General features: G+C 39.7%; 1 protein-coding gene and 1 non-coding gene across 3 annotated transcripts; both read left to right on the top strand.

The window, feature by feature from the left end:
• Positions 1 to 24549: 24549 nt before the first annotated feature.
• Positions 24550 to 114550, top strand: PIK3C3 (phosphatidylinositol 3-kinase catalytic subunit type 3). 2 transcript variants are annotated; one of them, XM_004579690.3, is made up of 25 exons: positions 24550 to 24706; positions 27307 to 27495; positions 31443 to 31586; positions 35255 to 35384; positions 48223 to 48309; positions 50904 to 50999; positions 54442 to 54513; positions 55830 to 55934; positions 56916 to 57008; positions 62231 to 62416; positions 67632 to 67786; positions 69053 to 69143; positions 70536 to 70603; positions 74257 to 74362; positions 75603 to 75719; positions 80345 to 80476; positions 82195 to 82323; positions 83331 to 83400; positions 86099 to 86163; positions 87577 to 87661; positions 89762 to 89836; positions 98401 to 98569; positions 101313 to 101403; positions 107087 to 107212; positions 114411 to 114550. In XM_004579690.3, exons 1-25 carry the CDS (start codon positions 24639 to 24641, stop codon positions 114423 to 114425), a joined length of 2664 nt encoding a protein of 887 aa, XP_004579747.2. In that variant the 5' UTR covers positions 24550 to 24638; the 3' UTR covers positions 114426 to 114550. The 2 variants fall into 2 exon arrangements, with proteins under 2 accessions (XP_004579747.2, XP_058532772.1); XM_058676789.1 differs by having other exon boundaries at positions 70539 to 70603; positions 114411 to 114544.
• LOC118758122 (U6 spliceosomal RNA) lies at positions 41258 to 41368 on the top strand. Its single transcript, XR_009247111.1, has one exon. It is a non-coding gene; the product is annotated as a U6 spliceosomal RNA (small nuclear RNA).
• Positions 114551 to 144179: the final 29629 nt, after the last annotated feature.

Raw genomic sequence — 144179 nt, 5'->3', positions numbered from 1 at the left:
TCCCTCTCTAAATTACTTTTTTTTCTATAACCAAAAAGGTAGGGGAAGAGGTGACAAGAGAGGGAATCCAAGCTTCTAATAAATGTAAGCTTAAAGGGAGACGGTTATATTCACACCAGCAACAAATGGACAGTTATTTGCAGTATATTTTGTGAAGATTCATCATTTTCTATTCATGTTGGGGAGAGAAAAACGGGGACATTCTACAGGTAAGACGGCAAATGTCACATTCACACAAAATAATAAAACTACAAAGTTGAGTGAAAAAAAAATAATTGGGAAAAGAAGAAGAAAGCGGGTGAGAGGGAAGATTGTCAGGGTAAGACTGAAGGAACTGAGAAACCGAATTGAATTTTTACTTTTAAGAGTCCAAATTATATTCTCTGCCTGAAGAATAAATCAAGGAACTTTGATAGGGTGACTAATACACCAGTAAGCTCCTGAAAGAGCTGAGCTCTCTGGTGAAGCCAGTTCAAGGACAGCAGGGCAAGCTCCCTCTCTCTGAAACGCTGCCAAGGGCTCTTTAATGAATTCACGGAGCAGAGACCCCGAATCCGGAATTCTTAGAGATGTTCATCAGCATCCAGAAAGTCCCCTGTGTGCTTATTGAAAGGCCTTATTATTGACTAATGAGCTTGTCTGAATCACCTATTTGCTTTATTATTTGCAAGCAAACATACAATTATGCCTGAGCTAATTTGAGATTCCAACTTTTCATTTCTAATGCTGCTTAGTTAACGCAAAATAAAACCTTTCACAGTGTTCGTGACAAAAAGGTTACTCTTTATTTTGTGCCAGTGGTTTTTGTTTTTTTTTTTTCAAAGCGAGCCTCTCTGGATGTCATTTACTCTAGGAACTTTTTTCCTCCTTCCATTAGTGGAACAGTCTAATTACTGCACAATCAAAGGGAAAAGCACACGGCTGCCTGGGTTCACCACATCCACACAATGGTGCAGAATGTGTCTTAACAGTCCAGTGAACTGTCAGCAGCAAAAGTAATTGGAAATTGGGGGCTATTTCTTCCTGTTCTGGTAGTGGGAGTTGTTTCTGTGTTTTGTTAATAGGCAAATCACTCTCAGAAATCTGGGCGTCTAGAATTTGTAAAGACTCTGTAATGTTTAAAAAAAAAAAAAAGAAAAGTTAAGATGCTGCTTTACTCTTGCCTAAAAAAATTTTTTTTCAATTACACATTAAATGACTTGGCATTTGAGGTAATGTTATCTAGTGTTAATTCACCTGTTAGGAAATTGCCTCTCTCTAGAACCTGGGGTTAATAGAGTGCAAAAGACCGTTCTTATCAAGGGGTGGGAGAAAGGCTATTAATTTGTACTATAAATTAAAACATAGCAAATGGAAAGAAAACAGGCTCTAAGTTCTGGCCTCACTCCTGAAAAGCTATTATGGTTTTTTGGTGGGTTTTTTTCTGTTTTTAATTTGTTATTTTTATCCACGTTAGCAGGCCTCTAATCATTCCAGGCAGAACACACAGCATGGATGAAACTATACATGAAAGAATATGCTTCAGGAGGCAAAATTAATTGACATTGCAAAGAACAGATTCACAGAGTCCATGGAGTTACAGCTGTGTGGCTTCTATTCACACCACAGTAGAATCATTTGTCTGGTTAATACGTGCAAAACCACATTTGAAAAGGAAAACTATGAAGTACTAAGTAGCCTTCTTGACGAGCATTAATTCTCTTTGTCATTTTTTACCTTTAATAAAAATATTGATGTTAACAATGGTGGAATCTATTTGTGCCACACTCAAAATTCATGGCAAAGCAGTGTAGGCCAGAGGACAGCTCTGACAATGAGCTTGGAAACCATAGTTTAGGAATCATTATGAAATTCTTTGTGAAGAACAGTTCTTACAGATACAATCCTTGGAGAACTGATAGTAAGAACAAAGCAACTAAAAATGTAAAAATATACATATGTGATTTGTCATTATTTCTGGCCCCAGACTTTTATTCTGTACTTCTCCCACTTGTAGCAACTAAAAGCAACAGTACATCTTGCCATAAGCAAAACTTAAATGAGTTTGCCTTTTACTTTCCCCAATTTTAATTCCCACCATTCTGTTGCTGGACTAGGAAGCTCTCCTTGAGCCCAGATCCAGATGCTCAAGTTGGTCCTATCCAATTGCTTTCTCTTCCTTCAAGACCGTAACATAAGTAATCAAACCTAAGAATTTGACCAAACTAGCAACTAATTACTACAGACATCAGTTAAGTAATAAGTGTAGTTGACCAAATGTCCACCATTTTTAAGTATTATTGCTTGGGCATCTGCTTTAATTCCTTAACCTCCAGTTTCCTCATGTGTTAAAAGAGTCAATCATTCCATAAGAGATTATATCTAGGGCTCCATGCAATAGCCTAGTGTCTAAAATCCTCACCTTGCATGTCTGGGAATCCAATACGAGTGCCAGTTCATATCCCAGCTGCATCACAGTGGCTCAAAGCCTTGGGACACTGCACCCATGTGGGAGACCTGGAATAAGTGCCTGGCTCCTGGTTTCAGATCAGCTCAGCTCAGTCCAGCCACTGCAGGCTCTTGGGGAGTGAACCAGCAAATGGAAGATCTTTTTCTCTGTCTCATCTTCTCTCTGTGAAACTGCATGTACAATAAAAATAAATAAATCTTTTTAAAAACAATTTAAATACAAAGCACCTATTACACAGCCAAGCACCATGCCTGTTGTACAATTGCAATTAAACACCTTTGTTGAATGAAATCAAAAAATAAACACTGATATGGCCAGAATCAATGACAGCCAGAAATATCAGAAGTCATCACTCAAAAGGCAATAATTTTATGCATAAAACATCATGTAAGTTTTGCAGCAGGCACAATGGCATAACTTGCTTAACCTCCAGCTCTTGCGCAGCATCCCATATTGGCTCCCATTCATGTCCCTGGGCCTCCACTTCCAATCCAGATCCCTGCTGAAGACCTGGGAAAGCAACAGATGGTCAAAGGCCAGAAGAAACTTCTGGTTCCTGACCTCGCATCATGTTCAACTTTGTCTGTCACAGACATTTAGAGAGTGAAGCAATGGATGGTAAACCTCTTTATCTCTCCTTTTCTCTCTGTAAAATTTGCCTTTCAAATAAAAATAAATAAATATTTTAAAAAATATATCATACAAATGTCAACATGGTTCACAAAACAGCACATAATTTTAGGCTGGTTTAATATTATTTCTGTAACAAACCATAAATTACACCAAAAAGGAATATTACATGTTTTATGCAAGAATTAGAGGTTGTCACAAGTTTTAATACTCAGGAAACACTAAATTGTTTTCATCACTGATGTTTGGAATTGGAATTAGCCAAATTGTGATTAGCTAACAAGGACTCAGCCTTCACTTCACAATTTCAAATGATGACCCAAATGATCACAGTTTGTGGTCGTTCAACTGCTTTTTGAATAACTGAAGAATATTGTTAAGAAATTTTGTTGTGTTACAAAGTACAAAAAGACAATAAAATAATCTGAAATATCCCTGAAAATTGGAAAAATTGCTTTCAAATAACAAAATTGATGAGAACACCACAGTTCATCCAGAGAAACAAATAAGGAAAAGAACTGGATGGAAAAATAAACTTTGCCATTAAGTAAGGATCTTACAATGAATATATATTCACTCTTGGTAGGAATATAAATTAGTGCAGCAACTATGTGAAGTAATATGGATATTTCTTTGAAAATTAGAAATACAGTTGCTATATGATCCAGCAAGCTCACCACTAGATATATACCCAAAAAGTTGAACTCATTGTTTCAAGAAGATACCTGCATCACCATGTGCTCACAGTAGGTAAAATTTGAAATCAACCTAGGTGTTTATCATCAGATGAGTGGGAGCCCAATACAGTAACCTAGTGGCTAAAGTCCTCGTTTCACTGTGCCCATATAGATCCTATATGGGCACTGGTTCTAATCCTGGTAGCCCTGCTTCCCATCCAGCTCCCTGCTTGTAGCCTGGGAAAGCAGTCAAGGAAGGCCCAAAGACTTGGGACCCTGCACAAGTGTGGGAGACCTGGAAGAGGCTCTGGACTCCTGGCTTCAAAATGACTCCAGCCGTTGTGGCCACTTGGGGAGTGAACTATTGGATGGATGATCTTCCTCTCTGTCTCTCCTCCTCTCTGTGTATCTGACTTTGCAACAAAAATAATAAAATCTTAAAAAAAATCAGATGAGTTGATCAATAAAATATACTATGTCCAACAGCATAGCATTCAACTATTTATGTATCTATCATAATCTTAATGATTTTATAATTGCTTTTAAATCAATTTAATAGGATTGAAGTTGAACATATTTTCATTTGACTTCTTACTGGACTACAGTCTTTTTACATTTCGTTGGTTAACCTCTTTAGCCAGTAGAATCAGTAAACCTTTGACTGTAAAGTAACCTAAATGTGTATTGTGAAAAATAACAGATAAAACATTCAACAGAAAAAATGAATTTTTACTTTAATAAAACTTTATTACTTTGTACCTGTATAACTTGCAAGTATACCATTGAGTCTCTCAATCTCAGATTTCTTTTCTTTAAAATGGAAATTATGATACAATTTGAGCATTCTTTAACTGAAAATCTGGAATATAAACTCTGAAATTTGGGAGGGGGGAAGGAGAGTTCCGTCTCAGGGCTTGGCCAAGTGAAACTCCCAGCAGTGTGGCAGCTGCTAGGAGGACCTGAGTCAAGTAGGACTCAATGCTTGAAGCCATAACCCAGCCATTGCTGCCAAATGCTGAGTGGATCCTGCGTTTGCAGCAACCAGAATGCCAACCAACACTGGACTTCGCCCACTGGCCACCCAATGACAAGCTCTGGGGTGTTGAGGGTATGGAATTACTACCTACGGACATCCATGATTAAGGCCACTGTGGTGTATGTGAGGAATGAATTCTGAGGGACTCCCAGTGACAGGGCCACTGTACTTGCAGGTAAGTGAGGAGACAGAGACCTGGAGGTTAGGAGGGGAGAGACTGGAAGATCTGCTTGGGTCAGACTGTAACACCAGCCCATATTTGAGTCCTGTGTAGAGATTGTTAGCATGGAACATTGCTGACCACCACATGCCAGTCCACATGAAAGCTAGGGCTGGGGACCTGTCTTGCACAGCTAGATCCTAGTACCTGACTAAATGTCAGTACAGGAGATGGGTCACATTAGGAAGGGCTAGGACACTAACCATCACACAAGAGAACCGGGTCTAGGGGTAGATTCTGTGGAGGATACGTGGGACAAACCCTATGGAAATACGATCCCTCTGGTTAGCTCAAGAGTTGGGGTGGTGATGGGCTGAGCGAGGTGTGATCATGGAATCAACCGTCACTCACAGGTACAGGGACTGAGAATAGTCTGGGCAGGTTCAAGCTGCAGCATTTGCATGGGCACCCTCAAACAAGGTGTGGGGTGGGCCAGGCCACAACATCCATCAGCCCATACAAAGACCGAAACAGAGGGAGCAGGCTACTCCAGGCAAGGGCCTACCACCCAGTGGCATGCATGAGATCTGGGTCTGGGAGTGGGACTAACAGGGGAACTTGGGAAACTCCCCTTGTGGTTCATAGCTCCTGCTAGTGAGCACATGTTACAGGCCTGGGGGTCAGGCAAGCTGGGCAAGATAGCTCCAACTGTTGGCTAATGTGTGGATTGGTTTTGAAGGGGGCAGACCAGGTAGGCACAAGCAAATTTTAGCTCACTGCCAAGTGCAGAAACCAGGCTGGAGCGCAGGTCATGCCAGGCTAGGCTATCTCACATATCACTCTGCATGAGCCAAGCATGGGAGCAGATTATGCAGGTCCAGGTTCTTGCATCCACCAGCAAGAGTTGGGATTGGGGGCAGAATAGGTCAGGCCAGGCTCCAGCATCTAAAGGCAAAGGCCAAGACAAGTGAGGGGCTATGCTAAACTGGATCAGTTCAACCACTGGCACGCACAAGATCTATGACTGGGAATAGGCCTGGTTGGAGAGCTAAGAGGGTGCCCTAGCTGGGCCCTGATTCCCACTGGTAAGTGTGAGGGCTGGAGTAGAGGCTGCAATCTGGTCTGGATATGACTGCAGTATCTCTCGGCGTGGGTGTCAACTGATTCTGGGAAGATCCAGAGTGGGCTAGACTCCTGCACTCACCAGTATTTGTGAGAACCAGGGTGGATGTAGGACAGGATAGGCAAGGTCTCACCTGCTGCAGAGCCACCACATGAGCTGTGCCTGTGTAGACCAGGCTTGGCTGGGCTGTGGTACCCAAGAACAAGAACTGGAATGGGAAAGGACCAGTCAGGAAAGGCCACCATTCCTGATAGGATAGGAGGTGGACTAAGTAGGGCTAGCCATAGAACCACGGGTGTGTGAAATCTTGCATTGGGAGAGATTCTGATGGAGGAGTTCAGGGAACACCTCTGTTGGGTCACAGTCCATGCAGGTGAGCACAAGAACCACGATAGGAAGCAGTCCAGACCAGGCCAGGTAATGGTACCCACCGGCATGCATTTGGCTCAGGTTTGGAATGAGCCAGGTTGGGCCAGATCATATCAGCCACTGGCAAATTGGAAAGCCAGAATGGAGTGTGGGTCAGGTCGGGTTGGGCTGCAATACCAGACAGTCCACATTAGGGCCAGGACTAGCGGCTGGATGGGCTAGGTCTTATCCCCCACCAGCGAGAGCTGGAATAAGGGGCAGGCTGGGCACAGCCAGGCTACAGCACCCAATGGAAAATGCCAAGGTGAGGCAGGCCAGGCCAGACTACAACGCACTGCCCAACCGGCACATGTGAGACCTGTGGAAGGGGTAGGGGTAAAACCAGTAGGGGGACTGCAGGAACCCCCTGCTGAGCCACTACTTCCACTAGTGAGAGTGAGAGCTGGGATTGGGGGCAGACCAGGATGGGCTGGACTATACACCTGGTAGCCTACCTGTGAGCTGGATCAGGAAGAAGCCAGACTGGGCTGACTGTTCCTTTGGTGTATGCAAAAGACAGAGTGGGTGTGGATGGTCTGGGCTTTGCTGCAGTACCAGCTGGCAGAGGTTGGCACGGGGAACAACTTCTGTCAGGTTAAACTGCAGAACCACCTGGAGAATGCAGGACCTGGGAGAGGGAGTGGGCCCAGTAGAAAAACACTGGGCCCCTCCCTCTTGGGTTGCCACTCCTGCTGGTGAGCAAAAGAACCAGGACTACGGGCAAGTGTGGCTAGATGGTGACATCCGCCGGCACCAGTATGGACCGGATAGTGGACTGATTGGGCTGAACTAGGTTCCAATGCCCACTGACATGAGAGCTGAGTGGGATGTAGGACAGATTGAACCAGACCAGAGTGCTGTATAAACTGGCAAGCACAGGAACCAGGGCAGGGGGCGGGCATGGTGGGGGTTACTGAGGGTTGCTCCGACTAGCCTGCAGCTCCCACTGGTTTGTGTGTAGGCTGAATGTGTGATGGGCAGGATTGGGCTGGACTCCAACACTCATTGGTTTGTGTAGAAGACCGGGCTAGAGACCAAATTGATCCAGCAATTGCAAATGTTAGTGTGTGTATAGGCCAATTTGGGTGACTGACTGTGCCAGACCCTGTAATCAGGTCTGGGATGCTCTCAGATGAGGTTTCTTTGAAGATCCCTCAGCTGATTTGCTTTGCAGGATTTAAAACCCCAACCATGGAGAGAACTGCAGGTTCCATGGACTGACTGTGGAATGCATGTGTCAGAGCTGGCTTAGATGGAGTATTGGAAGGCAAGTCTATGTGTACACGGAGGATATGGCAGTATATTGGAGTCTACAGAGGACACCTGGTACCACAACAGAGTACAGAGGACAGAACAAATTGATCAACCACCCCAGTCAAGTGTTTGCTGTGAATATCTGGGAAAATGGAGCCTCAAATGTGGACTATGTCAACCAATAGATTTTGGAGAGATTCCGTTATGCTTGGAAGGGTGATACTGGCAGTAATTCACAACTGTTGAACTACTGAAACCTCTTGAGCAGGACCCTCAGAACATGCCCCACATCTGGGACCCTGAAATGGTTGGGAGGCTAGGTGCTTTTTCCCCTTTGTCTCCATCCTTTCTCCAGATACAGGAAGGAGAAAAGAAAAGATAATACGGAAATGGTGATCTCACCCACCTTCCTCTAGCCCTTGACCCTTATCTCCCTAATCAACTATGTAAAAAGCATTAAAAATAAAAACGATTTTTAAAAATCTGAAACCTTTTATCTACTAATATGATAAATAAGTTTGAATTCCACATATAATCCCACATTACAGATCACAGTCAAAATGCATGTGCACTAAAATATTTTGTGAAATTACTTTCAGCTTATAAGGCATATATGAAGCATAAATCAATGTTGCGCTACGCCTGAGTTAAATCCCAAAATACCATATCATTATGGATGCACAACTATTGAAAACCTAGAAACTTCAAAATCTGAAACAATTATGGTCCCAAACATATTGGAGAAGGGATATTCAACTTATATTTATTTGCAAGTTTCTTTTTGAGAATTAGAATAATAAATTTTCCAGGCACGGAGTAGCCACTCAGTAAATAGCATAGTAGAGGTGTTAGCAGCAGCAATAGCTACAGCAGTGGAAGTATTCTAGTCACTGGAGAGTCATATTTAACTACAGGCTAAGGCAGCAATTCCATGCTGTAGAGGAAACAGAAAAACCACAGCATTTGGCAATGTACTCTTTAAAACTCCGTGCAGTGGAAGAGAAAAAAAAAAAAGGAAGAGGAAAAGAACAAACATGCAAGAGATATACAAGAAAATTCAGTTTTGTCAGTGATCAGGGAAATACAGGTTAGATAAGGAGATACCACTATACACCCATCAGATTGGCAAAAATTAAAAACTGTGACAATATCCAAATGAGGATGTAGAAAGCAAGGACTCCAATAAGCAATGTATAATATTCAGTAAAAAGAACAACAGGTGTACTGTTGCTCTCCCTTGAAGTTACAGTCACACCTGCACATGAGGACACACTTAATACTGTTGTTTATGATGTGAAAAACCTAAATATCCCTCACAGGAGGACTGATATATAAAAGTGGCATAGTCACATATTTACTAAATTCAATATGATAGAATTTTTTTAAATACAGAGTTTTGCATGCCTGTGCTTTTCTCACAGGGAGCATCTATCACATTTTTTAAAAAATTTGTTTTATTTTTATTGGAAAGGCAGATTCACAAAGAGAAAGAGAGACGAAGAGAAAGATCTTTCATCCACTGGCTCAGTCCCTAAGTGACTAGAGCCAAGACACAAACCAGCACCCACATGGAGTCCTGGCAGAGGCAAGGCAAGGATTTAGACACTAGGCTTTTGCCTAGGCCCTCAACATGATATAATCTTTGAACTCACAAATCCTAGATGTATGAATCAATGGTGAATAAGTGTTAAAATTAATGATGTTAAATGGGAAAGTTTGTTTCTGAATGAGTATATACATGTATATGCGTGTGTGCGTGTGTGTGTATATATATATATATATATATATATATATATATATATATATACTATTTTTTCTTGGGTTCTTGAGAAATACAAAACAAAACACATGCTAAGGGCAGTGGTTTTTCAAGGGGCAGGAATAAAAGATTTCTGGATTTCTTTCACAGAAGTCTAAAGCAAGTATGAAAAATGAATCATTCTTCAACATGGTACCTATAATCATATCACATGGATAAGTCTCTGCGGCTTTGAGTCACCGTCTGTAAAATAAAATGATTGGACCTGCTAATCACCAAGTTTCCTTCCAACTGAGGGATTCCATAACTGTGATAATAGAAATGTGTAATAATGGAACATCAAATTGCTCTTTCTGTCATAGAAAAGGGAAAGCAACATAAATTTAGGAAGAAATAGCATAAAGCTCCAGTAGTAAAGACTTGTGGTAGTGGCACAAAGCTAGACACAGAGTTCAATATAATAGAATTGGCAGACAGACCAGAAATAAACACTTTCAACATGGGGAATTGTTATAGAGAAAGGACAAGACCCTTCAGGGTGGAGAAAAGAATAACCTTTTCAACAAGAAATACTGAGACAACTGGATACCCACATATAAAAATAAGAAGTCAGACCAGTACTTCACTTAAGCAAAAAATAATTCAAAATACACCATAGATTAAATATCAGAGATAAAGATATAAAATCCTTAGGAAAGTTTTTAAAAATTTAAGGATATATTTATTTATATTTGAAAGGCAGGTTTTACAGAGAAGGAAAGATAGAGGTCCATCTCACTGATTTACTGACGAATATCCCAACACCAGAGCTGAGCTGATCCAAAGGCAGAAACCAAGAGCTCCTTCCAGATCTTATCCAATCAGTACCTACTGTATGCATGTATTGAAATGTTTCACTGTACTGTATGTATATGATACAGTATGTGTGTATATAAACACACATATACATATATACAATCATTGTTCTTTTAAGTTGCAGAGTGCTTTAAAAGTGAGAATTTTAAAATGGGAAGAATTTATAAGGCAATATAGAAATTATACTTATTACTCACCAATAAAAAGACATTTTTAGAAATGAATAAAAGTTTTGAACAGACACTTCTCCATATGCAAATGTGTAAATGCCAAATGAAAGTCATTTCAGGTTGTGGCTGCTCCATTTCCAGAAAAGCTCCCCGCTTATGGACTGGGAGAGCAACAGAGGCTCATGACTGCTGCCTTCAGATATTCTCAGCTCCAGCCGTGGAGGCCGTGTGGGGAGTGAGTCAGCAGATGGAAGATCTTTCTGTCTCTTCTCTCCATAAATTTGCCTTTCAAATAAAAATAAAATATGATGAATATTTAAATGGCATACACATGATTGAGCACACAAAAATTGTTTATTTAGCATTATTAGACATTAGGGAAATTCAAAATGAAATATTAAGAGACAACTTGTAGGTCTATCATTGAAAAACAAACAACAGCATGGTCAAGGAGCAATTGGAAACCTCAGATGTTGATGGTAGAAATTAAAATTGGTAGAATACTTCAAAAAACTTAACCGCCTCAGTGTTAATACAACCCAACAATTCCATTCCTGAGTATACTGAAAATAATTGAAATTGTATATTAATGAAACACTTATATGGCATTGTTTTATCAACATTATTCCTAATAACTAAATAGTGGAGATAATCTATATATCTTTCATCTGCAAAATGGATAAACAAATGCAATAATAATCCATACAGTGGAGTATTTTCAACCATAAAAGGGATTGGTGCTACACCATGTATTATCTTGAAAACATCATGTCGAGTAAAACAAACAATATACAAAAGGTCACTTAGCATGGACTGAATGTTTATATGTTCACAAAATTTGAGTGTTGAGATCCTAGACTTAAGGTCATGGATACATAGTGATAATGAACATATGACTCAATATTCTAAAACCTACTGAACTATTCTCTGTAAAAGAATAGGCATGCTAGTTATAGCTCAAAAAGTGACTACTTTACAACTTAAGGGGTAAATATTAGAAAGGAATATATAACTTCATTATCACTTTTTTTGAAGATTTTTTTCTATTGGTAAGACAGATTCACAGAGAGGAGAAACAAAGATAAAGCTCTTCATCCACTAGTTCACTCTCCAATTGGTCACAACAGAGTTGAGCCTATCTGAAACTAAGAGCAAAGAATCTCTTCCAGGTCTCCTACATGAGTACAGGGTCCCAAGGCCTTGGGCTGTCCTCTGCTGCCTCCCGAGGCCACAATCAGGGAGCTGGATGGGAAGTGGAGGATAAGCACCCATATGGGATCCCAGCACATGCAAGGCAAGGACTTTAGCCACTAGGCTGCCATTCAGGGCCTCTGGGTATCACATTTATTAGAGTTATTATAATTTCCTTAGGAAATTTAAAGAAAATAGATGGCATTATTATTATGGAAGGGTTCTAGAAGAGAAATGCTACAATCTAACTTGATATCATTTTTTGACCTGAAGGCATGAAGCTGTTCATACAATTTTATGAGATTTATTCCAGTTACATTCACTAATGAACCCAAGAATTCAGCTACCAAATATTAATTTTTTTCTGCTCCCCTTATAGGATTTATTTCTAAGTAGAAAATGTATTCTCTTTCTCATCACATTTGAGGAAAACCCTTTTTGTGAATGAAAATTCAGGGGCACCGTATTCTGCTGTTGTTATTAAAGAGGCGGCAGTTCCATACACGGCAGATATCACAAAGTAACAACAACAACAAAAAAAACTGTGTCTGAAGCCAAGGCAGACATTGTTTCCCGTAATCATCCTTGATAGAAATATCAGATTTCTTTATTTCCCTGACTTTTGAAACAGAGAATAGTGAACCTGTCCTCTAATTCTTTTTGAGATGAACACCCAGTTCCTTTCTGTGCCTTGTCTCCCTCCACATTGCTTTTGGGTTTCCTTACCACCACCACCCTCGCCCCAGGCTATCAACAGTTACTTTTACTTTCATTGCACAATCACTCTCATCCAGAGTTTTCATAGCTTTGTGTAACAATTGTTTAACTTCCATAGCCTTCCCTAGCTGTTTCACATAACAAGGTCAGTCGCTATTTAAAGACATTTTTAGAGAGGAAAATTAAAATAAAGGAAAATTATCATACATCAGTATAATTACACTTTCTCCTAGCTTACTTTATATGTGGGGGGTGCTGGAGTGTAGTCCCTCTTCCTCTTCAGATGGAGTCAGAGTTAGAGTCTGCATCGTTTCAGTCCTAGGGAGAGTCAGGGAGTTGGGTTGGTTGTTGGGACTTTCTCTTCGTACACTAGCTATAACATCACCCCAAGCAGCCCCGCTCCGTTAACTAGGAGCTTTCTCCCATTTCTGCCGATGCTCACCAACATTAATTCACTGAAGATGATACCAAGGAAGAGAAAGGCATGGGCACTTTTGCAGTGAAGATCCTGATGTTCCACATTGTGGCGCCTGGCTCCAACTCCAAATCCCAGCTTCCTGTGAATGCAGACCCACAGAGGCATGGTTTTGATCAATTATTGGGTTTCTGATGTTCATTGTAGGAGATCCGTAATGGTCTTGGTTCCCGGTATTGACCCAATACAGCTGCAGCCCAACAAAACCAAAGCCATTCTGGACATATATTCATATATATATTATATATATATGTATTATATATACATAGTATGTGGGATTAATTATCATAGTACTAACTTTTAATTTTACTTAAAAGTAAGGTTAAACAAATACATTCCTCTAGCTGCATAATGTTGACTTTATATTTTTATTACTTTTATTCATGTAGTCTTCTGTTTTTATCTTTGACTACTGATTATTGAGTTTTTTCCTAAAGGAAAGAGGAAATTTCTGCACAGAAAATTTTCTGAAGTCTACCTGCTACCTCTTTTCTTTCCTTTGTGCTTCTAAAATTTCAGCGTTAGATTATTACAAACAAAATGTAGTTATTTGTATCTTTTTATAACATTTACTTATTTGTTTATTTATTTATTTTTACTGGAAAGTCGGATTTATGGAGAGACGGAGAGGCAGAGAAAAATATCTCCAATCCACTGGTTCACTCTCCAAGTGGCCACCACAGCCAAAGCTGAGTCGATCTGAAGCCAGGAGCCTGGAACTTCTTCTGGGTCTCTGACGTGGGTTCAGGGTATCAAGGCTTTGCGCCAACCTCCACTGCTTTCCCAGACCACACATAGGGAGTTGGATGGAAAGTGGATCAGCTGGGATACGAACCGGCACCTATGTGGGATCTTGGCATCTGCAAGGCGTGGACTTAGCCACTAGGATATTGCATCCTTAACAGCAAGAAATTACCAGAACATTCTTTACTAGAACAAAATGAAAGATGTTTTGGAATCTCAATGTTCCTGTTAAATTATTTGCTGCTTCATAAATAAGCCATAGGTTTGATTCCATCTGATAGCCTTTTTCTAAATGCTAGGAATATTGTATTCCACAAATTATTTGGAAGAATCTAATCCAATCTCAGTACTTAATATCACTTATTCCAGATGCTACAGATTTTTTTGTTCAGCCAATGTTTTATATACTGATCCTTGAACAGCTGTGTGGAAGAAAGATCCCTGATGAAATGTAGTATGAATAAAAAGTTTTCTGATTGATCAATATTTCAAAGTAATTTCTTATCACAGCATAAGCTGCCAGTCCTGATCAGTACAGGTTCTTAGTCTATAAAGATGGAATAATTTGCATGAAAAGAATGTTTAATTTGAGCTATATCAAGAATAATTATTTGGAAGATTGGAGAGCAAGAGATACTTGGAGCCAGGAAATGCAACTTAAATGAAAGGAAAGATGAGAGGTCCATATAAGTAAAACAGGACATTTACAGATGTGACAGTTGTATTCAGGATGATTGGGTAAAGCATGGGACAGCAGTTAAGATGCTTTGGGATGCCTATATTCCATGTTGAAGAACCTTACTTCTAGTCTTAGCTGTGCTCTCCATTCCAGTTTTTGGCTGCTACACACCCTAGGAAGTGGCACATGATGGCTTAACCACCAGGGTTTCTGCCATTGGTATGGGAGGCCAGAAATGAATTTAGCCTCCAGGTCCAGCCCCACTTATTTTGAGCATTTGGGGGTTGAACCAGTGAATGTGAGTTCCCTAGTCAAGTGAAGGTGCAGTAAATTAACTAAATTTTAAATGTATTTTGTTATATATAGGATTACAGAACCATGGAAATCCAATGTGTCACACAAACAAATTAAATAAAAATAATATATGTTGGTTGAACTAACTGAAGCCAAGTAAAAAGTATTCAAATGATATAGAACAGTCTAAAGCAATTCAAATGTTGGAACACTTCCAACAGTCAGAAGTCTGAGAATCACACCTAAGTAAGCTAATAGAATTACTCTATAGATTCTCTCTCTCTCTCTCTCTCTCTCTCTCTCTCTCTCTCTCTCTCTGCTTTTACCTCTCTCTTTGTCTCTCTTCATATCTCCACATCTCACTGTCCCCATGCTGGTTTTCTTAGCCTCCTTGTACATTTCCTAATTCAAGACATATATTAGTAAACCCTATAGATGTTACCCACCAATCCAATCAACTGTAGGTCAGGAAACCAAATTATATGATACACACAGGGCTGCTGGAAGCTCGCCCTGCAAATCAAGGGTCTGCCGAAAGGGAGACAGCTCTGTGCACTGAGCTTGTCTGCAGCAGTTATTCGCCACACACAGTGAGTGAGTTAACATATGAGATCTTAAGCAACAAGGGCAAGGGAAATAATAGGACACCAGCTATTGTAAAAAAATTAACCTGGCAATAATGAACAGAATAAGTTAAGATCATAGCAAATCAAGACAGAGTAGATCAAAAAGAAGATATAGCTGAACATATATTCTAATTAAATCTGCTGTTATTTTTTCAGGTTTTAATTTCATTTATTTAATCAGGAACTTGGAACATTTTAACAGAGATTTACCCGCATCCCACTTGCAGATTTTAAAGTGTACATTCTTTTGCATTTGTTATTGAATATTCATTAGTATTTTTTGTAGCTAACAGCCACTCAAGAATCTTGAGTATGATAAACTTTTTATTGATTTCTTATATGACTTTGGAATGTCTAAATATGTACCACGCTCTTTGATAACCAGAATAAGAGATGTGATATTGTCACAATCCCAAGAACTGAATTTGCTATTATTTGGAAACAAAAATAAATATGAAGAGAGATTTAGCTGTATCTTATCAACACTAATGATACTTTTCTTTCAAATTAGATATTGCAGGTCTTAAATATATGTGGCCTGTCATTAAAAGTACATAAAACATGAAAATATACTTAAATGGAGCTTATCAAGTCAGTTCCTCAAATTTTAAAATTAAATATATTGATCTCATAACATTAATAAATGAAACATTGATCAATAATGGGCATTTCCCCTAGCCTTATACAGTTATGTTGGAAGAGCAAGCTGCTTAACTTTTGAAGATATGAATAATATATTTCCTCATATATAGTTTTTTTCATTCAGAATTTATATCCTCCTTGGATTCAGTTCTGCCAGGTATGATAGTTTAATGAGGCAGAGAGAGACTTAGTCTGAGATAAAAGAGTGCTTCAGAAATCATCATTCCAACTTTTTCGGTTTTCAGTCCTTCAGCAAAGGATTTAGGCATTCTGAATTTTTGCTGCTTCATACAGATATTGATTTTAAAAAAGAAACACTTAGCAAAAAGTTATTTGAACAGTATCAAAGGCATCACTTGGTTCAGGCAGGAGCCCAGTGTTGAGGGTTGTTGACATGTGCCTCCCTATCACCCTGTGGAAAGATGAACGTGGCTGTGGTGCTGCTTGCATCTGGAGGCAGGGCTCCAAGAAAAAGGTTCTGCTTGCTGCCGCTCTGCTCCTCCTGTGATATCCCACATGGCAGGCAGTGGCACTAGGTCTAATCATGGGCGTCCAAGGCTCTGAATTTGGGCCCAACCATTCTGGGTTGTTGAATACCAGTGGTCCTGCACAAAGCTGTTTTACAGTAAGTTATCTACTCATCAAGGTAATCATTAATTTTCTATGAGTCCTTATTACTTTCCTAGTTTAGATTAATGTCTGTCAATATGTAGCAATATAAAAGAGGAAGAACAAATTGTTTGAATTCTAATGACTTGATGAAAAAAAAAAACAGGTTGTACATAAGGTTCTTCATTTCCTAAAATGCTCAGTAATAGAAAAACATTCACATAATTGGTTTAAATAGTTTAAACATTAAATTGCTCTAAACTACCTGTTCTTCCTTTAGAAAATAGAAGCGGGCTCGGCGCAATAGCGTAATGGTTAAGGTCCTCGCCTTGAAGGCAGCAGGATTCCATATGGGCGCCAGTTCTAATCTGGGCAGCTCCACTTCCCATCCAGCTCCCTGCCTGTGGCCTGGGAAAGCAGTCAAGGACGACACAAAGCTTTGGGACCCTGCACCCACGTTCCTGGATGCTGGCTTCTGATCTGCTCAGCACCAGCTGTTGCGGTCACTTGGGGAGAGAATCATTGGATGGAAGATCTTTCTCTCTGTCCTCCTCTCTGTACATCTGCCTTTCCAATAAAATAAATAAATCTTAAAAAAAAAAAGAAGGAAGATAGAAGCAGTCTGGGTGTTTATGAAATCAGATCTCTTCTGTATTCGAAATGATAAGTAAATGGAGCGGGGCAGAATCTGAGGTGGTGTGGAGTTTGAGCTTAGAGTACAACAAATAGACTTTCCAAGTTTCCCTTCTTAACTTGTGGCTCCGGGACTGAAATAATGATCTCTTTTTTCTCTCCTTTAAAATAAATCTTTCCCTGCTTCTAAACACCAGGGGAATATTACGAACACATTCAGAACTAACATTACAGAACTAACACAGCTAAAAACTGTACATCAGCATTGTGAACAGGCCTGTAATCCCTCAGGGAGAAAAACTCCAAACATTATCAGCAGTGCAAGGCTCTTTACTGTTGATTCTGAGAAACAGTATGTTAGGGGTTCTTGCTGCTTATTTAGCAAAAATAAATTTCCAAAAATACAGAAAGAAAAACTGAAACTGCACAGAATACACACTCTTGGGTCAGTTTCACATCCGGATCTCCTGATCAAGGAACATGCCACCCTCTTGAGGCCTCTTGAGGCAGACAGAATGAGGCATAGATCAGGCTGTTCAAATCTCAGATTACTGCCTCACCCAGCCAAGAGGCTGCATGATAGACAACAGTTTTATTCCACTTGCCTTCTCTCTTAATGTGGAGAGAGACTCAAATGACTGAGGTTAAAAAGACTATTGCCCCTAAAGCAGTTATGACTGTCACTACCCACTATATGCACACAAACATATGTGTACAGACACATACACACAGAAAAAAATAAACAAAATGTTACCATCTCAGAGCTGGAGCGGGTAAAGCTGTCATTTGCAACACCAGCTTTCCATTTAAGGGCCAGTTTGATTCCCAACTGTTCCACTTCCAATCTAGCTGCCTGTTAACACACCTACGAAAGCCACAGAAGATGGTTCAAATCCTTCGGTCTCTGTACCCTCTTGGGAGACCAAGAAAAAGCTCCTGGCTTCTTGGCCTCAGTCTAATCCCACCCAGGCCATTGCAGTCATTTGGGGAAGTGAATCAGCAATTAGGAAATCTCTTTAGATAGATAGATAGGTAGGTAGATAGATACATAGATAGATAGATAAATAGATAGATAGATAGATAGATAGATAGATAGATAGATAGATAGATAGTCTGCCTTTCAAGCAAATAAAGCAAACTGAAAAAAAGCCACCATATTATCAAAAACATTTGGTTTCTTTTATTATTTAGTGCTTTCACTATAGTTTCAAATATACTGTGCAGAATTATTATGGCTTGTAGATTTCTCATGGATAAAAGTGGTATTATGTTCTTCCTTGTTTCATCATTTTCTTATGAACTGTTTGCAGGTGTCTTTCAATGTGTAAAACTTATCAGAGTACCTGGTTTATAACAATCATTTGATAGTAATTTTAGAAATCAATTATTCACATATTTATTTACTTATTTGAAACATACAGGATGAAGAAAGAATCTTTCATGCACTGACTCACTCCCCAGTGACCAGATCGAGGCCAAGAGCCAAGAACTCCATTTGGATCCCCTCCAAGTGTGGCAGGGCCCAAGTGCTTGAAGCATCTCAAGCTGCCTTCTCAGGCACACTGTTAGGGAACTAGATCAGAAGCAGAGCAGCCAGGACCGGAACCAGTGCTCTAGTATGGGATGCTGGCATCGCAAGCAGCAGCTTAATACATTGTGCTACATGGCTAGCACCAATTTAATAGTAATTATAATCACTGATGCTGAGAAACCATGAATGGTGGTAAATACATATGTTAAATATGTAGGTGAATAATAAACAGAAGTTTACAAGAATTAAATGTCCTACACTGACTCTAGTCCCTGCTGCTCTTCCTCCTATCCAACTCCCTGCTCATTGTATGTGGCCTGGGAAAGCAGCAGAGAATGGCACATGTCTTAGACCACTGCACCTGTGTGCAAAACTCAGAAAAAACTCATGCCTTCCAATAGGGTTAATTGAGCTCCAGTCATGGCAGCCATTTAATGATTGAACAGAGGATGGAGGGTCTTTATCTCTCTCTCTCTGTGTCTCTTCTTCTCTCTGTAAATTTGCCTTTCAAATAAAAATAAATATTCTTTAATAATAATATCCTGAATCAACAGCTAGCAGGGGCAATTCTAGCTCCAGGCGTCCAGTTCATGATGAGCAATAATACCTTGCGCATTTGTTGAATGAATATGAGAAGCTCCTCCTATTTCTCTATTATAATAACTGTGTCCACTAATAGCCAATGATGTTAATACAGGAAGTCAAGAAAAACAGAAAACTATCTTATCACTATCTTGAAAACACTATGACTTACATACACTGTCCTTATGTTAAAACTTCTTCCTTGTTTCTAAGAAGCTCCAATGCATTGTGCCTTCAAATAAGATGCTCAAACACACAAAAGGCTTGTACTCCAGAGAATGGAAGCAGCATCCCAGTGTATTAATGGCTGTAAAATGATTACTCAAGGAGCCTTCCTTTCCAAATTACACTTAGAACTATGGCAGAAACAATGAATACACACTCATTCAAATACATATACACATATATAAATGAATGATATAGAAAGACAAAAGAGAGACACTTTTAAATTCATTTTTTATTTTCATTTATTTGAAAGGGAGGCAGAAAGTGGGGTGTTTCTAACCCATTGCTGCACTCCCGCAGTGGCTGAAATGCCCACCACAGCCAGAGCCAGGCCAGGCCAAATCCAGGAGCCAGGAACTCCAGGAGAGCTCCCATTTGGATGGAGGGGACCCACCCACTTGAACCAGTATCTGCTGTCTGTCAGGGTGCACATTCGTAGGATGCTGGAGCAGAAGCAAAGTCAGGACTCACAGCCAGGCACTTCTTTAGGACATGTGCTCATCCCAAGCAGTGCCCATTCTCCTGACAGAGGTGTAGATTTTTTTTTTCTATTTTTAGAATTACTATAGTTTATTTTATAAACAATATTACTAATTTAGATCAGAAAATTTGGCCAGATGTCATGTGACAGTTCCTTTTACCTTTTTATTTTACCCATCTCTCTCATTCTTCCTCTACAAGGATCTTAGTCCCACCTGGTTTCAGTATTTGACTGTCTCCTGCTCCTGACTCCAGCTGTTTCCTGATGCTGACCTAAGTGGTCAGGGGTGTATCAGGTCAAATCCAGAACCACAGAGCTTCCTCAAGGTCTCCTGGATGCTTGGGTCATTTTCTACTTCTTCCCGGGGCATTAGCAGGAAGCCAGATCATAAGTGAAGCAGCCAGGACTCAAAAGAGTACCCATCTGGGATGACGGTGTCACAGGCCAAGGCTTAGCATGCCATGCCACAATTCTTGTTGTTTCTATTCTCTGTCTGTGGGAAGAGAGTGCAAGTATGGTTTAAAAAAAGAAATCGGATGCCGGCACATGCAAGGCTAGGACTTTAGCCACTTGGTTACTATGCCAGGCCCATCTAGTCAACTTTATAACATGATTGTCTTAAATGAAGTAAGATAAAGTGAAGTCATTTTTTTTTTTTTTTTTGGAAAGAGATGATTTGTGAGGCTGAAAAACCAACAAACTATAGAAGTTTCTAAATCATGGGAGGACTGTTCATAGCAGGATTAGGAAATCTTACATTACAAAATGGGGAGTTCTATAGCAAGGAGATTCTGTAATTTTTGCTTTTTTGCATTGATAAATGCTTTTGGAATATTATGTCAGCTTGGAACATGAATATTAAATTGAATTTAAATATATTCATGTGTTCATGTGAACAGACGTTACAATTGGATGGGCTAATAAAAAAAAAAAGGAAGCAGTTAAATAGAGACATACCAGTTTAAGAATTAGAAATTTCTTGGTCCCGGTGCAATATAGCCTACTAGCTAAAGTCTTCGCCTTGAACATGCTGGAATCCCATATGGGTGCCAGTTTGTGTCCTGGCGGCCCTGCTTCCCATCCAGCTTCCTGCTTGTGGCCTGGAAAAGCAGTCAAGGATGGCCCAAGACTTGGGATCCTGCACTCAAGTGGGAGATCGGAAAGAGGCTCCTGGTTCCTGATGTAGGCTTGGCTCAGCTCTGGCTGTTGCAGCTGCTAGGGAAGTGAACCAGCAGATGAAAGATCTTTCTCTTTGTCTCTCCTTCTCTCTCTAAATCTACCTTTCCTGGGCCTGGCATGATGGCCTAGCAGCTAAAAGTCCTCACCTTACATGCACCGTGATTTGCATATGGGCACTGGTTCTAATCTTGGCAGTCCTGCTTCCCATCCAGCTCCCTGCTTGTGGCCTGGGAAAGCAGTTGAGGAATGCCCAAAGCCTTGGGACCCTGAACCCACGTGGAAGACCTGGAAGAGGCTCTGGGCTCCCAGCTGGTTCACTCTAATTCAGCTTCCTGCTAATGTGTCTGGGAAAGTATCAGAAAATGTCCTGAGTGCTTAGTCTGTGCTATCCATGTGGGAGACCCAAACAAAGCTCCTGTCTCCAATCTCCTGGTCCAGCCCCAGCTTTTGTGGCTATTTGGAGAATGAACCAGAACTTGAAGATCTCTTTCTGTATGTATATGTATGCATGTGTATACGTATGTGTGTTTTCCTGTCTCTGTAACTCTGCCTTTAAAATATTTTTTGGTTGTTATTTAAAAAAAGGAAGAAGAAGAAAAGATCGCTCCTCTATTTGACCTCAGTTGGGAACAAATTTTTTGCTGCTTTGTACATTATCTATGAATGATTGTGAAAGCTCAATGAATATTAATTATGGGATTGTAATAAGTTTTAGCAAGTAGGTAAATTTGTAACTGTGTAAATAATGAGGACTACTTCATGTGTTTAGCCTTTGCATTTCCTATAAAATTCAATTGGGAAAGACAAGACTATCCCTCTATTTTTTTCTTCAGCATTTGGTTGGCCTTTGGTAAATGCTGAATAAGTATTTGTTGGAAGATTCACTGGCAGGTGCCATAGTAAATGTGCAAGGATGATTTAGTTTTGGCTCCAGGCTACCAAAATGAAGTAAAAAAATGCACATACAGAGCCATGTCAGTAAGTTAGAGCTTTCAAAGGTTTCTACATGTTTGGGAAAATTGTCTCTAAAGATAGAGGGGACTGAAGCAAGAAACCAAAAGATTAAAAGGTCTTGTTATACATGGCCAGCCACAGAAGAGTTTTGAACCAGGCGAGGACTTTAACCGCTAGGCTGCCACACCAGGTTCCCTACTTTCCTTATTTTAACATGTGGTCTAGATGTAAACAACAGTGACCAGTGATGTCTTCGTCGTTTGGGGTTGCCGTAGCAGGTTACTGTAGAACAGCTGATTTAAATACCAAAATTTTTCTGGAAATCTGGTATCAGAGTGGCACCATGGTTGGGTTAGGTGAAGATCTTGTTTTTGGTTGCAGACCTCTTCCTTCTCTCTGTATCCACACATGACAAGACTTCATGAGAGTTATCGTGCCCCTTTTTTAAAGGCCATGGTTACCACTCATCCAAGCTCTCTTGCATTCGAGGTCTCTGGAAATACAGAAATATAGCGTATGTGTATAAAATATCTGAAGGAGAACTTATGGGATGGGATGAGGCTCATGTGATAGTGGCAGCTGAGAAATTTATTTTATTTTCTTTTTAAAAGACAATTATTTTTATTTCTGAGGATTTTTTACACAGTTGATTAGGATGCAAGAGGTCAAGGCTACAGGAAGGTGTGTGAGACCACATTCTCTCAGGAAGGAAAAAAAAGAGAATGTAGAAAGATCTTCCCTCCACTGATTCAATCCCCAACTAGCCACAATGGCCGGAAGCTGTGCCAATTTGAAGCCAGGAGCCAGCAGCCTCTTCTGGGTTTCCCATGCAGGTGCAGGGTCCCAAAGCCTTGGGCATTCCTCAACTGCTTTCCCCGGCCACAAGCAGGGAGCTAAATGGGAAGTGTGGCTGCCAGGACACCAATTTGCAGCTACAAAAGACTACAAAAATGGTAGATTATACAGATATACAGAGAGGAGAGACAGAGAGGAAAAACTTCATTCCATGATTCGCTGCACAAGTGGTTGCAACAGCAGAGGCTGAGCCTATGCAAAGGCAGGAGCCTGAAGCCTCTTCTGGATATCCCACATGTGGGTGCAGGGTCCTAAGGCTATGGGCCTTCTTGGCTGCATCCCCAGGCCACAAGCAGAGATCTGGATGGGAAGTGGAGTAGCTGGCACACAAATTGCTGCTCATATGGGATCCCAGGCATGTAAACTAAGGACTTTAGCCACTAAGCTATTGTGCTGGGCCCCAAATCGTAGATTTTTGAGGTAGATATTTTAAGTAGTGTTGGGAGAGAAAGGTGGTATTCAGGGGAATGATTCATACAGGCCTGAAATGCAAAGATACTTCCTTTAGCAGGAATGAAGAGGAAGATAAAATTCTCCCAAGTTCTGTTCTGCCAACTTCAAGATTTTGGCTTTTATCACTAAATTCATGACTTCAAAGATCTAGTCAGTTGTAGTCTCCAGGTTCCATATTATCATGACAGCACTTGCAGCAGGAAGGGAGGGCACATTCTGTTAACATTGGATTAAATGGAACAAAAGAGGGAGGGACAGAGAAACTAAACTGTTGGTCACACCATGTTGAAAACTTGAGTCTTCATTTCTTGAGAGATTGAATATTCAATTAGCAATGCCAGAGTAAATATGAAAAACAGAACCCTGACCCACACCCTACAGCAATCATAAGAGCCCAAAATCAACCCCTAGAACAATCTGCCCAAATTTTTGTAACTACAGCTTCCTCATGCTAACAACCTCCAATCTGAGCACACCCTTTTCCTACTAGAAAGCTTTATACTTTGCTTGCATTTGAGTTTATGCCTAGCGCTGTTTTGCTAAAGCAAATTTAAGTGGATTGCTTTGCTTCTATTATTTATGTGTTTTAGTTTACGTCCACACCCTAAAATATATTAAAGAATTTAAGAGTTTAACTAAAGGAATGGCGTCAGATAGTAGGAAACAATAGGTATGAAGAGATTAGTGTATTCTCCAGAAGGGCTAAATGCTCTAATAACCTAATCGTAAACCACACTCATTTAATCTCATTTGACGTAAATGAAAGATGTTTGTTTATATAACAATTCAGTCAGGTGTTTGCAGGGCGTCTCCCGAGATTAGAATCTGAATTTAGTAAACTGCTAATTTTGTTTTTATTCTCCGTTTATACTCCACCCAATGAAAGTCTTTAAAATTCTTTCTCAAGTTTTCTTCTGGATTTATTTTAGGTAACAGTTTAAGCTCAAATAACGGCTCTTTAAACAAATAGTTTGCGTAGCCGAGACAGGAAGACTGGCATGTAACCAGAAAGGAAGTGTTTCCGTGATATATTTGCTTTTGAGCACGGTGGAGCCCTTGCACATGCGTAGAAGCGGTGCTTGGGCGGGGAGTTCCGTCGCGTCGGGTCGCGCTCTAGGCGGGGATTGGCGGTGCGAGGGCCGAGGGGCGGAACCGGAACTGCCCGCGGAGTGTTGTGGTGTAGCTCGACTGGTGGTTTTCGGCGTTTCCCCCGTGTTTAGGGACGAGTTGCTGTTTCCGAGGAAGTCATGGGGGAGGCAGAGAAGTTTCACTATATCTACAGTTGCGATCTGGACATCAACGTGCAGCTTAAGATGTGAGAGAATCTGGGAACAGGCTGGGGATTGCCGGGGCGATGGGACGCGAGGGCAGCGCCTCTGGGAGGGATGGTGACTGCCCCGACAGCCCGGGCGGCGGGCGTCCCGAGACCGCGGCTTGGGAGGCGACGAGTCGGGTGTGTGGAGGGCTCTCTGGGAGGGTGCAGGGCCTGATAGCTGAGCAGGGCTCCGGCAGCACCCTCCTCACATCCACTGGCATGTTTCCATGGGGAACCCTTGGAGGAGTCACGGTGCCAGTCGCAGTGTAGTGAGAGCCCCTCCATAAGGGAGAGGGACATCTGGAGGGTGGGATGAGGGCTGCCGAGATCCTGGACTGGCTAGAGGCAGACTGCAGAAAAGATGGGCGCACAGTTGCAGGGAAACGTTTAAAGAGAATGGCATTCCAAAATGGGAATGATGGGGTTAAAACTGAATCAGAAATCCCATCCAGCCTAAGTGGTCATGCAGAACTGTCAAAGCTGGCACAAATCACTGACAGTGAGAGGCCACATGGGTGCAGTGTACTGTGAATACGTTTTCCTGGACACTTCAGATGTCCCAGTGAGTTACAAAGGTAACTTTCCCCAAGTGGAACATACGGTTAACTTACCCCTCTGCCTGGGACTGGCTGTGTTTTCTGTCACTCTATTTGGTTGATTGTTCACAGCATCTGTCAAATTTTTAAGTCAGATAGCTGTGACACTTCTCCACTACTGTGTCCCATCGCTTGCCCCGTTGTCCTAGACCCACCTGCCACAGCCCAGTGCTCCTGCCAGGCTACTGCCCTGGTGGCATATCTTCCTGCAGCAGTACCTTTCAGTCATCTGGCCCAGCATGTTCTTGCGCTGCTGCTACAAGAATCTTGAACACAAAACTGATGTGTCATTTTCTTTTTTTCCCCTGTCATTCCACTAGCAGATGCTTGAAATGTTCACTTTGCAGCAGGCACTGTACTGCCTTTGGCCACAAGTTTGCGTTCACATCTTTAACTTCCTTACATAACCTTTCTGCCTTAATTGATTTGAACAACTTGGGGTTCTCAGACGTACCTTTTTTTTTTTTTTTTTTTGCCTTTTTGACTTTATACATGCTGTGCTTTCCCTTTTGGGACCATACCCTATCTTATCTTGCTCCCTCCTGGTTATTTTGTTCAGGCTCCTCTCAGGTCTCTGTGGCATACCAAGCTCCTGTCCCGAAAGCAGGGGTGGAATTTCTGAAACTCTTTGGTTTATCCTGTGGAAGTGAGAAGAATATTGATTTTGGCCCCCCTGCTGTTAGTAGCTTGTACTTAGTTTGCGACTTTGGGAAATGAATTTGAGCTCAGAGTTTCTGCTTCCTCATTTATAAAATGAAACTATGCTAAAAATAAAAGTAAGACTATATAATGCCTAGCTCAATAAGTGTGGTATAATCTTGTTCAAGAGATGCTCTTGTCTCTTTAATAATATACTGTGTACATTGTTATGACTATTTTTAATTCAAAGAAATCACCTAACATGTACATTTAAAAAATTATTTAGTTTTTTTAAATTGGAAAGTCAGATTTACAGAGAGAAGGAGTGACAGAAAGATCTTCCATCCACTGATTTACTCTCCAAGTGGCTGCAAAGGCCAGAGCTACACCAATCCAAAGTCAGAAGCCAGGAGCCTCTTCCGGGTCTCCCACATGGGTCCAGTGTCCCAAGGCTTTGACCCATTCTCTCATGCTTTCCCAGGCCGCAAGCAGGGAGCTGGATTTTATGTGGAGCAGCCAGGATATGAACCGATGCGCATATGGGATCCTGGTGCATGCAAGACAAGGACTTTAACCACTAGGCTATCATGATGGGCCCCCATATTTTTTAAAATTAAAAGGATACACAAAGTATGAAACTAAGTTTTTTCCTTGGAAGCCATTAAGTAGCATTTTCTTCTAATGCTCTCTATATTTTTTTAATCTTTCATTTCTGGTTGCTTATGTTCACTAAGATGAGTGTTTGCGATAGAATAGATTAATATGTGGTCAGCTTGCAATGGATCAAATAAAGCTAAGGCCTGAGTAGCTGATAATAAGAGAGTATAGATAAAAGTTGACAGCATTTGTATTTTTTTTTACAAACTTGTTTGAGCAGCTGAGATCGACAGACACAGAGGACAGAGGGAGCGAGCCCTCCTTTGTCTGTTGGGTCTCCTGCCAGGTGCCTGCAATGACTGGCCCAGGTGAAAGCCCAGAGCTTGGAACCCAATCTAGTTTTCTTTGGTGGGTGACAGGCCCCACTGTGTTAACTATTACCTGCTGCCTCCAAGGGTGTGTATTAGCAGGAAGAGGGAATCTGGAGCCGATTTCAGGTGCCTGAACTGATGCTTTAACTTGTAGGCCATTTCGAGATTTAAAATTAAGATGCTTAATCTAGAAAAAATATTGATGAAGATAAGAATAATCTTGGATATATTAGGACTTTAAGAGACTTTTTTATGTGTAAAAGTCACTGATTTTCTATACAGAAAAATGCTGTTTAGTGTTGAGAGGACCTCGATGTGAACTCTTGTTAGTGTTTGTGGAGCATGTATGGATTTGTTTAATAGCCTGATGTCTAACACGTTGCTCTCGTACTTTCAGAGGAAGCTTGGAAGGGAAGAGAGAACAGAAGAGCTATAAAGCTGTCTTGGAAGATCCAATGTTAAAGTTTTCAGGGCTGTACCAAGATACGTGCTCTGACCTTTATGTTACTTGTCAAGTTTTTGCAGAAGGAAAGCCTCTGGCCTTGCCAGTGAGAACATCTTACAAGGCCTTTAGTACGAGATGGAAGTAAGTTATTTTCTTGTATGTGATGTATTGCAGACTATTCTTCCTGTTCTTTATAAAAGTTGTGATTGTAAGGATTTCAGAGAAATTTTCTGTTTGTGCTTATTGATCAAATAGTTGAAACACAATACATGTAGTATTATATGTAGCAGTGTTATAACTGCCGTGGAAAGTTCCATGACTAAAATCAAAACTCTGTAGAGTGTGTAAATTCTGTACCCATTCTGTGTCCCTGAGTGTGTGAATGCTTCAGGATAGTCTGAAACGATGTCCAGTTTGCTAAAAGGGGTACAAATCTTTAGAGAGAGTCTTGTCAACTGTTCAGGTATTAATTACCTATGAAAGTTTATGTTTGGGTTTGTGGTTTATTCAGCATGATACATTAACAAAATGTTGGGATGCAGGGTAAATGCAAATAAGGTGAAAGCTTTGTTTTCCTGCCAAATTATTGTGGATCCTTAATCATACTTCTTGTGACATTTGTATAATAAAGTATATGGTTGTTCAGTCAGTGAATATTATTCAACATCCAGTAGAATGACAAGATTGTATATTCTTAAGGGAAAGGGTTCTGCAGAAGATGTGGCCGCATGGACAGCCAGTAGGTGCTGTGTGTAAGGAGGTAACTCCATACCAACTGCAGAAGCCTGAATTTTTGTGATTTGACTGCATCAGAAATATCTTCTATGATGTAATTTTTAATAGTGTCAGTGGATATATAAACATGTACACAGAAATGTGTGTACTTTTTTGTTCTTCACAGTTTGTGACCTATAAAAGTAAAGCATGTAATGCAGCAAAGTTCTAAATCCACATCTGAGTACTAACTAGTTACTAGCTTCTGATAATTTTGTATTCCTACCAGTTCTTTGAAGCAAATTCTAAAGATTATATAATCCTAAATGTTTATGTAAATAATTTTCATATCTTTTTAAAAATATTTCATCTGGTTTTAAATGAGTTACAAAGAGAAGAGAAATAACAGGACATTGCATCTGCTGGTACAGTGAACAGATGGGCTTAGTTCCTGGCCAGATTGAAGCCAGGACCTTTTTTTAAGGGCTTGGGCTATCTTCTGGTGTTTTCCCAGGCACAGTAGCAGGAGGCTAGATGGAAAGTGGAGCTTCTGGGACTTGAACTGGTGCCAGTATGGGATGCTGATGTTGAAATGCTGGCCTATATAAGTCTATAAAAACTGCAATACCGCATCACACGTAAATCAAAAGACCATATTTTCTCAGTTGTATTAGAGGTTGTTAAGCTGAAAGGAGGAACTCTTCAAAAACCCTGAAATTGTGTGTGAAATGTTACATCTTTTAAAAAAAATTGTATTTGTGATGGTTTTTATATAGTTGATTAGGGTGTGAAGAGTCAAGGGCTAGAGGCAAGTGGGTGAGATCATTGTTTACACATTCTCTTTTTTCTTCCTATATCTGGGGAAAGGTGGGAGATAAGGGGAGAAGCCACACCCAGCCTCCCAACCATCCCAGGTTCCCCACTGTGGAGCATGTTCCCAGGGTCCTGCTCAAGTGGTTTTGATAGTTCAACTGCTCTGACAACTGTTTATCCTGCAACTCCAATCACGATGCAATCTTTCCAGAATTGACTGGCTGACATAGTTCACCTTTGAGGCTCCATTTGCTCATATATTCACTGCCAGCACTTGACTGGGGTGATTGATCAATTTGTTCCGTCCTCTGTACTCTGGTATGGTACCAGGTGTTCTTTGCCGACTAATATACTGCCATATCATCTGTGTGTATCTGGATATACTGTCCACTGCTCTGTGTAGGCCAGTGAAGAGGCTCAGCTCTGACATATGCACTCCACAGTCAAACCATGGAGCCTGCAATTCTTTGCATGGTTGGAATTCTGAGTCCACTGGTTCAGTTGGGGTGTGGATAGTGGAGAATTGCCAAAGAAACATCATCTGAGAGCATCCCAGACCTGATTACAGGGTCTGGCACAGTCAGTCACCCAAATTGGCTTATACACACACTAGCATTTGCAGTTGCTGGATCAATTTGGTCTCTAGCCTGGTCTTCTACACAAACCAATGGGTGTTGGAGTCCAGCCCAATCCTGCCCATCACACACACATTCAGCCTACACACAAACCAGTGGGAGCTGCAGGCTAGTTGGAGCAACCCTCAGTAACCCCCACCATGCCCGCCCCCTGCCCTGGTTCCTGTGCTTGCCAGTTTATACAACACTCTGGTCTGGTTCAATCTGTCCTACATCCCACTCAGCTCTCATGTCAGTGGGCATTGGAACCTAGTTCAGCCCAATCAGTCCACTATCCGGTCCATACTGGTGCCGGCGGATGTCACCATCTAGCCACACTTGCCCGTAGTCCTGGTTCTTTTGCTCACCAGCAGGAGTGGCAACCCAAGAGGGAGGTGCCCAGTGTTTTTCTACTGGGCCCACTCCCTCTCCCAGATCCTGTATTCTCCAGGTGGTTCTGCAGTTTAACCTGACAGAAGTTGTTCCCCGTGCCAACCTCTGCCAGCTGGTACTGTCATAAAGGATTTGAATGGTTCTAGAGAGACATATAGGAAGTGTATGGTATCTGCTAGAGTGTCAATGCTGCAAATTTAGGATAGCATGTGCTCAAATTTATGGCAGATAATGACACTGTTAAGTATGCAGCTTAATTTTTAAAAGAATTTGATGGAAGACAAGTATTTAAATGACTTTTTGATTCGTTGTGAATTTGAATGTCCTGTATATCCTTAAAGTTGGTGCACATAAACGAATTGTCATGGAAGTTTTTGAAAATTCTATTAAACTTCCTACTGATTTGTGTTTAACCTAGACATTGATATCTCCTTTTGAGAATAATTTTTAGTATATAAAATAATTTTGAGTACAGAAAAATGAAATCTTGTTGTTTGCTGGATATTGGCTTGTATATTGTTGGTACAGCATTCTTTTGGGATCTGCCGTTTTAAAGGAGTTTAGATTATCAGATGAATACAGTCTGAAATTAAATGCAGAAGAATATTTATACAGATCAATAGATGGTCTAAAAAGAAAAGAGCTCTGTTTTCTTTACTACACTATTAAGGACAAGCATCTCTTGGTGAGATAAGATATTGTGCACAGACATGGCTTGGAAACACAAAGCGCTCATAGCTAAGCATTACCAGCATTAATGAAATAATGAGGAGCAGAAAAATCTCACTTAAAAAAGTACATTTTTCTAGGACACTCTGGTAACTTTATGAATGTTATAAACCTAGTAGATCTTCAATTTCTCTGTTAGTGTTTTTCTGCTTTAGTATCCCCAGAGGTGCTGTGAATGTAATGTGAATAATTTCTGTATTTTATCTTTGTAATATAAAATCTTGTGCTGGAAAATATCTAAGGAAAATCACTTTGGTTCAAAATGGGTTGAAATGTGTTTCTCAGAGAACGTTCAAAATGGGCTGAAATTTCTGTTTCTTTGTTAGAGAAGGTTGTAAATGGGTTCAAATGTCTGTTTCTCTGTTAAAGGACTAAAGTGCCATTTTTTTCCATGAACTTTATTAAAAAAAAAATTTGTGTCTGCAGTGTTTAAAACTGAGGTGGCTATTGCATATTTAAAGTGGTAACTTATTCTTTTTGACACTTTCCTGTGACCATGCCTTCATTTTTGGTTTGTTAAATCCTTTTTATAAAGAGTTGCTTATTTATTTCCAAGCCAGAGTGATACAAGGGAAAACAGAAATCTTTCCTCTGTAAGCCAGGAGCCAGGAACTCATCCGGGTTTCAAATGTAGGTGGCAGGGACTGAATTCCTCGAGCCATGGCCTGCTGCTTTCCAGGAGTGTTGTGGGGAGCTAGATCAGCAGTGGAGTGGCTGGAACCCAGATGGGGTGCTTTGTGGTGGCTTAAACACTGAGCCACAGCACCTGGTGGTTTGTTAATTTAAAGGACAATTTATATATTTGTGTTGACTTTATTTCCATAGCTGGAATGAATGGCTGAGACTACCTGTGAAATACCCTGACCTACCCAGGAATGCCCAAGTGGCCCTGACTGTATGGGATGTGTATGGACCAGGAAAAGCGGTGCCTGTAGGAGGAACAACAGTTTCACTTTTTGGAAAGTATGGGTAAGTATCGTATTCATTGAGTCCTGGAGTGGGGAGTGTCTGCCACAAAATCATTTTGTCTGATTCTGCCAAGGCAACTGCAGATGGGACTCAGCATTCGATCTTCTGTAGTAGATAGTTTTATGGCGGGTGAATAATGTGATAAGTAATGCAGTGTCCCTTGGCAGAAAAAAGGTTATACATCCCTAAATCTATAGTTAGGATTTTTTAACCATTTTCCTTTCTGGAAATCTATTCAGGTTATACTCAGTCTGGTTTTCCATGTGAAGCCTAGTTAAGTATATATGATTTGGTCATCTCTCTCTCTCTCGCTCTTTTTTTCTTTTTCTTAATTTTTGTCTGAAAGGTCAAGTTGCATAGAGATGGAGAGAGCATTTTCTACCCACTGGTTCACTTCATATGGCTGGTGCTGGGCCAGGCTTGCTCCATCCTGGTCTCCCACATTATCAGGCCCCAGATATCTGGGCTGTCTTGTGGTTTTTTTTTCCCATCCATTAGCAGCTTGTAAAAGGAAATAGATTATTTGGCATATACTGTATGTACATTTTTGGGCTTTGGTAGGAGTTTTCTTTGTCATATGGGTGACAATTAAGGATGATAAGCAGAATATAAAAGCAATATTCTGCAAATGACAGAAAGTCAGATGTTTAAAAATCAAATTCTCTTTAAGCGTTTATTTCAAAGTCAGTTACAGAAAGAGGGAGAGACAGAGCTTCCATCTGCTGGTTCGCTCCCCGGATGGTCGCCATGGCCGGTGTAGGGCCAAACTGAAGCTAGGATCTGGGAGCCTCATCCTGTCTCCAACATAGGTGGTAGGAGCCAGAGCACTTGGGCCATTCTGTGCTGATTTTTCCAGGCCATTAGCAGCCAGAGAATGAACTGGTGCCCATAGGGAATTCTGGCATTGTAGGCAATGGCATTACCTGCTCTGCTGCAATATCGGCCCCAAAAGTCTTTTTTTTTTTTAATTCGCAAATAACGTTTGGTGGTATCTGGTAATTAGTTTTGTTCTGAGAAAGACTTACTAGGAATTCTAGCCTCTATCTCCCAGAGCCTAGCTGCAGAGTGACCTTCCCAGAGAGAGGAGAACCAAGGAGAGCCAAATCTTGGGGCTGTGAGCTGTGGGGCATGAAATTTTCATTTGGAAATGGAAGCTGAAGTCTTTTTTTTTTTTTTTTTTTACATTTTTTTAATTATATTTTTTGATAATCTTTACATCGTTAATTAGGGTAAAAAGGTTCAAGGGCTATAGGAAAGTGGGTAAGACTATTATTTCCATATTGTTCCCTTCATGTATCTGAGGTAAAGGGGGATATTAAGGGAGAAGCCCCACCCAGTCTCCCACCCACCCCAGGTCCCTGATGTGGGGCATGCTCCGAGGCGCTTGTCCAGGTGGTTTTGATAGTTCAACAGTTATGAATCGCTGCCAATCTCACTACACCAAGCATGATGAGGTCCTCGAAGAATCCACTGACTGATATAGTCCATCTTAGAGTCTCCATTTGTTCAGTTTTTCACTGCCAACATATAGTTGAGGTGGTTGATTGACTTGTTCTGTCCTCTGTCTTTTCATGGTTGGGGTTCTGAGTCCGGCAGTTCAACTGGGGAGATCCCAAAAGAAACTTTGTCTGAGGTGTTCCCAGATGTAGTAGCAAGTACAGGGCCCGGCACAGTCCATTGCCCCGATCAGCTGGTTGTCGCAGTTGCTGGATTGCTTCTGTTTCCAGCCCCAACTTCCACTGGAATTAATGGGTGTTGCAGTGTTGCAGTCTGGCCTTATTCTGCCCAGCACACACTCGGCCCTCACATAAACCAGTGGGAGCGACCTACAATAACCCCCAGCCTAGTCGGAGCGACCCACAATAACCCCCACAGCCTGCCTCCTACCCTGGTTTGCCAGTATGTGCAGCAAAGTAGTCCATTCTGTCCCACATCCTTGGGCCCCTGCAACCACATGGGAAACCCAGAAGAAGTTCCTGGCTCCCAGCTTCAGACCAGATCAGTTCAGGCCATTGTGGCCATTTGAGAAGTGAACTAGCAGATAGAAAACCTCTTTCTCTGTCCCTATAAATCTGCTTCTCAAATAAAAGTAAATTAATCTTAAAAAAAAAAAAAAGAGCTAACAACAGGGCTGTAATAGCCCTCAATAGCATCTTTGCTTTATGACACACGGACTAGTCTAGGCTCATTGGATAATTTTCAACTCCAGACCTGGAATCTGTGAAGAAATTGTGATTTGTGATATGGTATAGACCTTAATTTTTCTATGTATTACAAAATATGTTTATTTTTGCCTATGTCAAAATTGAGATATTTCTTTATTAACCTGTCCGTCTTAAATGTGATACAGAAGGATCATATTTTACCTTGATTTTTTTGTCCGGATGGCTCACTAATCTTTTTTCATATATCTAAATTTTTAAAAGGCTTTACCGCAGTTATTTCTGAGCATATTGATGGGGAATATTAACATTATATTCTATGAATAGATACCTGTTTCTGCCCTTACTTTATCCCTCCTAAAAGACAATGGCAAATCATGTTTGTGCATAGTAGAGTTCAGTAAGATTGAAAATTTCCAAGGTGCTATTCCAGTTTTGTAAAAACTCTGCATGTAGTATTTGTACATGTTTATGAGGTAACTGTGACATTTTACTATGTATTAAAAGATGTGTACAGTTTGTAATGATCACTAATTGGCATATCTGTCACCCAAGACATTTCTCATTTGTTTGTGTTAGGCATATCCAAAGTCTTTTCTATGACTTGCAGCATTCACTTTCTCCATTTTGTTGTTGTGATATCATTCACACACTACAAAATGCATTGCTTTTTTTGTTATCATTTTCTTCTTGCTGTATTAGGAATCTTGTCTTCATGAATGAATGGATACATGTTTCATTGACTTTTTAAAGATTTATCTATTTATTTGAAAGGCAGAGTTTAGAGAGAGAGGGAGGAAGTGAGAAAGTGACAGAAGCAGAGATCTTCCATATGCTGGTTTATTCCCCAAATGGCCTGTATGACTGGAGCTGGGCCAGTCTGAAGCCAGGGGCCAGGAGCTGCTTGGTCTTCCACAAGGTTGGTAGGGGCCTGAGAGCTCGGGCCATCTTCTGCTGCTTTGCGAGGCCAGTGGCAAGGAGCTAGATTGGAATTTGAGCAGCCCAGACATGAACCAGCATCCATATGGGATGCTGGCATCACAGTTGGCAACTTAACCTTCTACACCATAGTGTTCTGGCTATCCCACATCTGATCCGACTCCTGCTTACAACCTGGAAAAGCAATGGAGCATGGCTCAAGTCTTTGGGCCCCTGACCCAGAAGAAACTCCTGGCTCCTGACCTCAAGATGCATTCAGCTCTGGCCATTGTGGCCAGTTGGAGAATGAACCAGTAGATAGAAGGTGTCTCTCTGTCTCTGCTTCTGTCTGTACTTCTGTCTTTCAAATAAGATTAAATAAATGTTTTTCTTTAAATTGTTAAAATTTTTGAGAGAGAAATGTCATGCAAAAAGTGTTACATGTATTTAAAGTTGCTAACTTAATACCTGTATAATCTGCCAGATATTTACAGCTCGAAATAGAGACATCATTTCCTTTTGTAGTATCCTATTTATTTGTAGAAATCTAAAATTTTCTGCCTATCCTGAGCATTCTTTTTTCCTTAGCATGTTTCGCCAAGGGATGCATGACTTGAAAGTCTGGCCCAATGTAGAAGCAGATGGATCAGAACCTACAAAAACTCCTGGCAGAACAAGCAGTACTCTTTCAGAGGACCAAATGAGCCGCCTTGCCAAGGTAAAGATGAGACTTTTTGAAACTGGAACATTCTGAACATTATCTACTGTAGTATATCACGACACTATGAGATCTTTCGTATCCTTTTAATTTTAATTGTTTAATACCATTTTTTGACATATAGTTTATATAACATAAAATTTACTATTGGAAAATATGCTATTTAATTTTTTAATAGATTCAGAGAGGTTTTTCTTTTTTTTTTTTTTTTTTAATCATCGTGACTTATTTTCATCAGCCATGTGGGGAGTTGGGGCAAGGAGGGAACATGATCTATTAGCAGTCCCTCTGTGTTTCCTCGCTTCAGCTCCTGGCAGCTGTATAGCTGGTTTCCATCTGAGTGGATTTACCTATAGTAGATTTTTTTTTTTTAAATAAATGGAGTCATACAGAGTGTTGCTTCATTTTTGTGCAATCCCATCAGTTTTGAAAAAGTGAATCTCTTAGTGAAATTTCAGATCATTGCCTACTTTTTCTAATAACACAGACTTAAAGATATAGGGTTGTATATACTAGATGCTTATGGTTTTGGAAATAAATATTTGATGTATAGCTGACTGAGTTACCTTCACCCCTCTCTGTTGACTTCATTTTGAATTATAAAACTCAGTGTAATTCTGAGCTTAAGTTTTCACAATGTAACTTTGTGAATATGCTTTCACAAAGTTCTGTTACGTGATGTAAGATCCCTTTTGTGTGTTGCTGTGGTGCAGTGGTCTAAGCTGCTACATGCAGTGCCGACATCCTATATGAATGCTGTTGGAATTTGAGCTGCTCCATTTATGCACCTGGGAGAGCAGCTGAAGCTGGCTCAAGTCCTTGGACCCTGCCAACCAGGTAGGATCCCCAGATGAAGCTCTTGGCTTTTTCCTTCAGCAGCTTGGCTGATCCCTGACCCAGGCCTGTCCACTGTGACCATTCAGGAAATAAATCAGTGGATGGAAGTTCCTCTGTCTCCTTCTCTGTGTCAGTAACTAACTTTCAAATAAATTAATCCTTTTTTGATAAATCCTGTTGCAATTGTTTAGAGACTTTTCATTTAAAATTTTTAATAAGATTTATTTATTTTTATTGCAAAGTCAGATTTACAGAGAGAAGGAGAGACAGATTTTCTGTCCACTAGTTCACTCCCCAGCCGGCCTCAAGGGCAAGAGCTGAGCCAATCCAAAGCCAGGAGCCAGGAGCCTGGAGCCTTTTCAGGGTCTTCCACATGGGTGGAGGGTCCTCAGACTTAGGGGCTGTCTTTGACTTTCACAGGCCACAAACAGGAAGCTCTATAGGAAGCGGGGCTGTTGGGATTAAAACCAGCACCCACACAGGATTCTAGTGCATGCAAGGCAAGGACTTTAGCCAGTAGGCTACTGCGTGGGAGCCCCATCTGTAGGTTTTGTTATGCGTAGGGACTGGATAGGGATGCTGGAATAGATTCCCCGTGGTTACTAAGGAATGACTTGTGTATTTCTCATTTTTATCTTTTTAGCTTGTATTAGAAAAAAGATGTGATTTGATAATGATCTGCTTTTTTTGCAATTGAAGCAGTAACCCAGCAGGAGTTGAATGATTCCATATTCATTCCTTTAGTTGTGTGCGTTAGCAACTAAATGATTACTAAGCATATTCAGAGCTAAATGAGATTTTAGGAAGAAACCTTCACCATATTTATATCAGGTGATAATTATCATTATCAATAACATTTTTATTTTAGAATATAGGCAGTTTTTGTCTTATTTTTCTCAAGGCATATTAAAATAATCTGCTATCTATATTGCTCAAATGGTTTTCAGTTAAGTCTACTGGCTTATAAAAATCAGTGAGTAAAAGCATATTGAAGTCTTTGTTATGGTAATTTGAACTTGGGATTGTCTGTATTTACCTCTAATAGAAATGTACTTTTAGCTTCTGAAGGAAATGGTAACTTCAGATATTTTTCTTCTTCTTCTTCTTTTTTTGTTTTTTACTTTTATTATTATTATTTTATGATACATTTCCATAGGCCCTGGCATTTTCCTTACCCCCCCTGCCCATGTTTCCCTCCGCCAGTGAGTTCTCCTATATTATTATTATAATGTAGTTCTTCATAAAGTCATGTGTCCATTATTGCGGGCATCGACAATGGCAAACAGTCCCATATCCTATTGTCAAGATATAGTAAACAGTTTCATTGGGAGACCATCTTTGATCTGGAAGTAGAATTGCATACTGTATTGTATCTTCACATCTGGATATGATAGTCTCCATTATACAGTTTTACTATACATCCCCTTAAAAGAAAAGCCTGAAGACAAAATCAACAACAAAAGAAAAAGAAAAGAAATTAAAAACGGCATGAAGTTAACTAACGTGCTGCTGAATGGTTAATGTGTCATTGAAGAAATGCAAAAAGAAATCAAGAACCTTCATGAAGAAATTGATACTGTATGATCTATGAGTCAGTGAACAATTTAATGAGAAAGAAAGTGCTTTGAAGAGATGAAACTAAATTAAAAAGGAAACAATCAAAATTCTTGAGATATAGTTTCTGCTTATCTTTGCTGGTGAGATGTCTTCTGTAGGCAACCTATAGAGGGTTTTTTTTTTTTATTGCAGTCTATTAATGTGACATTTGATTGATGAGTTTAAGTCATTTGCGTTCAGCTTTAATATGAATGGGTGGTAATTTGGTCCTGTCATTTTAGCAATAGGTTATTCATTGATTCAGTCTTCGGTTATTTTGCTGGGATGTTCTTCACATTTGCCTTTGGTTTTGGTGGGTGCTATTCCTCTTCTCTGTCAAGAGAACAACTTTAAGTATCTTTTGTAGGGCAGGTTTTAAAGAGGCATATTCTTTTAACTTTTTTTTACTGTGGAAGAATTTTATTACATTTTCAAAGACAAAGGAAAGTTTTGTTGGGTACGTTATCCAGGGCCTACAATTTTTTGCTTTTAGAATCTGGAATTATGTTCTCAGAGACCAAATAATAACCATCGAAACCTGTAATGTCTTTTCTTAAGGAGAACAATACAGATTGTTTGGAGCATTGTTAGGGAACTGTTCCCTCTTTGAATGAAGGTGTTTTGCTTTCTTGGCACTTTGTATTGATCTGTCCTTAGTGCTGCTATTTGAAGTTTTGAACCAGTTGTCCCTGCTATTCATGAAGAAAAGTTGTTTTGAAAATGAGAGCATGGATTAAGTTGGAAGCATGGACACTTGGTTTGGAGTACTTTACCATGGGAAGAACATTGCAATGAGACAGACTTTTGGTCAAGTAGTAAACTTAAAATATATTTTAAACTGTCCCTCCTCATATTTTATGATAATAAAAGCACTGACGTAGCAAATAACCAGGGTTATTTGTGGATCTAGAGTGTGGATTTAATGTTGGTTTGGAATAAAGTTGTGCTTGTCAATTTGAAGTTGTTGGTGTGTTGTGTTTGTGGCGTTCCTTTCTGTTCCTGGAGTGTGTATATGTAAAGCTTTATAATGCAGGGCTTGTGTACTCTGAATGATTGACTGCATATGTAAATTTTCTTCTTCTTGCTGTTTAGTGCCTGCTTCTTGATTTAAATGTTTGAGAAGCTTTGTGAAAAACAACTCTGTTTACTGGAAGCATGAGCCATTTGCTTGCCTTTTCTAATTCCAGGGAAAATGTAATGTATTTGTTATGATTTTAACTCTCCAGAGTGGATACCTTTTGGTATTTATTGCTCTTAACTTACAACTGTACTTAGGCATTTAGGATTTTATGAAAATTGTGTTATAGTGACATTCTCTTTTTTCATTTTTGTAGTTACACACAAAAAGAACGGTTGTGTAAGGTTGCACTCTGTTCATTGGAACTCTTGATATTATCTTTGATACAGACTTAAAAACTGGGAAGGAATTTGGATGCTCCGTATTTGTGTTTTCCTTCAGAAGGAATGGATTATAGATCTAATGCTTATATTTCTTCTACTACCGGTTTTAGAAGAAAATTGAATATTTAAATAGATAAGATTTAAGTGGTTGCATCTGAATGGTTTATTTCTTGTTACATTTTGATTTTCCAGTCATTGATTTTTTACTGTGACTATATATAATTGTTGAGAAGGCAGTGGCTTGATAATAAAAAGGTTTACATAAATTCTAATAAAAGTAAAGCATTGTTAGTGTACATTGTACCCATGAGTCTAAATAAGTAGCATAGTGACAATTTTCAAAGTGCAATGTAAGAAAGTTCACTCAGTTATTGAACCGACTCTGTCTTGGTAGCCTAGGGATAATGAGATGAGAGAACTATGAAATGAAGATTAACTATTGAAATGGGCTGTGAAAAGATAGTGTTACACAATTATTGAGCACAGATTTCAACTCCAAGCTGAATTTAATACTCTTATTATGATTTATTGCTCAACTATGAAAGTTGAATTAGCTGCACTGAATAACTGAAGTTGAAAAGCACTTCTTCAAGTTTGACATTTTTTAAAACCAAATTCTTGTGGAATGAATGTCATGGAATTAACCTCTGTGGTGATTTTGTGTCATTATGAACATTCCTTTGAGAAAAAAATGAATATGCGAAACGGAAACAAAACGGAGTTGTTCTCAGTTTATGTCTTATTTTTTTATAGCATCGATTTCTTAGCATTGTAAGGAGCAGGAAGAAATGAGCGTCTTAAAATAGGCAACCCCCATCTTCTTAATTTTCACTTTTAAATTTCCCTAATTTTTACAAGAACAATGTCTTTCTGTTTGATTTATGAAAATAATAAAAAGACCATATGTCTGGCCATGTTATTAAGCTTTCCTTGTCTGTGACTTAGCCTTTTAAAAATGATTGTGAGGCTTATTTGAGCAAAGTTGCTCATTGTTCCTGTATGACTCCATTTTTCAGCTTGTCATATTGTTGGAGTTTTATGACTAGGATGCATATCCACCTGGGGTTTTGGATGTGACTACCCAGCTTTAGTGTTTGATTTATATTTGAATCCATGTCTTTAGACATGAAAGGTTAGTGCAGAAGCATGCTTTTCTCCCTTCTCCTTTTCATTTTAGTAGCTCAGCTTGATGCCTTTGGAATGTGCTTCAGTTCCTGTCATTTTGATTAAGAGTAGGCAGAGGAAGTAAGAAGTAGATGAAAAATGCTCGCGTTCAGTGAGACACAGCTGAGCTGGGGGATGCTGAGTGTAGCAGGGCAGCATTGCTGTACTGAGACTGTCCTACTGCTGACATCCCGGTGAGTGCCGGCTAGGCGTCACTGTGAGGCCGGGCTCTGGAAATCTGGTTTGATGGCCAAAATGGATTATTTTTTTCTTGTTTTCATTTGACCCAGGCATAGTTTCTGAAGGAGTAGTTCATACCAGTTAGTTTAAAAAGTTACTAATCTATGGCCTACTACAGTAGCCATGTATTACAAAGGGAGAGGTAACAGGGTCGTTTTTTGTGTAGTCACGCAAGGCGATGTAGTGAGAAAGTTAGTAGTGACAGTAATAATGATAAAATCTCATCCATCCGGCTCAGGCTTTTCACAGGTGGTTCACTTAATCAAAGTGCTTTTTTTAGAAGGTTGAATAAAAAAGATATTGCTAATTTAGGTTAATGAAATAATTATACGTAAATACAAATTGTTAAATATGTAAAGTAATAAATACATACTAATTATAATTACTGTCAGAGAATAAACTGGTTGGTAAAAGGAGAATAATAGGAACTTTCAAAAACAAGATATTGCCTTATACATAGGGGTTGCAATTATTGTCAAGGTGTGGACTGAAGCCTAGTTTAGAAATAAACATGAACTGAGTAAGTTTGGAGATAGTTAACACATTACATTGGTTTGAGAAACTAAAAGGTGACACAACTCAAAAGAAACTGGCTTTCAAAGAGTAATTTGACCTAAGCTTAAGAAGGACTTATGTTGCTCACTTCGGCAGCACGTATACTAAAATTGGAACGATACAGAGAAGGTTAGCATGGCCCCTGTGCAAGCAAGGATGACATGCAAATTCGTGCAGCGTTCCATATTAAAAAAATAAGAAGGCTCTATGACAGGAACACTGTAGGTAGTATTGTCTGAAAATTATAAGAACAAAGGCCGTAAGGGTTATACAATATTGCCCATTTCCCCTTTCTAATGCACGAAAGAGGGCCTGCGAAAAGTAGATCTACAGGAGAAGTTGATCTTACTGTTATTATTTTTTAAAGATTTATTTAATTGAAAGAGCTGGAAGTAAGAGCTCGTCTATCCATTGGTTCGCTTCCCAGTAGTTAGGAGAGCCAGGCGGAAAGCAGGAGCTTCTTCCACATCGCCCAAACACTTGGGCAATTTTTTGCTACTTTCCCACATACATTAGGATCAGAAGTGGAGCAGCACCAGGATCTAAACTGGTGACCATAGGGGAATTGACTGTAAAGATTGATGAGTAGAGGTAATGAGGCAATCAGTGATTACTCCATGTTTCTAGTTGAATGTTTGGGTTTTAAAAATGAGTCTTCCTGTATCTGTAATTTTTATTTTAGCTATAGAATAATTTAAAATAAAAAAGTTTACAAGCATGCTAGACATCAGTAAATTCACTATCAGAGTCAAACATGTTAACAATTTACTTTTTTTACTTCCATTTTAAAAAGATGAAAATGTTACGAAGATTTCCCTCCTTCTTTCATTTTCCAATTTTTAACTTGATGGTATTTTTGATGTTTACCCTTGTTAACTGCGTTGTATAAGTGCTTTCATTTAAACTGCTGTTTAGTCTAGTGCAGGAGTTACTTTGTTTATTCACTCCCTCTCAGCCGTGCGCTGTTGACTGCATGGTCTATTGTAGAAGCAATAGATTCTAGATCAGTGTTTAACAGGAACAGTAGTGTAGTAGTCCTGCCTTTTCTATAATGGATATATTTCAAGACCACAGTGAGTGTCCTCTACTGTAAATAGTATTGAGCACTCTATACCATGTTTTGCTTTTGTAATTATACACACATATATCTTACGGTAATGTTTAATTATACAGTCGTTGTAGTTAGAGATCAACATTTACTAATGAAGCACATTGATTATGACAGTACGCTATAGTAGAAGTCATGTTGATCTGATCTCTGTTTATTTCTGGAATTTTTCATAATTTTGGGATGCTGACAAATTCAAATTATGGAAAGTGAAAATGAGTGTAAGGGAAGATCATTGTAGAGGTATTCTTGCTTTGGGCTTTACTTTAATGAAAATGCTTTATACATTTAACAGTTTGGTAAGATCCTGGCTATTCTTGGGTATTTGACTACTTGGTTTTTTAGGCAGCCCTGATTAATTTAGATTTTCCCTTGCCATGGACTGCACTGTACAGTGTAACTTACGATAAGCTCCTACTTTCTCTTTAGGAGTCTTGATTTTGGTAGTTTGAGGCAGAGAATGCCTGTATGACTACCATCCAACAAAAACCCCACCCCTTGAGTCCAAAAGGGTTTTCCTGGACTTCATTTTCCCTACTGCAGATACAAGCAGATCGGGTAGTGTCTTCCCTGACCTGGAGGGGAGTGCATAGGAAGTTTGTGCCTGGATTTCTGCAGACTCCTCCTATGTGTTTTTCCTTTACTGTCACTGTCATAAATCTTACCTGTGATTATAATTGCTTCTGATTCCTGTGAGTTCAAGTGGATCACTGACCCTGTGAGTAATTTAGTAGACCCCTCAAAAACTCATTAGTGCAGTTGGTTGGTTGAATTAAATATATTTCTTATTACTATTATTTTAGTTTGATGATCTTTACATAGTTGATTGGGGCACAAACGATCAAGGACTACAGGAAAGTGGGCAAGACCATTGATTCCACATTCTTTTTCCCTTTCTGTATCTGGGGGAAGGGTGGAGACAAAGGGAGAAGCCATACACACCCTCCCAACCATTTCAGGGTCCCCGACGTGGGGCATGCTCCAAGGGCACTGCTCAGGTGGTTTCAATAGTTCCAAAGTTCTGGATTGCTGCCAATCTCGCCATCATTAAATATATTTCTGTTCTATTCTCTCAGTAAGTCTCTAATATGATTTGTATTTTTTCCTAATTATTTGTTCAGTTAACTAATTTTCCTCCTGAAAATGTGTATCTTGCCAAGCATTTTAAAATGAGAGTTGGTTTTTATTTTTCTGAAACTTTTGTTTGTGACATAGGGAGGAGCAGAGAAAAAGAGTACATGACAGCGAGAGCTTCTGTCCTTTTGTTCACCTCCCAGATACCTGCTGGTACTGGGGCAGAGCATGCCCTGCAATGCAGTCCAGAGCTCTCCTGGGAGTGGCATGTGGAAGTCCCTGGAGTCACTCCTGCCTCCCAGGCCTACACTGGCAGATATCTGGAGTTGGGAGCCAGGGAGAGAACCTGGCCATGCCGATGTGGACTGCACATACTGTAACTACATGACTGTTGTATTCATGTGTGTGTTTAATTGAATCCTGCATTTGTAATTAGTAGTGTCTTAAGAGTAGTTTGTAAATATTTAATATACACCCTGGGCATTGTAAAGACTTGAGGATTTTTCACATTGTGTGGATATATCATAATTCATTTTAGCGTTTGTTTGTGGTAGATAGCACTTCATTGTTTTATGATGTTTTTGTCTGTTTTGCATTTTTTGCATGTATTGGTTTTATATAACTTGTTCAACTTGCTTTTATCAGAGAATCATAAGGTTTCCGTTGTTGGGTGCTTGTAAGATCAAAGTTTAGAGAAAATTCTACAACTTTGTGTTCCATTAGTTATATTCTGTCACATGCACTTCTTATTTTCTTAACTAGATATTAAACTCCTTAGTTGATCATACTACCTCTTAGTAAATTAACATAACTCCTTTCCCTGCTATCTGTGAACCTGGTACTTAGGCCTGATTCTTTTTAATTAATGCATATTGATTGATGACTGTTAATGATAAATTAAGTATATGAAAAAACTGATCAAGGAAAATTTATAAAACAAATCTTTTCTGCTTCTTTTGAAGTTAGAGTATGTTATTCTATTACTTTCCCTCTATCTTCACAGTAAACATTGTTCTAGTTCTCACTTTTTTTCTAATTTGCTTAAAGTAGAAAAATTAGGAGGGCTTCCATGAAAGTTTCCAAGAAGACTGATTTATTTCCAGCATAGAATCTCTTGTTTATATAGGTTTCTTCACTGTCCAGTGTGCACGGAAGCTGGTTTAGTTAGTATGTAGCACGGGCTACAATCCTGCTAAATCCAATATCTGCGCAATAAAATTTACTAATGTGCTGGCAAATAAGTTTCTTGAAAAGTGTGTTCCTGTTTATCTTTCACCATGAAGTTCAGCCAGGGCAGAAACATACTTTCTTTTATTATTTTTAAGATTTATTATTTCTATTGGAAAGTAGATTGTTATAGAGAGAAGGAGAGACAAAGAGAGAAAGATCATCCATCTACTTGTTTACTCCCCAAATGCTGCAGTGGCCAGAGCTGAGCGGATCTAAAGCCATCAGCCTATTTTGGGTCTCCTGTGGGTACAAGGTTCCAAGGCTTTGGGCCATCCTCCACTGCTTTCCCAGGCAGCTGGATTGAAAGCAGCCAGAACGTTGAACCAACATCCGTATGGGATGCCAGCACTTGAAGATGAAGGATTAGCCAGATGAGCCATTATGAGGCACCAGCCTTTGTTTGCAATATTGCGTATTTCCAGGGCAGAAGATATGAGGTATAATTATTACAAAAGCAGTCAATTAATTTTCTGTCTAGAGAGTATAAATACTAGGAAGGGGGTCATGTTATTTTCTAGGTGCCTTTAGCTAATATCAAAGCTGTTGAGCAGAATGCAGTGTTTGCAAGTACTTGTTTTCTGTCATGTTCATCACCTTTTCCCACAGATGCCTTCCAGTCAACGAATGAATGAATGCCAGGCTTTACCCACCTCTCGTAGCTTTGGTTTCATAGTGTGGTTTAATAGTTGGTCAGAGTGGGGATCAGTGGCCCGTGAAGTAGTCATATGTGTCGCTCTGCTTACAACCCTCACTGTGTGCTTGCACATGACTTTGCACAGCTGTTCTTTGGATACAGGTCAGCAAGTTGGCCTACTTTCAGTTTTGTCCTTGGTACTTACGCTTAAATTCCTCCTGTTCAGAATTATCTTCCTTAGCCACGTATTTTTGTCCCTTCCTTAAAACTAATAATACATGATTTGAAATCCCAGCAGCTTCCTGGGCTTATTGTTATGTGATTCTTAGGGATTCTTTTATTTAAATAGCTTTATAATCCCTTGCTGTTTAATTCTGGTAAATGTTAAAGTTCAATAATTACGGCATTATTTTTGTGACAGTGGCCTTCTCTTCAGAATTCTGTATAATTCTTTGAAGTTCTGTAGAAAACTGTTTCTTAGAATGAGACTTTTACTGATCTCTTGACCTATCTCTTTCTGAGAATAGGCATCCTAGTGCGAATTATTTCTTCACGAGCAATTTGAAACAGATTTCCCCTGCTGTTTAATAGGATGCAGATTTTCTCCTTGGCAAGACCCAGCTCACTAATATTACAGACTAAACAATCAACTGTTATTCCAATAATGAAATAACAGGTCGGCACACTGACCTGTGTTTCAAGTTCATTTTTAGCTTTTTGTATTTGTGCAAATTTACAGATTGGGATTAATCAGAAGCTGCTTTGTATTGGTAAAAAAAAAAAAACACTCAAATCCTATCTGTATTGTTAACAGTACCTAGAAGAATAAAGTAACAGAAATGACGGGCTGGTTATAATAATTGCTTAGAAGTTGCACAGTGCCTTATAGCTTATAATTTTTACAGCACTTTACATAAAATTTCTGTTCAATTCATGATTATTAATTATTTCACCTACCTTAAACCACTAAAGCAGAAAGTCTTATAATTTGAAGAACCAAAGGCCACTCCAGCAGCTCAAGTGTAGTGAATTATTTTTAGGGTTAAAGGAAATCATTTCTTTAAAAAAATTTTTTAAAGATTTACTTATTTTACTTGAAACTCACAGTTACAGAGAGAAAGGGGGAGGCACAGAGGAGAGAGCTTTCATCCGCTGGTTCACTCCACATATGGCTGCAGTGCCAGAACTGGGCTGGTCCAAAGCCAGCATCCAGGATCTTCCTTCAGGTCTCTGATGTGGATTCAGAGGCGAAAGGACTTGGGCCATCCTCTACTGCCTTGCCAGGCCATAAGCATGGAGCTGGATTGTAAGTGGGGTAACTGGGACACAAACCAGTACCCGTATGGGATGCCGAGTACCACTGGCAGATAATCAGCATGCTATGCCACCACACCTGTGCCGAAAGATTGCTTCAAAGAAGGGAGGAACCACTCATTTACCCATTGCAGAATGTCTGTTGCTTACACTTCAACTAGGGGCTGACTTTGCCATCTTTAACTTTACTCCTGCTTGTTTGTAGTGCAACACTCAGTTGTATTAAGTGCTTGGGTGGATCTCAGTGAAACGCATCTCCTTCTAGTTACATCATTCAATAATCTTTAGGTCTACTAGTCTGCCGTGTGGCACAAAGCAGCAGAAGTAGTGCTATGTTAGTTAAAGGCGTGAGAACATAATGGCACCATTGAGGAAAATTGGGGAATAACCATGTTGAAAAAGACACTTGGAGTGGGAGCATCACTGAGAATAATACATGGAGAGAGAGGTGCTCTACTGCCCTTCATATTCTAGGTCACCCCACCTTTTACCACCAAGGTATTAGATGTGAGGCAAGTCCCACCTCTGTCTACAAAATGATTAGTCTTTGGTGGTATTGAAAATGAGACTAATAAAAATTGTGAGAAACAGTAAAACGATTTTTACTATAGACACTGAATTTTAGAGTGATTTTTGTTGTTGTTATTGGTAGATAGAAAAGATGGATAAAAGATATTTATAGTGATACCACTTCAGTTCTATATAAACTGTAAAACTAAGTAAAGCAGAGGAATAGCAAAAATGGATGCTCTTAATCTCTTCCAAAGCATGTTGCAGGAGACACACCATGTAGGTGGTGGGCATATGTGGATGGTACCAACTAGTGAATAATTCCCTTTGCTCTCGATAGTCTCCCTAGCACTGAGTATATATTTGCTTTGCTCCTTTTGGTTAGTACAAATTTTAATGTGTATGTATTTATGTGTATGTGCATATGTGTACACCTTGAAAGTTAGCTCTAGTGATGGACATTTGCCTTTTGTTTAATTTTTCTTTAGTGCAAATTACAGTGCACAAATTTGTATGTCTGGGATATTTTAAACTTTATTACATTATGACTTTACTAATTTTAGGTAGCCATTTGGTAAATTTTTAAAATCAAAAAGGGTCATAATCAATATTGAACTAGGAAAATGCTAGGCATCTACCATTTAAGAAGCAGTCAACAAGATATGCTAAAACAAACATAAATTCTGGGGTTGCTGAAAATGGCTTTAGAACATGCCTGATTTGTATGTTTTATATGTATTAGTAAAGGAGAAAAATCCCCCAAACAATACTGTTGACTGTTTTTTTCCTCATACAAAAGTAGTGGAAAATCAATTACTATGCCATGAATATGAAATTAATGTGAAGTAAATGACAGAAATGAGTTGAACTCAAATATCTTAGGGCTATGTCTTCAACTGAGAGAGCATAGTAAGTGCTGGTGGGAACAGCTGCTGACAGGGGTATAAGTCATAGCTGCACATACCATCTGGAAAGTTAAGTTAGATTTTTTAAGTGCCTATTCTTCGTTACCTGTTGTATTAGGTGGAGAGTGGAATTTTACACTTTGATGTCATGCTGATACTGGGGACATCTCAGATTTTGAAACATTTTGGATTTTTGGACTAAAGGTTTTCAATTTGTATCTTTTTCAAATTCGCTTCTATTACAATTTCTCCATCATGTTTGTTCTGCAGCTCACCAAAGCTCATCGACAGGGACATATGGTGAAAGTAGATTGGCTGGACAGATTGACGTTCAGAGAAATAGAAATGATAAATGAGGTAAGTTTTATTCCCCTTTTCATTTTGGAATACTTTCTCAACATTTCTAAGTAAGTATTTTTCTTTTTTGAGAATGACTGTGTATTGACAGGTACCTCACAAATGTAGAACTACTGTGAATTTTGGGATAGTAAGTGGAAAACTAAGGAATTTTTGCCTTTCTTGTATTTTAGTGTATTGCTGAGTCTGAAGTAGGTAGTGGATGTACAAGTACTAAGTATCATAGGTGGAGTCTGTAGGCTTGTTGCCACACTTGCTTGTCCTGTCTCCCAGCAGCTCATGCTCAAGTCAGTACTGAATAAATCTTGCATCGGAACAGTACAACCTCTTCATTTTAATTGCTGTAGATCATCTTTAGCAAATTCTCTCTGGTTGATGTCACCTTTGTTCTGTAGTGAATCTAGGACTCTGTACCCTTAATAAAATTGCATGATTTAATGAGTGATTTACTTTTTCTTCACGTTTTGGTCCAGTGTGTGTGTTGGTTATATGACCTATCCCATATTGGGGTGGCTCACTCAAGTTGGCCTCCATTGCTGATATAGCTTGCTGTTAATGTGACTGGGAGACAACAGATGATGGTTCTGGTTATCCTGTGTCCCATGTGGAAGGCACAGATTGAGGTTCTGGTTCCTGGCTTAGACCTAAGCCAACCTCAGCTCTTGGAGGCATTTGAGGAATGAACCACTGGAAGAAAATTCTCTCTCTTTTACATTCTTCACTTCACATGAATAAATGAAACTTAAAAATAATCCATTTAGTCCTTTCGGAAGTTAAGATAGAAGTCTTATTTTTGTATGTTTATTCTAAAATGCAAGATGTTTGAAGAACAGAAATGAGAATTATATTTGTAAAATTAGGAGAGAAGAATATCCATGTCTAGTTTGTTATGACTGCTATCGGGCATAAGTGACCTAATTTATAATCTGTAATACTTGTTAGCAAGTAGGAGAAGCAAGCCGTTAAATTTTACATTGTTTATAGTTGGTGTTTAACAACATTAATATTTAGCTTAGATACTGAATTTCTTTACTAAACTTATTCATAGTGCATTCTCACATGCTCAGATTGAAAGAAATGTTTCCTTTTAAAATTTTTATAGTAGCCATTTGCAAAAATAGTTTAATTAGAATCCTTATTTTTCTGTTCTTCATCTTTGGTACCTTTGGGTGTAGAAAAGTTAGTGGTAATTATTATTCTGTCTCATCGTCTTGCTCATCTTCCACTCCCCTACCCTTTACAGAGTAGGAGACCATTACTGTTACCACACCAGACTGTAATATGCTTCATAAAGTTTAATGATTTAAATAACCTCTGCAGACCTTTATGATTTTGTAGATTAAAGGCCATTTATAAACCTGGCTTGGAATAAGAGCAATCAGTTATTTAGTTTTTGTTGTGTTTTTATAACAGCACAACTGTAATATTTGCTTTCTTTGAAAAATATCTTTACAGAAGGGACCAACATAGTTTTATCTTGAGGGAACAAATAACTGTTATACTAAAAGCTTACAATTGACAAAATATCTTAATTGACATCACTTACTTATGGGGCCCAGTGTGGTAGCTTAGTGGCATAAGGGCTCACCTTAGATGCACCGTGATCCCATTTGCTGCCATTTCCTGTCCCATCCAGCTCCCTGTTTGTGGCCTGGGAAAACAGGCAAGGATGGTCCAAAGTCTTGGAACCCTAGGGCCATGTGGGAGATCCAGAAGAGGCTCCTGGCTCCTAGCTTTGGATCAGCACATCTCTGTTGTTGCCGCTTAGGGAATGAATCAGTGAACAGAAGATCTTCTCTGTCTCTTCCCTTCTCTGTGTATCTGACTTTCCAATATAAACAAACAAATAAACACATAAATACATAGATCTTTTTATAAAATCACTTACTTATAAAGTATAATAAACTCACAAAGATTATACTTGTTGAACTCAAATGACCTCGGTTCTTTGTTACTTATTCACTTTTACCTTTGGAATTTCTTACAAGTTCAAAGTGTGTGTGTGTGTGTTTATGTGTGTGTGTGTGTGTGTGTGTGTGTTACTCAGAGTTACTGAGAAGGAGGGAGGGACTGAGTGAGTTCTTCCAGGCCATTGAAGCCAGGAACCTGGAACTCCAGGCATGTGGCCCATTCAGGTAACAGAAACCATCACCTGCTACCTCCGCAGGCACACGAGTAGGGAGTTAGATCTGAAGTAGAACAGTCAGGACTCAAATGGATTCCCTTGTTAGTTGTCTGCATCTCAGGTGGAGGCTTAATCCATTGTGCGCAATGTCTTGCTTAAATTATTGCAAAATATTGAGTATATTTTTAAAAATAATTTTCCTGCAGATATATACAAAATACTGAGCTTTTACATAATAAAATCCAAGTCACTGATACTATGAACAAAAAATTATTAAGGTTGATAAGGGAGTTAGAAGTGAATCAATAAAGCTGTAAATAATAACATAGTACTATATAAGACTATATATAATGAAATAGATTTTTATATAAGTTGTATTTAATAGACACATGTCTCACTAAATCATGAAAGTGGTATGTACAGAATGTTTAAAATGATTATTTTTATAAACATCTTTTTTTTTTTCCAGAGTGAAAAGCGAAGCTCTAATTTCATGTACTTGATGGTTGAGTTTCGATGTGTCAAGTGTGATGATAAGGAGTATGGTATTGTTTATTATGAAAAGGTATTTGCTTTAGAACTGTTCATACTGTGTACATTAGAGGGGAGGGGAATATTAAAAAATGAGTGTTGTTGCTGAAAGGAACTAGTTTGTTTTGGGATGGCAGGAGACAGCTGTCAGCAGCAGCTGTATGTACACACAAATCAAATCATAAAACTGCAACAAGATTACAAACGCAAATCATTCATGTAATACAGTTCAGGGTTACAAAATCCAGTATGCAAGTGATTATAAACTTTTTGATTAATTGTTCTACAGATTGGTGAGTAGGGTACTAAACTAGTAGCTTTATTTAAAATTACCATTCATTTGAAAAATTAAAAGAGGGAATCACATGTTAAGAGATAGTTTTTGAAAGTTTTAGATGTATTGTATTGGAATTCTGTATGTGGTCCTGTTGTAAATATGTGTAATGTTTAATAAGTAATTTTAAAAATATATGAAAATTTGATAACGTTAGGCAGAGTACTAGTAGCTGTTAGACTGAGTAGAAATACACAGTTAGGGCTTTTCTCTCTGCTTACACAGCACGTAAGACAGAATTTGGATACAAGGCATAGTAGAGTAATAGTTCCAACCCATAACCAAGCTTTTATTGCAAGATAGTTGGGTATTAGAAAAAATTTTGAATTGCATTTACATTTACAACTTGAAGTTATTAAGACATTAATAACAATTTATATAGTTAATTTATAATGGTATGGGGTATCTTTCAAGAAACTGTACTTTTTTTCAATCTTGCTTATCTTTTAGTTCAATAAAAAATTATAGATTGACCTATTTCAAGCTTTTGTTTTGTAAATGATACTCTGGGAAAAGAAAGAAAGGGAAGGTAGGTGGGCTATTTTAACGGTCTGTATTTATTATGTGAAAAAAGGAAAGAAAAAATAAGTGAAAAATTGCTTTGTCATCAGTACATTTAGAAAAGATCATATTTTTGCTTTGTGCTGTGTGTAATTTTATTAAAAGCAACATTTGCTGCCCAAATGTAGCTCATTTTGCAAAACTACATTAATGCCAGTGGCACTTCACTTAATAGACATGTGCAGAGTCTTTTGATAGACAGCTTTTAAAATAGATGAAATAATAACAAAATAGAAATTAGAAGAATTTCAAATATATTTGTAAAAGGTTCTTGACCCCTTTCCACTGCATCTTGGAAATTGCTCGTAAATTAATGCCTGTCTACCCACCCTGTCATATTTCCACTTAGTATAAAGATTGCTGGGCCAGTGTTTTGAATCTAATGGAAATAGACTTTCTTGTCACCAGTCTTTTGTGACAGATAGCTTTAGTGAAGATTACTTGTCACAGTTCAGCTGATAGATGTGTTTTCTGGTGTTGTGACTAAGAACAAGCCTGTTAAACAACAGCTGTGGGAATTTGTGGCTTTCTCTAAGACTCAATTACTGAGCTAAAGCACTCACTGTGCTTCTCCTTCAGTCGCTCCCAATTTTGTTGCAGAGAGCTAAAGTTGAAAATCCACTAGACAGGAAAAGTTAATGCTGGATATCCAGTTGTTTAGGAATGAATTTTGACCTTAATAAGTTTAGCCTTTTTTATTAAACAGTGACGCTTATGCCAAATTACCTTTCTTGCAATATCTAGATAAAATAAATGCCAACATTCGTCAAACTGATACTACCAATAAAATAAGAAAGCTTTGTTTCTTAAGAAGTAATTAATTTATTTTTATTCTGCATATTGGGCTTGTTAACAGATTCAGTGTAATTTGTAGATAACAATTCTAAAAGACATAATAATAATCCTTTCTTGCCTCCCTCCTACCTGCTTTCCTTCTCTCTTTTTTTTTTTAAGTTTTTGAGATGGTGTTTTAGATTTACATTACAGTAAAAAGGTTTATTTATTCATTAGATAAAAAGAATCAAAAGACCCCAGTTTAGTGGGAATATAGACAACAGCAAAAAATAATTGAATGAAAAATAATCAATGAAAATAATTGAATGGAAAAATGACCATTTCATCCATATGCAATGGATTTTAAAGTAATCAGAACTACTAAACCTATAGTGGTGTAACACTTTTTGGCATTTGATTTGACAAAGTTTTAAAACAACATTTTACAAAACTGCGCTGGATTGAGTTGGTGTCGCAATGAAAAGGAATAAGATGTTAGTATTCACTTGTTTCTTCCAAATGATTCAAGATATGTGTTACCACCTGTTTTGTTATATTTGTTATATTTAGTGCTGTGAGTTTGTTAATTAAAATTTTTTCCTACGAGTCTCTGTCACTGTGAGTTCAGTCCAAATTTAAAACCAGGTAATAAAAAGCACTAGGAAGAATCTGAACTTATGGACCTCATATCTGTAAAACTGTAGTGCAAGTTTTTTGTTAGATTTTATTGTTCTCAGAATGTTTCAGTAGTTGGGTAGATTGTTTGCTTTACTGTTGAGCATCCACTGATACGTCAGCATCCCGTACCAGGGTGGGTGGGAGTCAAATCTCTTGCATGCTTAAGATTCAAGATTCTTGATTGGGATGCAGCAGCTGATGGCTCAGGTAGTTATATTTCTTTCTGCCGCTTACTTGGCAGAACTGTATTGCACTTCTAGCCTGTAGATTTCGACAGACCTAGTTCAATCTATTATGGGCATTTGGATAATAAGCTAATAGATGATAATTTGTCTAAAAATATTAGCCAAAAAAAAGTTTAATTTGCGATCTGTTGTGTGTATGCAGTGTAGCTGAAATCAGTGATTACATAGTTGATGCACACCTATGTTGACCCCAGTAAGGGTGGGGAAGGTTGAGGTGTAGTGGAAAGTGGGCAACACAAATATTTCAGTTTTTTTAACCCTGTATCCACAGAAGGGGAAGGGAGCACTCCCTATGTTAGCATCAGGAGCTGGTCACCCGCAGATGTCCTAGAGACCCTGGTGTGGGGAAGCATTTTCCAAAAGTAGTACTTACATGGTTATGATACTTCCCAGGTGTTGCCAGTGTCACTGCACCAGGGCTAAAGTAATTCTTCCAAGGTCTACTGACAGACCAGGTCTAATGCAATGCAAATTATTTTTTTAAAAATATGTATTTGTTTTTATTTGAAGGCAGAGAAGGAAAGACAGAAACAGAGATCTTTCATCCAGTGGTTTAATCACCAGGAGCCTGGAGCTTCTTCTGGTCCCCCACATGGGTACAAGGGCCCAAGGACTTGAGCCATCCTCTGCTGTTTTCCCATAAGCAGAAGCAAGCAGGGGCTGGATTGGAAGTGGATTGGAGCAACCAGGACATGAACCAGCACCCATATGGAATGCTGGAGCTATGGGAGGAGGATCACTTTGCTATACAACCACACTAGCCACCCAAAAGGACTATTTCAAAGAAAAAAACGATGTCTGTTAAGTAGAATTAAAGTATGCTGTTAGGTATAATATTGTTTTGTTTTGCAGAATTTTTAAAAAGCTGATTTCACCTTTTTCAGGATGGTGATGAATCATCTCCAATTTTAACAAGCTTTGAGTTAGTGAAAGTTCCTGATCCTCAGATGTCTATGGTAAGTTATTAATTATTATGCAGTTTTTTTCACTGATAATGATTTAGATTACACCATACATTTTGTTTTAAAAAGAATGACATGTAACTACCTTAGTTATCTAGAAATATCCCTTCTATCCACTTTAAGCATCTTGAATATAGTTTTTTACAAAAACCATTGATACCCAAAAAGTAAGGACAGTTTAGCATAGAATTGAGCAATCCTTTGCTTGGATTATGGAATGAATTGGGAGTGTTAAAAAGGCAGAGTTATAGTGTGAGTAAACACACACACGCTTGCTCCGAATGGCTCAACAGCCAGTGCTGGGCCAGGTTGAAGCCAGGAACCAGGAGCTTTTCTTGGGTTACCACATAGATACAGGAACCCAAGTACTTTGGAGATTTTCTGCTGCTTTCCCCAACACGTTAACAGGGAGCTGAACTGGAAGTTTGTCAGGGAACCAACACTCATTTGACATATCAGTTAAACCAATATGCAACAAAGCCAGCCTTATAATCGATCTAAAGTTGAGTACAAGTAACATTAAAGGAAGAGATAAGGACAACATAGAGAGATATAAAGAAAGATACTTGGGGATCTGATACGAAAAAAATGTCAATAACTTCATGTATGTATAACATATGTAATGTAGTTCAACTTGGGTTAATAGATCTAAAATTGGCAGTTAAGGTTAGGGTAATATATATATCACATAAGGCTAATAGAAATTTGAAAGACTGAGGTCTGAAAATAATCAATAATAAAAATTTCAAAATTTTATATTAAGCATTATCTTAAACAGAACAATATGGTTAAAACTAATGGTTTTGGCCATAGTTAGAACATTTTACATCTGATGTATATATATATATATATTCAAGTAACATGAGCACTGCTCCTGCCCTGGATGATTTGTAGTAAAGGCAATTGATAATACGGTAGTACTTGTGATGTCAAAAGTCAAAAGATCTCTGGTGGCTGATGGGAAGGAAGGAATGCTGTCTTCTACATTGTCAGGTAAGTGAAGTGAAGTGGATATTTGATATGGAATGTGACCATCTTGAAATTGTTGGAAGAAAAAGGTTCATATTTTAAGAAATTGTAGTGATGTGTGCATAATGTGTGCACAGGTGACACAAAAGCCACACTTGGTTTTGTTATCTTGAAACAGATCAGTGTTTTTAAATGACTAATAGGTAAGTAAAATTATTATATAGTGAAATGTTAAGAGTTATAGAATGATCTTCTGTAACTCTTCAACTTATGATTGACTATTGAGGTGATTTTTTTGGCATACTGTACATTCTCAGTTAATACTTGTAAATAATTTATAGGAGAATTTAGTTGAGAGCAAACACCACAAGCTTGCCCGGAGCCTAAGAAGTGGGCCTTCTGACCATGATCTGAAACCCAACGCTGCTACCAGAGATCAGCTAAATGTAAGAGAGTTTATAAAATGGTAATGTAAAAATCATGACAGCAGTGTTTTGGCTGCTACTGATATGCAATTTCTCATATAAATGATCTAGATGTATGTTTTTTCTAGATTGCTGAATCCTGTATAATTTTATTTATTATTGTATTTATTTTTTAAAAGGTGTATTTATTTTTATTTGAAAGACAGATTTTTTTACAAAGCAAGGCGGAGAGATATAGAGAGAAGTCTTCCATATACTGGTTCCCTCCCCAAATGGCTGAAGCAGGTGGAAATGAGCCTTTCAGAAGCAAGGAGCCAGGAGCCTCCCCTGGGTCTTCTGCGTGGGTGCAGGGTCCCAAGGAGTAGAGTTGATCTCTGCTGCTTTCCCTTGGCATAACAAGGAGCTGAATCGGAAGTTGAGCAGTTGGGCTGTGAAGTAGCACTAACACGGGGGTGCCAGCACCGCAGCAGAGGATTAGCTTGCCAAGCCACAGTGCCAGCCCTTATAATGTTATCAGGTTATGTCAGCTTTATTATCATTTGGGAGCTTTCAGTAAATTTGTTCGCTCTCTGAAGGCTGAGTTGTAGTGCTTACTTTCATGGTGTAGCATGAAAAACATTTAGTCCTAAGACATTTTCCTGAGTTCTAGAACTTAGGTTTTCACGTACGTTGTTATGTGTTGGCTTGATGGGAGAAAGTCATTTTCTGTTTGTTTTCTTTATTTTACATCGATAGGGCATGGCTACTTTGTTTCTTTTGATTGAATTAACTGAACTGATTATGAACGTTTGTATGAGCTGTGACTCATTTTTTTCTCCTCTTTGTACATTCATATGCTTTTTGGGTTGATAAATACTGCGAATTTAAGCCTTATTTCCCGGGTCAATATTGTCCTTATTTATATCTCTTACAGAAACGTTCATATGAAAAATTCAAAGTGAAATAGAAATATGTTGGAAGTAAATATGTGACAGAACTAGTTATTTTTCCTCTTTGTTGTAGATTATTGTGAGTTATCCACCAACGAAGCAGCTTACGTATGAAGAACAGGATCTCGTTTGGAAATTTAGATATTATCTGACTAATCAAGAAAAAGTGAGTTTCTTGAATACATGTATAAACTATGACTAATGAGCAAAGTGAAATAAAATCGCCATGGGAATTTAAAGTTAATAATTTACAAGTTATCAGTGTATATGAAAAAGGCAGCTACAGGAGTATATCAGCAGGGATATATGTTGCTATTTGTTGATCCATGGACAATGTCTGAAGTTGAGTCAGCGATGGCAACAGTTTCGGGCACCAACACTTGTATGCATTAGACAGACTGAGGTAAGTCGCTTTGGAGGCCCTCTCGTTCACAGGTGAGCTAATACAGACAAAGCCTGCCAGAATACCCTGGACATCGCAAAGGCAGAGGCAGCGCTGATTTCTTACTGTCCTATTATTCTGTTTGAAAACATTTATACTACAAAAGAATTCTGGAAAAGATGTGCCATCTTAGAGTATCATAATTCTAATTTGTAGTGTGGAAATTGAGCTGCTAATGTGCCAAACAGCTCTGTTGGATACAGGGTACAGCAGATTCATACAGTTGATTTCCATATTCAAACCACACGATGGGTGAAACTTCTACAGGGAGAATTGTAAAGAAATAGGCAGCATTACACTTAATCTAGAGACCATTTTTGAGTTTTCTTAGGGTACGAGGATATGACCACAGGGAAGCAATTTCACCTAAGGTTTTGTTTGAACTTTCTTTTCTGGTTCTTAAAAGAATCTGTTAATTAAGCTACTGTGTGATAGGGCTATTTTAAATCCCACAGCCACTTCACAGTGTAAGTTTTATTTTCAATGTTCTACACATCAGGAAATTTGAGTTCAGAGATAAAAGGAAACTGCATAATCACAAAACTTAAAAATGCTGCTTTTTGATATGTTCACATTTTTTTTAGTTAGAAGGGATTCAGTGAAAGACATAAAAATATGCATTTTAGAGAAAACATGTGTAGCATCATGTCTGACTTCCCAGGATTTCTGACCTGTATTAGAGGCAGAGCAGGGATGCCTTAAACAGTGAAAATCTATCCAGATATTATTTAATTGTAGGAAGATGAACTAATGTTTTCAGTGCCATTCATGACCACCTAGGGAAATTCTTTGTAGATGACTCATATTTATTTTCTTTATCTCCATAATAACGGAAGGGAATTTTAAATTTACGGTAGCTTTCAATGCTACTTTCTTAATCCATGAACAAAAGGAAATATCAATAGACTGTCTGCAACTGTGCAGTTTCGTGTTTTATGAAAACATTCAGCTGGAATCATATTTTGGTGACAGAAATTGCATCTTCAGTGCAGCATGGTGTGGTCTAAACTACACGAGATGCTGAAGTAAACCTATTAGTGTATAGGGTCAAGAAGTGTAGAGCAAATTTCCAGTGCAGAGCTTGGGTAGAAAGGCTTGCAAAAACACTGTTTAAACAGGTAGTCACTTTCCACTCAAGTGATATAAAGTATGTAACAAGTTTCATTTAACTGATTGATTTCAAATTCTCGAAAGGTGGATGATAGAGCTTTACTCTTAGGTGCTGAGAATCACTGAGTAGAGTGAGGGTACTTTGTGGGATTCGGGAAGCATGATTGAGTAAGCAAATGTACATGAGCCTTTATGTGACCAGAGCAATTATTCAAAAGCCACGTTCTTATCTTTGTAATTGTAGAATACAACTACTTCTGTATATTTCCCTTAATCTGTTTACACAGAGAAATTCTCTTAATGTCTGGTTTTCATTAAATGTAAAATCGAAATATTGTTATTTTGACCCTGAGGGTGAAAAGCTATTCAAAAGAAAGGCCTGTACTGAGAAAACAACTTGGAAGAAATTGTTTCCTACAGTTATACTTTTTACTTTTGATTGAATTGCAGCCTTTCTGCTTACTTATGTCTATAAGGCCTGTCTTATATGCAGTTTGGATGAAAATCTGGTTTGGACTTGATGCTGCAGTTAAAATCAAGTTTATGTTAATAAATTAATTCAATAAAATCATTTAAATTTACATAGTAGTTTTAAACTTTCCTATAGTAGGTAGCAGCTGATATTTGTGGCACAAAATATCTATTGTAATTCTTCAAAGGTAAAGCTTGTTTTTATAGTGGACCTTCTTGTGAAAGTGTTTAATCAAAGTGATTTCTCTGAATCCCATTCTTCTTGTTTATGCTTAAGATAAAAATGCACAGTATGAAGAGTCACATGTTACAGAAAATAGAATGCAGTAAATATGCCTGTGAGGCTACTTCCAAGAAAACAGCATCAATAGAATAATGTTATTGCTGCTTTCTTACAACAGCTGTTGGAACATAGGGGAAATGAATGTAACTTCAGCAAAAATTTATTATTAACTCTTTTTCTATCATTAAGCATTAAATAATGCTTTGAGAGATCGTGTCTTATATTCATATATATTACATGTTTTTAAGCAAGAATTTACAAACTAAATAGGGAAGTATGGGATAGCAAAAAAAAATTAAGGGCTACTGTGTTAGTAAACAATTAGGTAATTTAATATAAAACATGGTAAAAAGCGCATGAAGATTATTAACTTCTGACACTGGACTCACTATCAGAGTCACGATAGAAAATGTTAATAACAGTATTTATTTATTTATTTATTTATTTATTTATTTATTTATTTATTTTTAGATTTATTTATTTTATTACGAAGTCAGATATACAGAGAGGAAGAGAGACAGAGAGGAAGATCTTCCGTCACATGATTCACTCTGAAAGTGACCGCAACGGCCGGTGCTTTGCCGATCCGAAGCCGGGAACCAGGAACCTCTTCCAGGTCGGCCATGCGGGTGCAGGGTCCCAAGGCTTTGGGCCATCATCCTTGACTGCTTTCCCAGGCCACAAGCAGGGAGCTGGATGGGAAGTGGAGCTGCCGGGATTAGAACCGGCGCCCATATGGGATCCTTGCATGTTCAAGGTGAGGACTTTAGCCACTAGGCCACGCCACTGGGCCCAATAACAGTATTTATTTAATACAAAATATTGTTAGCAAGAGTATGCATTCACTAACTTGTTTAATCTTCTCCAAGGGCCAATGAAACAGGACACTTAAAAAATAATGTAGTTCAAGTTTATGTACTAATTAATATTGCCAGAAAATAGGATTTGAACTCAAACATCCTGACCCTCAAGTTCGTACTTTGCAATTACCTAGGAAAGTTCTGGAGATAAATTTGCATGAACTGCCCCAACCTTCATTACCTATATCATAAAATTTGTTTTGAAGCCTTAAGGTTATATTCATTTTTTAACTGCAGTTTTAAAATTTGTACTATCTCTCATTCTTTTCCTTTTTCTCTTCAGAATATTGTCTCCTCATTTTTGTCTGGAACATTTAGCTTTATGAAATTGTGAAATTCTTTGTACAGTGCCTTGAATTTCTTGGTAGCAGTATGCTCAATAGATCTTACTAATGAGTCTATAAATCTCCGACTCTAGGAGTTAGATTATCTTAGTAACTGTGTTGAGTACATTGGCATACTGTGAGATTGGCTTATAATAAGTACGTATCCTCACATTTCTATTAAGACTGCTGATGTTCTGTGAAATAGAAAAGCTTTCACTGTGGTTATTTAAGAAGCATTGATTTGTTTCCATATTCAGCATAGAAGTACATTTTCAAAGTGAAAAACAAATATGCAGAGTAAGTAGAGCCACCGGTGGGTGTTCTGTATGGGGAGACAAGGATCATTATACTAAATTGTTTGCAAGAGAAAGCAGTTATCCTGGAGGGATGAAGTAACAGTGATAAGAGTTTCCACACAGCATTTGGCAGTTAGAAGAGCATCATTTTAATAAGAAGTAAAAGTGAACCAACTTTAAAGGAAATACCAAAACATTGTGGAAAAGTTAAGTTTTCAGAGAGGCTTATCTTTATAACATGGTTTTCTTGAGCACAAGGAAAGCTTATAGACAGAATCCAGACCCGTAGGTTACTTGATTGAACCATACAAAGGTAATGACAGTTTAGTGAAATTAGAGTTCAGATTGTGGTGAAAGGTATCATTATTTGACAAAGAAGGCAGCATTTTGTTGTTTTTCTGAAACCACACTAAATTTTTTTTGGCAGTCATCTTCCGATGCTGAAAAGACTTCATGAACTCTAAGGGGTTAAATTTATTCCAGTATTCTCCATGGAGAATATGAGAACACTCGATCAACAGGAAAAACTTATATGAAGACTTTATATTACTTGCTTCATAATAGTTGAATAAAAGTGATGTTTTAGCTGTTTGTAAACGTAATAGCTACTTTTGAATTGAGTTGCTGAAAATTACTTAATAAAATCTTAGTCTCTTGGCAAGGATGTTGTAAGGTAAATTTCTGCCTACAATGGGAGATTTAGGCTAATAATCACTTTGAACTTGAGCTTCTAGGAGTATGTGGGAAATAATTAGAAAGAAACTGAAGCTGGAATTGAGGCCTTTTATTAGAAGACTGTGAAATAATGAGAATGAAGCTGAGTGGCACTATCACTGGAAAACAGTTTGACAGGGTTTGGAAATGGATTTGTGTTATCAGTATTGATGGAGTAATGGCTTGAGGAGGAATGGACCTAGTAGGAAAGCAGCATCTAGTGGCAGAAGCAACAGGCTGGGTTGGACAGAAGTGATCCCTAAGCCACTGAACCTTGTTGAGGCTCTCTGTGACTTACATAGGACAGAGTATCCTCTCTAGTGCCTTTTTTCTTCAGATAATAAAACCAAGAATGGATTAAGTGGTGGGAGTGAAGGTTCATTTATTAATCTTACTAACCAAAATCCAATTTGAATTCTCATGTGTTAGAGTCTAGGAAAGTTAGTGATCCTAGCCTTGGGAAGTAACAAGATGAAGCTAGTTTTAGGGATGTCTGCTATTACTTGACCTCTCAGTCTCTCAGTGATTATTGTAATTTATGACGCACTGTTGATGTGGTAAAATGAAGTTTGTGTTCAGCGCACCTTACAAGTTCATGAGATACCCCTCAATCTTGTCTTAAGGCCTTTAGTATTTGAAAATAGCCCAAGGAAAATGGCAAAATATCAAAATAAAATTAAAAATCTGTAAAATGCTTTACAGTTAATTTGACTTAAAGATGTAGTACTTTTCTAGAATGTATATAACCTCATTTAGTATTTACATAGGAATTTGTCCTTGACTCCCAGGATCAAGTAGAACTCTCTGCCTCTTCACTTTTGACCTTTTCTTCCCCAAGTACTAGGTTATTGCTAACTTAAATTTTTGTTGTTGTTGTTGGACTTAGGCATTGACAAAATTCTTGAAATGCGTCAATTGGGATCTACCTCAGGAGGCCAAACAGGCCTTGGAACTTCTGGGGAAATGGAAGCCAATGGATGTAGAGGATTCCTTGGAGCTGTTATCCTCTCATTACACCAATCCAACAGTGAGGCGGTATGCTGTGGCCCGGTTACGGCAGGCTGATGATGAGGTAAAGTATTACTTCTTACTCCTGTTCGACTATGTTTATGTTAAACTAAGGCCTAATTAATGAAAGGGAGAGGGGGAAAGGAGGCTGTTTAGAAGGTAACAGCATATACTATGTGTGTTTCCCGAAGTAAAATTAAAATTATCCCCCGAGGACTTCTCTGTGAAATGAAAATTTACTTCTTGATCTGTTACATGATAGGACAATCACTCCCAAGACATTTACTTGGCAGCAGAGCTTATATTGCTCTGTCTGGAAAAAGGAATTCTAATGAAAAATGGTTTAATGCAGCACCAGTTGGGGAATAATTCAGATCCTCTCTATCAGTCAGTATACAACAAACCACATTTAACTGTAGCCTTGGAAAGCCCGTGGGGCTCAAGCAGAGAGATGCATGGTGACCTTACTCTCCGTCAAACTCCTTTCAACTTGAGGCTGCTGACAGTTATGTGTACATGTAGATTCTGTTGTTGGTTTTGAAACTTCATGCTGGATAATTATATCCTTGTGAGACTGTCAGGGAACGAGGGAAGCTCAGTGCAATCAAAGCTGATGGATTTTGAGTCTTAGTAGTTCCTAACGAGGCAGTCTAACCAAGCAATTTTTGCACTTAATTTTTGTTAGAGTGAATGTATTCTCAATATATTAGCTAGTATGGCTTATGAAATGTGCAATATCTCTTCTTAAGATAGATGCTGAGCCAAAAAACATTATCAGAAACTATTTTAAAAATAAAAGTTCCAAAACAGTACCATCATTTTAAGTGATCTCAATAAATAATTTGTTTCTTTACAGAAAAATTTATTCAACAAAATAGTATTATGAACCCTCAATATATACATTACCTGTGTTAAGCATTGTCAAGTCAGTCAGTCTTGTTTGATACATAATATGCTACACTTTATGCTACTCATCCACTGTCCTCCACCAGATCTGGAAATATCCCTTGACTTTTGATATACTGCCTGTAAATCAGGGGTTCTCATGGACACAGTCTTTTAGATTGGATAGTTCATCAAAATGATTCATAGTACTCTAGTACTATCAGCTATTTATTACAAAGACTATTTTAAAACAATGCAAATGTCCCTGGTGAGGTAGTCTGGTGGCTAAGGCCCTTGCCTTTCATGTGCTGGAATCCCATATGGGTACCAGTTCATATCCACTTCCCTTCCAGCTCCCTGCTTTTGGCTTGGGAAAGCAGTCGAGAACAGCCCAAATCCTTGGGACTGTGCACCCATGTGGGAGACCTGCAAGAAGCTCTTAAATCCTGGCTTTGGATCATCTCATCTCCAGCCATTGTGCCACTTGGGGAGTAAACTCAAGGATGGAGATCTTTGTCCCTCATTCTCTCTGTAAATCTGCCTTTCCACTAAACATAATCTTTTTTTTTTTTTTAAGATTTATTTTATTTTTAATTACAAAGTCAGATATACTGAGAGGAGGAGAGATAGAGAGGAAGTGGAGCCACCGGGATTAGAACCAGCGGCCATATGGGATCAAGGAGAGGACCTTGGCCACTAGGCCACGCTGCCAAGCCCTAAACATAATCTTTAAAAACAAAAAGAACTGGTACTGCAAAAAGACAGATGAGTAAGAGAAAAGCATTGAAATTAATGTAAGCTTTACCTGACATGGCTTCTTCATAAGAAAATGAAGACCAGAAGAAATTGTTGGGTCTTGAGTCTTTTTGCTTTTCTTGACTGGATTTTTAAAAAGTGATTTATTTATTTCTTTCAAGGGCAGAGTTACAGAGAGATCTTGCATCTGCTGCTTCGCTCACCAAATGACGGCGACAGTCAGGACTTAAACAGGCTGAAGCCTGGAGCCAGGGACTTTTAGGTCTCTCACATGAGTATTAGGATACCAAGCACTGCACTTGGGCCAACTTCCCCTGTTTTCCCAGACACACTAGTTAAGGAGCTGAATTGTAACTTGTGCCTGTATGGAATGCTGGCATTGCAGGTGGAAGCTTATAGTCCTATGCCTCAACACCAGTCCCTGTTAAATTCCTTTTGTGTAGCTTTAAGTCTTTGAGTGTAATATAAATTGAAAGTATGTTTTCTCCAATGTCAAACAAATTTTTTAAAAATGTTTGAATATGAGCATTTTAATGCTAGATTTGCCTAAGAGTAGGAAACAGTGGAAAATTTTATGTGGGACAAAACCTTATGAGCTGAGTAACAAACTGGAAGGAACAGATTTTTTTAGGTTTGTCCTGGTGCCGCCTTTTATTATTACTATCGTTATTTTAATATGATTAGGGTATCTCTCAACTGAGGGATTAATGACCTCTTTCAGAGGAAGATTAGAGAGTTTTTCCTGAACTTGCTGTTTCCCAAACTCCTTCAACTCCAAATATGTGAATTTTTAGATGCTAGATTTTGGGGTAGCATGTGGAAACATATTGCTTGATGTTATTTTTGTTTTCTAAGTTTCTCTGTTGTGTGTTTACGTCGCGAATGACCTGGGTCCTGCATTGTAGCAAATCGGGTTAAGCTATTGCCTGAGACCCGGTGTTCAATTTGAGTGCTGGTTCAGGTCCTGACTGTTCCTGGCTCAGCCTCACCCAAATACACATATCGTGGCTGTCTGTGGAGTAAAAGAGCGGGTGGAAGATCTCTTTCCCTGGCTCCCTCTCTCTTCCTCTGCGACTGCCCCTCTCTCCATAATTTTGCCTTTCAAATAAAGATATCTTTCAAAAGGGTAGGTTGTGTTTATTATTTACTGCACACTTTTGGCCCATGTTCTTATGTGGCCTCTCAAGTGTAATTCACTTGAGTGGATTGTAAGTGTGCAGGTAGATTTCTTCATGATGTGCCAAATATACATTTATAGATTCATCTTACTCTTAATGCTGGTTTTAACTTGATGATTTGCCAATATTTATCAATTTTTAAAGGTATATTTCTGTATGTTATATTGCTCAGATATTCCACATTAGATTTTAATAAGGAAGTGGGATTCAACTTAAATTCGTAGAAATGTGTACTTCTCATGGTAGGAGTTGATGTTGCAAGCTGAGACAGCAACTTGAACAAAAGCTAGCCGATTGCAAAGTGCGGAAAGAATACAAAGCATTTCACAGTAACAGGGTTGTAGGCTGTATTATGGAAGCAAAATCAAAATCCATTTCTTTAACTGAAAACAAGTACAAGAACAGTTGCTCTTAATTCAAGAAGAAGTATAAAGCGACTGATTTTTGATATGGCTCTTTGCACTTGCTTTCTGAAGCATTAGAATTAACTGGTTCTTCAGAAAAATGAAGACCACTGTCATGATACAATTCCATAGTTCTGGGGACATTTTTCCTGAATTGCCTGAGATTGAAACATGATTCTTTTTCTTTTTTGTATTTTCCTTATTCAGATGCTTGTGTCTTTCATGCTTGGAGTCATTTTATGTTTTTCAAGATGTGAATATATAATGAGAATACTGGCTTTCTACTTACTGATGAGTTAATTCATTTTCATGCAAATAAAGGAAAGTAAAGTTTAAATATAAAATGCCGAATGACCTACAAATCAGATAGCGATAAGTGACGGGAATTTTTTCCCCTGAATTTTGCCTTCCTGTGGAACTTTTTAAATAGCATTATTGTATTTTTTATTTTATGTGATTAAATATTTTCCATAATTTGGAAAACACAGTGATGTGTTTAGCAGCATCGCTAAGAAATGTCAGTTGAAAATGTTGAATTATGGTACCTCCAAGGGAGAATACTTGTCATTAGATATTAACAATATTTTCCTATTTAATTGGTAGACAAAACTCATCGTGGTATCTATACTGCGCCATCAATGCTAAATATAATATAAAGTCAGTTGCTTATTACTTCTGCCAAAGTTTCTTTAAAAAGAAAAAAAAAGACACAGACCCCTGTGTAGACCTGTTTTGCTATAAAGTCGCCTCATTTCCTGCTCGCTTCTGTTGACACATTTTAGTAAGAATGAATGAGATAGCCTTTTATTTGATTAATGATGAAATGTGTATTTGTTTGTTAGCATTGCGTAATTATTTACATTTTTGCTACTTTGTTATAAGGTGTAAATTTCAAAAAAAAAAAATCTTACCTAGAGGGGTCTTTCAAAAACATAGAAAATGTGCGGTATGAAAAAGTTATAACTTTAAAAATTTTTTTTCACCACAACAAACTTCCCTGTAATTTCATTTTCTCTGAACCTTTTTGAGAGAGTCTTATATTTAGTAAGGGATAATGAGTAATCGATACAAGAGTTGTGTTGCTACATTTCATAAAATAGTGGAAATGTTAAAAAGTGAATAGGCAAGTTAATACAGGTGCTAGCAGCACTAAAAAGAACGGGCTGTTAAATGTTTGCAGAAGATTCAACGTGGTTTGTGGGCTCAGAGGGGACATGTTGAATTGGTAGGCTCAGAATTATCTTAATTGCATTGCTTTCCCAGGCGTCTTAGCAGGGATTTGGATTGGAAGCCAAGCAGCTGGGACTTGAACTCATCCATGTGGGATGATGGAATGGCAGGCAGTGGCTTAAGCTGCTATACCATGATACTAGCCTCAACACGATTTCTTTAAAACTTGAACTTTAATGAAAAAAGAACATAAGGTGTTTCAGAATCCTAACTATATAAGTTTATAAAGCAAAAATTCTTTGTAAACTAATGTTTATGACTCTAGTATTTATATTGTGATATCCATTTAACCGCTGAGGAAGCCATGAGACACAATAAAGTTAAGTCGTTTAGTAATATGCCAAAGCTAACAAAGCTGAAAGGTAGTAAATTAAGTTAAAATATTAGCTTTATATTTAGGAGCAAATTATTCCTATGGTGATACGTCCTTTGCTTTTTTTTTTTTTTTTTTTTTACAAAGATTTATTCATTTTATTACAGCCAGATATACAGAGAGGAGGAGAGACAGAGAGGAAGATCTTCCGTCAGATGATTCACTCCCCAAGTGAGCCGCAACGGGCCAATGCCCGCCCCGATCCGAAGCCGGAAACCAGGAACCTCTTCCGGGTCTCCCACGCGGGTGCAGTGTCCCAGTGCATTGGGCTGTCCTCGACTGCCTTCCCAGGCCACAAGCAGGGAGCTGGTTGGGAAGTGGAGCTGCCAGGATTAGAACCGGCGCCCATATGGGATCCCAGGGCTTTCAAGGCGAGGACTTTAGCCGCTAGGCCACGCTGCCGGGCCCATCCTTTGCTTTTTTAATGTTGTCTGATTTTTGTTTGTTTTTCAGGATTTGTTGATGTACCTGTTACAGTTGGTTCAGGCTCTCAAATATGAAAATTTTGATGACATAAAGAATGGATTGGAACCTACAAAGAAGGATAGCCAAGGCTCAATATCAGAGAGTGTGTCAAATTCTGTAATAAATTCCACAGAAGTAGATAGGTATGGATATATTTTCAAGAAGAAATATAAATTCCTGCATGGAGAACATACTTTTAATTTGATGCATTATCCATTCTGTCTTCCTCAAATATACCAAAATGTAAAACTACTAGTTTTGAAATTTTACCAGTGCATGTGGGAAGGGCAATTACAGAGAATGAACTGCTGTACTGGAGTGTGTGGTTTTGCATGCCAGTGAGTCAAAATCCTTGAGTTGAGATTATCTCTGCCACAAAACTTGTACAAATTTGTCTCTGTTTCCTATTTTCTGTGTGGCCCAAGTTTCTCATCATGTAAGTCATTTAGTGTGTGAGCTCAAGATTGGATTTCTGAGTTTTTCTTTATAATTATGCAAATGCAGTTCTTCTCTGCATTTTCTTGGGAGAGAATTGAAAAATAAGAAAATCAGTTTTTCTCTTTGGATACTTTATAGTTCTCAGTTTTTAAGAGTAGTTTTCTCATCAAGGCTTTTATTTCAATTCATGTGTAATTACCTTCTTTTTACACATGTCATGTAGAATGTTTTATTAGTAAAAAAAAGTACTGAAGTTTTATGTCATGGTAAAAGCTGTAAGCCAGTGATTAAGTTTCCCAAGTCATGATTTGATAATCACTTGTTCTTGATGATTTTTAAAAGTTTCTATTTGAGAAGTAGTCAGAGAAAGAGTTCCCATGTACTGGTTCATTCCCCAGATAACTGTAAGGAGCAGCAAGGCTTTGTCTAGGCTGGTCTTTGGGTGAAGCCAGTAGCCAGGACTTTAATCCAGGTCTCCCACATGGGAGACCAGCCATCTCCAAAGGTGTGTGTTGGGAAGTTGGTGTGTGAAGCCATGGCTGGACTTGAACTCAGGCACTTGGTTTGGGCTATGGTTTTCTTATGCACCAGGCTAGATTCCACTTCCTGGATGATTTTTAAAAAGGTTAGAAGGAGGTGACATTATCTTGTGACCATATGTTTTGAAAATGCTGGTTTGGTGTTAAAAGTGTGTGTGTGTGTGTGTGTGTGTGTGTGTGTGTGTGTGTGTGATGTTGCTTACTAAAATCTACAGTAATACTTAGACTCACGCATAAATCTCCTAGAAGCTGTTACCCATAATCTTTTACAATGTATGAGTTTTTCCCAGAGCATTACGTGACCTAACACCGTGAGAAGTTGTTGCATTGACCAGACACAATTGAAACTAACTAACTTAAAAAAAAAAAAAAAAGATGTCTTCTCTTGTGGACAGAAGAGTCTGTTAATGGTATCTCCTTTTGTATTTCCAGCTCCCAAATTATAAGCAGCCCTCTTCCTTCTGTGTCTTCCCCTCCTGCCGCATCTAAAGCAAAAGAAGTTTCAGATGGTGAAAATCTGGAGGTAAGTGCAGTGCTTCTCAGGTCCTACAGGAGAGGTGCTAACATAGTTATTGCAAGTATATTAGGTAACTTCCTAATGATGTGCATATGAACAATACTGTGATTGTCCATGTTTGTTGAGTGTGTTATAATAGAAATGTATGACTCTGATACTAGAGATAATGCAGGATAATGCAGCTGTTTTTACCTTACACAGATAAGTTGTCTCGTTTTGGAGGACAAATAGGCCTTGTAGGCTGGTATAGCTCTGAAAAGTACATTAAGAAGTGTATTGCAGAAACTGATCTATTTAGAAAATGTAATTGAATTTGTCCCTAGGCCTTCTAAATTCAGAAGGATCTCTTAAACCCCTGATGTTGAAAACAGTTTGATGTTTGAAAGTTCAGTTGATTTTAAATATTTATTTATATATTGCTTTCGTTAAAATTTTAGGAATTAACGATTAATCATTTTTTTAAGACTAAAGATCACATACTTCGAAATACAGTAGAAAAGATCTGAGGGCCCAGCGCAATGGCGCAAATGGCTGAATCCTCACCTTGCAAGTGCTGGGATCCTATATTTTCAACAGTTTGTTTCCTCGTGGCTCCACTTCCCATCCCACTCCCTGCGTGTGCCCTGGGGAAAGCAGTAGAGGACAGCACAAAGCCTCTATACTCATGTCGGAGATCTGGAGGGGGCTCCTGGCTCCTGGCTGCAGATCAGCTCAGCTCTGCCTGTTAGGGCAATTTGGGGAGTTAGCCAATGTTAGCTGTACTTGAAGAATGTTTTGTAAGTTTGTCTTCTCTCCATCTCTACTTTTCACTGTTCAGTTTTAGATTCCTATAATAGCAGCAGTTACTGATGTCAGTTCTATACTTTTCAGATCACCTAGACCTGTTTTCATAAAATGTAATCAGCTCTTATTATCCTTTTTAACATCTTTTGTTGGGTGTTTTCTTCGTACTCCCTTATAAAAATGTATTCATTTTTATTGCAAAGACAAATTTATAGAATAAAGAAGAGACAGAGATCTTCCCTGTACTGGTTCACTCCCCAAATGGCCCCGAGGGTTGGAGCTGAGGCAATCTGAACCTAGAAGCCACAAGCTTCTTCTGGGTCTCCCACATGGGTTCAGGGTCCCAAGGCTTTGGGCTGTCCTCGACTGCTCTTCCAAGCCACGAGCAGGAAGCTGGATGGGAAGTTGCTCTAACCTTTTAGATAATATTTGTCTTAAAATAAATTTTAGGTGACTGGAAGGAGGAGTGGGTAGATGTTTTAAAATTTAAAATTGTTGTATAAGATATGCAGATGAAAAGTGATAACAAATGTATATTCTCTTACTTCCCCCTGTTAATAGCAGGCAGCAAAATGTACAAATTTATATAAATATGCATTTCTTTCATTATTTCAGCAGGATCTGTGCACCTTCTTGATTTCAAGGGCTTGCAAGAACTCAACACTAGCTAATTACTTATACTGGTATGTAAAAATAGTTTTCTGCCCTTTTTTTTTTTTTTGTAGCTGCTCTGAAGGACTTTCATCGAAGTGAAGATCAATTTAAAATACAATGTAAACAATTACCAAAAGCCTTTGTACAGTATATGTATGCATTCTTTAACAGCTCTATTCTTGGAATGCTTGCTAGCACCACTGTTTCTCTTCCCTTTGCTAACTTTCCAGGAGGTCATGTACAATTGGGCAAGGTAATGAGGTTTTTCCATTTTGTGTCTGTTTGCTTTAATGCTATTTAAGTAGTATATGGTGCTGCAGAGTGCTATGGGAAAATGTATTTTCGTATTATATACCAAAAATGGAAACATGCAAAGATGAAGTTGGAGTTCAGGTCTTATCCCATTTAAAGATGAGGCAGTCACACTGTAAGTGAGCTCCGTAGAGGCTTGTCAGAATTAAATCATTTACCACCAGTTTGCCTTTGTAGAGTACTTGCAGTGGCCTTTTCTTGTTTATCCCTGTGAAATTAAATGGGCGAGTATAAGTGCTTCACATGGGAACAGTGTTCAGAGTTGAAAGAGAAGCCAAAGCACTGGGAAGCTGACTTCTTGAGAAGCAGTTAACGTGAAGCATGAATCCCTTTATCTGTCACACAATTAGCATGAGGCCCAGTGAGAGAGATTTTGATTCGGTAAAGGAGAGCACCTGGGCGAGATGACGTCAGACCGGGCATAGGCAGCTGGGTAGGCCATCCCTGACCTGAAACCGTCTTCGCCTTTGGAACAATACTTGAAACTAAATATTCTAGCACACATTTCTTGATTTTTCAACTGTAGAAATGATCTTTGAGCTATATGTGTAGTTACATATTAAGAGAACCAAATTGAATATTCAGTATTTTTGGCTAGTAATATGACATTTTCATGAAGAAATTAAGCAAAGTCTATTGATTTGAGAAACTGTTCTGTGGGTCAAGCAAGTCTTAAATTCATCTCCCCGCTTTCTTAATACTATGTTAATTTGGTTACTACTGGACAAGAAGTGGGTAACTGAATCAGGAAACTCTTACAACAAGTTGCTCATTACTTACGTAAATTGTATTTGGTTACTTTAGGATGTTATGATCCTATTTTGCACTAAGAGCAGTGGTGACCAAGTCAACCATTTAAATCCTGCATTGGAAACTATCCGTCACCTCCTCCCTCCCTGCCCTGACCTTGTTAGTGCTGGTGTCGGAAAGAACAAAAACTTCCTGCCTGAGTGTCAGCAATTTAATATTCCTAAAGATGAATTTATTTCACAGTAAATTTCAATGTGTTCTTAAAAGTACACCCACATAATATTTTGGTTAATCACTGATAATTGGTAATTTTACTTAGGATTTTTATGTTACAAAATTTTTGCTATTTCCTTTTCAAAGTTTCTTCTTGCTTCCTAACAATGACTATATTCTAACATGAATTTTTAAATGTGTATCTATACACTGATATTGGGGAAAAAAATTTCTGATGAATGTCCAAGTGAGTAAAAGAAAACAGAAAGAAGTGTGTGAGACATGTTCTGAAGCTTTTGAGTAACTGTAATTTATTGAAAATTAATTTATACTTACTTTATTTCCTTGCAATATTCATGAAACATTTTCCCTGGCCCTGAATGTAGGGTCTTGACTAGTCAACAGAGGAAGAACAGTATGTGTATACACGGGTGTTGTCATGTTTTGAATTTATGCCTTCTCTCAATTTGATATAGACCAGATTTCATTGTAAAGTTGGTAAATTGTTTTGATAGAATCTTGGCTCTCTTATTTCAAGTGGGAAGAATTTTCAAGTAATTCTGACAACAGCTGAACAGGAGAAAACCTATTTGATGAACAGTTTCCAGAAAGGTGACTGTTTCTGTTCAGAAAGTATGCTTGTTTTCCCTAATCATAGCAAACAAAATGCAGCCCCAGATCCCAGGATTGCAAGCATTTCATGAAGTTTAGGTTTGATATGTGTTTTCCCTCTGTGTCTCTGATTCATTGAAGTAATCACATGTGCTATGTCTATTCATCCTCTAAGGAGTAATTGTTTTCCCCACATTTATAGGCTGTGTTTTAATGTATTCAGAAACACTCGTGGGGAAAGAGGCTGTTGATATGGCCTCCTACTTTGGGAGACATTGCTTTTTTTAATATATAATAACATCATAGGAAATAGTTTTAAATGGCTTGAGAAATGATCATTTTCAACATGAATAGAATATACAAAAATTAAGAATATCAGTGCTTCTCGGTCTGAGATTACTATAATAAATGTGTTAAAGTATCTTTAATTGATTGTGCTATTTCAGTTTGAACATTTTGAATTTCCTTTTTCATTTCTTCCATTTCCAGTGATTTAAACAGGATTTTTGCTGCAGCTAAATCCTTAGGGGCCTATAGTTGTGCAGCCAATCCTTTTAAAATGAATAGTGTCAACCTTTTAGGCCACAGAAGGGAGTTATAGTCTCCAATCTGTGAAATGTTGGGCATCAGAATCTATAAATCGTTCCAGTTTTTTATTTTTATAGCCATTCCAGAGTGTTGAAATTGAAAGTAAACTTTGGATGCTTTGACATGTGTTCTATAACTTTTAAGACCTTTCAAGGTAATAAAGGTTATTTACTCCACAAAATGAAATTGCTGGGAAACAGAAACCCACTGATGTCATTTTACGATGAGTGCCTAGACAATTTTGTCTGCATTTCTACTCTAAGGTGACAGCCTTTAATGTAATACCTTAGAGAGCTTTGTAGAATCTAGTTTATTGGTGTGAACAGAGAACTCAGTAGTGATTGAAATCTAGATCTTCTAGTCTTGATCTGCGCTTGCGTTTCATTTTAGGCAATAGCCCTGCCATTTTTATTTTAGAGTGGACTTTTCCCTAGCAGTAGAACTTCGACTTGAGTGATTTTGAGAGAGGTTGATACTTGACCCTTACGGGCATGAACATACAGCTTCAATCACAGGAAATAATAGTGGACATCGTGTGTGTTAGTGATCCTGGAGACCGGATGGGCTGCGGTGTCTGGGTCTGTCCCAGGCGGAAGCCCAAAGCCTTGTACTGTGTCTGGGCCTTCCTAGTGAGCGATGCATCCCAGTAGTTGGGGGTCTTCTGCTGCTTTTGAAGGCGCATTAACAAGAAGGATTTCAGGCAGAGCAGCCAGCACTCGTGCTGGCCCTCTGATACAGGATGCTGATGACACAGGTTGTAGTTTAACTCGGTATGCTGCAGTGTCAGCCCCCTGTATGTCTGTTTGTAAATGAGTTTGCTGCATAAGTGTGCAAGAAAATAAACAATATATGGTGAGATAGCAGACAATCAGGAATTTTAATGAAGGGTAGATTGGGCTTAAGTAAGCTTTGAGCCACTATTTTGATAACATGCCTTTAAAAGAAACACTCTAACTAGAGTACCGTGATTAGGAAGTAAGAGTTTAGTTCTAAGCAAGAGTCTTGAGATATGCTAGTGAGTCGATCTATTGGAATTTTCACTTTTGAAACGGTTCTGATACAGTCTATTATTCCCACTTAGTTATCTTCCCCGCTTTTTTTTTTTTTTTGCAAATGGTGAATTAACCTGTTTTAAGGGAAAAGTTTTAAATAATGTAAAAATAAATGTTTTATTTTACATTGTAAGTGATTTGAACATATGTTTAAGGTATGTTATAGTGGAATGCGAAGATCAGGATACTCAGCAGAGAGATCCGAAGACCCATGAGATGTATTTGAATGTGATGAGGAGATTCAGCCAGGCGCTGCTGAAGGTAACCATCTGATGTGGGGAGTGACACGCTGCTGTGCTTGAGCAGGTCTGGGTGCTCCTGTTATGCTGCATCCTTTGAACTAAGAATAGATTTTACCTTTTTAAATAGCTAACAGCAAACCACAGGAATAGGTTTTTTGAAAAGTATTCTGAACATAAAGTGTCAGTATTCATACATTTCACATTGTCTGTGAATGCTTTAAGTTTATAAAAGAGAATCACATGGCTAGCAGTGCCTAAGGAGCTTGCTCTGATTCTTCATAGAGAGCTTCTCTCTGATTTAATGAAAGAAGGCTGAAAAAGAAAATATGGAGATTTGATCTTTATTTCCCTTTTTATTTTCTTGTCAACACTTAGACAACACTTTCACTAAACTGGCAGTGATTCCTTCTAAAGTTTTAAGAGATCCATGCACCCTGGCGGGGCTTCCTGTATTGCCACATCTTAGCTACTCTTACTCTGTGACTTCACTACAGAAATAACTTACTTCATAGCATCTTGTATCTGCTGCTTAATTTTCACTGGCTAACATTTTAGATTGAAACTTGTTAAGCACTTTAACACTAAGCTTTTATATACAGAGAGCTCAGAGTTACTGAGTGTCTCAAATTAATGGTCAAAAAAGCCCTTGGTTCTCTCTTCCAATTTGGAATCTCTAACTTCTGGCCTGTGGTGTCCTGTGTAGACATTCAGTCCCTCTGTGCTTGCTTTGCCTCATCTTTGAGATGAGAGTGATAAAATTGCCCAGTTGCCTTCACTAGGGAAACAGGATATGTTAGACACTGTGATACATTTAATGGAGTGGCAACCAATACGTAAGACTTTAGAGTCTTTTTAGCTTGCATTTGATTTCTAGGCAAAGTCCCGATTATTAGTTGGATTTGAAATTGAGTAGCAAGGATTTGAACTTGTGTTTCTTCAGGCAGTAGCCTAACCTATTCCCACACAGTGCTGGCCGGCATTTCTGCCCTTTTCATGTCTAGCCAATTTCTGAAGACATCATAGATCTTCAGATGCTTTTCAAACTAGTGAGTGCAAGCATTTTAGAGAAAGGACTCCTTCTAGTCATGCGGTTACATGTGGGGCAGGGATGCTATTATAGATACCCTGATGGTTGCTGAAACAGATTCAAGTGGTGTAGAAGATTGCAGGTTTCTCATTAGCTTGGAATCAAGATAATGGGTCTTTTTTAAACCTCACTTTGTATTAGAACTGTTTTTCTTTGCTTTGACTCTCCTCAGGGTGACAAGTCAGTCAGAGTCATGCGTTCTTTGCTTGCTGCACAGCAGACATTTGTAGATCGGTTGGTTCATTTAATGAAAGCAGTGCAACGTGAAAGTGGAAATCGCAAGAAGAAGGTAAGACTATAAGTTTACTTTCTGTTTAGGACCAATAGTGGCTTATCATAATAAAATAGTGAGTTTTGACTATTGCCACTTTGGGTTGATATATGAACTTCTCTTAGTGTACTTACAGTGTTAGGAGTAATCCTTAAAATTACTGATTATGCAGAATTCTGTTCTGTGAACTTACATGTAGTACTATATTTAATAATCGTAACAGCCTTGCATGATTTAGGTACTGTATTAGTCCAGTTACGAGGAAAAGAAGGCATAGAGAAGTGAAATGATGTAGGCAGTAGGAATTTGTAGCTGTTTAAAAGGCCAAAAGGAAGAGACAGCAAGAGCTTTTCTGCTGGTTAATTCCCTGATTTCGCCAAACAGCTGAGGTTCAGCCAGGCTAATGCTGGGTGCTGCTAGAACCCAGTCCAGATCTCCTACTCTTGCGTGGGTCACAGGGTTCCAGGTGAAAAGTGGGCAGCCGACCAGCACTCCTCCCACTGGTTTAGGTGAGGGACAAGAGTGTGATGGGCAGAGCCGGGGAGAGATGCGATACTCATTGGTTCCAATAGAGGTCGGGGCTCAGAAGAGAACCAACCCAGGGGTTAAAACCATCAGCTGATCGGAGTGATGGACGGTGGCGGGCACTGTGCTTACTAGTAGTACATGTAGGAGCCTGGACTGGGAATGCCTCAAAGTTTTTTTTAGGGGGATTCCCCTGAACAAAATGGAGGAATCAAAGCATTAATCAAAAAAAGATGGAAAAGGGAGTAGATCAATCAACCACCTCAGCTTTATGCTTGCAGCGGAAAACTGGACAAGGGGAAACCCTAAGACGGACTATGTCAATCAGTGGACTCTGCAACAGCCTCATCATACCTGGACTGTTGCTGATGATATGTTGGTGCTTCTAATTGATCGAGGTGACGCTCTGCTGGCTCTGCCTACAAACCTGAGAGGGCCTCCCTAAGAGGCGGTTGAACTTGAACTGGACAAGTGGGATGCTGGACTCTGTATGGTGTAAACTTTTAATTAGGGAATCTCAACGGAACTTGAGCTGTGGTTATGCATCAAGGTGAAGGAATTCATGATGGGGGAAGGGTTTGGGGTGAAGGGGGGGAATCCCAGTACCTATGAAATTGTGTCATGTAATGCAATGTAATTAATGAATAAATGAATATTTAAAAAAAAAAAAAAAAAAAAAAAAAAAAGAAAAGTGGGCAGCCAGGATTCAAATGGGTATCCAGCGATGCTCACACTGCGGATGGAGGCTTAGGCTTCTATGCCACAGTGCTGGCCTCCCAAGTGATTTCTTAACTACTCTGTTTAAAACACTCAGCCAGGTGCTTGGGAGTGCTCTAAGTCTATATTTTATCTGCAGGACTTTTCTGATTCTCATTTTAGAGTCCTAGCTTATCAAAGTATAGTATATTTGGTGTGGAGCAGACCTCTAAAGGTCATTTAGAAGACACTGAGAGGAAGGAGGTTCAGCGTGACTTGCGAGCGGTTGCCTTGCAGGTTGTTGCATTGCTTATGTCTGTTCCCATGGCTGCTGAGCTCATCCTCCTGCATCTGTGAGATAGAACAGACGCACACTGCTCTTCATGTAGCATGTTCCCTGACTCATAGACTAAGGAAGAATATCTTTCTTGGTAACTTTTGCTGTTATTCTCCAGGCTTTTCAGAGGAAACTTGAAAGGGGTGGGGAGGGGGAGAACTTAACAGGTTCAGAGATCAAGCAAGTGATGAATTCAAAAATCTGCCAACAAAGATAGGAACAAGGACTAATGTTCACCTGGTTAGAGGGTGGAAGAGTTTTAGAGGAAGCATCTTGTAAATTGTTAACCTTTTTGTTGGTTGTGGTGGACAGTAATCCAGTGAAATAAATCTGTTGATACCCTTTTCCACCAGCAGAGGGAGTTTCTGTTCTTTTGCAATGTGGAGTGGGTTTTAATAATAAGCTTCTGGCTACAGTTCAGTTTCAGCATTCTGGATGCTGACAGATAGCTCCCAGAGAAAATCTTACCAGTTAGCCTAAGTCAGACAATCCCAGATACCACTGTATTTCACAGAGTGAAAGTGGAATCAAAAGCTAAGTATTTTGAGGCAAAAAAATTTTTTTGAAATTCATGTATATTATTAAAAAGACATTAATAAGGCTCAAGAATTGTGCAACCATTTGGGAGTGAATCAGCAGATGAATAATCTCTCTTTATAACTGTGCCTTTCAGAAGTAAAATACTAAATAAATAATAAATACTTTTTAAAAACTCCCTTAAGGGTATGTGGCTAAAGTATATATGAAACATAAATAAATTTTGTGTATAAACTTTGATCCTACTCCTAAGAGGCTTAGCACACATATGCAAATATTTCAAAATTTAAAAAAACGTGAGCTCTGAAATATTTCTTGTTGCAGGCAGTTTCCATAGAGGTTCTCGGGTTGTACTGATTCAGAATTACACACAGCGCTTCCCAAGCCCGTATGACTGAGAGAGATACACACGGAGCGTGGAGGTGCAGCAGTTTGGGATACCTTACCAAGCCCTGAGTTCATGAGGCAGATAAATGTTGGCCTCTAGGAAAATTCTTTTGGAAGTTTTCAGTATAGACATTGGAGTTCTAATAAAAAAAGCACTTCCATAAGTATTTTTTTAAATAATTAAGCTTTTCATTTTTAATGATGTAAGGCATCTGTTTTTTGGTGTGGGATATTACGAAGGCAATATGACTCATTTGCTTGTTCTACGCACAAAAAAAAAAATATTGCGTGCCCACTCAGTGCTTAATGCTTCTGTAAGCCCTGGAGCACTATAACCATCCCTTCTCAGTGAAGGTTACATTCTTGTTGGAGAAGAGAAAGCACATAATTTAAGTAAAATACAGAGGATGCTAGGTAGCATTGTGAGCTGTGGAGGAGAAGCAGGGGGTGAAGAGGGTGCGGAGGGCAAGTAGTATGGCAGTTTAGTTCTCAGGTACGCGACTGGTGAAGGCCGCACTGAGGACAGAGATCAGAGGGAATTGCAAAATTTCTGAAAAATTGGTGAGTATCATTAAAAATCTATAGATTTCAAAATACCTTGAACAAAAATATTCTCAGAATTCACCATGAATTTTTTGAAATACCTGCCTAAGTGGAATGTGTCCTTGTGGACCATTTTATAGACTTGGATTGGAGACATTGTGGAGGCTGTTGGGTGGTCTGGGCAGGGAGCAGTGTGACCAGGCTGTCATCTAGCAGCAGCACTCTGGGCACTTGTGATGAGGTTACCGGGAGCAGAGGTTGAAGGTTAGAGTGATCAGGCAGGCACTGGTAGTAAGCAAGTTAGGTTGTAGGCACTAGAACCCTAGGGCTTGTAGTGATCTAAGGTATGATAGTGGCTGGATTTCTCACCCTCTTATTAATTACTTGTGAGCCTTTTCTTTTATAGTAGATCAACTAGCAGTTTGTTAAGAGAATAATCTGAAACTCAAATTAGTTGATATTATTTCACATCAATATATCTTCTTCATGGTAGCGTTACAATTGAAGTGCTTTATGTCACTGAAATTGACAAGTTCTGTTTTTCCCTGCTAACAAAAAGAATGCAAGACGCAGGCCCGGTGCCGTGGCCTAGCAGCTAAAAGTCCTCACCTTGAACGCACCGGGCTCCCATATGGGCGCCGGTTCTAATCCCAGCAGCCCTGCTTCCCAACTAGCTCCCTGCTTGTGGCCTGGGAAAGCAGTCAAGGACGGCCCAAAGCGTTGGGACCCTGCACCTGCATGGGAGACCCTGAAGAACTCCTGGTTCCTGGCTTCAGATCTGTGCAGCTCCAACCATTGCAGCCACTTGGGGAGTCAATCATCGGATAGAAGATCTTCCTCTCTGTCTCTCCTCCTCTCTGTATATCTGACTTTGTAATAAAAAAAAAAAATAAATCTTTAAAAAAAAGGAATGCAAGACTCTGCAACATTATAAAGAAACATTGTGGCATTGAAATTGAGTGAAGACCTTCCTCTAAATATTATAGATTTTGAAAAATGACAAAGATGTTTCGCAGGATCTGAGATTCCCGATTACTGTTGACTTGATTCCACACAGTATGTGTAGCCCGTGAGGGAAATGAATGATGATGATAGCTTAGGAAAAGTTTGATCACACGGACTTCGTGTAAGAGAAGGTAGGGTTCACCTACCAAGTGAGTTTAGCTTTCTTCTTCAACTCAAAATTATACCAGAGCAATAAAAAATTCTTGCTTAGTACTTGGTATGTAAGATTATGCTTCAATGAAGTTATAATTTTTTTCCATTTCTTCACAGACCCTAGGGAGGCAGAAATTGATAAATTCAACTTGAATATCTTCCTTATTCTTACTTTGTTGCGGTACATCAAATGTGTTGTGTGTCCTTCCTGTGAAAGTCTGGGTTTCATAGTTAAGGATTTTTTTGAAGCATGTTGCTGCTATTGTTAACTGAGTTATTTATGTATGCTTATATGCCTGTCTTATTTTCACATTCTCTCTTGGGTTAGTGTTCATATGCTTTGAGGATGCTTCGAAAGTATTATAAAGTTAATATCAGTTCTTATATGCTTACTACAGTTTTTAAAAGCTTTTTTCCCTTGCATTCTAATGTAATGATCCGTTCTGTTTTGTTTTGCCAGAATGAGCGACTCCAGGCATTGCTCGGAGATAATGAGAAGATGAATCTGTCAGATGTGGAACCTATCCCTTTGCCTTTAGAACCGCAAGTCAAAATTAGAGGAATTATTCCAGAGACAGCTACATTATTTAAGGTAATTTTGGTGGAACTTTAATATGTAAAATTGTATCCTAGTTTTTTTAAGACCAGAATGCAGACACCATCTTAGAGAATGATTACTTTTTCATAATTCTCTCTTTTTTTAATTTGTTTGTTTATTTGAAAAGGGGTAAAGGGCAGAAACAGTGAGCTTACCCACACGGCTGTAATGCCATAGGACCTGGCTGAACCAGGAGCCAGGAGCTTCAGCTGATAGGAGCCCGGCTACTTGGAACACCTCATAATCTTGGTCTTCTTTTGTTTCCACTTCATTTATTTACTGAAATAGTTTTATACATCTGAGTTTAGAAATATTTAATTCTTTCAGTAAATTGTTAATGAGAGGCTCTGTGAAAACCAATTTTTAAAAGCTAAAGTGTAAAACTGACAGGTAAGTTTCATAATGAAGATGGGTAGATGAGAATATTTATAAGCTTTGTTTTCCCCCCAAAATACCTGGATGTGGTATCTTTCCTTTGGTTGCATTTGATACAATTTCTTTTCAAAGATCAAAAGCAATAGAGTCTCTTTCTTCTTCTGCCATCCCACACAGAGAATCGCATACTGATCTCAGTATGACAATTGATGTGTGATTCCGTGTGAGTCTGCCCTTATTTTCTTTTTATTGAGGGGGTAGGGATTTGGGTGGGGTGCAAAATGGGGCCACTAAGATTCATTCATTTATTTATTTGAGAGAAGTAGAAACAGGCAAAGAGATCTTTTCATCTGCTGATCCAAATGGTTGCAACAACCAGAGCTGAGCTAATATGGAAGCATGAGCTTCTTCCAGGTCTCCCATGTAGGTGCAGGGGCTCAAAGACTTGGTCCATTTTCCACAGCTGTTTCAGGCACATTAGCTGGGAGCTAGACTGCAAATGAAACAGCTGGGTTAGAACCTGTGTCCATATGGGATGCCACATTTTAGGCAATGGCTTTCCATGCTGTTCCAAAATCTTGGCTCATGGCTTTGGCCAGGCCGTGTCCCAGCTGTGGCAGTGAATGAACAGATGAAAGAGTTCTTTCTCTCTGCTCTTTCTTTTCTCTGTGACTCTCCATTTCATATAAATAAATGTTAAAAAAAAATCTGATGTAGAGGTTTCATGTAATTAAGGGAAGAGTGTAGGTAACAGCGAGTTATTCCAGAATTTAAAGATTAAAATATTTACGTCTTCCTTTATCCTATAAATATTTCGATTCTTGGACCCACAAGCTTCCTGAAATAATTGTATTAGAGGCAGGTTTCTGCATGTTTTACCTGGTATATTTTTGTGTTTCATAGCTTCACCTTATTAACTCCAGTGTATTTCTCATTTAACAATGGTGCTAAGTTGAAAATGTCTGCTGTGCACCAGGCGTGATATAAGACCTTTGATACATCTAGATTGAGATTGCTTTGACAGCTCTGCAAAGGACATTCTATCATTACTTTACAGATGAGGAAACAAGTTAGAAGAATATGAACAGCGCCAGCCTACTAGTTTTTGGCTTAGCTTGGATTCATATAAGTGACTGTTTCCAGAACTTATGCTTTTACCACCATATAACAGTGAAAGGAATTGCTAGTTCATTGTTCTCTACAAAATATCCTTATACACTGACACCGTAGTGCTTTAATATTTTAATTTATAATCTGCAGCATTTCCTTCTGTGGATAGTAAATTTTCAATGCATTAATTTGCATACAAATTTTAAAATAATATTTTTGTTTTCCAGAGTGCCCTGATGCCTGCACAGTTGTTCTTTAAGACAGAGGACGGAGGCAAATACCCAGTTATATTTAAGCATGGAGATGACTTACGCCAGGATCAACTTATTCTTCAGATCATCTCACTTATGGACAAGGTAAAGATAACGTTATCTTGGATGCATCACACGTAAGCTTTTCATGACAAGTGCCGTTTGCGGAGACAGTAGTACTTACCACAATCTTCACTGAATTTTGAACAAACAGTCAGTTTTGCAATACTTTACTTTGACTCTTGTGATGGATATGGCATTGTGCATTGTGGACCTACTTTTGGTTGACCTGCTTCTGGGAATTTATCCAAATCAAATGAAAAGGCATATTTGAGGCAGTTTAGTTTACATATGACTGGGTAGAGAATACTACTCAGACATAAAAAAGAATTAAAAAAATATATCTTGCCTTTTGTAGCTAAATGGATTCAGTCAGTGAAATAAGCCAGTCTCCAAAGGAAAATATCTTTTTCCTAATCTGTTAACTGACACAGAGAGTGTAGAGCCATGTGTTGTGTAGGTCTGAGAGTGGCACTCTGCACAGCCTTTGCTGATAGTCCCGAGAGCTGGGGGGCCCTTTGACGTCTTACTTTGCAGCGATTTTCCCCTTGTTCTTTCTACCTGCTTTTTATTGATATTATTACCTATTAAACATGAAGAATAATAATTATGAAATTTAAAAATAATTATGAAATTTAAAAATCTGTTGTTTAGACAATCAAATTCTCTGTCAAATGTAACAACTTCTAATAATTTGTTAGATCTTTATTGTTCTATCCCCATACCTGCTATTGGCTTTAAATGAAACTTTTTTGCTCTCATTTGTTTTTTTTGTTATTTCTAATATGGTCTGTATACACAAAGGCCTGCATAAATCAAAGGAAAAAAAACCCTCATTTTTATTAGAAATTTCTGTAAGATATTTAGAACAGATTAAAAAAAAACTTGTTATGCCATAATGTAAACACTTAGTCAATTTATTTTTAACAGAGCCAAGTAATTTAATTGAATTTAATCTAGGTTTGCTTCCTAATCACTGCTGTATTTGGCCATATAAGTTTTTCTTGATGATCTTTCTATATGCCTAATGCATTGTACCTTTTCATCAAAAGCTATTACGGAAAGAAAATTTGGATTTGAAATTGACACCATATAAGGTACTAGCCACTAGCACAAAGCATGGTAAGTTGTGTTTTGTTTTGTTTTTAATCTTTTTTCCCACATTAATCTGTTTGGTTTTGTTTTAATCAAGATTTTTTTTTTCATTCCATTGAGTGTACTTTTCCTGCTTAACTGAGACTTTTTAAACCTTTCTGTGGCGTGCCAACGGCCAGTTAGGTGAACTGACTTCTCCCTGCCTCATTTCTGTGCTTCATCTGCCTTGCTTCTTCCTTCTCTTTCTTCTCTTGGCCCATTCCTTCCTCCCTCCCGCCTCTTTCTGATGTCGTAAAACAATGTAGTTGGAGTAAAAATGAACACTTTGACGATGTATGTTTAGATACTGGAAGTAATTGCAGTTCATGCACTGTGGCGCCTGAAGGTTTTCTGCTGGGCTCTGCTGATCATTCACCAAATGATGATGTCAGCTGGTTGTTTTTTTTTTTAGGTTTTAGAGATTTTTCAAAAGCTTCCTGGAAAGTATATATGATGACAGAACTATACATAACACTACGCTAGAGGAAGCATAATTACTTAAAGGTTCTTTCTCTTGTAAACGTTTTGAAGTACTTGTCTGTGTATGTCTATGTACATATGATACATGTCAAGCCTCTAAATCTGGTTCTGCTTGACTAACTTCCGTAAGTTGAAGATTCCCTAGGAATGTCTGCATGAAGCTTAGTAAAAAACTTCACAGTCCTGTTCCTCTTAAATCTTCATATTTGTAGTTGCTTTGGTGAAACAAACAACCATTTCATGCTTTGATTACTCTTTTAATTTTGCTCTCAAAACAAACAAACACACACACACACACACACACACACTCTCTCTCTCTCTCTCTCTCTCTCTAAAAGCAAAGCTATTTAACTCCCTAAATGCCCAGCATCCTTGTAGCTGGACCAGGTTGAACCCAGGTGTGGGAACTAGTCACTTGAGCCATCACCATTGCCTCCTGGAGTCTGTGTTCACAGAGCAGAGCTACCATTGAACCCAGGCAAGTTTTATCAAGAAATTGCTAGACTGGGTGTCTGCCTCTGTGTATAATTTTGTTTAAGGGTGAGCATGTTTTCATGCTGTGAAGTTGTTTGCTAACTTCTTTTGCTCTTGAGACAGACTATGCGATGTGACAATGTTTCATAGATCTTTTTCTTTCACATTTTCAGCTACTAATTTGATTATCCTTGGAAATATCTCAAATACCAGATCTTTTCTAAGTTAGTGTAACATACAAAGGTCTCTCTCTCTCCCTCTTCAGACCTCCTTGCATTTGCAGTATTTGTCCCAATAAACTGTGGGCTTTAATGCCTGGAAATAGAGTCAGGCATCTATTTTTATCTACTTATCAGAATTCTTACTGCATAGGAAGAAAACAAATACCTCTTAAGTTAATTAAGGTAGTCTCTTCTGTATTTGTGATTTCAGAATGAGAATTTTTTTACTCTGAAGGAATATGAAATTTCCTAATTTGAATGTGCCTTGTTATAATGCAGGCCAGGATGATTATATGTGATCCTGAAATGTTGTTTGCTTCATATATATATATATATGATTTGTGTTATTTTTATCTGAAAGGTGGAGTAATAGAGAGAGGGTGGCTGAGGGGAGGGAGATCCTCTCTCTCCCTAAATGCCTGCAGTGGTTAGAGCTGAGCCAATCTGAAGCCAGGAGCAAGAGCCTCCGCATGGTATCCTGCATAGGCAACAGGTACCGAAGGACTGGAGCCACCCTGCTCTGCTCTCCCAGGCCATCAGAAAGAGCTAGATCAGAAGGGGAGCAGCTGGGCCCGGCGGCGTGGCCTAGCGGCTAAAGTCCTCGCCTTGAATGCCCCGGGATCCCATATGGGCGCTGGTTCTAATCCCAGCAGCTCCACTTCCCATCCAGCTCCCTGCTTGTGGCCTGGGAAAGCAGTGGAAGACGGCCCAATACATTGGGACACTGCACCCGCGTGGGAGACCCGGAAGAGGTTCCTGGTTCCCTGCTTCGGATCGGCGCGCATCGGCCCGTTGTGGCTCACTTGGGGAGTGAATCATCGGACGGAAGATCTTCCTCTCTGTCTCTCCTCCTCTGTGTATATCTGACTTTGTAATAAATAAATAAATCTTTAAAAAAAAAAAAAAAGAAGGGGAGCAGCTGAGACTCGAACACGTGTCCACGTGGCATATCGGACACCGTGGCGCTGGCTCCCTTTATATGTTTTATATTTTGTGTTCATGCTTTCAGATTTGCCAGACGTCCTTTTTCCCATTAATGTTCTTGTGGTTACTGTGACCTGCTTTGGAAATGTGTTGGTTTCATATCATTTCCAGGGCATACTAGGAGAGCGGGTAGAAAATGAAGGCCAGTGGACATAAATATACTTTTAGGTTTAGGTGAATCTATTTCCAATTTCAAATTTTGTAGTGTGGTTTTCGGCTGGGAATACTTTTAATTGGCATATGTAATGAAATCATAGAAGGGAAAAATATATGATGCAATAATTAAGAAGCCTACTGTGTACTTCTAGTGTATCGATTGCTAAAAATTAGTAAAAAGTACAGTAAGTTAGCTTAATTGAAAAAAAAATCACTTCCTTATGATTGCCATGGCATAGATGCCAGAGTAAACATAGGTTCCATAGACATTTTAAAAGTTGCTCTTATATGAAGTGTGTCCATTTAACATAAAGGTTTTCGCTGTCTGGCCAGTCACTATGCTTACTGCTGTGCGTACGTTTCTGTGTTAGGCTTCATGCAGTTTATCCAGTCAGTTCCTGTTGCTGAAGTTCTTGATACAGAAGGCAGTATTCAGGTATGGCTTTAATTTTAATGACTTTTGCAACTCAAGAATATTTCCATTAAGAGAACTGAGCCTTTGTAAGGCATATACTGAGATACAAACCAAAGCCTCCTATGTCCTCATTCTTATGTTTCCTTGTGTCGGTAGTAGATACTGTGGACAGGTGTGCATGTTAGAGCGTGTCTGAGTCCCTTCCCAGTGTGTGCTGCAGAGGCGAGGAGCTGCTCTGTGCCTGAGCACAGTGCTGCAGGGAGGTCTTCCTGTGCTTCTGCGGCCCTGTGTTCCTGCCCCCCCTGCCCCCGCTGCGGGAGGGCGCATGCGCAACGAGCTTCCTCAGGAGATGTAAGCTGCCAGGCCAATATGGTGATCAATTCCGATTTTCCATGCCCATTCTTTTGCATATCATTTCAGTGTAACTGGCCTTAGTTTTGATGCAATTAAATGTAGCGTCTGTGAGTCCTTCCAACAGATAAAACTTTTGGGTGGCCTTCGTTTCTCTTTTCAAGCTAGTTTTTATAGCTGTGAAATTTAGACGTCGTTCTGAAGAAGGCCTGTAATGCGTATAAAGCCCTTACCTAGGTTCTGGTTGAAGTCATTGCTTCATAATATCATTTCTGTTGTTTTTAAAAGAAGACAATGATAATAAGCGTTCTTTGCCCCATGTCTGACCTGAGACTCAGCTGTGTCACGGGGTGTTGTTATCTTCAGTGTTACTGGATTATTAAAGTTGCTTTTCTCTCATGTTTCTTGTTGCTGTACTTCATTACCTAAGCGTGGTATTGTTAAACTTCTAACTCTTGCTATCTCATTGTGATTCCATTTAACTATTACTCTATAAGGTCAAACACGTAAGAATATATGGATAGGCTGTTTGTTTCTTCTGAAGTGATTGTATCTTTGCCCATGTTCGCATTGGTTGCTTGTAGTTTCCTTATTGATTTTTTTATTTAACATATTTTATTATTATACCTCAAATACCAAAAATGATAGAAGCAACATACAAAGTAAAATTATAAAGCAGCTTAACACATAAATAAAGATAGAAAGATTCTTGACAAAATGTTGTTATTGTTATGTCCTTATTGATTTGCAGGAGCTCTTTATTTACATTCTAAATTATTCTATTTCAAACATACAAGTTGCTCAAAAATTTAAAAGTTTAGTAGTGTATGACTTTACACTTTGAAATAACATACTGTGTTTTTCTCTAACTTTCAAATGTGAAGGAATAGATCCAGTCGGAAATCTGAAAATTGAAAAACACTGCATATTATATATATTATTTTCCTCAATGTTTTCATGCTTTGTCCAGTGTGCTATATTTGTTTTACTCTTAGAAGCTTTAAACTAGACACTTCCAAAGCATATAATTTGTTTGAGTTGTGTATTAAATTGTATTCTATTAATCATATAATATATTTTCAGAACTTTTTCAGGAAACATGCCCCAAGTGAGAACGGGCCGAACGGCATCAGTGCTGAGGTCATGGACACTTACGTTAAGAGCTGCGGTGAGTTCTCCAGGTTACTTCCGGTGATTGATTGGAATGAGAAGGCAGGCTCTCCTGTACTGCTACATTTATCTACGTTTGTAAGGTGTTAAGGTTTAAGTCCTCCATTAGCAAAAAGAGTAAAATATATTGTTGATAAAGTCATTAATTCTTTGAGGTTAGGGGGTACCATGGCATTCATCTTCACTTTCTAATCACTTAATTATTTTGTGATTGCAAGTTACCTAGATTAAAGATTTAAAAATACATGTCTGCGTGATCTATACTATTTTGTACCCATCTTATAAATGCTTTATTTATGTTACATCGTGTTCATGCATGTGATTACACAAGCAAACCATGGTGCAGGGAGCAAAATAGGACTTTGTAGAAATTTGACACTTATATTTAAATATCTAAACTTGCACGTTGTTTTATGGTTTCGGAGGTGCTTTCTCATAAGGAGTTCTTTCCTATGCACAATAGTTTTTGTTCTTCAACAGTGCTGTGATAAAACAGTCATGGATATCAGAGACTTCAAGACTACACTGGGCTACTCCTGTTTCTCGCTTGGTTTCTCTTTCTTATACGTTGTCTTGTCTGCTTCCCTGCCTCTCTTCCTCCACTTCAGTTATACAGAGAGAGGAGAGACAGAGAAGAAAGATCTTCCTTCGGCTGATTGACTTCCCAAGTGAGCACAATGGCTGGAGCTGAGCCAATCCAAAGCCAGGAGCCAGGAGCTCTTCTGGATCTCCCACACGGGTGCAGGGTTCCAAAGCTTTGGGCCATCCTCAATTGCTCTCCCAGGCCACAAGCAGGCAGCTGGATAGGAAGCACGGCCGCTGGGATTAGAACTGGTGCCCACATGGGATCCTGGTGCGAGCAAGACAAGGACTTTAACCGCTATGCTATCGCGCTGGACCCATGCAAAATATTTGCTAATGACCTGAGCTTGGAAGCTGCCCCTTTATTCTGTCACCTTCTGTTAGTCACAGAAGTCATAGAACATAAATGGATTTGAGGGCACAGGATGTAGTGAAACTGCTACATGAAAAAAATGTGTGACTTCTTTAATTCAGCACACCTAGTTCTCAAGAATTACAAGTAATTCTGAGTTACTTTGCATGCCCTAAAATAATTTTTACATAACTTTCTGTGCACACCTTGTACATATTCACTGCTCATTTGGAGAAATTGTCAAAATTGTGCATAATAGATCCATACTTAATATCACAGCATGGTCTGTTTTATATAATGGCCTATTTTTCCACAAAAGCTAATGAAAATGTGACTGGCATTTTTCATGTGGATGAAATAGCAGCTTAAATTATGACACCAGTTGGACAGTTAAATTGAAATTAGATCTCGCACCTCTCTTTCCTACATTACACGCATGCTCAGCCACCGAGAACTGTGAAGGTGGCTGGATTTCTCTGTGTGTTGAACACCTCTTGTTCGATGTGAGCGGTCTGTTGTGTTCTGGTGAGCTTGGAATGGTCCCAGTGAAACTAGAGGAAGATAGCTACTATTTGAAGTTTATATTAGATTCAGCTGAATATAATAAAAGTTTTTTTGAACAAGAATTTGAGTGTTGTAGATTATCGTGAAAATCTGTGTGTTACTTTATCCACTAGGTTTTCACGCCGGGCCCTGAACAAACTTTTAAGTCCTGCGTTTTCTCTTCTCATCTGTTGAAATAACATGGGTTATGGGATAAGGGATGAGTAGCAGTTGACTTTGTTGTGTATATTTCCGTACGTAATTTTTTCAGTGTTGTCTTCAATGTATATCAAGTTTGAAATGAGAAATGAAGTGTTTATATTAAAGTTCCCGACAGACTTCATTTCTGATATAAGCGACTTTTAACACTGAACACAATCTTTTTGCTTCTGTTGCAAGTATTGATTCCTGTTAGTTTCAAATTACAGTTTTCCCAGAATTGTCCGGGAAGATTACACACATAAAAAGTTGGATGAGAAATCAAGAATAACAGCTAGCCTCTTCAGTAGCACAGAGCTGTTTCTGCATCTTGTGCCGTGTGTCATGTGGTTCGCACATGGTTTTCATGTGTGACATGGTTCGCGTGTGGTTTTCATGCTTATGTTTCTTTTCTCATTGCAGCTGGCTATTGTGTGATTACGTATATCCTTGGCGTTGGAGACAGGCACTTGGATAACCTGCTGCTGACGAAGACAGGTACCAATGCACTTGACCATCTAATGAGTTTTAACTGTTGTCTAACACTTAATAGCAAGAAAAAATATAAACAGTCCCTCTCACTGGTACTACACAGAGGAACATGTAGGAATATTCACTTCAGTGGTAATCCTACAGATAATCATTAATCGTTTTATAGTTCAAACTCTGCTTTTTCGGTGAAAAGCTCATAACCTATGCAAGAAAGCCAGTCCTGAAACTCTACACCTCTGCTTAGAGTGCTGGAACATTCTTTGTCTTATTAAACTCTGCTTATCTCATGTATCTTTAATTATTTTTCTTTTACTCCTTGTAAGTGTAAAGAATGATTATTCTCCTTTCTGATGAGTAGTTAGTCTCATATCTTCTAATGTCATCATTTTTATCACTTTCTACTTCTATCCATTTCATTAAATTTAAATTGAAAGGCCACCATGCCTGCTGGAAAGCCTGCGGAGGCATGGCCACTTGTGAGCTTTGTCTGCATTCTCCGTCCCCTGCCCAGTGCCCCCTCCAGTATTGTTCTCCATGTCCATAAACATCACCTGCCTGGTTGTCTTTGAACCTCAGGACAGGAACTGATTCACGGTGCTGCAGTGAATCTAGTAGTGAATCTTCCAGAATGGCTCATTTAGCTGACCACAGATCATTCTTCCTCTTGCACTCCTGCCCCCCACGCCCAGTCTTCTGGTGTCACTGTACTTCTGCCTCAAGCAAGCACCTGTTCTTTCCTCTTCTGTTTTATTCTGTGTCTGGAAAGCTGATTTTAGACCTAATTTCTTATGGCTTCTCTTAGGAAAAGTCCTTCCCACATATCTATTTTGTAACCACATGTGGTTTGTTCTTTATCCCTGTATGCATGACCCTTTGTTTTCTTTTAAGCACTTTATTACTGGCTGAGGTCATAGAGTCCTTATTAAGCACCTGCCAGCTCTTGGGATCACCAAAGTGAGTAGGACAGAAGATCTATCCCTGTAAAACTGGGTAACTTTGTCCTCCTCCTCCCATTCAGGATCCAGATTCCAGGGGAACTGGGCCTTGGCAATCCCGGTGGCCAGCGTGCCTCCCAAGTTTGAACAGAGCCTAGCCATCAGCACTGGGTACTCAGCATGGAGCTGATCAATGAGAAAGCATCTCTGCTCTTCTGTGTAGAGTTTATTCTCTGGTCTATACTTCTGCCAAAAATAGGTTTTCCTGTTGCTCTTTATACTGGGCCCTTGGATAAAAAATATCCTTTTATTTCTATTTATCCCGATTGTGATAGCCAGGATTTATCAGAGTACCGGGAATGTGGAGTAGTTGCTTGTAACGTGCATCTGCTTTGGTGCAGTGATGTTCCGTCCAGCCTGTGAAGCTCGTCTGTAGAGGGCGAGGTGGGGGATGCAGTGTCTCTCCGTGTCCAGTCATGAGCACCAGCAGGTGGCAAGGCCTGCTCTCGGGAGGGTCTTGGCCAGTTAGCTAAGGACATTGATAAAACATTATGACGTGGTTGGAGAGAATTGTTTTTGGAAGAAGTTTTGGGCTTTTTTTTTTTTTTTGATTGACTCTGGTTGAATTATTTATAAGAATCCAGCTACCAAAGTGATTCCATTTGTTTCTGGATTATCTTTTTATAACCTCAGTGGAATTCTAAAATATAGATTAGCATTACCCTTGTATTACATTATGCTCTTAGATTCTAGCATCTCCTTTTAAATTGCTAAACGGTTTATCATACAATAGAGTGCTTTCTGCAGCACTTTGAGAGGTGCTGCTTGTCCATGTATGTTAAAGGAGAAGTGCATTTTAGAAGTAAAATTTAGAAAGTGTAGTGTAATTAATGCACATTACTGGCCCACGCCTGCTACTTGTTTAATGCAACCTTATTTTTAAAAAAAAAAAACAAAAAACAAAAAAAAAACCTCCTAACTGAAGCAAAAAGCATCTTTTTGTTAGGTTTCCACTAGAGGGTGCTCCAGACTCACCTTTAAGAACCAAAGCCCTTTCAAATAAATAAGTTAAATCTGTTAAAAAAAAAAAAAAAAGAAGAAGAAGAAGAAATCACCTGACACTCCAGGCCCTGTTTCATGAGGCACTGTATTCTTCCAGCCAGTCGATCTCCCAGCCAGTCGACTCGACTTCCTCTCTAGCCTTCCTCCCGTTTTTCTCTGCTTCATTCCCCAGTCTCCTCGTCGCCTCCCAGTCTTCTTCTGTCCGTCCACCCCAGTCGTGCCCTGTCCTCCGTCTTCGTCCGTCCGTCCGTCCGTCCGTCCGTCTGTCCTGGTCCAGCCTTTTCCGGCTGCTTAAATATTGCTCTTTCCCAATCCCCTTTTTCCCGTGTGTCCACTGGGTGCTACCTGATTGGCTAGGCCCTGGAGAGGAGGCAAATTCGCCTCACCTGTGACCTTCTACCTTCCTGCTGCCTCCTGGCCTTGAGCCAGCCGCCATCTGGGATAGGCGGGATAACACTGTGGCATAGCAAGCTAAGCTTCCCTCTGCAACACCAGCTTCAGAGTAGGTCCTGGTGCCCCTCCTGGCTGCTCCACTTCCAGCCCAGCTCATCCGGCTCTCAGCTAATACACCTGTTAGAGCAGCAGACCCGAGTGCTTGAGCCCTGGCACCACATGGAAGACAGGAACTGCTTTCTAACTATTTCATCTAGTTACCTATGTCAGCATTTTGTGTCTTCCTTACTAACATCTTATATCTTCCTTACTATCAAATATTTTCATTTTAAAACAAGACAAACCAAAGATCATTTCAATTTCAACTTCTGAGATTGCATGCTAATTGAAATGATTTCCTCGGTTTTGTTGTCTCGTACTGCCAGTCCATATGTCAGAGCAGTTTCAGTTGGTATTAGCTCCGTAGCCTTCTCTGTATTTTCTGTACTCTGTATTTTCTACTTGTTGAGTTCTTTATTTGGTGGAGGATTAAGTGTGTTTCTGTGAAGCACCCTAAAAGCATGTGTTATTTCAAAAATTAAAGACGAAGATGTGCTTAAAGTTATATATATATATATGTGGAAACTGTTTATATGAATGAATAAGTCATTAAGATTATAGATGTTGTAGATATATATATTTTAAAATTTTGCTTACAGGAAAGGCAGTTATGGAGAGAGTGAGAGACAGTTATTTTCCAGCTGCTGGGTTACTCCCCAAATGGCCGCAACAGCCTGGGCTGAATGAGGCTGCAGCCAGGACTCGGGAGCTTCCTCAGAGTCTCCTCCGTGGGTCCCTGGGCCCAAGCACCGGAGTCATCCTCCTCTGCCTTTCCGGCTGCTTTGGGAAGGCTTTGGGTCAGAAATGCCAAGGTTCCATAGCGCGTTGACTTGGGATGCCAGCATCACAGGCGGTGGCTTTACTCAGTGTGCCACAGCACCAGCCAACTGTAAATAGATTTCATGTGTAGTTTACTGAACAGAATTGTATCTTTATGCTTTTAGTTAGTGCCTGGAATAGTGCTTGCTTCAGCAGCACATGCGCTAAAAGCATGCTGGGATATTAGTTAGTCATTGTTCATCATATATTTCAGGTGCTTTATATTGCTTTACTACTGGTTTTATACTTATTAATAACTTTGAACTTGAGGTTCACTTCTTGTTGCAATGCTTGAGAGCGCATAGGATGATTTTTCATGTATGAAGTAACATTTAGTATATGAAGTAGGAACATTTCTCCCATTTTTCAAAGTAAACAGTTCTGTTTTCTGCTCTTACTTGCCAGCCTAGTCAGGTTTAGACTGTGATTCTGCTTCGAATGGAAGTCGTTTTCAGGAGTTACCAGAGTTCTCCTGTGTCATCTATGTCCAGTGCCCTGTTAGGAGGAGAGACCGGAAGAGCCAACACACATTCTGTTTTACTGATGAATTTGGGGGTTTGCCTCTCAGAACTGTTCCACTCCGTAAATCTGTGTGAGGTAGAAAAGAACCCAGATAAGAACTCTAGACATGTATGTAAGAGAATAATTCTCTGCGTATAGAGAGTTTCAGAAATTTATTCAGGGATAATGCTAAAGTGAAAAAATGTGAATCTCATGCCTGTATTCCCCCCTCCCAGCCTGGTTTTATTTCCCGTTGCCGTACTTGGTAGCTTTGTTTGACATTTCCAAGGCTTGTGCAGCAGATGGCGCTGTGAGCCCACTCTGAAAGTGGACCTAGCTAAGCCTGTCAGTGTATCGCCTTGTGTTGCCAATTACAGCTTTGTTTCTTGAAGCAAATTTGAGGTGATTTGTCTTTCACTTTTTATTGTTCTATCATTGCATTTTCTGGCCAAGAAATCAACAAAATTTAAATTATGATGAAGAATTGAAAAAAGGATTGATTTCAGAATTGGTGTCCTTGGGGTATAGGCATTTAACTGAAACATAGTTTGAATTTATCCTAAATTTTTGTTTTTGAAAGCTTTGAAAAATGTTATATGGGAAAAAAGAGCCTGGGGAACAGAAACATTTGGTTTCTTGTGGTTTGCAGACTTTATAATAGAATTAATATTAAATTTTACATGTAAATAACTGAAGAATATTCACAAGTGAAAACCACAGGCTAGGTACCTTTAGTAAATGGAAAATTTAGGACAGAAGTGGTGGCTTTTTTTTGTCTGTCTTGACAAATTGAAGATAGCATGTTTTGAACCATTTTTCAAAGAAATTAATTCTTACAGTTATCCTAATTGCATCTTTTGGATGCTTCCCCCCCCCCCCAGGAATATATTAATGTTTAGTTTTATGAGCTAGTCATTCATGTTAAGTCCTGAGAAACACTCTTGCTGAGCAACTGACTGAGACATCTCTGGGGGCAGCATTAGGGGGCTTTGGAAGGTTCCAGCACACGTGTAGATGATTCGCCGTCTTTTCCTGGATGTGGGCATGCTGTCTCCTGAGGAAGAGCAGTGGTGTAATAAGGTAGAGTTTACTTGGTGCTGTCAACACACAGTAGGGCTAGAAGCGGTTATTTGTTGGTTCGATTACCATGACATGAGAATGTTTTTCATCTTCGGTTTGTTAAGTTGTTTTGACTCATAATTTTACCGATAATAAAAACAAATGGTATCGTTCCTTTTCTCAGCATAAAATCTGAATTCCTTTAAATTATTACTGTTTTAAATTCTCTATTGAGTGACCCTGTTTTTAATGCTATGTGAGGGATTATAAAAGAGAAAGCCAATCTAGTTGCGGGTTTAATACTCTCCTTCTGAATGTATTTGGGTAAACCTCGGCATTCAAAATAATACTATGTTTGGGCCCGGCGGTGTGGCCTAGCAGCTAAAGTCCTCGCCTTGAAAGCCCCGGGATCCCATATGGGCACCAGTTCTAATCCCAGCAGCTCCACTTCCCATCCAGCTCCCTGCTTGTGGCCTGGGAAAGCAGTTGAGGACGGCCCAATGCATTGGGACCCTGCACCCACTTGGGAGACCTGGGGTAGGTTCCAGGTTCCTGGCATTGGATCAGCGCGCAACGGCCCGTTGTGGCTCACTCGGGGAGTGAATCATCGGATGGAAGATCTTCCTCTCTGTCTCTCCTCCTCTGTGTATATCTGGCTGTAATAAAATGAATAAATCTTTAAAAAAAAATACTATGTTTGATGTGTCAAAAATAAAATGTAAATATTAATAGTAAAAATACCATTGGCGTGACCCAAAAAGAGCGGCCTGATAGGCTGTGGCATTTTTCTTACCAGCTGGCCATGATTGACTGGAAACATTTTTAGAAACAGCAAAAAGGCTGCTACTCAATTTTAAGAAGGGGTTTCTGGAAATCCTCAAGGAATGTGTGTGTTGAAAAAGAACTTGTGGCATCATTTAAATCTGTATTTTGCCCTGGAGACTGGGGTGAGTTCAGCCGTTCTATGGGGGTGCTCTGCAGGCAAGTCTCGGGCAGTGTTCCTCTTGAAGGCTTTGCTGGTTTCTTAGGGTCTCTTCTCAGTTGTCATGGTTTGGTTTTGTTTTGTCTTGTTTTGTTTTAACAGAAATATATATATATGTATATATATACACATGTATATATATATAATATACACACACAATGCCCTATATATGCATAATGTTCTCTGTATAATGCTCAGAAGTAATAACTAGAACTTGCTTACTGTCCAAAAGATGGTGCTCTGTTGCTGTTTATATTTAAGTTATTTAGCTTTAATTCAGCCATTATTCTCTTTAAATTCAAGAAATGTAAATATCTTGGGCTACAGTTTTATAAATAAGATCACATCACTCATGCAAATAACAGGAGAATTTAATCATGTCATTCCCATGTTTTGTAGGTTAGGGACAAAAGAAAGTAAAGTCAGTAATTGTTTTTTTTCCTGTATATTTCATCTCTTGACTGCTTAAGGTAGAGATCTGAGTAAACCTCACACCCTGAACGTCTTAATTAAACATTTTTTTAATTCCATGAAATGAATATTTTAAACCATTTATGATACTGTATCATTTGCAGTTATTAACTTTCAAAAGCATTCCCTTGTTATGTGGAAGGATGAATTTTCTTAAAACATTAATAGCCTCTTTTCAAACGACATGGCTGTTTGAACCTGCGAAGCATAATAATGGTCTCATTGTTCAATACTGAATCTTTAATGGCTTATAATTAAGCAGTATCGTGTTCTTTGAGAATTTCCTTACAAGAAGGATAGAAATATATCCATTTACAAGCAGTGATGCATAGCGGACATTGGAATTCCAGTAAGACCTTCAATGAGAGGGAGAAAATGAGAACTGAGTTTTCTTTTAAATGCATGGGGCACATTAAATAAACCATGTGTGAGGGCAGCTTTGTTTCAAAAACTGATCATTCATCTGCTTAAGTGCTGGGCACAATTAAGTACTGTACTGATTTTAAAAAATAGTACTTAGGTTAGTTCAAAAGAGGCAATATACTTAGTTGAAGGCCATGACATCCTTACTAGAATTTGATTATGGCTTTTTGTCAACTCAGTCAATTAAAATGATTGCATACCCTTTGCCTTTAACAATTTCAAGGTGTTTTCCAATAAGTACTGGAGTTATCTAATTCCTGATTCCAGAACTGCTTCTTTCTTTTCTCCCTCCTGGCCTCCCTTTCTTTTCTTCTTCCTTCCATTTATCCCTCTTTCTCTTTAAGAGAAAAAGGAGGGAGACAGAGATGTATCTTCCGTTTGCTCATCTGCTGGGTTACATAGAAATGCTCCCACTTAGTCTGGTCCAGGCTAAGCCAGGAACTGGAACTACATGGTCTCCCACAGGAGTAACAGGTGCTCAAGTACCTAGATCTTCTACAGCTTTCCCAGCCACAGCAGCATTGAGCCAGGAACTGAAATGGGCCACCAGGGTCCCAAGCTGTATCTTAACCTGCCTGCATTCCAATACTGGTCCCTTCCCGAGAGCCTAGTGAAAGGGTATCAGAAAAAAATTATTCTAAGAATAATGAAATGCATTTTCTGCAGCACATTTTGGGATCCTGAAATGAAACCCTAATTAATGATGTGTATTGTGCTCTTAAATATATAAAGCATAAAACTCCATTCTAATCTCTCTGTGACTACAATTCTAAATATATATATATATGTATATTTTTATTTGAAAAGCAGATTTTCAGTGAGAAGAAAGCCAGAGAGAGGGGAAGGGAGAAAGATTTTAGGAATACTATGGAGAATTCTTCCATAAAGTCTACCATCATATTCTTGCATCTTTGTGCCATTGATTCGGATCACCGCTCTCCTGTTTGTGTTGATGGGAACCTGCAGCTGTATGTGTTCATTCCCTGGCACGCATGAGTGCTGCCTTTGGCTGCTTGGTCTGTAGTGATTACGTGACATAGATCAGCTGAAGATGCTTTAAATGAAGCTATTGTTAGTTGGAAATGTGTGGGAGCTTGTGTGAGTATTGGTATGCGGCAGTCAATAAAACGAAAGCTTCATCTGAGAGAGATTTACAAGAAATGGTTTGCTGTGTGAATTGGATTTGGCTTGAACCTTGGCATTTAGAATTTTGCCACAGAATTCTAATTTTGACCGATATCTTAAAACATTACCTGGACTTTGATTGCCTTTGAGTCTGGCCACATAAAAACAGAAATAAATGTTTAATGTTACTATAGGATGACTTTTAGAGGGATCAGGGGAGAGGCTTATTTAAGGGCAGAGCGGTAAGGGGAGGGAGAGACAGAGCTCTTCGCTCTGCTGGTTCACTCCCCACATCCTGCAGTGGTCAGAGCTGGACTTGGCATGAACCAGGAGCTTCCTCTGTATCTCCCGTGTGGATGCAGGGGCTCAAGGATTTGGGACATTTTTTGCTGTTTTCCCAAGCACATTAACACTGAGCCAGTTCAAAATGAAGCAGCCAGTACCAAGTGGCACTTGCATAGAATGCCAGTGCTGCGGGCAGTGGCTTTACTGCCTGTGCCACCACATCAACCATGTGGAGCTTGGTTTCATCTGACTGAATGTGAGTAAAACGAACTGAAATGTGCTCTAAAGTTGTTCCCTATCCTGGAATTAGAAAACCAAATCATATAATAGGCTTCATCATGAGCTGATTACTTTGCAAAGATACTGCTGCTTGGTCTTTAACTCTTGAAACAGGTGAGTTTCTTGTCAATATCCAGGTAAACTCTTCCACATAGACTTTGGGTATATTTTGGGCCGAGATCCGAAGCCTCTTCCTCCTCCGATGAAGCTGAATAAAGAAATGGTGGAAGGAATGGGGGGCACGCAGAGCGAGCAGTACCAGGAGTTCCGGAAACAGTGTTACACGGCTTTTCTCCACCTCAGGAGGTAAGTGGATTTGCTTGGCATTTCTTTCCTAGAACAAGAAGTGGAGTTTTCAGATATGTCTACTTGTTTTCAGAAAAGCACAGGCTGTATTATTTCCTAATAATCATCTATACCTATTTTGATCAGCAGTGTGATATTAAAGGAAAACAGCATACAGTATCTTGCTTTGCTGTTCAACATCTCATTGCTGCATCTTATTAACTGTGAAGTTGGTGTTGTACAAGACAGGCAAATAGGAAGGCTAGCCATCATTTAAGTAAAGGATGCTGTGTGTACTTCGACAGTGTTAGGATGGAGACAGGGTGAGGAGGCCTCATCGTTCAGATCCTCCTGAAGGCTGTCTTGAAGGATTATAACCTTCTTCCCCTTACCTGGGTTATACTACCTTGTGGCAGAATGAAGGGTTTCACCAATTCAGAATGGATTTTTGGAATGTTTCAAGATGGTTTTATTTTTTTTGGAACCCAAGGAGAGAGACAGCTAGAGGAAGGGAGACAGAGAGGGAGAAGGAGGGAGAGATCTTTCCCTATGTCGGCTCCCTCCACAGATGGCCAGAGCAGCCAGGCCACAGCCAGGAGCCAGGAGCTTCATCCATGTTTTCCAAACAATTGTTGCTTCTTCCACGCTATGAGCAGGAAGCTGGGTCTGAAGGAGAACACCCAGGGCTCAGGCAGCAGTGTTACTCACTATGCCACAGGGCCAACCCCCATGCTGGTTAAATCTAAAATGTGTCAGATGATTAGCCAAAAGTGACAGGATCATTTAACTCTAATAATGTTCTCAACCTAACTATGCAAATTGAATGTTGTTAGTCAAGCAGATAATCCCGGCTCTGGAGACTTCTAAACCTGCATGCATGCTCTCCTAGGAGAAAACCTAGCCAGTCGACAGGGAGCTTCTTAGGCATCCATGCTCTGTCATCCTGTTTGTTGTTACTTAGGATATGGTGGCTTTTACTTGTTGTTGTTGCCTCACTTGTACATACGTTATTTAAAACAGTATATTTTTGTTGAATGAAAACTGTATATGTGTGAAAATCCTCAGGATTTCTGCTTTGGTTCTGCAATGGGCTGTGTTCCTGGGTAATGTTGATGTTGCTGGTCCCAGGAAACTGGCTCAAATCAGAGGCTCTCAACTTGGAACTATCCTGCACCCCCTCCTTCCTGTGAGTCACACTGACTAGCAGTGTCTGCAGACATTGGCTGTCATAGCAGGATGATTGCTGCAGGCCACAGCAGGCGAGGCCGGGGTCTTCTTCCCTGTTTCTCTACTCTTCACTACAATCAGTGCTTCCCCATTTGCTTTGTTGGCCTCCTTTTCTTCCCGCAGTTTTCTCCTGTAAGGTTTTCCATTCCTGTTCTGCGCTAAAACAAAATCTGTCAAGGTGAACAGTTACAGGTTTGGGGCAGTTTCTAACACCGTTTTAGCTGTTGTGCACTGTGAGGAAGTGAAGGAACATAAGATGCCTGTCTGCCTTTCTCTATCGCTCTGGCTTTCTAAATAAATCAATGAATGGATACATTTTAAAAACAAAGACTGTGCAATGGAATGCGCCATGCCACTCTGTAAGTGCAGCTGGTCAGTTGGTTTAAAATAAAATCATGCCTCTTGCCAGGATTTCTTCTCTCTCCGACCCCTCAATCTCTGATCCTCCAGAACGGAGATTTCCTGAATGCAACAGGAGCCTTGCTGGATCAACACACCCCTGTGTCTCTAGTGTCCTGGAATCCTAATTAGCAAGTACAGTATTCAGTAGATGTTTGTTGGTGGAATGAATAAAATTATTGAGTGAACAAAAATGGAATAACATCTCTTATGTTTTTATCTGTTTTCACAGGTTTATATACTAACTAACAGAATCTAGTTAAAGCTATTTAAAGTTAAAACTTTTAAAAAATATAAGTGAGTTAGTGTCAATTTTATTCCAAGGTAGAAGCTTTTACTATGACCTCTCGATTTTCTTGAGCAATGGAAACAGAAGTGATAAAGATAGGTGATTTGAAACTCTCGAAGAGACCTTTTTGTGTATGAGTTCTATCATTACAGTTTAGTTTTAGGTAGTTAAGTAACAGGTTGTACGGTTTAATCGCAAATTGGTACATGACAGGTGTAAGGATTCTGTGTGACTTCATTGCCAATCGCCCGGCCTTTAAGAAATGCAGGACACTTGTTGATATTTTTTCTAAGACTAGCTGTGAGTCTTCATTTCTAAAAACCAGAGCTTTCTGAATGTACATCCACACCCAAAGGTAAAAATCACAGCAGGACTAAATATGCTCTACCCGGAGCAAGATTGCCCAAGGCAAAAATGTTCTGGAGGTACGAAGTGCCCAGTATAGATGTATTTACTGCTCTTTATTGACTTTCTATGTAATGTTTCATAGGAAGAGCAAGACTGAAAATAGACTTTATTTCCTGATAGAGGCCAGTGCTCTTCAAGCATAGCATTAATTAGGTGCCTTACCCACTTTAATGTACTGACTGTACTAGACTCACTGTGAGCTGATGATTATTCTTGAAGTGTGTAACACAGTTTAGGACGTAAAATTATGTTAAATGAAGACACACCAGTATGACAGTTTTTCAAGGTTTGCTTTTCATTGGGCCACTGAAGTATAGTCACACATTATTTTCCATTAAATATTTGTGATTATTACAAAAATCCAAGTACCATTACTATCAGAATTATTTTGATTTGAAATAGAAATGTTCTAACTTGTTGCTTTTTCTTTCTTGCTTTTAGGTACTCAAATTTGATTTTGAATTTATTCTCTTTGATGGTTGATGCGAACATTCCGGATATCGCTCTTGAACCAGACAAAACTGTCAAAAAGGTAATTTTTATAAATCTTTGTATATCACAGCCTAATGAGTTAACCACTCTCTTTTCCTTAGTATAAATTAGGAATTAACCTCTTTATATGATTATTTATTTGATTTTGCCAGTTCCTGAATACAATACCTCACTATAGTTTTGTCCCCTTCCCTTCGTGACTATGTCATTTTGAAAAGGATAGATCATTGTGTCTGGAGAGACAAGTTTATTTACCTCAGCCCCTACCCTTTGTCCAGAAAAATCTAGGTCTGGTAATATTCTTCATTGCGTACCTGGTTCTTGACACTCTGAAGAAAGGTATGCTATGGATGCCTTTCAGAGAGGTTTTCCTTTGAGTTCTAGCTGGATAGGAAGGGCAATCGACAGAAATGAAGACTTGTGTGTGGATGAATTCCTGTTTCTCCTAATTATTTGGGGCAGGGCACAGATGAAGAAATATCTAACATTAGCGAAAAGCACAAAAGATTATCTTAAAACTAAGTATAATTATCAATATTGAATCTGAAGGAAAGATTATATAGCTTTTTAGCTTATAAGTTGTTTTTTAAAAACAGGAAATCAATGTTCATTACCCGTTTTCTTATTTTAATTAAACTATTTGAAAATCAGAGAGACAGAGGGGTGCCCAGAGACCACTCCTGTCACTAGTTCACCCCCTGGAAAGCCACAGTGGCCCCAGACCAGACCAAGAGTAAAAGCCAGGAACTAAGAAAGCTGCCCAGTTTCCCATGTGGGTGGCAGGAGCTTGGGTACTCCTCTGTTAACGTGAGCTATACCTTTACCAATCAGTATGCTTTCTCTTGTTAAGCTAATTTTGCTCTTGGAATCTCAGCCACGAACCTCGTGACAGGCAAGAAATCATTTTTCTCTACAGGCTCAAGTGTTTAAAGATATAATCATTAGTCACATTATGGTTTGGGGGTGACTTTTGCTTTCATCTTGACTAATAAGGTGTGTTTTAGTGTCATAGTGTTAGGTTAGTGTTCTGCTAATTTCTTGGCGCTGTAAAGCTTGTTCAAAAGTTTAAATGTTTTAATTTTTTTAAACTAATTTAAGGAACAGATCTTGTAACCTAAAAAAGAAGTTAGTAAGTAGAAAGAGTTTCAATGTTAGTACAGTCAGCCCTCTGGATCTGTGGGCTGTGCATGCACTGACGTTTCAACTGTAAGAGAATGCTGATATTCATTTGACTGCATCACCCGGGTGCTCTTTAATCGATGAAAATACTGTGCGTGTTAACACTTGAATTATACTCAGCCACAGTGATGACGATCATGTATATGGTCCATAAAATTTTTTATTCACCATTTATTTTGCTGAACAGTAATTTTTGAACTATTTGCTGTGTGTCAAGCACTGTGACAGTGTATTATAAACACAAAATTCCTGCCGTCCTGCAGTTTCCCTTGTAGTAATGGAGTAGACTTTAGAAACAAGGTCAGGCAGTGTTTTGAGTCCTGGCTGCTCCACCTTCATTCCAACTCCCTGCTTGGGGCCTGAGAGAACAGAAAAGGATGGCTCAAGTCCTTAGGTTGCTTCACGCATGTGGGAGACCTGGGAGAAGCTGCTGGCTCTTGGATTTAGAATTGCTCAGCTCTGATGCTTTTTTGTGTGTTAAATGAAACTGCTGTGTTCTTTGTCTAAATAGATATTTTGGCTAAAGTTTAAAAACAGAAAACGTGTGTGTGTGTCTGTGTGTCTGTTTTACAAGGAGCTGCATATTCTACTCAAATGAACTCTAAAATTAAATGACCTTGAATCCCTAAAGATTAATAATTATTCTAGCTATTGACACACATTCACATATACAGAATTTTGAATGCAAATTTTTTAAAAAATAATAGTGAAATCCTTAATACATAGTTATTATCAGAATTGCTTCTCGTTTAGTGATGGCTGAATAGTGACTCAGTTTTCTTCATTTTCCTTGTTAATCGCTCTATTTTAAGTTCTAGTTTCTATTCACTCAGAGGACTTATTCTAATGAAGTGTGAGTAATCAAAAGAACTCATCAAGAAAATAATATTTAGATTAATACATTTTATTTCACCCTGATGAATAAGATTTATTCCTTTGCTGTAATTACTAGTTTACTAACTTATATTAAGAAATGAATACAAGGAAAAATGTTTTTTCCTACTTCTAATATTTTGAATTAGAGGATTGTAATAGGGGAACATCTGCTTTTCTTATGTGAATGAAATTTACCATGACAGAGATGCTTTAAATGAAAGTCTTTTTTATGAATTATTTTTGAGTCTTCCAAGACAAGGAGTTACGGTAAGGTGTAAATGAAATTACTTTGTCTTTATGAAAGAGCACAGTTTAATGAAGAAATTTGTTGTGGTGTTTTCTTTCAGAATAATTCTACATGCGTAGGAATGTGAGTTAAAGAAATGTACCTTGAAATGTTATTATTGACAGTATGTTGTGGAAACTGGAGTTTAAGGGCATGTAAATATGTACACACACGTAACTTAACAATGAAAACCATTGTTTAATTCTATTATGGCTCGGAAATTTAAGGCTGTATCTATGTAATAAATTGCTTCTTAGGAATAAAAGAAAGCCTTGGATGCTGCAGGGTAGCGTTGCGGTTGTGCAAAGTAAATAAAAGCAGAAGTCCCTTGCAGGGAGCTCTAGGTCCTCCACCTCTCCCAGAGTTTGATCTGACATGGAGTGTACTAACAGCATACAGCACTCTTCTCGTAGTCATGTAATTCCTAATAATGCCATCTGAAAGAATTAGGTGGCATACTAAATTATTTCTAAGATCAGAAATCTTAAAGTGTCACTAAAGATTATCAGAGAATTTACTTAATAGCCAGAGCTCTTTTTAAGTATTTCCTTTTAATTAATATTGTATTTTACGACACCCTGTTAACTTTTTTTTTTAACATATCTTTTTTTTTTTTTTTTAAATTTTATTATTATTGGAAAGCCGGATATACAGAGAGGAGGAGAGACAGAGGGGAAGATCTTCCATCCGATGTTTCATTCCCCAAGTGAGCCTCAACGGGCCGGTGCTGCGCCGATCCAATGCCAGGAACCTGGAACCTCTTCCGGGTCTCCCACGCGGGTGCAGGGTCCCAAAGCCTTGGGCCGTCCTCAACTGCTTTCCCAGGCCACAAGCAGGGAGCTGGATGGGAAGCGGAGCTGCCGGCGTTAGAACCGGTGCCCATATGGGATCCCGGGGCTTTCAAGGTGAGGACTTTAGCTGCTAGGCCATGCCGCTGGGCCCAACACCCTGTTAACTCTTAAAGGACAGATTAGAAGAATACGTGAGGAGGTCTTCCAGAACACTGCCTGAAAATGCTCATTATGGAAAAGCGCATGGGTTAAGTGTTTACATGTTTTAGGAGAAAAATGAGATAGCAACTTCAGTTTTTAAAATGAGCCCCAAATAATGTTAATGAAGTTTGTTATAAGAAAAAATTAAGAAGGCATCTCCATTTTGGCAAAACAGAAATTATGGGTTGATTCTATTCATTGAGACATATATGAACTTTCAGAAACTGGGAATCAACTTTGTGAAGAAAGAGCTCAGTAAAATGTAGGCCTCTCTGCTCTCATGATCTAAACTATCACCAGAAATGAACCTTGGTTGCAAAGATGCCTCTTGTGCGAAATGCCTTTGGTTTCTTTTCAAGTTGTGCTTCCAAAAACTTGTTTTCAGTATTTGGACTTCTTCATCCTGAGGTGAAGTGTCAGGTCATAATGAAAAAATGTTCTCTATGGTGAAACCATTTTAGTATAAATGTGTATCTGGAAGTGGAATGTGGACATTCGGTGACTTGCTGTTACTTGCTATAAGGCTACTTGAGTAGTGTTTATTGTTATACAGCTGCTTCAGAATTAGTTTATTTGAACAATATTCTTTTTGAGGATGTAGATTTGGCCAGCTGCATCAGAAATATTTTCCCTTTTTGCTTTAAAGCTTTTTCTAGTATATCTCATGAATCATTACATCATGGCTTGATTTTGCGTGGAAAACTGCATTGAGAGCTAGTTGACAGTCTAATGTTCTGAATGAATAAATAATTGCCTCCACTCCACAATTTAAGGGGTTTTGCTGTCCATTAGTGTTGAACCAGAAAACTTAGACTGTGTTTTAAGTAAATTAAAACATTGATTATTATGCCATAGATAAAATATAAATTTCTTCCACATTGTGTCTCTTCCTTAACTGCCGGGATTAGAACCGGTGCCCATATGGGATCCCGGGGCGTTCAGGGGGAGGACTTTAGCCGCTAGGCCATGCCGCCGGGTCCTGTACCGTTTCTTTATCACTGCGGAATATGTAAGTACAGACACGTGAAGTCAGGACATCTAAATGCTAAAAGAAATTTCGGAAGAATGTCTAGGGAAACTGCCTGCCACTGGGATATTTAATGAGTTGCAGTTGTCATAGATGAAGGACAGTTTAGACACCAGAGATGCGTTTAATCACAGTAAGAAAAGGTACAAAAGAACTAGCATATTAAAACTGTAAACTTAGGTGAGTAACTGTATAGAACAAAGCTAAAATGAAGGAATGCACATTGTGGCTTGCTGGGTCTTTAGATCAAATGAGCAACTAGCTGGTTACAGTAGCAGTTAATTGGACTTAACCTATAACTAATTTTTCATTGCTAACATTTTTATTGTTGTCTAAGTAACTAAAGCATTTTCTGTGGTTGAAAGTGATCCAATATTGTTACAGGTGGAGCATTATAACTAAGAATGGAAAATACATTTACAAGACAGGAAAACAGCACTGTGAATATTGTGCTGAGCCCTTCAGTCTTCCGATAAATATATCCCCATTACACTAAACAGCAGACTACTACCACTTCAAAGGCAGACACTGATTCAGATAACAATTTTAAAATATGGTAAAAATAAAAAATTACTGGGTAGCACTGAGGAGTACAAAATCAGGCAAAAACACAAAGAATTTGAAACATTGACAGTGGGAGATAGCACTTCTGTGTTTGTAACCTTTTGCTTTAAGTTGTTTACTTGATTATTTCCGTGTAAGCACCCTGATGAGATTGATATGTGCCCTGTCTGTAGGAACAGCTGACTTTCAGAAGTAGTCCTCTACAGGGTTCTAAGGACTTGCTACAAGAAAAAAGATATTTTAGAAAATCTAGTTGATTTTTCCTATGGTGGACTGAGCTGCTTTTCTTACATAGACATTGACATTGGAGGACAATGGTAAAGTCTCACCTTGCTGTATCCGTGTAACAGTGAATAGCAGGAATAAGGTTAAAGGCACTTTTAAGATACAATTATGTTACAATTCACTTAGATCTAAATTCAACTGTGGTTTTTTTGTTTAGATCCAGAAGAAATAAACTTTTCACTTGAAAGAACAGATTTTCTGCTTTTAAGCATTGATGACCTAATAGAATGAACATTTTTAGTTTTTAATTGCTTTGCTTTTTTTTCTGTTAAAAAAAATGTGATATTCAGCAAGAACAGAGTGAAATAAAGAGCATGCAATGAAACCAGAAAACTTACTCAGAATAGTGGGATTCAGAACTTTTCAAAGTTGTAACTAGTTTTGTTTAATTTTAATATGTTGTAACTAATTTTATTTGGCATAAAAATAATCATTATAAATACTGGATTCTGTCTCTTCACAATATGAGTCAGTGTTTATCCCTCAAGAGGTTAACGGACTGTGGCCTTTGTAGGTTCAGGATAAGTTCCGCTTAGATCTGTCGGATGAAGAGGCGGTGCATTACATGCAGAGTCTGATCGACGAGAGTGTCCACGCGCTGTTTGCTGCGGTCGTGGAACAGATTCACAAGTTTGCCCAGGTAGGCATTTCCAGAGCCTTGTCCACGGATCGTCCCTTTTCCAGAGCCTTGTCCACGGATCGTCCCACAGTGATTGAAAAGATGCTCTTTTCTCCTGCCCACTAATGTATTTTCTGTGTTCCTATCAAATCATTTTGACATCTCGCTATACGGCTGAAGTGATTGCATTGCTGAACCCTAAAATATTGCTTTATTTTAAGAAGGAACTAAATCGTGGGGTACCAATATAAACACTTTTGCCTTTTTGTCAGCAGTAGTAGTTTTCAATTATCTTTTTTAGAATGATCTGCACCCTAATAGAGGCCTTAGCAAGTGTGACTTGCACACTGCTCAGGTTTGGAAAAGTAGGAAAGTTCTGGGAGAGGAATTTAGGAAATCAGTTAATAGCATACAGTAAAACCATCTATTCATTGAAGTACGGTGAGCAATCTCTTTTAATGTGCAAGGCTAGCACACAGGAGAGTTAAACTGCTCTCTTCTGCTTTGACCTTCCCTTCCAGTGAGCTCCTTCCTGACTCTTCACATGTACTCGAGGTCTTCTTAGTCACCCAGGCAAGCGACCTGCCTGCTTTATAACTGTTTACTGTGCTGAAGTCTGTTCTGAATACCCCTGTCTTTAGTCTCCCAAATAGTACATTTTCACAGAACAGTATTTCACTTAACGTTTTCAGATTTAAGTATGCACAGTGTTTCTCCATCACCGGACAGCAAAGTCCAATTCCAGAAGGTTGTGTTATAAGTTATTTCTAACATTCTTTTCTGATTCTTTCTTCCTCTGAATAGTATGTTCTCTTTCATCGGATTCAGTACTTTACTGTTACTCTCTCTTTTTACCCAAGAAGGTTAGTTTATAGCTTTCGTATGTTGAACTTAAATTTGCCCACTATTAAACGTGTTTGGATTGTCTGTCACCGAGCAATGAAGTGATTTATACACTTAAAAATATCAGCTAAGTAAAAGAATCCCTTTTCCTAAATTGTTCGATTATATTCTTTATGACTTAAAAAATGTTTTATTTGAATATAAAACTGGGTTATATTTTTATTGTAAAGCTGTTCTAAGATGCTTCCTGGGTGATTAACCCTAACTTATCACTTACCAAGAGTAAATTTGAAACAAATGAAATAGTAGGTAAATGATGTGTCAGTCAATTATGAAGTGTTGATTTGGTTGTACATGTAGAGTAGTGCTATATTTGAGACCTTTGGGGAGTGTCATTAGCAGGAAATGAGCAGAGATGGAGTAGCTGGAACACATACAAACCTGCTCCCATCTGACATGCTGATCTCAAGCGACAGCTTAACATGCCATGCCACAACATCAGCTGCAAGATCTAGAATTTTTAACTGATGTGTTTTGACATGTTTATAGTAAAAGGATTTAATGATTTCATTATTTGTGCTTCATTTTGCTCCATCTCCATCACTGCTCTATGCATTTCTCTCCTTTACGGCTTTTTTTCCTTATTCTGTACTTGCAGATTCTACTTTTTCTCTTATTTTCCTGAGCAGCTAACTAAATAATGGAGGTAACACTCTTCCGTTGAAATTAATATTGCTCCATAATATCTCATTTCAGTATAGCTAATGCTACTTATTACCCCAAACTCACTAGCTTAAGAACAATGATTATGTATTATTCTTGTGACTATGTAGTTATAAATTCCATCACAACACTGCTGCGCAGTTCTGTCTCCTGTGGCCATGGTTAGATTCAGTCACTCAGCCAGCTGCATTGAACAGACAGTTGGGCTTAGCTGAACTGTCTGCAAGCTGTCATCCGCGTATCTGGCCATTTCCTCTTCCACATGGCCTCTCATCTTCTGTGACCATTCAGTGCTGTAGCCTGAACGGCACTCTACAACATGGGTAAATGGCTTCCCTACAAGTACGTGAAGACCGAAGCAGGAGGGTTCTTGAAATAAAATAAGTCACATGGTCAACCCAGTTTTATGAGAAAAAAAAATATTCTGTTTCTTTACTGTAGAAGAGGGCTACATATGCAAGGAATAGAGGCACTAAATGTGGCTGGCTTGAAGATTTAACTGCCACTCACATCATATGCTCTGACTTCAGGTTTGAGTGGCATATTTTATTTTAGTGGCTTAATTTTTAAATACTATTGTTAATTTGCATAAGACACCTGCTTTCCTAGCTGCATCTAAGAATAGAGGACTGCTTTTTCTTAATTTCCTATGTTTGAAACATAGGAGTGAAATACTTTGATTAAATAAAGGGACCATCTTGTTATTAAAGGGGCATAATTACAGAGGGAACCTAGGTTGCCAGCACTCTGGGAGACAGTTTTCATATCATAACAAGACCGAGGTTTAGGTGAAAACTAACATCTGTCTTTAGCATCAGTGTAATCTGTCGAAGATGCACAAAGACCAATTGCTTTCCAGAGTTGAGGCTAATATAAACTACTACCAAAGTTAGCAAATGAAATCTGCCTGCCCTCTCATCCCTGCTTATGAATAGCTAAATTATGAAACCTGTTGAAAAAAAATTAAGATTTATTTTTTTATTTCAAAGGCAAAGTTAACAGGGAAGTGGGGAAGGTGGGTGGGAGAGAGATAGACATCTTTCATCTCATTTTTCACATGGCTGCAACAGCCAGGCCTGGACCAGGCCAAAGCCAGGAGCTAGGAGACAAACCCTATCAGGTCTTAGACGTAGATGCCAGGAACTCAGGTTTTGGACCATCAGCTGCTGGTGGTGCAGTGGCTAGGACTTGAACCCGCACACTGATGTGGGATGATCGCTTAACCCTGCTGCAACACAACAGCTGCCCTTACTGTGGAATTTCCTGGGAGTTATTGTCATGTAGCTTTTCTCTGGCTCAAGGAGAGAAGGTGAATATGGATGACAAAGGGAATCTGTAATGGAGATACGCATACATTTCAACATGTTCTTGTCATTTACACGACTTTGTTCTTGGAAAGAAACATTTTTTAGCCCTTATTTTGTACTTCAGTAAAGTAACAGATAAGATATAAGAGTCCTGGATAGTTTAAGTATTACTTTGGCTTGTGTTTATGTTTTACGTAGTTTTACATAAAACAGTTTATGTTTTAACTAGGATGTATTATTTCTAAGATACTATAGAAAAATCAAGTATATAATAACATGAAAATCAGAATTCAAAGCAAATATTTGGGTGATTCTAGCAGGTTGAGAATTATCTCTGAAATTCTAGACTGGTGAAAGGTGAAGTTTAACACAACATAGGAATTTGTTTAGATGAAATATTTTAGATGATATGACTTTTCTTGTTTTGATAGACTGTTTCTGGCACAATGACTTTTTTGACCTTTGTACTTCGTATAGTACTTTCCTATTTATTTACTATCAAATAATCCTTATCATAGTTATATACTGTAGAATAGTCCCCTTTTTTGATGGAGAGACTGAACCTATGAGAACTTGTATCCTAGGCTATCAAGCAAACAGATTTTCTTTTCCAGATTCCTCAATATTTTTTTCATCTTAAGAATTATGCTTGTAAATGGTCATGCCACTTTTATAGGTTTTGTTAAATATGTCATCAGTACCCATACTGTTGTGCTGATGAAATTCTAGGAAAATAACAGTTTAAGGTTGTTAAATGGGACTTGGTTAGATATTGAAGTATTTGTGAGATAATAGAGTCTTAACTTTATAAGTCTTGTTAAATTGTAAAATCACAGAGGAATAATTCTAATCTCTGGAGAAATATGCTTTTTTTTTGAAACTCATGCCACTATCATGCTAAAATTCTGGTAACCAATATACTTTTTATCATTCATAGCATTTATCCTAATGAAATGGTATTGATCATTGGCTTATGATAATTTTACTGGATTGTCATGCATCATTAAGGATCACATTTTTATAAAATAACAGTAACCTGGTACTGATACTGATATATGTTAACTAATGTTAGAGTTATTTCAGCATAGGATAGAGGATATTTTTAAAAAGACTAAAACTTTCCAGGCACAACTATTTTGTTGAAATGCTGAAAAGGCTTATTTTCTTCCATCATGCAATTGCTTAGGAAGGGTAGAGATTAAACACTGCAATATTCGTTGCCTAGCAACATCCACCTATTAGTGGTATAGATTTTCCACCAAAAACCACTTTTATTTGGGTCATTGTCTTTGAAATTGCATCATCAAAGCTCTTCTCTCTGCTGAAATGATCTTTAAAGGGCTTCCAGCTCTTATCTGCAGGAAAAGGGAAGAGGTCACAGTGTTTGGGACTTTTACAGCTGTAAAACCAGGCCTTCCAATGGTAGTCTCTGGCTTTGCCATCATTTCCTCCAAAGCACTAGTTTTCCTACTTTCTATCCCTCTCTTCACTGATTGGGAGTGAAAAATCTGGAGAATGCAGTATGTTTTTATTCATCTTAATACATGCTAAATCTAATAATTTGAATTTGCACATTCAGTTGTTACTGCTGTACTTCTTGGAGAAGGCTACCTTGTAGGTCAATGAATGAGGCTTTAGGTGGTAAGAGTTGAGGTACTGTGGGCATCAAGCCCTCTCCTCCTTTTATTTCTCTAGGTGAAGTGTAAAGATTATTTATAAACATGGTTCTGCTAGGATTATGTGCATCTTCATAGCACCCCGACAGACAGTAAATCGGCACTTGTGCTGATATTGCCTGTTCCATTTTGCCACTATTTGAAAGTTGCTATTTCATGAGTTAGAGGAGTTTTGTTTTGAAGCCTTTGGAGTAATGGTAAATATTTAGATGTACTTATAAACCCCAACTTAGCTTGCTTTAAATATGTCATAATTATTTTTATGAGTCTTATTTGATATTTAGTCTTACATGATAACAAGGGAAGCTTTTCCTTTTAAAGATCTACTTCTCTATTTGAATGAGAGTGACAAAAAGCTGAGACAGAGACAAGATCTGTTCTCTGATTTACTCTCCCAAATGGCTGTAGGACATGGCTTGGGGCCAGGCTGAAGCCAGGAGGACTCCCCTCCTGTAGCAGGAACACAACTACATGGGCCATCATTCACCACCCTGCAGGCGCATTATCAGGAAGCTGGATTGGAAGTTGATACAGGATTTGGTGTGGTCCCTCCTGTGTGGGATAACAGGTTCCCAAGAGGTAGCAACAGTGCCTTCCCTGAGGGTGGTTTTGTTTAAGGGTCATGCACTAACTAATTGGTATTGTGGAAAAGAAAAATCATGTACAATTTTATTTGTTAATAAAGCCCTTATGTTTAAACATGTAGTATTACTTTAGATCCTGATTATAATGGGACAGATAAGTGGAAAAGAAATACTCTAATTTTCTAATCAGAACATACTCCCTTCCAGTAGAAACATAATTGGCCTCAATAATAAAAATGTCTATAATTCTCCAGGTCACGAACTTATTATTTCCTTCTGCAAATATTAAGTGTCATTTAGTCTTTAGCTGTGACATAGATGGCTGTAAATGCAAAATAAAACCATTGTGATTTTAAAGCATAGTACCCCTACATGTTAACTCAGATGTTGCTATGTTTCTGTTTAGTTTTTATAGCATTACTATATTAAGCTGTTCAGTTTTCCCCTATGGTTCACTTTTGCTTCATATAATATTTGTGATTTTTGAAGCTTGTCTGCTATATAAATTGAGCCATAAAGCTGAGTTCCTCATTGTATGTGGAACCAGCTGAATGCCTCTCATGCTTTGTGTCACAAAAAAGTGTGGAATCAGTTCTAATGTTTAATCTTTTGCTTTACTTATCCTTCCCATAAGGTTAAAACCATATCATCTTAAATACTCTAATTGCCATTTTCAAGGCAACAAGCTGTTGCCACTGACTGTGGTAATATGTTTATTTCCCCTTACTTAACTAATGTTTCTTTGGAACATTAGGTTTCATCTTACTTCATAGATGCAAAATGCCTATTTGCAAAGAAGAAATTAGACCATTATTTCTGAGTTTCCATTATATAGCTCTCACTTTACCTTTAGGAATGAAGAATAGTCATGTAAAATATTCCACTGAACAAAACAAAAAATGCTGAATTCTGTGACCACATAGAAATCCTTCTCTATAACACTATTTTACCTTAATTTATTATGCTATCAAAAGCCAGAAGATTTCCCTAAGAGATGCTTTAAAAACTAGCATAATGCTTATATGTCCTGTAAAACTTTATATCATTCTGTGTACTGGATCTAATATAATCCTAATTTTCTTTAATTGTCCTGCAAGGAATAATAACAACAATAACATAGAAGAAAGCATTCCAGCAAAAATGGCAGTAGCCTGTTGAATGTTTAAATGTGCCACACGTTATTTAAATGCTTTCTGCTTAGTCTCATTTACTTGTCACACCAGTGAAGTGAGTGCATCCCGTTTCTATTCCCGATGGGAAACCAGGGTGATGAGTGATACAGCTGAACTGCAGGTTGTAGAGATCAGCACAGCTACTACCTGAGGGTTTTGTGACTAATGACCTTTGAAACATTTACTCCTAAGTTTTAAAATGTATCTTTTATCTTTTATTAATCTTTCATCTGACCAACAAAATAAAAAGGTTGTTCTCAGAGTGGTAATGAAGTGAAGCACCAATAGCTTTCTTAATTTCCTTAAGTTAATGCCAGCATATATATTTTTTAAACAAAGGGACACATGAGAAGTGGCTGACTCAACATATTTTCACCCAAACTAAGAACTCTTGTTTCTTGTTTTTTGTTTGTACTTGATGGCTTAAAATTAGGGATAGGACCAGAACAACTCTGCTTAGTCCTCTCATTTCTTTCAAGGCTACTTCCTTTGATTTGATTTCTAGACGATTTCTGAATGAAGTTGCTGTACTTTGTAGGGTTGTGTGCAGGTTTTCAAAACTTCTGCAACAATGGCACTGTGAAGCAAGTGCCACTCAAGGTAGTAGTGATGTGATCCCTGCAGAATTCAGCGTGATTTTGACTTTCCTCATTCTCAGTGAAGTGTTGCCTACTAGAAAATAATTGGCGATTTTGAACTTCAGCTATTAAGCATTCCCTCTGACCTGCCCAGATACTCCCGTAGGTGGATGACAACTTGGTCGTTCTCTCCATTACGGTTAATTGAAGTCCTCTTGATGGGACTGAATAGACTAACCTAATTTCTTTCTGTTTTAATAGGTCTTTAAACTATAGACTCTTACCTTTCCATGTGATCATGAAGTAAATTATTTTCTATTTGTTTTTAATTTTTAGTACTGGAGAAAATAAACCTGGACTTGGCCTGTCAAGATATTTATGACAAAAAGCTGCAATGGGAAGCAAGCTGATAAGGAGGACCTCAGAGCAACAAGGAAGAGCATAGCCCGTTATTTCCTGAATGTTCCATAATGCCTGCAGTCTGCGTCCCTGGATAGAGTTGCTTTTATATGGTCTTGAAGGGTCTGTTTTGAAATATTTTATGTATTTATTTTCAGTTGGATGAATTATTAAAAGCTCATGTGAAGTCTGTTCCAGGATTATGTACATATTATGAGAGCTCTGGATAAATTTCATGTTGAACTAGTAAAAATATTTTAAACTTTCGACTTTGAACATTCATGTTTTTTCCATATATTTATACCAGAACAGCAGTTCTATGACTGAGTTCACTTCTGTTTATGACATTTTTCCAGTTTCCTCCCTTACCTTGTTGTCTCTCCTCTATTTTTTGTTGGGTTTTGCCTAATTTACACCCTTACACTTTTACCTCATTTTATTTTGAAATTTCATTACATTTTTACATGCTGTATATTTTACTTCTGCATATTCTGGGGAAGACCAGGGAGGATCCTGCTGGACCACTGGGCGTGCGGGCATGGAGTGGCCTAAGCATTGGCCCAAGCAAATGGTGTTCGGGCAGTAACGGGGAGCTGCAAGGAGGCAGCAGGTGTGAGCGAGGACCCAGTGAAAGATGGTTGCTGCCACATGTGGACAGGCAGGCAGAGGGCTCTTCGTGCAGGGAAAAGTTATTTATATTTCAAATCTCCTAATAATAAAACTTGGCTTTTTTTTCCTGAAAATTATAATTCTGCTAGATTGTAAGTATGTAAAGTAGAATATGAAAATGTAGCTATGTGAATAACTGGTCAAAAGGTAATAAGACTGAAGGTTTTATGACTAAATAAGACTTTTTACATATTCGTGTATCACAATGTAAATAACGCTTCTGCAATGCACTTTTGATGCTAGCTCAGTTTTCAAAATCTTTGAACTAGTTTTTGTAGTTCTATTAAAATAAGACATTTCTTATTTGAACAAAATAAGTATTTTTTAAGATAAGTGTCACTAATTCATGTTTGTCTCTTAACTTTAGGAAAAAAGTAACATTACATGAATATATGAGGAAAACATCAATGACTTTTCCAGGTTAACATATTACATAGTCATGGCTTTGCCTTTAAAGAAAAGGATTATTTTATTCTTTTGTTGCTGAATAAATATTACATATTAAATGACATGAAAGGTGATACTTAAATTATGACAGTATTTCAGAGAATGCAATTTACCATCAAACGTGAGCTAAGAGCTTGCTCATTTTGAATGGACTAGCTTGAAAGTAAGCATATAATCATACAGCCTAGATAAATATGGAATATAAGTTGTATAAAACAAACATATTCAAAGATGATAAAGATTAGAACTTTTGTCAGTCATGAGAGTTTGTGCCTAAATTTATTGGCAAGTTCCACTTTTGATTGGCTATTGTCCCCCACGTAAGTATGTCATTTTTCATTGCATGTGGGTTATCTTCCTTCCTTTTCCTTCCCTTCTCCTCCCTCCCCTTCCCTGCTCTTTACTTCCTATTACTTTTCTTTTCTTTCCAAAAGACAGAAAGAGATAGAGTTTACATCCATTAATTCAGTTCCCACCAGCCAGAGCAGTGCCAGGTCAGAAAGTCAGGAGCACAGAATTTAATCCAGTTCTCCCACATAGCTGGCAGTAACCCACCTACTTGAGCTGTTACCCTGCCTCCCAGGGTGTGTGCCTGCAGGAAGCTGCAATTAAAATTAGAGCTGGTAGATGGACCCGGAGTGGTAGTTTAGTGGCTAAATTCCTTGCCTTGTGTGCCCGGGATCCCATATGGGTACCGGTTCTAATGCTGGCAGCACCGCTTTCCATCCAGTTCCCTGCTTGTGGCCTGGGAAAGCAGTCCAGTACAGTCCAAAGCCTTGGGACCTTGCACCCTGTGTGGGAGACCCGGAGGAAGCTCCTGGCTCCTGGCTTCAGATCAGCGCAGCACCAGCCATTGTGGCCTCTTGAGAAGTGAATCATCAGATGGAAGTATTTCCTGTCTCTCCTCTCTGTATATCTGACTTTCCAATAAAAAAATAAATAAAAGTGGAGCTGCGACTCAGGCACCTTGGTAAAGGCTGTGGGTCTCCCAAGCAATGTTAACCATTGCCATAAATGTGCAGCCATGCCTTGGAACCCTGCACCCATGTGGGAGACGTGGAGGAAGCTCTTGGCTTCAGATCAGCTCTGCCCCTTAGGGAGTGAACCAGTAGACGGAGGATCTTTCTTTGTCTCTTCATAGATCTGACTTTCCAATAAAAATGAATAAGTCTTTTAAATAAAAGTATAATGAATAGCTATAAAACCAGTAATCAAATCTCTAAATGTCAACTTGGTTCATCTACTTTTTCTTTGGTGTGTGCGCTGTGTATTAAATTCCACAAAGCAGTGGAAACCTGTTATTAAGAGAGGTGCACAGCTCAGAGCCAGGCCAGCAGGCCTGCAGCAAGGCACTTCAGGCTGCAGGTGCCTCGGGACAGAGGGCGGGACTGCCCCAGGCTCCGCCCTGGCTGTGCAGGCAGGAAGGGGAAGAGGCCACTCCCATAGGCTGCAGGTGCCTCGGGATGGAGGGCGGGACTGCCCCAGGCTCCGCCCTGGCTGTGCAGGCAGGAAGGGGAAGAGGCCACTCCCATAGGCTGCAGGTGCCTCGGGATGGAGGGCGGGACTGCCCCAGGCTCCGCCCTGGCTGTGCAGGCAGGAAGGGGAAGAGGCCTGAGGCGTGTTTACTAGTGGCCCCTTCAGCTCTTCCCACGCCCACCTCCGGTCTGGCCCAGTGCAGCATCCACTCCCTGCTCTGACTCTGCTCGCTGTATGCCGTCCAGTTTTTTGCCTCATGTCTACCCTGACACTGCCTCGCGGCTTCCACACTTCTTACAGCCTGTCGGATTCTGGGGGTAAGAACCAGCCCGTGAGACACGGGGAGGAGAGGGGCTTGGCAAGCATTGGGGTCTCTGCCACAGTGCGGTAGTCTCAGGAAAGCAGATTTCTGAGCCGTTGGCCTGTGTCTACACCACGGCGAGCCCAATTTTCTGTTAAGATGAAGTTTAAAGAAATGTCTCCTGGCAACCTACCAGACAGTGCTTCAAGAAAAGTCTGCTTCAAAGAAATAACTGAGGTGAAAACTGAAGAAAAAGAGGGATTTAAAGGTATCTTTTTTTGTTGTTTTGTTTTGTTTACTTGACCGAATTATAGAGAGGGCGAGACAGAGCGAGACAGACCGCATGGGTGCAAGGGCCTGCGCCAGGCGGCTTGGAAGTCAGGAGCCTGGTCCAGGTCCCCAGGCAGGTGCAGGCTCCGAGGCCTGGGCCAGCCTTGTCCGCTTTCCCAGGCCACACGCAGGGAGCTGAGTGCGAAGTGCCAGGAATCGAAATGGCGCGAACATGGGACGCCAGCGGATTCGGGCGCGCTGCACTGGGAGGATTAGCTCACAAGGCCACGGTTCTGGGTCCCAGTGGTTGTCTACTTTCAAAGACTGTTCATGTGTTTTTGATTAAGAAAAACTGAATCTAAAACATTTGAAAGGTTTTTTAAGTTCCCCAATTCAGGCACATTCCTAATTTGCATGTTTGAGCTTTGCTTTGGACCCAGTGAATACTGTTTTAAAACAATGTTCTGAGAAAGACATATAAACTGATTAACCAGAATTTAAATGCAACTTGTACCTTTTTCAGGGACTTGAAACTTAGAGCTGCATTAGATATCAAGCAACTAGCAGCAAAGCAAAGAGTTGCACTGTGAAAACTGTTCACAAGAAATGTGGGACAAAGGGAATAAGTCACTGAAATAATTACAAGGATTCGCTGTTTGTTTTTGAGTTCCTGTAATGCTTAGTAAGGATGCTTGGGTGAAAGAGAAGCAGGTCTTTGGTGATCACTCTAGAACGAGGTCACGCATGATCCCGATGTTTCACCTTACAGAAGTCCATAGTAATGTCTCTGAAGGGAAGTCTGATGGTAATAGCAGGACAGTTGAGATAAAGAGAAATTTGCAAAAATTCTTAAAGGATATGAAGCTAGTCTGGCTGAAAAAGCATAAACCAGGAGCTGTGGTATGTGGCCTTTGTTACGGAATTTAAAGCCAAGTTACTTGGGGTTTTAATTGGAAATGGTAGTTCTCCTTAGCTTTTCCTTGCGTTACTTTCCTCAGGATATTGAGAACAGAGTAAATTCCCTAAAACAGACTCATTTCTGCATATTCAGTTTATGTGAAGTCCTTTTGACAAGTACCGTTGGACTATAACAACGCAATTGTTTGACCTATTAGCAGGGAAGTACATTGACATGCATCTTCCGTTTTGCCTGTTAACATTTCCTGAGAAGTTATCAATAACAAATTTATTTAAAAATACAACAAAGGTAGGCATCTGGCACAGCAATGAAGACATTTGTATCCTATATTGAAGTGTCTTGTTCAAGTCCCAGCTCTGTTTCTGACCTGGCTTCCTGCAGATATACTGTCTTGGAAGCAGGAAGTTATGGTTCAGGTACGTGGGTCCCTTCTGATTTTGGTGACACGAACTGAACTCTGCTGACCTCATCCTGGCCCAGTTTGGGCTTTTGGGAGCATCTGGGGAATGAAGTAGTGGTTGGATGATCTGTGTCCATTTCTAGCTCTCTGTAGGTTTCTGTCTCTCTGCCGTTCAATTAAAAAAATGAAAGTTGGTGAATAAATAATTAATCCAACTTGAAACTTCACAGCAACAATATAAGAAAATGCAACACAACCAAAATAGGAAGTAGGAAGAGCTATGTTAGTAGAGGCTGTTGGGACATCTAGCCATGAAGTAACAGTGGCTGAGACTTGGGGAGAGTTGGGAGAAGATGCCGTGCGTCAGTGTTTAGGAGCAAGGACAAGCAGTGAGCAGCGCAGGTTGGGTAGTTGCTGCCTTGGGTCATCTGCATTGTAAACAGCAAGGGAGTTTTGCAGAAAAATAGAAATAAGGAAACACTAACAAAAAGGCACTTGCTTGGACTAAGTGAAATCATTGAAAAGCCAGATTTTTTTAAATTAGCTATTTTTAAAAGTCTATTTTAGTAACCATGAAGGATTTGAACTTCATTGTGTTGGTGAAGGGTTACCCTGCTATAGCAAGGGAACATACAATAACTATTATCAGGAAAAGGTCAGAACTGAAATAGACATTATCTCTGGGATAAAGACTTTTGCCTTTATCACCTTGCTTTTTGACTTTGAGAAAACAACAACATCACAGTGACAGTTTGCAGCATATCATCCAGAAGGAAAGAGTGAAAAACAGAAGCAACAATGAAATGGGAGGAGAACCTTCCACGGACTCATTAGGAATATAGATAATTTCCCTGTCTCCAAGAGCTTGAAAAATTAGTTCAGTTGCTGGAGAGGACATGCTTCTCTTTGAGTATGACTGATGGAAGCTAGCAAGAAGCAAGAGCTAGCAGTGGTTTGTGAATCTAAATAAGCTGTTTAATGTTGCTGAATAGGAAAATCTAGATATATTTTGAACTTGCCTCTTAGAAGGTTTAAACAGAGAGAAGACAGATTAGGCATGGCAACTTTCTGTGAACTGAATCTGAACAAGGTGATGCTGATTTGGAAGAACTGGAGTCTTTATGCATTTTTAAAAGGAGAACTAAAGTGTTAAAACACTGGATCTGCCTTGAAACTAATCTTTGGAAATTATTATCTAAATCCTGTGCTGAAATATCTATGGATTATCAACTAATGGCAGTGTCTTATACGGGATTTATTTTGGGATTGCTTTTCTAATTATGGTTTAGAAAGAACACAGGAAGAAGGCAGAATTTGAGATTCAGAAATCTTAAGTGGAGATTCTGTGACATAGCAATATAAACTGGAAAACTACTGTATTTCAAAGTGATTTGTGATACAATCAGAAATAAGTCCTGTTGTATTTGAGGATTTTCAAAAGCTAGACTCTATGAAGCTTTTTTTGTGGCACCCCAGCACCCCTTTTTCTCTGACTGCTGCCTATCTCCTTCATTTTCTGTAGCTAATTTTGTTTGTTTTCTGAACCCTTTTAGGATGCTGGCACTGCAGGTGGAGGAGTAACTTATATGCCACAACATTGGCCCTTTACATCACTGTTTTATTTTTAAAAATATATTATTTTTTTATTATTGAGAGCAATGCAGAAACATGTGGGTCTCTGATTAGAGTGGAGAGGGTAGAGGGATTGAAGCATTGTGGGTGGGACAAAGGTTTCAATTTTTCTTTCTCCTATATCCACAGTTGGGGGTGGGGTAAGGGATAGAGTCACTCCTTGCTGGCCAACTGTATCAGCACAGACATTTGATAATGCCTTGGAGACCCTGATGTGGAGAAATCTTGTAATTTTCCCTGTGGCCACAGTTGAGTTGAGTCATCTAATTGAGGAGTCCCCCAAGCAACCTTGCCTGAGGTGACCTTGGATTTGAATCCTTTGTGCATTTAACCAGTACAGGGTCAAGTATGGTCCATCACTTGCACCAACCATTGGTGAATGTAGCTATCTAGCCAGATTCACCACATAAACTTATGGGTGCTGCAGCCCAGCATGCTACAAGGTCCATCTTCACACACACCAATAGGTGCCATGGTCTAGTTGGGGCAGACCCCAGTGACCTCCAGCAGGCCCACCCCCAGCCCTGGTTTTGGAATGTGCTGTGGCCTAGCATGGTCTGTCCCACATCTCATCTGACTTTCAAGCACACACATAGGTGCTGGGGCTTAGCTTAGCCTGCCCTACCTACCCCTCGCCCCCTGCTGGCCAGACTTGCTCACATGTATGCCAATGGGTGCTGCTGCCTTGACCAGCCTGGCCTGCCACAAACCCTGGCTCTCATGCTCACCAGTGGCAGCTTTAGTCCAACATGGGAGTACCCAGAGTTACTCTGTCAATCCAAGCCCCAAGTCTAGTACCTGCACGGATACTATGGTCCAGCCTGACATTACTCGCACCTAGTCCAGGCACTTGCCAGCATGTGCTGCAGCCTAATCTAGCTGGCCTGTATCCATTCTGGCTCTCATGTGCACCAGTAGATGTGGCAGCCCAGCCCAGCCTGGTCTGACCTGAGTCCCAGTTTTTATGCCCACCAGTGGAAGCAGTGGCCCAGGGAGTTCCTGACCAGGCCTGTTCCCAATTGTTGGACCTTGCACATGCCAGCAGGTACTGTGGCCTAGTAGGAGATGGACCTCCCCCAGTCTCCAGGTTTGGCATTCACCAGTAGGTTTTGCAGCCTGGCTCAGCCTGGCTTGCCCCCAAGTCCCAGCTCTTGCCAGTGGATGCAGCAGTGTAGCCCAGCCTGGCACATTCCCAGCTCTTTTGTGAACTGATGGGTGTTGCAGTACAGATGGTCTGGCCTGTGTATGCTCCAGACTCTTGTTCATGCCAGTTTGTCCAGTGGACTGTCCAGCCCAGCCCACGCCAAAGACCCAGCTCACACATATGCCAATGGGTACTGCAGCCCAGCCTGGCCTGGTTGCCACCAGCCCCAGATCCTGGGCTCACCAGATCTCATGTGTGCTGGTAGATGCTACAGCCCAGTGTGACATGGTTGGTCCCTAGTCTTTGTACATGCTGGTGGATACTGTGGCTTTGTCTAATAGACCTGCACCCATCTGGCTCTCACCATTGGGTGCTACCGTCTAGCCCAGCCTGTCCCACACCCATTCTGTCTTGTGAGCACCAGCTGGTGCTGGAGCCTAATGCAGTCTCACCTGCCCCAAACCTAGCCCACATGCCTGCCAATTGGTGCTGCAGCCTTACCTAGCCTGTCAACTCTAGCAGCTCTTTCACACATCAGTGGGAATGGCAGCCAAGCAGTAGAGTCCCCAAATTTGCCCTACCAGACAGACCTATTCCCGGCTCCAGATCTTGTACATGTTTGTAGGTGCTTCAACCCAGCCTGGGATGGCCCACCTGCAGTCTCAGCTCTTACTGGTGGGTTCTGCAGCCTAGGCCAAGTGGGCATGGCCCACTCGAGCGTGCCTGCAGTTGCTGCAGCCTGGTCCAGCCTGGCCTGCCCCCAAACCTGGTGCACGCAAATTTTACTGAGTGTTGTAGCCTTGCATTGCCTGGCATGGCCTGCCCCGTCCCCAGCTCAAGCTATTGTGCTCCCGAGGCAGAAGTGTGGCCTAGCAGGGGAGTTCCTGAAGTACCCCTATGTGAGGCCCTCTTTCTAAAAACCACTACTTCCTATTGCACCCATCATTGGAAGACCACATGTGCCCTCTCTGTTGCCCTTCTCAGGCTTTTTTACTCAAGACTTTGCTTTCATCAAGGAAAATCTGTGAGCTCCTCTTGGTACAATCTGGCCACAGTATTCTTGGGTAATTGTATGCCGGGAGACTGTGTCCCACAGAAGGAACTATGTCCCCAGAAGGAACAAGGAATATACATCATTATAATACATATTAAGCATATTACATACCTTAGTTATGCACCAGCCAGTCAGTCCTCTCTATAATGCTACCTACGAAAGTTTTTTAATTAGGGGGAAATGTTGAAAATCACTGAATTTATCCTCTAAACAAGTGAATTCTGGAGTACGATAGCGTAGCAGTTAGGAGAAGGGGAAATTAAGTAAGGAGCTGGGGGGAGCAGTGGTGCCCTACAGCCAGGCTGGGACTCCAAAGAGCCTTAAAGGAACAGTAAATATCAATGACAAGGGATTTTGCTGTGTTTTGGGCTGCTTACAGTAATAGCAGTAATGAATGGAAAATGAGCCAGAACTCTGACAACCTGGTTACAGATCCTCACTATCGTGACATCATGCTGATTTGACCTTTGCTGGGATATCCTGCCGAAGATGAGGAGCCTCTCCTCTTAGTGCGTTTGTATTTCCTTGATTTCATTTAAAAAGTCCATGAACGAGTCACACCAAGACATTTTAACAATCCATCTGTCTTACTAGTTACTCCTTTTCAAAAAAGGATTTAAGACAATTTCAAAACATAAATATACGTAAATCACAAAGAAAAGGGAAAGAGGGAAGACGATGCATTTTCAGGATAGGCAAACCGTGCTGTTAGAAGGTGGAAGCTAGATGATCCAGGGCCATGCCGCCCTGGATGTGCCTAGTCTTCGTCATGTCCCCGGTGGTATTCAGGTGGCATTCACCTGTTCCTTTGTCTTGATTTCCTTGACAGTGCAAGCTCATGATTTTTCTACTACTCCTATAGCTACAGCTCAGTCTCTTCCTTCTCCAGCTGGATTTTATTTCCTTCCCTGTACTCTTCTTAAACTACCTCACCCCTTCTTCGCCTGTTGAGTGCCGTCTTTGTGATGGTGAACTCCCCAGTGATATTTTGGGCCACAGTTCCCATTTGAATTCCAGATTCTTTTAACAAACTACCTCTGTTCCTCAGTATCTCTCCCAGAGATCTCAGAGCCAGCACATCCTCATGGGGATTCACTGTTTCTTAGCATTGTGCTGTCTCCCTTTCCTTGTGGGACGTGGTGCTACCACCATCACCTCTTACACCAGGCATCATCCTGGAGCAGATCCCCTCTTCTTGCTCTTGCATCCAAACTCGTCCCCGGTCCTCACAGTCTCCACCCTGCCACTCTAGCAGAATGATGTCACCCCTTGCCAGGACAATTGCATTACCCGCTAGCCAGTCTCTCTCTCTCTTCTTCCTTGCTGTCTTCCTCTAATCCATTCTCCAGAGTGCTTTTAGTGGTTTTAAAGGATGTAAATCAGATCACTTCTCTGTGCTTAAAAATTATTCCCTGCTATACCAACACTTAAAGAAAAGCACTTCTTGCCATTTCCAATCATGGTCTCCTCATCCTGGCCCTGGTGATATTTCTAAGATCGTTTCAGCCCTTCCCCACTATGCTTCCTAGACACACTGGCACTGTTTCTGTCTCTATTCCATATTCTTCATTTGCCATCTTTACATGGCATTCCCTCTGCCTGGATTACTGGCCCCTGGTTCTTTGCTGCATCCTCACCCTTTAAGCCTCAGGTTCAGTGTCCCCCTCAGAGAAAGTTCTCCTGACAAACCTATAATGATAGGTCTCCTTTATTATTTATCTTATCATTCCCTTGTCTCTTTTTTTCTTATAGCATTTTGTCAAGTAAGCACTTAGATGTGTATCTGTTGGGTTGATTTACCTATTGTCTATTTTGTTGTATCCTCTATCACATTCAATTAGCTTGCAGTGATGCTACAGAAAATTAGAAATTCCGCTATCAAACTGGAGGATAAACACGAATCAGTGATTAAAAAGTGCATCCACAATGGTATTAGCAGAATTTTAAGGAATTACAGCCCTCACTCAGTGCTTAGTTGATTTAATCCCTTTCTCTAAGTGGCAATTACACTCTGTAACTTTCTTTTCCATGAGTATTTTGTACAAAATGAAATTCACTTTCATTCTTTTTTTTTTTTTTTAGTTCTAAAAATGAAGTTGAACAATGTTTTGCATGCACTTGTGGGCACTAAGTTTGTAGTTCATCTCTGCAGCGTCTTTCCTGTGTTATCTGGGGGCCTATCAGCCCAATCTCTGAGTGACAGGTTTTGAGAAACTAACTGTGCTGGGCTGCCTTCCTGAACTCAGCTTCAGTGGCCTTTCTCAACTCTATATGCTTCCTTGGTGGGGGAATTCTTAGGATTCTGCCTTTGGATAAAAATTTGACAGATGTCTTGGGTTTTCATGTTTAGGTAATAGAAGTATCCTACAATCCCTTTAAATTGCAGAACATGGTTTTGGCTTAATATTGAATCCCTGGAAGCATCTGGAGTTTCCAGCCCCTGAGAGCGTTAGAGTTTTTGCCTTTCCTTTGCCCAGGTCAGCCTGACACGGACAGAGATCCTTAAGCCAGTGAAGGGAAGGGTCGGGGAGCTCCATCTTGGATCTTTTCTTCTATACCTCTCCATCCTGTTTTACTAAGATAACGTTCTGACCCCTTGAAGATCCCAAGGGTAGGGACAGAGACATAGAGTCTGGGAAATGAATGCTTCAGTGGGACAGCTTTGGGGTGCTTATGCTGGTGGGGTTCAATGTATGTGTTTCTCTGGTGGATACCTGAGCGGGTTTTCAGGGGCTTTTGTGGGAGACCACCACTGATGATTTCTTAATTGATTTCCCAATGTCTCTCTTTGTTGAGTTGTCACCCTTGCGCGCAGTTTTCTGGTCTGTGGCTTAACATGGTTGCAGAGCTGCCTTCTGCCTTCCAGTGGACCTTACCTGCTCTATGGGAATCCTGTGTGTACTTTTTGCCCCCTCCCCTACTAAGCCACACAGCATCCTTTTGTTGTTACTTTCTTAGACTGGAGTAGGACTACAGGGCATCCTCATTACCACATGGGACTTCTAGACTTTTTGCAACTACTTCTTTCCTCAAACATTTAGTTACAACGCTAGACAGTAAGAGAAGCTGAACTAAAAGAGATCCTAGCACACAGGAGAAACTGAGAAATTCAAGCTGGGTTCAGAATCTGTTCACAATCTTGACTATCCTTGAACTGCTGTAGACCATACTTGTCAAAGCAAACCACTCCAGAGATCTTCCACTAGATGGGAATAGATGATAGTTTCTAGCTCATAGGATTGTGTGAGGGCGTAATAAGTTAAGGCACATATAACAGTTATGATAGATTTTGGCACATAGTAATTATAGCAGCAGCTATTAAAGTCATATACATATATATAATGTGTATACACATAGGTATTATAATACCATGTACATGCTGCCTTAGCTTTATTCTTACCATTTGTTGGGCTTCAGACACTGAGATAGTAGGAACTGAGTGAAGAAAGAGGAGTATATATGAATAACTGACTTGGGACCAAGATAAGTATTTTAGGTTTATCAACTTTAGGAAAATTAGCCAATGAAACAGTATTATTGGGATTTTTTTGAGTTAGCTATTGTGAAGACGAAATGTTGTAATAATAGGACCATGAAATATTGCAACTATTGGCTTGGCCAAATTGGGATAAGCAATTAGTGGAACATACTACCTTTTAAATACAGGCAGTAAATAATCCTTTATTCAATGAGCTAAGTAAACTTTTAAATCTCTGTACATGCCTCAAAATGTCCAAATGATTTGACTGAGAGTTAAAGGTCTCTGTAATTCAATAGGAATTAAAATGTCAAATCATTAGCCCCTGGGTATCAATTTCCCACCTATCAGCATTGAGTTATGGTCTGTGTGAGGCTGAAGAAGCAGAGCCTGCCTCCCCAGCACAGGCAGTGCCCGGCAGTGAGTGCTTGCTGAGTGATGGAGCTTCATCCACCTGTAATGTTGTGTGCCTGTGTCATTCATTCCACAAAAATCCTGTCATTCATAAAGGTTCTGTGTAATGCAGATTTTATATAGTTCCTTTATACTCTACAGTAAGAAAATGCTCCCCTTCCCACGTGCACTAATAACACTGAACTTGATGTTCACTTGCTTTGTTGTTTATTCCGTTTAACTGCCTGATTTCTCCTGAGCTTCTGCCAGCTGCCTGTCTGCTGGTTCACGAGCCTGGCTCACCAGCTCAGCTTTTACACACCCCTTCAGAGCCTTCCGGCTTTGTCTCTCTTCCAATAACAGCACAGGACAACGTGGGATGTTGGGCACGTTTTAATTTAGCAACATTGATTCCATTGATGTCTTGTCAGATACACTGGAGCCTGAGGCCTCATCAGCCACACAGGGCAGATCAGAGATGCCCCCCCTGGTCGTTTGACCCTGATTATTCTTTCTTCTTATTCTGATTTTCTCTTGGTATTGTAGGACAGAGTTGAGAGGGACAGCCCGAGGGAGAGGGTGAGAAGAGAAGACGGAGGAGGGAGTGGAAGGTCAGTGCTTGCGGACAAGTAGGAACAAGGGAACTGCAAATTGGGACCTCTCTCTACGGCCACCTTCCCTTCGGAAATTCACTGCTCAGCTGTCCCTCAGCTCCCAGCACAGGGACTCCCAGCTCAGGCCTGCTTAGTAGGCAGCCAATCACTGGCAGTGCCCTTCTAGCCAATCCTTGGCACTGCTCTTCTTAGGAAGAGCTCTGCTATCATCCTGCCTTGGCCAGGTGGGAATGACCCATGGCCCAATTGCTGTTGGGAGCTTTCTACCTTAATTATTTATTAAGGAGACAAAAACGAATGCTGGCTGAATCCAGTGGCTGGAGAATAGGAGGCAGCCATGGGCTTTTGCCAGTTAAATGTTAGATCAGGTACAATTTGTTACTGCTATCTTGTTTGGATCATTTTTACTGTTATTTAACAACTTCAAATAAGAGATGTGCCCTATTTGCATTTCCAGAATATTTATGGTAATTTTGATAATCTGTTGATTTTTGAAATTCAAGTCTGTTCCTATAATATTTGGGTTGGTTTTTGTGCTGACAGTGAATTGATGTTGGAGAGTTCATGAATAATATACAATGTGTAGGCTTGTGTGGAGCTGAAGGTAAAATGTGTGTGTGTGAGTGCATGTACCTGTGTGTGTGTGTGGAGGATAAGATGCAATCTCTATATCTGTATCCGAAATTCGGAGTTCAGAGTTTTAAGTGAAATGTTGAGATGATCGGAGTTACAAAGATATTCCCACATCTGCTACAAAGATATTCCCACATCTTCTACTAGATGGGTGCTCTTAGTTGACTTACTGTTCCAGCCTCAGTCTGGAAAATAAGGTAACATTTAAAAGAATGATGAAAATTGGTACTTCGGATCTGTGACCTCTAATGGACAATGCTAGATGTAGTCAAGTTGGTGAGCTAGCTGACTTCCTGTTGGGTCCCTTGTTACCACCTGCTTGCATTCTGTGATGTATCCAAATACTCAAAGATTTGTTCTGGGCTTCACGGACACTGATTGTTATTTAAATGCACCCTTCCTTTTGTTGTGTTAAAATCGAGGTGCTTGAAGACCTAGAGACTACAAGATTAAAAAGAATAGAGGTGTTTAAGAGTATGTTCTGTAAGTTCTACAACAAAAGCAAGTCTGATGGGTACTTTTGCCTGTGTTATTAGCTTTTGATGTTTAGAAGTACATGGGAGACTTCTATGAAGTGTGTTTGAAAGAAAGCACAGAGTTTACCTATTTCATATCATAAAACTGGTATTCTGAGAAGTCGCTGAAAACCACTCTGGGTTCCAGCCTCAGGCAGGAGCGTCCACGTCATCTCTCTTGAAGCGCCTTCCCCACCCACCCCTTGAAACTGCAGTGCCTCCTCTCTCTAATGATGGAATTCCAACATTAGAATACACAGGGAGAGTTTGGGCTAAAAGAATATCTTAGATACACCTTTGACGATGGCCTTCGGCCTTACTTCATTATGAAGGAAAGTACAGGAATACAAAACCTACTAGGAATCAAACGGGTTTCAGTTCTTGGAGGTTTCTCTCTTGTTAGCTGTGTGAGTTATGCAGGATGTTTGACATGCCTGAGCGGTAGATTGAACCTGCGTAAAATGGACAAATGTTCAAGAATTGTGAGAATTTCAAGTCTGTACATAATGTTTCCTGCTCACAGTGAATAGCCAAGATATATTTCTGATTTTTATTGCTCATAATGTCTCCATTTTGGGGATTGGAAAAGCTGAAAAATGAGGGTTGTTTGTCTACACACATGAGTGTTTACGCCCAGTTTGGCTGGGGGTTACTGAAAATAAACTAGTTGAAATCAACAATTTCTTTTGTGTCATCAGAGAGCTAGCTAATTCAGCGACGTCTGATTTCCAAGCAGCATTTCCTGCGTAGGTAAAGCCCCCTAACTTCTCACGTTTCATTGCCTAATGCACCCATCTCGAGGCTCATTGGAAGGGTGAGAAAACAAAATTCAAACAGTAATGTGCAAAACTGCAAAGGGTCTGAGAGTTTTACCCTACTTAGGAACTAAGAAGTTGATCTGACACCGACTTTGGGTGTTGGTAGAAGACCCGCATCTCCTGAGTTGGACAAAGAGCTTTATTACGAAGCCTCCACAGGCGACAGGAGTTCACTTTGTCAGTTTTCCTTGGCCCTCCAGTTCTGCTGCAGTATGGAGGAGCTCAGGTGGGGCTGCACCAATGGTAATCTGCAGCACAGCTGGAAGGCCCGGAACTCAGCGACCGTTAATATTTGATGATAGGCTGCAAGCACACTTGCCTAGTCTTTATGGCAGAGGGCATCATTATTTTTATTGCAGTGGCATGAACAAACTGTCCTTGCCTCTGAAGGGTGAGATTGTCTAAGGTGTTCGCTATGTATGTATCTGTAAGACGGTGACGAATGGTAGGTTCCTGTCCTTGCAAGGTATGTGCAAGCAAGCAGGATGCCTGGAGAATGCTTGCAGGCGGTATGCACCTTCTCTGCTGATGTAGTAATATACTCCAGGAATCCACCACATGTAGTCCTTGTGTTGCACTGGCTCAGTGCAGCAATCCACCAACTGCTTGACATTGAGTTCTCCCCCAGGAGCCTTCAGAATCTCTTTGCTTTGAGCTGTGAGCCCCGAGGAAAGCTGAACCTTCCGGATAGGTCTACGGTGGGTAACTGGGCCAAAAGTCTGACTTGGAATAAAGCTGCCATTGCTGTGTAGAAGTTCCACGCATGCTCTTTTGTACTCTGGGGTAGGTGGGCTGCTAAGGGGACAAAACAGCCTGCCTGACATCTCCTTGTTTAAACTGCCAAGGTAAAGATGAACCAGAACCATAAAAACCTCCCTTGAGTGTCGTCGATGAATTTAAACTTGCATTTCCTGGCTTCTTTTAAAATGCCAACCAGTTAGAGCTGGTTGCTTTACATCCAACAATTTGTCCCTTTAAAAACAAGATGCTTCTGGGGTAATGTGTGTCTGAATCGCTGCTTAGATAGCTCTAGGGTGACCCCACTGTTTCTGGATCTGAGTCAACCCTAAAGATTTCCAATGCCAGTAACTTCCTTTGAAGAACTTCCAATCCCTTAATAATGCTGAGCTTTGAACACCCATCAAGTAAAAGATAAGCTCCGGCTTGTCTAGCAGACTGGCACCTAATGGTCCTCGGAGCAACCACGGGCAGATGCGTGATTTGCGGCTAGGAACGGGCCCAATCTGGGAGGTAGGGGGACGCCACAGCTGGGATGAGGTTCCCACCAAGGGGTGTATGTGCTGGAATGGGGTTGCGTTCTATCTAGGAAACAGTTGTAGTCACCCAAGGCACTAGTGTGGGCTGGGATTGGATGCACCAGGCCGGTTCAGATCCCAACACCATCTGGTGTTATGGAGAACCAGGGTAGATGTGGGACTGACTAGGCTGGGTCTCACTCCTCTTCTGAGCCATGTGTGAGCTGTATGTGGGTATGGACGAGCCATGGCTGGGCTGAAACATCCAACAACAAGAACCAGAATGGGGTGAAAGCCAGCCAGGGAAAGCCACTGTTCCTGCTAGGACAGGAGGTGAACCGAGTAGGGTTGGCTCAAGAACCCCCTGGCAAGCGCAAAATCTGGCATTGGGAGGGGTTCTGATGGAGGAGCCTGGGCAACTCCTCTGGCAGGACACAGTCCCTGCAGGTAAGCGCAAGAAGCATGATAGGAAACAGCCCAGAATAGGCCATGGAAAGTTTCCCACTGGCACACATTCGACATGGGTCAGGAGCAGACCAGGCTGAATCAGTTCATGTCATCCACTGGCAAATCCGATCACCAGAACAGAGTGTGGGATGGGCCGGGTTTGGTTGCGACAAAACCAGTGCACAATATGGAATGCCAGGGCGTGGTTGCCTGTACTGGATATGAATGCAGCACCCATCCAGCACACGTGAGATCCAGGAAGGAAGGAACAGAGCTGGCGGGGGGATTAAGGGGCTGGTCCCCTCGCTGGACAGCCACTCCCACTGGAGAGCGTGGGCTGGGGTAGAGACAGACACGACTAAGCAAGGCTACAACACCTGTGCGCTGCATGTGGACTAGATCAGGGCCACAGCATCAGCTGGCAGAAGCTGGCACTGGGGACTAATTCTGTCGAGTCAAATCACAGAACCACCTAAAGAGTGCATAAACCGGGACAGAGAGACCTGGGATGGAAAAAGTGGGTTCCCCCTTCTTGGGTCACTATTCCCATGGGAGGGCATGAAAACTAGGACGGGGGCTGGGATGGCTAGATAGAGAGGCACTCAACCACATATGTGAGGGCTGGATGGTTGAGTTGGTTAGATAGAACTAAGCTTTAATACCCACTGACAAGTACCAGAGCCAAATGGGATGGGGGGCTGGGATGGCTAGATAGAGAGGCACTCAACCACATATGTGAGGGCTGGATGGTTGAGTTGGTTAGATAGAACTAAGCTTTAATACCCACTGACAAGTACCAGAGCCAAATGGGATGGGGGACAGACTGGTCTTCTGCTACACATACTGGCAAACCAGGGTATGGGACGGGCCTGGTGGGGGTTATTGTGGGTCGCCCCGACTAGGCTGCAGCTCCCACTGGTTGATGTAAGGGCCGAACCAGACTGGACTGCAACAACCATTGGTTCCAGTGCAACTCGGGACTGAAAACAGAACCAACACAGCAATTGCAACCACCAGCTGATCGGGGTGATGGACTGTACCGGGCCCTGTGCTTGCTAGAACATACAAGAAACTAATCTGGGAATACCTCAAAGTATCTTTGGAGCTCTCCCCAATTGAACTGCTGGACTCAGAACTCTAACCAAGAAAAGACAGAAGACAGAACAGGACAATCATTCATCTCAGCTATATGTTGGCAGCGAAATATGGGGCAAACGGAGACTTCATGATGGACCATATCAATCAGTGGACCACCTCATCGAGCGAAACTGGCAGCGACTCATAACTTGAGAACTATTAACACCACTTGAGCACATATCTCAGAGCATGCCCCACATCCGGGACTTGGGGTGGGCGGGAAACCGGGTGGGGCTTCTCCCTCAATGTCCCCTTCTACCTCAGATACATGATGGAAACAATATTGACATAATAGCATTGCCCACCTCCCTATCCCCCTGAACCTTTTTTTTTTCTTTTTCTTGTTTTTCCTTTAACTATAGTTAACTATGTAAAGATTGTCAACAACAATACAATAAAATGGATTAAAAAAAAAAAAAACAAGATGCTTTCTCTCTCTTCCCAAAATAAACTTGGCTTGTGCATGGAAGGCTGCATTTTTCTGTTTAATAAACTGCTCGCTCAAACAAAGCTTCCCTTTTAATCTGAATTCCTTTCTGATGAGATCTGTTGGCAGAGAGTATCAATAAGCTTTTGGGTGCAGCTCGTATTCTCTTTTTTTTTTTTTTTTAAAGATTTATTTTATTTTTATTACAAAGTCAGACATACTGAGAGGAGGAGAGATAGAGAGGAAGTGGAGCTGCCGGGATTAGAACCAGCGGCCATATGGGATCAAGGCAAGGACCTTAGCCACTAGGCCACACTGCCGAGCCCAGCTCGTATTCTCTTAACACTTAGCTGGCCAGCCTTCCCCAGTTACTGAAAATATTGACCATTGAGGTCTTACATGTCAGTATGACTTACACTTTCAGTCTGCCTGACTTCATGTCACAGGTAAAGAGACTGAGGCCTGTGTGTGAAGGCAGCTTGGCCAGCGCCACGTGATGGTTCGGGAAGCAATCAATGGGAAAATCTGTGAGTTCTTTTCCATCTCTACTGAGACAGGCAAAGTGTATCTTGGTTGCAACTTTTCTTTCTTGAAATATAATGCTAATACGAGGACAAATGAGAAACAGATAAGCGGAGATGAAAAAAAATTCTGAGAGTAATTGTCTTCACTGTTTAGAGTTATCATTTGAGTCTGTGTCAGAAATGTACTTGGGGAAGCTGGGAAATAATTAATAGTGCATAAGAGGAACATTTTTATTTCAATTATCTATATTTTAAAAAACAGTTTGCATATCTGCTCAAGGCTTCCAATCGTGGCTTTGAATACAAATGAGAGAGAGGAGAACAAAGAAAACCCAGAGGCAAGTAAAAAAAGCAATTAGAGGGCCTTGGACAGGGCACGTCAGTTGTGCTAGAATCCCAGGCATGACCTTGCTGCCAGTGCTGGTGAAAGTCCAAGCGCATGTGGCTCTGCTTTCTCAGATACTGGGGCTTCTGTCCAGGGTCCTGTGAGATTTACCCATGATTTCATTAGGACTGTGTCCACGATTTCCCTTTATAATTGGCTTATATGGGCCACTTACAGTAAAGGTTATTGGATTCTAACCAGTCAGTTCATAAACTTTCAGATGCACTAATTAAGTTTAATGCCACAATTCAAGTAGGAGAGAAAAACCAATAGCTTGCAGCTAGATTTAGCTGTACTGTATGGGGACTTGAGGATTCTGCTGTTAGGGTAAAAATTAACTTTTCGTCTTTCAAATGTTGCTTAGAACTGATAATAAATACCCTGAGGATTTTATAAAAAGTATATGTTTTCCTTAGTAACTACAGAGTTAAAGGGAGCAAATCCTATTGTCTGTGATTTGTACACATCCATGCGCAGTTAAATCCTGTTCCAGAAGCATTCAACTGATTGTTAGCAAAAGAAAAGTCAGAAACAACATTCCTCCACTAGATGGCGATGTCTGCCAAGGTAGAAGCAGGGAAATTGCTACTTCACCCTGAGCTGATTTCCCAGCCCAGAAGCCTGAAACATTTCTTTTTAAAGTTTTAAATAACTTAAATAAGAAGGACTTATTATATTTTCCAGAGTGTTCAATAATGTTTTCTTTCAGCCATAATTTAGTGTGGTTAATATAAGCTGCTCTACAAAGAGGACCAGAATTTTGGAGAAACAATGTATTAATTTCCAAAGATTTGATTATTTCTCTTGATTTACATGATTAAAAGGGATATGGGTTTTCAGAAAAGAAATAAAACATTTTGGGCAAGATTTAGGCTTGAAGAAGCAAGAATAAGCACTTAAGATAATACTACTGATAGAAAGCATGCCATTTGGATTAGTTTTGTTAACAAGAATTCAAAAGAAATTCACAACAAGGCATGTCTCGCAACTTCATTGTGTGTGCTGGGCGGCAAGCAGGGCGGCTGTGATCGCAAGTGGGATTCCAGTGCTCGGGGCTCGGTGAGCAGCCTCTCGTTTGGGTTGGTTCATAGCCATCCCCCTCCCCCATTAGGTTGATAGGTATAAGCCAGTATCGGCTGTGAGCTTGGCACACCCCATGTTCCTCAGTGCCGCTGTTTCGCTGGCAGTGCGGATCAATAACTATTTTTATCATGCTTGCAGAGACTGGCTTTAAAAGAACACCTTTATCTTTTGGAAACATTTTTTATAGAGTAGTTTTAGGTTTACAAAAAAAATTGTGTAAACTTGAGTCCCTATATCCCACTGTTCCCACTAACTTGCTCCATTATTAATATCTTACATTACAGTGGTTACATGTATTGAATTTGAGTAAACAATGTTGGTACACATTATTAGTAGCTAACATGCATAGTTTAATGGAGACACATTGTGTCATGAAGTTCTGTGGGTTTTCACAAATGCATAATGTACTCACCATTATGATAACGTAAGAAAACTTTGGCTGCCCTAAAGTTCCCAGAATTTCACCTGTTCTTGACTCTTCTCCGAGTCCTGTCTGCTGGGAATCACTGGCCTTTTTACTGGCTGGACAGTTTTGCTGTTTCCAGAATGCTTTCCAGTTGGAATCACAGAGCATCTAGCTTTTTCGTGTCGACTTGTTTGACTTTACAATATGTGTTAAAGATTCTTCTGTGTTATGGCAGGCATTTGGCCTTACCTGTCTCCCTCTCATGCAAGAAAAAACCCTTTAAATTCATGACAATCTCTTCTTTCTCTCTTCTTTCTTCTTTCTCCCTCCTGTCCCTCCTCCTTCTAAAATCTATTTGATTTATTTGAAAGGCAGAGAGATCTTCTGTCTGCTGGTTCACTCTCCAGGTGGCTACAGTGGCCAGGGCATGGCCAGCCCGAAGCCAGGAGCTGGGAGCTGCTTCTGAGTCTCCCATTTGAGTGCAGGGTTCAAAAGACTGGAGCCATCCTGTTGCTGCTTTCCAGGCAGTGAGGAGGGCTTAGACACAGTAGCAGAGCAGGTGGGATTCGAAGCAGCACTCATGTGGGATGCTGGTATTTCAGATGGGCGCGCTCTATGCACGTGGCCGCAGTGAAGGCCCAGGCTCTGCTTGAAGATGTAAAGTAGCTTCCACCCTGCATGTTGATTTTCTTCAATGCAAATAAGTACTAGGAAGTAAACTGGGTTATTTCTCAGGTTGCTTGTAGTCCTCTCGTAAGGACACCGATTATACATTTATTAGATTGAAATTATTCTAAACCTCACTGATATTCTTTATTGCTTTAAAATTGGTTATGTATTTCATTTTGGTTAGTTTCAAATTCCGTGTTTTCAGCTTCACTGCCCTGCATGGGCAGGGTCCACTCCGCCCTTAGATGCATCGCATGCTTGTTACTCAGACGTGACGATTTCAAACTCAGACGTTTGCAGAGTGTTTGTTCTGTCATCCCTGCTCTACTTAATGTGCTGTGCAGACCTGGATTGTTGTTTTCTTTATGTTATAATGCTTACATCTGCTAGTTTACTTTTGATCTGTTTCTGTTTTTTGTTCCTGTGGTTACTATTTCATGCTTTCCTGTGAGTTACTTGTATTTTGTCTTAGAATTCCATTTTCACTTATCTCTAATATTCTTTAATATGTCATTGCCTAGTGGTTTTGGTGATTGCCTTCTTGGAACATTTTGTTGTTGTTCGTGTAGGTTTTCAGTTTTGACCTTGTTTTGTGTCCTCTCCGAGATATATACAGGACGAGAACACCAGCGACATGAGGCGGGCGTTTGTTTTGTGGTTAAGACAGGTGTGGGTTTGATCCCTGGCTCCGTGTTGACTCCAGCTGCCTGGAGCAACCGTGATGGCTCTTGGATTGAGCTGCTTCTGCCGATCGTGTGGGAGCCTGGATGGAGTTTCTAGCTACCAGCTCCAGGGAAGCTCAGCATTCATGGCTGTGAACAGTGAGCCAGCACAGGGAACACTCAGTCACACTTTCTGTCTCAAAGAGATACATAAATGCTGAAGTAAGTAATAGCATTGTTTAAAAAGAAGAGAAAAGAAGAGAGGAGAAAGAAGAAAAGCCAGGGAGCTCCCCGCTGTGTTCCTGGTCAAGTCTGCATTCCTTCTTCCGTCAGTCTTCCTATGTTTCTGCTTCTTGGTGCTATGTCAGGATTTTCTAGTTACTCTAATAATGATTATAATTTATTTTCTGCTAATTGTAATACTTTTGTTAGCTATGAGTTAGCTTCAGTTGCTCATTTTTTCTCATCAGGGGTTGTATTATCTGGATTCTGGGATCTAATGTGAATTCATTTTTTAAGTGCTAGTTATTTTGTGTTTTTTTTTCAAAAAAAAAGTGTATTTTTTTTAATACCTCCTTTAAGATTTTATTTCTACTCATGCAGTGAGAACAATTGGCACATGGCATAAGCAGAGCATATATATACTACTTATACCATGTATTTTCTTTTTTTTTATTAATTATTTTGCATTATGTGACAGTTTCATAGGCTCTGGGAATCCCCCCATCTCTCCCCACGCCCCTCCCCCCTGGTGGATTCCTCCACCTTGATGCAGTATTACAGTTCAAATTCAATCAAGATTCTTTCCTTGCAAACGTATACCAAGCATAGAGTCCAGCTACTTATTGTCCAGATGGGTTGAACAGTTTCTTGGGGAGACCATTTCTGGTCCGAAGTTAGAGCTGGTAGAATATCATCCCAGTCAATTAAGAGTCCCAATATAACATCAACAGCAATTTGCAATATTATGGAATTGACATGGTTTTGAGTAACCAGTATGAAAAACGTGTATTTTTGAAAGCGCTACGGAGAGAGAGGGAGACAGACAGATGGGGATAGAGAGAGAGATCTTCCTTCCATTGGTTCACCATGAAATGGCTCCAGCAGCTCCAGCTGGGCTGGTGTGAAGCCAGGAGCTGGAGGTTTCCTCTGGGTTTCCCATGTGGGTGCAAGGACTCCAGTACCGGAGCTGTCCCCATCTTCTGCCACCTTCGCAGTCACATTAGCAGGGAGCTGGACCAATAGGAAAGCAGCTGGGTCTGGAATCAGTGCTCATAAGGGATGCTGGTGCTGCAGGTGGTAGACACAGTCACATCTTCACCTCATGTGCTCCTATCGCAGGGAAGCAGTGACAACCCCTCCCCCCAGACGTGGTCTTCATTCCTTTACTCAAGGGTTCCTGTGACTGTTACGGGAGTTATGCTGTGTGACATTGGTGATAAATGTTATAAAAATTGTCAACTTCTACTTGAACCCTTGGCATAGTTGCTATTGAATCCTTGGATCGTCCACCTAACAAGTCCAAGCCAGTCATGCTATAAAGACACTCACAGTGCTTAGGTCTGTGTGTGCAGTTTTAGCCAACAACCACAGGTGAGTTCTCCACCAACTGATAAGATCAATGCTGCACATATGAGGGTGACAGTAAAGTGATGGTTGTTATCCTAAAGTGCCAGGTTTGGAGGTGATCTGTGAACTCATCGATCAACAACTGAAAGGCTCATGTACATGCCTACTTTTCAATCCATTTAGTTTACTGTTATTTAGTACCAATCTTTTATGGTGGTGATAATAAAGCTCTCTTACTCTTTTAACTCCTTTTTTCTTCTTCTTATCCTCCCACATAATCATGTAATAAACTCTGGGATAAACTAATCATTATAGTAGCATTTTATGCCAATGATACATTTTGATTGTTCTCATTCTTTTTTTTTTTTAACTTGTCAAGTGATTAGGTTAGTAATTCCCTTAATTTCTAATCTGCTTGATTTTCTCTGTAGTATTTTTTTCTCTGTTATTCAAATAGCCTCCACTACAGTTTTCATAAGGTCAGTTGTAGGACATAATGTATCCATTCCATTATTTTCTCGGAGTTCTCTCACCTGAAAGTTTTCGTGTTCCCTCTGCCTGGGTTTGTTCTCTAGGCCTTGTGCCCAGCTGGCCTCATGGCACTTCCTTTTGCTGTCATTTTGGACAACTTCTTTGTTCTTCATTCGGTTTGTGGATTTCCCAAATTGCATATTTTTATTTGGTGTAACCTCTTATTTTACTATCACTCTCCAGTTTTGAAAAGATGCTGTCATAGTAGAAGGCTTGGGAGTTACAGCCCTGAATAAGCCTGTCTCAGACTTCTAAATTGAAGTAGGAATCTGAACATTTTTGACCATCTTCTATATTTGAAAATGTGTTTAAAAACAAGTTGCTTAAAAAATATCAAGATTTTTCATAGTATCTTCGTCTAAATTTAGGTTGAAATTTTCAGCTTCTAAACAAGCTTGTGAAGTGCTGTTGTAGACACGTGGGCACTTCAGCAAGAAGGTGGATTGGAAACAGTGTAGCCAGAATTCTAACACGGGATGTTGACATCCTGCGCGGCGACTTAACCACTGTACTGCCAGGCCTGACTGGGTTGGGTATGGTTGTATAGTAATGGAAATGCTTTGAAAGTAGATAGAAGTAGTGGTTTCATGACACTGCAAATATACTAAACATCACAAAATTATTCACTTAAAAATGGCTCTTTTTATGTTATGTGAATTTCACAAGATTGACATAGACAAGGGAAGTAGAAGGAGCAAGTGACTCCTAAGAGCCTGCAGGAAGCATGGCTGCTTCCCAGACTGAGGACTGGGAAAACAGTTAAATACATGGTTAGAACTGTGTACAAAATAAAGTCGGCACTGACTTGAGTATATTTGACATTTATTTTTGGTTTTAGAAAACTGATTTCTTTACTTAATACTTCTGTATTATATAATGTATTGATGCACACAACTCGAGAGACTGAGTCCTGGCCAGGGTAGATTGTTCCTTGGTCTCATAAATGGATGCTGTGATGGTCGTTGAAAAAAAAATTTGCGATCAAATGAGACAGAGTACCTGGGAAAAATAACACTTAAAAACATAAAATACAAGGTAATTTTCAGGAATTTCAACAATTAAAGGGATGTTTGTCAATGATTTTTCAAAATAAAACTTAAAGACAACATAAAAGGTAATCGAATAAATGAACAAGGAAATATAAAGGTCATCTTAGGTGCCTCTCTCTCCCTCTGGCATTTACGTGCCCAAGAGTGAGTGTTGTTCTAGAAACAGAATGAATGAGCATGTGCCAAGAAGCCCAGCCCAGCGCGCAGCAAAACTGTTATTAAGCTGTAGCCCTACAGCCTCCTAGTTTTATTTTATTGTTTCTGGGATGTGAGTGTTGTGTAGTTCTTAGCAACTCTCTTTCCAAGCAATTAAGTCTCCCATATCCCCCTATCAAAAGCCACAAAAAGGAAGTAAATAACAAAGAGGAGGCGGCGGCTTGGTGGGGGCTTCCAAGTTATTTATGACTTTAATAAATCTGGCCTCCTCCCAGTCTGCCTCACACTCCTGTTTCTGTCAGGCTCCTGAGGACAAACGATCACTTAATTGTAGGGTTTGTGGGCCGCGGTGGGCGCCAAGCACAGTTTATTGTGCAGGAAAGGCCGTTAAATGAGACAGTGTGATAGTGCCCTGGCCAAGAAGTCATTAAACAGAAATTAAAAGCAGAAAACTTGCAAGGACCTTCTCTCTTAACCTCCTAGGGGTGGAGTCAGTTGTGTGGGCACCAGGAGGTCCAGTGCAGCCCACTGTAAAATTTCTGGTGGAGAAGTGCAGGTGCGTCTGGCCTTAGGGGTGTCCGGTGTGCCCTGTGTGCCCTGTGGGGACACCAGGGCCCTCTCCGGGAGCTGGCTCTCGGACCTGGCAATGGGAGGCTGCTGAATCATGTACCTCTGTCTTCTTCAGCTTTTACGTCCTTGTAATATATGGCACATGTGATTGTCGTCACCCTAGAAGATGGCCAGGAACCAGATGATTTGTCTGGGTGCAAGTGGTCCAGGGCCTGGAATAGTTCCCTTTTTGCAGACTCCGCCTTAGCCGCTGCATGCGGAAAACTGACCTTAAGAAATCAGTGTCATACTGGACCTGAGTTTATTCAGCTAGTGGATCTTACAGATTGGAGGCCAATTCTTCTCTGGATTTAAACAATAGAGTAACCAGAGAATTTTGAATAATGGCTGTCCGATCAAGCCATTATTTCTCCTTGGGAACACGGCTTAGCTGTAAAAAAAAAAAAAAGAAAAAAGAAAAAAAAAAGAAATCCTGTCTTTTGCATCAAAGTGGATGCAGCTGGAGACCATTATGCTTAGTGAAATAAGCCAACCCCAAAAAGACCAATATATGTTTCTGCTGATTTGTGGTAATTAATGTACAGAGTAAAAAAATTATATGAGCAAAATTGGCATGTTGAGATTAGATTATTGCTTGTAGCTGTTACCTACACTCTTAAGGAGCAGTGATTTTTCTACTTAGTTCTTGTTGAATTCCTTTTTTAGTGCTACGTTAAGCTGATTATAAAGAGAATTCATCTTCCTCTTGCTCTTCCTATTTTAACAGACTTTTTTTGCGGGGTGATTGGTGTGGAGCTTTATGGTCAAGTGAAACTAAGAAGATAAAGAGGTTTTCTGTGTATCCTGTGTTCCAGTGGTTTCTTTTCAGTTAGTACCCTTTACAGGGTGATAATTTTTTATTCCTGCTCTGGCCACATGGACACATTATGTTCTCCAAAGCCCATACATAGTTTGTGTTAGGGTTCATTTTTAGCTTTGGAGTGTAGGGAAGCAAAAGTAACTGCTTTTCATGGTCTCTGGACTCAAGAAGAGAAAAACATACAGGATTTCACACATGCAGGAGACTCCCTATAGGAAAAGGAAAACCTGAAGAAATGGCAGAGACCAAGGACTTATCAAGTAGATGTGACAAAGACTGGCAATGGTGGAAAAGCAACTGGAATGTGTGGGAAAGCTAAAGGAAGAGAACAGTTCTTTTGACATGGTCCATGGGAGTTAATATTTCTCAGTCTTGATTTTCCATTTCTAGTGCTGTGTACACTTTTTTTCTGAAACAAGGGGGGCATAGTTCTCTTGGAAATTTTTCCCCTCTCCTAATAAGACTAATCCTCTTCTCCCGATTCAGGGAGGACTGTAGTGCTGTTTTATTAAGAGCTGTCAACTCAAAGTAGTCTTCATACCAATGTGGCATATTTTGAGGTGAAATATTCTGCCATCCTTCAAGATCAACATGACATATATCGATTGTAGTGTTATATGGAACAGTTTAATTTCTTCCCAAACTTATGTTCTACCATTTCTTTGCTGTCTTCCCTAAACCTCTTATCTGATTACTATCTCTTACAGAATGCATATAGTTACAATACAACAATGTGTAGTTTTTGTAGATTGGGTTGTTTCACTTAGTGATATGCATTTAAGTTTCTTCCTTGTCCTTTCATGGCTTAATAGCTCATTTCTGTACAGTGCACACTGAAGGAGCACCCTGCCACTTGTAAACTTTGATAATTATGAATGAACTTGGTTTAAATATCCCTGTGCCCATGTTTGTGTGTATATTTGGTTTGGTTCTTTTGGAAGAATACTAAGAGGCACAGTTGATGAATCATATGGACCTTAGACTAACATAGACTAAATATCTGTGCTCCTTCAGAATTCAACTGTTAGAGCTGTAATCCCAGTTTGATAGTATTTGGAAAGTGGGCTTTTAGGGAGTGGTTAGCTCTTGTGAGGGCACATTCATAGATGATATTAATGGGGTTAGAAATGATCATTCTTCCTACCCTGTGATAGTACAGAGGGCAATGATCTGCGAAACAGGAGAAGGGCTTCCAGTATGACACAACAGTACTGGCATGTGATCTTGAACTTACAGCCTCTACGGTTGAGAGAAATGTTTGTTATCTAAGTCACCAGTTTTATGGTTTTCTATCATGGCAGTCTGAATTAACTAAGGCATATGGTAAAGTTAGATTTTTAAAAAAGGTTTATATTTATTTTAAAGGCAGATTTGCAGAGAGAAAGATAGACAGAGATCTTCTAGCTGCTGGTTTACTCCCCAAATGGTCTCAATGGCCAGAGCTGGACTGATATGAAGCCAAAAGCCAAGAGTTTCCACTGGGTCTCCGGACATGGAGGCAGGGCCCGAGCATTTGGGCCACCCTCCGCTGCTTTTCCAGGCCACAGACATGGACCTGAAGTGGAAGTGGAGCAGCCAGGACAGGTACCAGTGCCTGTATGGGATGCTTGTACCACAGGTGGAAGCTTATCCTCCTATGTCATGGTGTTGGTCTGGTAAGGGTAATTTCTCAAGAAACTTCCAAGCTTTATCCCAAGTTGACTATCCTATTTCATGCCCACCATCACTGAGTGATAATTCCTTTTGCTCCACATCCTTACCTTGATTTGGTGGTATTCTGGATTTGGATATCCCAATAGTCACATAGTGGAACTCCATTGTTTGCCCCATATAGAGGAACTCCATTGTTCGCCCCTCCATTTCAACATGTCTTCTGTGTGTTGCTCTTTCTTGATAAGCCATGACTTTCTGAATTCTACTCTTCCCTTTTTCCTCTTGCTTTTCATTTTTGTCTTGTATTCTTGTCTGAAAATTTACTTGTATTTTCCTTTTTGCTCTTTAATTCATTTCTTGTGTTGCTTTTCTTCTTTTCCTTTCCAACTTGCATATGCATGAGAATGAAGAGTAATACATGTTTTCAATAAATATTGTTCTGGTGAATATATACATTAGCTTTATATTATATTATATTATATTATATTATATTATATATATTATATTATATATTATATATTATATTATATATTATTTTAGCTTTCGAAGAAGTAGAACCAAATAAGTTTTTCTTTAATGTGAATGCTAATGGTTTATTTTCTTTCCTGTGGGGTGGGAGGCTCAGTAATTCTGTGAAGTGATTTCCTCCTGCTTGCTACTCAACATTAATTTGTTCGTAACTCACAGGTATTTCGTTAAAGGAAGTCAATTGTTAATATATTTGGAATCCATATTTGGTATAAAAGATTATGCCTTCGGGCTCGGCAGCATGGCCTAGTGGCTAAAGTCCTCGCCTTGATCCCATATGGCTGCTGGTTCTAATCCCGGCAGCTCCACTTCCTCTCTATCTCTCCTCCTCTCAGTATATCTGACTTTGTAATAATAATAAAATAAATCTTTAAAAAAAAAAAGATTATGCCTTCAATCTAAGTAGTTAAAATTGAAACTAAATTTCATTTTCTCTTACTCAATCCATCGTTGAAACTATTGTTTCCTAAATAGTAAGACAATTGCACAAAGGATTGGCTAATGTGATTATTCCTTTAGTTTCAATGATGTTTGTTCTGCTTTCCTGTATTTATAAGCTTCAATTGTAATGGAAAATTAGTTCTTAAAGACTTTTTTGACTTTTTTGGAAAGGCAGATTTGCAAGAAGAGATACAGAGAGAAAGGTCTTCCAGTCTCAGTTTTACTCCCAGAGTGACTGCAATGGAGCTGAGCTGATCTGGAAACAGGAGCTTCTTCCAGGTCTCCCATGCAGCTGCAGGGTCCCAAGGCTTTGGGCCGGCCTTGACTGCTTTCCCAGGCCACAAGTGGGACCTGGAAGGGAAGTGGAGCAGCTGGGACATGAACAGGCACCCATATGGGATTCTGGCGCTTAAAGGGAGAGGATTAGCCAATTGAGTCATTGTGCTGGGTTCTAGGAGAATTATTTAAAGCTTGGAAATAAGAAGATTCCTGCATGGCCTTTCAAGGTCATGCTAGAATGTTTAATAACAAATCCACTCAAAGTTATCTCTTGCTTTGGAGGAAGCTAACTTTGCTTTATAACTGATCATT

This window comes from Ochotona princeps, chromosome 18 (assembly GCF_030435755.1).
Source record: "Ochotona princeps isolate mOchPri1 chromosome 18, mOchPri1.hap1, whole genome shotgun sequence".
In the NCBI taxonomy this organism is placed as follows: Eukaryota; Metazoa; Chordata; class Mammalia; order Lagomorpha; family Ochotonidae; genus Ochotona; species Ochotona princeps.
Note: the sequence above shows the minus strand (reverse complement) of the source record. Positions and strands in the feature narration are given on the sequence as shown.

Coding starts and splice junctions, on each gene's coding strand:
- PIK3C3 (XM_004579690.3), top strand. CDS start 24,639: ATGGGGGAGGCAGAGAAGTTTCACTATATCTACAGTTGCGATCTGGAC. Junction 51,000..54,441: donor GTATTGTTTATTATGAAAAG/GTATTTGCTTTA, acceptor CACCTTTTTCAG/GATGGTGATGAATCATCTCC. Junction 86,164..87,576: donor ATACAGAAGGCAGTATTCAG/GTATGGCTTTAA, acceptor ATATATTTTCAG/AACTTTTTCAGGAAACATGC.